Here is a 144,179-nt window from a genome sequence, read left to right on the forward strand (position 1 = left end):
TGTTGATGAGTGTGAGGACATGAGAATCGATGTGTTATTCCAACTTTTTGACAGATTTGAGTGGGAGGTTTAAATTCACCTCCACCATCGGTTTGAAATGTCATAAGTTAAGAATTGAATAATCTTTCAACATAAGGCAAAAAATTGTTGAAAATAGTAACAACATCAGATTTGAGCTTGAGTGGAAATAACCAGGTGTATCGTGTAAATTGATCAACAAATGATAGATAATATTTGTAACCCAATCGAGAAACATAAGGGGCAGGACCCCAACATCAGCACAAATTAATTGAAGAGGCCTAGTATAAGTTACTCGATGAGTACAAAATGGGAGTTGATGAGCCTTAGCAAGTGGACATTCAAAACAAAAAAAGGATGACTCAGATGAAGAAACAGGTAAGCACTTATTTCGTAAGACTCGGGATACAAGAGTTAAGGAGGGATGGCTTAGCCTTCGGTGCCATTGAGAGAATGTTGTTCGTTCACCAAGATGTGTAGTGGGACTTGAGGGCTGATTGATCTTGGAAGGAAAAACATATAATCCATTACGTGTTGGCCCGGTGAGAAGCACCTTCTTTGTCTTGTTGTCCTTCACATTAAAATGAGAGGAATGAAACTCAAAATAGCAGGAATTATCAATGCAAAACCGTAGAACAGACACAAGATTTTTGGTAATACCTGGAACATCTAATAAATTTTGAAGGAAGAAAGAAGAGGAGGTAGAGGAGAAGCAAGAGTCACCGAAATTGTGAATAGGAATCCCAGAACCATCTCCAACGTGGATTGAATCACTACCACTATACTGTTCAGATGAAACATTCAAGTTATTAAAATCATTTGTAATATGATGTGTAGCAGCAGAATCAGGATACCAAGAGGAGTCTGATAGTGAGTCTGGAGCCGTGTAGTTTGCAGAGAAAGATTGTGGAACTTCATACTGATAAGCATGATCAAAGCGAAAACTGCATTGTAGTGCTACATGACCTGACTTATTGCAAACCTGGCAAGTTCGATGAGAAGAAAAATGTTGCTGGGAAGAAAAGTTTGAAGAAGACGAGCGTCCTCCACGATTATTGTGGAAGTGACGACCCCTGCCACAGCCTTGTCGTCCACTGAGTGAGAATCCACACCCACGATTTCCAGCAACACTAAGATGAACAGAAGGCTCAAGAGAGGAGGTTATACTCCTGTTGTGGTGAGATGAGCGACTTTCATGAATTAACAATAGTTGATATAATTCATGAGAGGAAATAGCTTCTACCCGTGTGGTAACTGAAGTTATGAAAGCTTCATAAGAGGAGCCTAACCCATTGAGAAGATAGGTGACTACCTCCTTGTTAGGGAGAGTGTTACTAGTAGCAATTAGTGAATCCACAAGAGAACGAACCTTGCCAAAGTAGTCAGTCATGGCTTGATCTCCCTTGGAGAGATTTGTGAGCTGGAAGCGAATTTGAAATTCCTTGGCCTGGGAATGAGATGCAAACATTGAAGCCAAGGAGACCCAGAGATCACGAGCAGTCTTAGCGGTGAGAACGTGACCAAGCAAAGACTCTGAGAGGGAAGAGAAAAGGACACTTAGAACAAATTGATCAGTGCGATTCCATGAGGAAAAATCTGGATTAGCTTTCGGAACTGAGTCTGTGATTAAAAATTTTGGGGGAGGAGGACTAGACCCATCTACATAAGAGTAGAGATCTTGTCCTCGCAAAGTATGCTGATATTTGTATAGCCGAGGGAGATAGTTTTCATTGTTTAATTTTGTGGTGACTACATGAGAGAAGGAAGAGAGAGTAGAAGAAGAAGAAGATGCTGCCATGGTTGAGAATGACATTAGTCGCTGGCTCTCGATACCATGTTGGCAGAAACAAACTTACAAAAAACTTCTCTGATTTCATTCAAGTATTCGGGTTACATTTATACATGAATAAGAAGAATAAAATAATATTTGTTGGTTACAATAACTTGAGAAGAAAAAGTTAACAACTTTCTCTGCTGTGATTCTGTTGAGTGTAGTGTGCTGTTGGTTGTAACGGACGTGTAACGTGATCCTGCTACTCTGTTTTGGCCGTGGTCCATGGCTTGCCTACCAGCTGCTTGTCTAAAGGTATTAGTGAGTCACTTATTCTGATAGCTAGTTAAGGAATTAATTATTTTAGAGTATTGCTATATCCACAAACGAATTATATAAAAGTAATATCACAAACTAATGTAGTTTCATCTGATATGTTAGATCTACTTTACAATCAAAGTAACTTTATAACCTGATGAACCACATAAAGCTACATCAGTTTGTGTGATTGTTTTTATTTAATCCCTTTGTGGCTATTGTATTTCCCTTATTTTAAGACTCAGGGGTCATGAATAAACTCCTAAAAGTAAACGATGGGAAACGATTTGATTTTTTTTTTTTTTCAAAATTGTCAGGGGAGCAGTGGACTGATCCCCCTCCCTCTTGACTACAACAACAACAAAAAAAATGGAACCAAATAAAAATCGTTTAAAAAAATGAATTCTAAGGACAAAATTTAAATTTCATCCCTAAATATTGAGAAAAATTGTTTACCATTTGAACAATTAATATTATGTTCAAATGGAATATTTAGGGATGAAAAGTTTCGTCCACAATAAAATTATTGTTTGAATGTGTACTAAATCGTTCGATCATAAAAGAAATAACCATTCGAAGAGATATTAGTTACAATCGAATGGAAAATTGGCAAGATCAAATATTAATAAATTTAGCGGAAAATGACTTACCATTCGAATGATTTTATTTTGAAAAAATCTATTCATCATCTATTTTCTCATCATCCCATGATATGACATTTGATTATAGGTTCACAAGTAAAATATAATAAATAATCTCTAATCATCTAATGCCACATCATGAAATTATGAGAATTAAGATGATTAGTAGAATTACTATTTTATTTTAGTGTTTGAAGGAAAAGTAATTTTTGTACAAATGCTTTATATTTCGCTTTTCATTCAAACGCTTTCAATATAACTTGTTATTAGTGTTTCATAAATTTTTTCATAATCTGTCATCATAGGGGATCCCCCTTGAGTTGTCCAAGAACAAAAGCACATCTAGCTGAACTTATCGTCTTTATTTTTTCTGGTTCATGAGCTTCTTTAGATTTCTGCAACAATTCGCTAGAGATAAAATCCCATAGTTTTTTTGTGAAGGGGTTTTGGATACCAGGTCCAATCCCAAGCCCAAGCCCAGACCCAATTCCCATCTAAGGAGTCAAATGACATCATTTAGGTCCAAGCATTGGCGGGGTTATTCGGGATGCTTCCGGTGGGATGGTCCAGGCTTATGCTTCTCATATTGGTTTTGGTTCTAATAATAAAGCAGAGCTTATGGCTCTCCTTCATGACTTGAGAAGTTGCAAATCGTTGAATATCTCAAATGTGATAGTTGAAATGGATTCTATGGTAGTTATCTCTTGGTGGCTTAGAGGGAGATGTGGTGTGTGGTACATTGAGGATTTTTTGGAGGAAATTATTGATTTAGCTTGCACGATTCAATGTCAGTTTCAGCATGTTTTTTGTGAAGGTAATAGGGTGGCGGATTGGTTATCTAAGGTAGGGGCTTCAGGTTCTGATTGAGATTTTTTTAATAGTTATAATTTGCCTCGGGTTCTTAGAGGCCTGATTCGTTTGGATTCTTTGGGCTTTCCATCTTTGAGATGTTAGATTGTGATCTTTTGGGGTTATTTGTAAACCTTGTTTTTGTTCTGGTTTTTGGTGGTTATTGTTTAAATAGTGATCTAATAATTTTGTCCTTGATTTGTTATTCTTGGTTGTGGGCTTGATTCTATGGTCATTTCTTGTTACCACGGTATTCATCCGCCATAAGTGAGGGTATTATTAATAAATTTGGGAGGGGTCACTATTGGACATGTGACTTCTTGCTCTTATTAAAAAAAAAAAAAAAAAAGACATCATTTAGGCAGGTAAGGCCTTTCCCTTCTGGTTCTCTTTTCCTTTACCCAACGGTTTCTTCCCCATTCCTCTTAGATTTTTTTAGTTTTTCCCCTCATCCGAAAATCCTTCTACCCAAATCCCATGATCACATTGGTTTCTCCCCTGTTATTTTGGAGAGGTGCTACACATAAGTCTTACACTCCTATACACCACTTAAAAACATGTGATTTTATTCATTTATCCTCATATTTTATGAAACATATTTAATGAAATATGAGGGTAAATGAATAACATCACATGTTTTTAAGTGGTATGCAGGAGTGTAAGGCTTATATCTAGAATTTTTCGTTATTTTGTATTTTGGATTCTTTTCTCACTTTCTATTTCACTCGCAACAGAAGCCCTCTTACGTCCTCTCTCTCACTCTCACTCTCCTCTCTCTCTCTCTCTCTCTCTCTCTCTCTCTCTCTCTCTGAGATTCACATATCCCTCTCCCTTTTCATCTTCTCTATTTTTCCCCTCTCATCTCCGATTTGTGGTCACAGTAGCATGTTTGTGGAGTACTCTCATCTCTCCTTGCTTAGAGCCACCGTACACCACCGCCAGCCACCACATTGGTAAATCTCATTGCCTCAGTCTACAGCTTTCTAAAAGTTTTCTCCTTATTTTATCTCAGTTTCACACACTAAATTGTTGTACAAATGCATCATCTCAAAGCATCTCCATTTTTGTAGTTCATTGCCGCTGCCAACTATCAATTCAAGTTTTCTTCATTGCATTGGTAAGAATACCTCCTTAATGTTGTTAAATTTTAGCCAAATAGGTATGATATTCACTATATGAAGTCGGATTTTTTACATTAGCAATGTGGTAACACAGTTCATTGCGAATGACCTAGACAACATCACGTTGTATTCAAATTCGTTCGCACAACTTCTAGGTATGGTAATTCAAGCTTCCGCTTTGCATTATACATCGTTTAGATTTGGGGCTTATATATTGATGGGCTAGCTTGATGTGATAAATTAGACTGTATATTGACTGTTGGAGGTGACGAAGGGTTGTTTTAAGTTTAATTGTATTTTCATTTTTAGTCTTTGAAATTTCAACACTTGATCAAAAATTTAGACTTGTAGTCTTGGTTGGCATAGCGCGATCTCGATTCTAAGTGTTGCTAGGTAAAGTCCTCATTCCTTATTAGACACACTTTGGCATTGTTTTGTGTATGATAAAATGTTTGAAGTTGTTGAAAAATTTATTGGGTTATGTTCAAATGGTAGGATCTATGAATGGTGTTGAATTCTTGTATGTTGTTAGCCGGGTGAAATTGTTCGTTGTTTGAGTTATTTAGTGATTGGTCTGCTGAAATGTTACATTGTGGGTTGGTAGGTGGTAGATTGGATTGATGGGTGTGATTTGTTTGAACTATTTGGATTTGTTTTTATTTGGCCGTTGTCAGGTTTGAACGTTAATCGATAGATTAACAGTGGTTGTTGTGGGTTGAGTTGGATATGGAGTTGGTTGTGATGGTTGATGTGAGGTTGGCGTGGAATGTGGCATGTGGGCTTATTGTGTTGGATTGATCTTGATGTTGAATTAATGGTATTGGACGTGCAATACGTTAAATGGATACTCGTGTTTGAGGGGTGATTGTTTTGGTTGCAGTTGGGTTATATGTTGTCTATAAGAGTCGATGATAAACTATTTTAGATTTATTATGTTGTTGTTAGTTTACAAGTAACATGTGGATAGTGTTGTGGGTTATTTTATGTTCTTGACTAGATAAGAGCTTGTTCTATTTTATTCTTATGAAGGAGGAGAATTTTTGTTAGCTATGCTAGGTGCTTGTGAGTATTAACGTGTGAACAAATATTTTATAAAATAGGTTATCGTGACATGACTAAATTACAGTTCTAGAATGTAGAGAATACATTGCAAGAATCAGGTAAGCGAGATTCCTATGCTAGATTTGCATATAAAAAAAAATGAACTAGGTTGGTTTGTAAAATGTGCATATTATGTTTTAAAAGAAAAATGTGAAAACAATCTTAATTATATGTTCTGCATTCACTCATGAAATATGTATGTAAAAGAAAAATACTTTTTGACATGAATAGTGTAGACATGAACAATATTTAACATGTCTCTGAAATGTGCAAAAGAGCGAATATGAAATCTGAGAATTTTGTACATGTGATATGAAAATATTTTGGATCTATTTTTTATCATTTGAAAATTATATGAATATGTTCAGCATGTGGTTTGATATGATATTCATCTGGAAAGCCTTTGGCATGACTTATCTATTTTTTTTCTCTGATTCTAATTTTGGTTCTGATATGATGATATTTGTTCACGTGATATGATTTGTACCAACACGATATGATATGATATGAGTGCACCCACTTTGAAAACAAAATGCTCTTTTGTGTGTTCTTTCTTATGTGCACATTCGGAGCTCCGAGAATGAAGAAGGGATAGTTTCACAATATGATATTGGTTGGTTTGGCCACTGGGAATAGCACAACCCTACCACGGGGTTTAAACATGGTATATATTATGATATGATATGATACGATACGATACGATAAGATAAGATATGATAAGAAGAAGATGTTTAGTTATGTTATGCTAAAGTGTTTTTTTTTTTTTTAATATGAACAATTGGTTTTTAAAATATTAAAAAGATTGAAATGTCACTCTAAAGTGTTGTTAATATGCTTCGAGATCTGCATATGAAAATGAAATATATTTGTTTCCTGCATATTGAACTTTATGAAAAATCTCATGCTATACACACTAATATATGTGTTTTGCTTGTAAGTTGTTGATAACTCATGCCCTTATTTTCAAAATATTTTTCAGATGATGTGGAAGGTTCAGCTGAGGACCAAAAATAGAAAATGTGAGAAAGGCTAACAGAAGGATTTCTTATGTCTATTAGATATGTTTATGTATTTGGTTTTATAAGACTTAAAAGATTTATCAATTTATTGTGTTGAGACTATTGGGAGATTGTGAACCCCGTGGTTTATGTTGTTATTGTAATGATGACTTTGTGGAGATTATTATGTGTCTCATTTGAATATATGAGATTGTTTATTGTTTTTCGAAATCTTTTGAGATTTTAAATGTGTTGGGAGATAGGTTTATAAGTGACAGATAGTAATTATCCTACCCATCCGGGTATGGGGCATTACAGTTGGTATCAGAGCCAGGTTTGCTGTTCTGCAGACTATATTATATGAGGTGTAGGATATTTGTGGATTTTAGGATTTTGAAATTTGGAGAAGATGATTACGCTGCTGTGTACAATTTTCGCAAATACATTATAGGAAGTTAATTATAGGATATTTGAGGACTTAGTTTATGAAAGATTGGAGAACTACTCCATAGTGTTTGAGGTTGTAGGTAAAGATTTAGGGTCCGATATTATAGTCATAATTAGTCTTGTAGAATACTAGCTTCTAGAATTGGTGACCTTTCTGGTGAGAATAGAAATGACGTGATCACTGGTACGTATTCTTTCATCTTTCTCTTCTAAGAAATTAACTTCTTGTTCGTTGATAAGTCTATGTTTATTTAATCATGAATGATGCTGAACGTGATTCACAGGTACCATTTCCTTGTTTTTGTGGTGGAGGCACCAAAAGAGGAGTTGAAGTTAGAGGAGATCCCTATCGTGAGAGAATATCTGGAGGTATTCTCTGAAGACTTGTCTAGACTACCACTCGAGCGGGAAGTAGAGTTTACCATTGAGTTAGTCCAAGGCACGACAATGCTTTCGAAAGCCCCTTACTGAATGGTGCCATCTGAGCTAGTTGAACTCAAAGAGCATTTGTAAGATTTGCTAGACAAGGGTTTCATCTTGGGGAGGTCCTATTCTTTTTGTGAAAAAGAAAGATGGATCAATAAGAATGATTATAGGGAACTTAATCGGGTGACTATAAAGAATAAATACCTACTACCCTACATAGAAAATTTATTTGATCAGCTTCAAGGGGCTCAGGTATTTTCTAAGATTGATTTTCAATCTAGATACCATCAAGTAAAGATCAGGGCAAAAGACATGGCCAAGACAGCTTTCAGCAGCAGATACGGCCACTACGAGTTTTTGGTCATGCCTTTTGGCCTAACTAATACCCTAGCGGTATTCACGAACTTGATGAACAGGGTGTAACACCCCGTATTTTAGTGTATTTTTACTGAATGATTATTTTTATTTATTCAAAAATTTATTCTCTTATTTTAAAATTGGTTGGATTTTTAGTGGGTTTATTTTTATGATTTTAATTTTGTGAAAATTAATTTGATGTGCTTTCTTAATATTAATTTTGTTATGCATTTAAATTTCTCTTTATTTTAAATTAATTTATTGTTGGGTTTAATTAATTTATTTTCATTTAATCACTACATTTAAATTATTTTATTTTACTTGCTGTTTTGAAATCGTTTCCGTTGAATCATTTTTGTGACCCAAGATGTGGGGATTGTACCTCATTTCTTTCCATCATTTTTTCTTTTTTCCTTTTTTCTTTTCTTCTTCTTTCTTTTTCTCCTCTCTCTCTCTCTCCTCTCTCGCGGCTGCGCGACATCTCTTTCTCTCTCCCCGTGCGATTTCTTCCTCTCCACCCAGCCACCGCAGCTGGCCACCGTCGCGCGCCACCATCTGGCTACACCACCCAGCCCACAACCTTCCCCACCCACCGGCGACCTCCCCCTCCGGTTTTCAGCTCCTCACTCGCGGCGTTCTCCTCCACGCACGGCTTGAAGCCGCGGCATTTCTTGTGCTTGCGCGCCACCTTCGGCCACCATTTCTTCACCACTTCATCATCGACCTCCTAGCAACCCAATGCACCCAACCCCAGCTCCAATCCGCCACCGGTGAAGTACTTCCAACTCCATTTCCGATTTGGAAATTTTTGCACTTCAACCACCCTCTACGCAGCCACCCACGGCCAACCACCGCCACCACTAGCTTCACCAACATCCCTAAGCCCTACCCTATCAATCTCGGGTCTTCATTTGCACTCGTTCAAAAGTAGATTTTTGAGACCTACGGCCACAATGCATTTGGCACTGTTATGTTGCTACATTGCTGCTTCTTGCAGTTCCATGATCCTTTGAAAATTATAAAATAGCACTGTAAGTATTTTCCAAAGAACATTCGTGATTTAAATGTATTTTTTCACTAACTCATTTCAATGTGATCTGGTTAATTATGCCGGGCTGAGTCCGAGGAGTAGGGGGTCGGATGGATTGGAGAATGGAGTTGTTTGTGTGATTGGGTTGTGTTGACACTTGTTGGTTGTTGGTTATTGGATATTGTGTCGGTTCATGTACATTGCATAATTGCACGAATGATCATGTTTGTAAAGGAAACTGGGTTTTCGTGTATTGCATTCATGTTCATGTGTTCATTGAAAATTGGGTTTTCATGTGAAATGATTTTTGGGTGCGTGTGTATCACGACCCCAAGCCGAGATGGGGCATTATCTTGGTGGAGCTCCTCTAGTCACTCAGGAGCAGAATATACTGAGTGACGTCCCCTGGATTGTCGTCGGGATCGGACGAGATGGTCTCGTACCGACTCTGGGGTCCTTCTGCTGGCGAGGACTAGAGGATGCTTGGCCACGAACGCGTTGGGCGTGGAACTGATCATCGCTACGAAGCCAGGATGTACGGATGGTCCCTAGGGGAGATCATTGTGCATATGGTAATAATGGATTAATGAACTATTTTCTGGAAAAATAGTGTGTGTTGGATATGGATTTTTTTGTAAATCATTTTCTAGGAAAATGTTTTACGGATATTTTTAATGAGATTTGTGCGTGTGTTGGAAAATATTCATTTTCGAAAAAAATGACGTTTTGTGCATAATGCATATTTCATCATATGCATGTATTATTGTTGGTTGCATTAATGCATTTTTAATCTCGTGAGTTGTTTGGATCTTACTTACCTGCGGTACTGTTTTATGGTAACGCAGATTTCGATGCAGATGAGGCTGAGGGTGGGCCTGAGGATTCGGCTTAGCCCGAGCAGTGATTTGGGATCACTCGTATCTGTATTTGGGACTTATATTATATTTATTTTGGATGACTGTATAACTTTTAAACCACTTTTGCTAATATTTAAATTGTGTTTAAATTCTGGTACTGAGTTGACTTAATTATCCGCTGTATTTTTTTATTATACTTTGTTACATGTACACACACTTGGCACTATCGTTGGGATGCGTGACTGTGTTGTCATCATCCTGGCGTCTCGATCCCCGAGTTTCTGTACATGGGGGTCGAGGCGTCACAAGTGGTATCAGAGCAGTTCGGCTCTGGGTAGAACCACATGTCCCTTAGGTGAGGTACCAGAAATTTTAAAAGTTGTAAATTGAAATTATTTAATTTAAAGCATTTGATTTTTATTGGTTTTATTTAGTTTATTGTATACTACTTGTTTGTTTATTTATTTTATTGCATTATTTTATGGTAGGTTATTTTCTTTATTTTAATTATTTTATTGTGAACTACTTCATTGATTTTATTCATTTTGTCGTATGTTATTTTATTTATGGAATTCTATTTTATTTTATTTTTTTCGAAATTGAAAGGCGGTTTAAGGGTTGTGCTATGGCAGGAAGATGGTACGACTGTGAATGCCATTGTTAGGCTTGAACATTTAGTGTAGTAGACCTGAACCCTTGGTGATTGGTTTGTTTTAATATCGAGAATTGAAAGGAACGACATGGTCTGGGTGAACTCTTTGGAGTAGGAACTCAACTTGCTACTAAGGAGGGGAATAATTTTAAATCGCTTAGGATAATTGAGGTTTCAGGTTCCGTGGAATTTATGTAATGAATCTATGGGGTAGGTGGTTGTAAGTTCAACGAATTTCAAGGTTAGATTTATGAAAAGTTCATCTAAGGTTTGAGGCCCTATAGTTTTTAGGAAATAAGTTTATGGGATTTAAGGTGGTAGGTTCAACAAGCAATTGAGAGATTCTTAAATTAGAAGTTTTCGATCTTATTGACCTTGATAAGCAATTTGATAACATTTGAGGTTTTAGAATTTACAAGTTTTATAAGGTGAATGTTTTAGATTTAAGGTGATCGATCTTGAGGATTTTGGGAAATGACCCTTATCTGGTTTAAGGTTTTAGAATTGCAGAGTTGAAGTGCTGAATTAAATAGGATTAATGAGAGTTGAGTTACTGATATGAGAATTTTTCAGAAGAGAATTTCTTTGGAGATGGAAGGTGGTGATCTAGTTCATATATTTTCTTAAGATTTAAGATGTTGACCTAGTTTGGAAAATAATTGTTTTTAGCTCAAAGTTACAGTGGCAGGTTAAGGTTTTAATCTATATCAATTTTAAGGTAAATAGATGGTGCAGATTTAGGAAATGATTCTTGTTAATTTCGAGGATATAGGTCTAGATGACGGAAATGGTACTGATGGACCACTTGCATTTGGAGCATATTTTGTTCTGGCTAAGAGTGCATGAGATCGATGCGTAGTAGTGGTGAGTGTGTATGCATTTCGAAGAGTACAGGTCCTAGTCTCATTTTGGTTTGGAGGAAGTGGCTTTGGTAGGTGTTGAAGAGGAAATGACACGATAGTATTAAATTCAAGAGATTTTGGCTTGGAGTTTTTTTTTCGGTGAGTCGATTGGAGTGTGTAGTCAAAGCGTGTTACTTATTGGAATGAGGGTTGGCATTAATTGTTGTGATTACCTTCAGGAATTAATTGTGAAGCGGAAGGAAGTGTAGATCACCCTTGTGTTGGGATGAAGTTGGCGAGAGTGAATTAATTGGGCCTAAGATAATTCAAGAAATGAAGGATCAAGTTTGGTTTATAAGGACTAAATTAGCAGAAGCACAAAGTCGCCAGAAAGGATTGGGTTTATCTCAAAGTCTCTCCTATGAAAGGTGTTAAGCGCTTTGGTAAGAAGGGAAAACTTAATCTGATGTATGTTGGCCCTTTTCAGATTCTGGAGAAAGTTAGGCTTGTCGCTTATAGAGTTGCATTGCCGGACTATTTTGGGGAAGTTCATGATGTGTTCCATGTGTCATCGTTGAAGAAGAGTTCTGGACAACAAGAGCCACGTTTTGTTGACCCTGGACGCATTCAACTTCAGTCTAACCTTACTTTTGAAGTTGCTTCGACGCAGATTGTGGATTGGAATGAGCAAAGGTTAAGATCTAAGACAATACCTTGGGTGAAAGTGTCAGGAGGCGAACCATTGGCTCAAGATTTCTCTCAGGAGAGAGAAGCCAATATGAGGGAGCAATATTCATATTTGTTTTCTTCTCTTAGTCGAATCTAATTCATGTCTTAGTTTAATGTTGACCTTGCCAATTTCGAGGACGACATTTTATTTAAGGGGGGAGGATATAACACCCGGTATATTAGTGTATTTTTACTGAATGATTATTTTTATTTATTCAAAACTCTATTCTCTTGTTTTAAAATTGGTTGGATTTTTAGTACGTTTATTTTTATGATTTTAATTTTGTGAAAATTAATTTGATGTGCTTTCTTAATATTAATTTTGTTATGCATTTAAATTTCTTTTTATTTTAAATTAATTTATTGTTGGGTTTAATTAATTTATTTTCATTTAATCACTACGTTTGAATTATTTTATTTTACTTGCTGTTTTGAAATCATTTCCGTCGGATTATTTTTGTGACCCAAGATGTGAGGATTGTACCTCATTTCTTTCCATCATTTTTTCTTTTTTCCTTTTTTCTTTTCTTCTTCTTTCTTTTTCTCCTCTCTCTCTCTCCTCTCCCGTGCGCTGCGTGACGTCTCTCTCTCTCTCTCTCCCCCTGCGATTTCTTCCTCTCCACCCAGCCACCGCCACGCGCCACCGTCCGAAATTACCGCCCAACCCACGACCTTCCCCACCCACAGGTGACCTCCCCCTCTGGTTTTTAGCTCCTCACTCGCCGGCATTCTCCTCCATGCACGGCTTGAAGCCGCAGCGTTCCTTGTGCTTGCGCACCGCCATCGGGCCACCATTTCTTCGCCACTTCATCCTCGACCTCCTAGCAACCCAATGCACCCAACCCCAGCTCCGATCCGCCATCGGTGGAGTACTTCCAACTCCATTTTCGATTTGGACATTTTTGCACTTCAACCACCCTCTACGCCGCCACCCACAGCCAACCACCACCACCACTAGTTTCACCGACATCCCTAAACCCTACCCTATCAATCACGGGTCTTCATTTGCACTCGTTCAAAAGTGGGTTTTTGAGACCCACGGCCACAGTGCATTTGGTATTGTTCTGTTTCTGCGTTGTCGCTTCTTGCAGCTCTGTGATCCTTCGAAAATTATAAAATAGCACTGTAAGTATTTTCCAAAGAACTTTCGTGATTTAAATGTATTTTTGCGCTAACTCATTTCACTGTAATCTGGTTGATTATGCCGAACTGAGTCCGAGGAGTAGGGGGTTGGATGGATTGGAGAATGGAGTTATTTGTGTGATTGGGTTGTGTTGACACTTGTTGGTTGTTGGTTATTGGATATCGTGTCGGTTCATGTACATTGCATAATTGCATGCATGATCGTGTTTGTAAAGGAAACTGGGTTTTCGTGTATTGCATTCATGTTCATATGTTTATTGAAAATTAAGTTTTCATGTGAAAGGATTTTTGGGTGCGTGTGTATCACGACCCCAAGCCGAGATAGGGCATTATCTCGGTGGAGCTCCTCTGGTCACTCGGGAGCGGAATATACTGAGTGACGTCCCCTGGATTGTCGCCGGGCAACAATGGGATCGGACAAGATGGTCTCGTGCCGACTCCGTGGTCCCTTTGCTGGCGGCGACTAGAGGATGCTTGGCCATGAATGCGCTGGGTGCGGAACTGGGCATCGCTTGTTGCGTAGAGGGTGCTTGGCCATGAACGCGCTGGGCGCGGAACTGAGCATCGCTACGAAGCCAGGACGTGCAGATGGTCCCTAGGGGAGATCATGTGCATATGGTAATAATGGATTAATGGACTATTTTCTGGAAAACTAGTGTGTGTTGGATATGGATTTTTGTGTAAATCATTTTCTGAGAAAATGCTTTACGGATATTTTAAAGCCAAATGGGATTTTGGCGTGTGTTGGAAAATATTCATTTTCGGAGAAAATGACGTTTTGGGCATAATGCATATTTCATCATATGCATGCATTATTTTTGGTTGCATTAATGCATTTTTAATCTCGAGAGTTGTTTTGATCTTACTTACCTGCGGTACCGTTTTATGGTAAATCAGATTTCGATGCAGATAAGGCTGAGGGTGAGCTTGAGGATTCGGCTCCGCATGAGGAGTGATTTGGGATCACTCGTATCTGTATTTGGGACTTATATTATATTTATTTTGGATGACTGTATAACTTTTAAACCACTTTTACTGTTATTTAAATTGTGTTTAAATACTGGTACTTAGTTGACTTAATTATCTGCTGCATTTTTTTATTGTACACTATTGCATTTACATACACTTGGCACTATCGTTAGGATGCGTGACTGTGTTGTCATCATCCTGGCGTCTTGATCCCCGAGTTTTCGTACATGGGGGTTGGGGGCGCCACACAGGTTGTTTCACGACTTCTTGGATAAATTTGTGGTGGTGTTCATAGATGACATACTGATATTTTTCAAGAGCAACAGTGAGCCTGAAGAGCTTAGATTAGTACTCAGGACACTCAGAGATAATTTTTTTTTTGCTAAGCTGAAGAAGTGTGATTTTTGGCTGGAGTAAATCGCAGTTTTGGGACATGTGGTTTTCAAAAATGGTATTTCAATGGACCCGAGGAAAGTGGAAGTAGTAGTTAATTAATCGGCACCGAAGAACAGTGTTTTAAATACCGTACCATACTGGTCATACCATACCGGCCACTGGTCCGATATAGGCATTACATATATTTTGTACTGGCTCAAATACTGGCCGTATCGGCCTACATTTCGGCTCGTACCGGCTGATATTTCGACCTTTAAAGTTTTTTTTTCATTTTTTCAAATTACAAACTCTTTTTTTTTACCCTCAATTCAAACTAGGCTATTTATAATTATATATATAAATATATTTATATATAATTTATTCATATATAGACTATTATTTTGGAATATAGTTTATATGTATTTATATATATAATTTAGTCATATATTGACTATCTTGAAACGGTACACAAAACGATACCGATACCGAAATATTTTGTTCTAGTGTCTTGACTAGTACAGCTTCCAGTACACGAGGTCAGAAGCTTCTTAGGGTTAGTGGGATATTACCATCGATTCATTTATGGGTTCTCGAGAATAGCAGTCCCTCTTACTACCCTCACCAGAAAGAATAATAAATCTAAATGGACAGAAAAATGTGAGGAAAGCTTCCAAGAGTTGAAACAGAGATTGGTGATAGCCCCGATGTTAACAGTTCCCACAATTAGAGGAGGGTTTGTAGTTTATAGCGATGCATCAAGACTGGGTTTAGAATGCATATTAATGCGGCACGGGAAGGCTATAGCATACGCATTATGCCAACCGAAAGTATATGAACAAAATTACCCCACTCATGATCTAGAGTTAGCAACGGTCATTTTTGCACTTAAGATTTGGAGGCATTATCTGTATAGGGAAAAATGCAAATTTATACGGATCACAAGAGTTTAAAATACTTCTTCACTCAAAATGAATTAAACATGAGGTAAAGGAGATGGTTAGAATTGATCAAAGACTATGATTGTACCATTAACTATCACCTAGGAAAAGCTAATGTTGTAGTTGATGCACTAAGTAGGAAGTCAATGGAACCAACAGTTGCAGCCATTACCACTCAACACCATTTGCCATTTGTTAATGGATTTAGAAAGAGCAAGTATTGAGATTATCACTAGTGACCAGAAGGATTTTGTGGCCAGTTTAATGGTTTAACCGGCCTTAGTAAACCGAATTAAGGCCACTCAAAAAGAGGATTCTGGGTTAGTGAGTTTGGTAGAAGAAGTCAGGAAAGGGACTAAATTTGAGTTTAGCGTTTCTGATGATGGTGTGTTAAGGTTCAGAGGCAGATTGTGCATACCAGCTAATGATGAACTAAAAAGGGTAATTCTAGAAGAAGCACACAGTTCTTTCTACATAGTCCACCCAGGGAATACCAAGATATATCGAGACTTGAGAGAGTCTTTTTGGTGGAATGGTATGAAAAGAGAAATTGCTAAATTTGTGGAACAACGCCTAACTTGTCAACAGGTGAAGGCGGAACATCAGAGACTAGCATGATTGTTACAGCCACTTCAGATTCAAGTTTCGAAGTGAGAGCATATCTCCATGGACTTTGTGACAAGCCTACCAAGGACATTAAGCGGATAGGATGCAATATGGGTGATCATGGATCGCTTGACGAAGATGGCTCATTTTGTACCCATTAAAATTTCTTATAAGCGGGAGAAATTAGTTGAGCTATATGTGCAGGAGATAGTAAACTTGCATGGGGGTACTAGTATCCATTGTGTCGGATAGAGATCCTCATTTCACTTCAAGGTTTTTGCGAAACCTACAAGAGGCCATGGGTACTAGGTTAAATTTTAGTACTACTTTTAACCCTTAGATGGATGGACAGTCAGAAATGACTATTCAAATCTTGGAAGACATGCTAAGAGCATGTGTGATGGACTTTAAGGGGACTTGGATATGGCATCTACCGTTGGTCGAGTTTGCTTATAATAATAGTTATAAGGCTAGTATTGGAATGACACCTTACGAGGCATTGTATGGCAGAATGTGCAGATCTCCCTTGTATTGGGATGAAGTGGGTGAAAGGAAAATTTTGGGACCAGAGATTATCCAGAAGACCACAGAGGCGATAAATATCATTCGGGTTAGACTGAAAATAGCTCAGAGCCTACGAAAGAGTTATGCTGATAATCGTTGCCATCATTTAGAGTTTGAGGTTGGAAATAAAGTATCTTTTAGGATAGCACCAATGAAAAAAGTTATGAGATTTAGAAAAAAGGGCAAGCTGAGCCACAGATATATCGGGCCCTTTGAGATTCTTTATCAGATTGGACCATTGGCATATAGGGTAGCACTTCCACCGACACTTGCGGGGGTGCATAATGTATTTCATGTTTCCATGTTGAGGAAGTACATACCCGATCCCATTCACATTATTAACTATGAGCCATTTCAGATTCAGGAAGATATAACTTATATGATTTATGTGGGAGAGCCAATACAAATTTTAGAAATGAAAAAATAGGTGTTACGCACTCGAACTATCTCACCAGTTAAGGTATTGTGGAATAATCACGCTACTAATGAAGCTTCTTGAGAATTTGAGGAAGAAATTCGAGATAAGCAACCACAACTATTCAATAGGAGTTTTGATAACTTGTAGCAAATTTCGGGGATGAAATTTTTATAAGAGAGGAGGATGTAAGGCCTAGGCCGGTTACCCAGGCCCAGGCCCAAGCCCAAGCCCAAGCCCAAGCCCAAGCCCAGATCCCATCTAAGGAGCCAAACCACGTCGTTTAGGCAAATAAAGTCTTTCCCTTCTAGTTATATTTTCCTTCACCCGACAGTTTCTTCCCCCTTCCTCTTAGATTTTTAATTTTTTCCCCCTCATTCAAAAATCCCTCTCCCTGAATCCCAAGATCACGTCAGTTTCACCCTTGTTATTTTGTATTTTGGATTGTTTTCTCACTTTCTATCTCAATCACAACAGAGAATCTCTCTCACGTCCTCTCTCTCTCTCTCTCTCTCTCTCTGTGAAATTCACATATCTCTCTCCCTTTTCATCTTCTCTATTTTTTCCCTATAATCTCTGATTTGTGGTCACAGTAGCACGTTCATGGAGTACTCTCATCTCTACTTGCTTATAGCAACCGTACACCACCGCATGCCACCACATTGGTAAATCTCGTTCCCGCATCTGCAGCTTTCTAAAAGTTTTCTCCTCATTTTATCTCAGTTTCACACACACTAAATTGTTGTACAAATTCATCATTTTAGAGCATCTCCATTTTCGTAGTTCACTGCCGCTGCCCACTATCAATTCGAGTTTTCTTTATTGCATTGGTAAGAATCCCTCCCGAATGTTGTTAAATTTTAGCCAAATCGGTATGATAGTTACTATTTGAAGTCGGATTTTTGACATTAGTAATGTGGTAACACAGTTCATTGCCAACAACCTAGACAGCATCACGTCGTATTCAAATTCGTTCACATGACTTCTAGGTATCGTAATTCAAGCTTCCGCTTTGCATTTTACGTCATTTAGCTTTGGGGCTTATATCTTGATGCGCTAGCTTGACATGGTTAATTTGACTATATATTGACTGTTAGAGGTGACAATGGGTTGCTTTAAGTTTAATTATATTTTCATTTGTAGTTTTTGAAATTCCAGCACTTGATCAAAAAGTCAAACTTGCAGTCATGGGTGGCATAAAATCAAACTTGTAGTCTTGGGTGGCATTGTGCGATCTCGATTATAAGTGCCGCAAGGTAAAGTCCTCATTCATTATTAACACTTTGGTATTGTTTTGTGCATGATAAAATGTTTAGAAGTTGCTAGAAATTTTATTGGGTTATGTTCGAATGGTAGGAATTATGAATCGTGTTGAATTCTTGTATGTCATTGGCCAGGTGAAATTGTTGGCTATTTGAGTCATTTAGGGACTGGTCTATTGAAATGTTGCATTGTAGATTGGTAGCTGGTAGATTGGATTGATGGGTATGATTTGTTTGAACTGTTTTGATTTGTTTTTATTTGGTCATTGTCAGGTTTAAACATTAATCGATAGATTAACAATGGTTGTTGCGGGTTGAGTTGAATATGGAATTGGTTGTGATGGTTGATGTGTGGTTGGGTGGAATGTGGCATGTGGGCTTATTGTGTTGGATTGGTCTTGATTTTGAATTAATGGTATTGAAAGTGCAATACGTTAAATCAATACTCGGGTTTGACGGGTGATTGTTTTGGTTGTTGTTGGGTCATATGTTGTCTATAAGAGTCAATGATAAACTGTTTTGGATTTATTATGTTGCTTTTAGTTTACAAGTAACATGTGGAGAGTGGCTAAAATAGTGTTGTGTTATTTTATGTTCTTGACTAGATAAGAGCTTGTTCTATTCTATTTTTATGAAGGTGGGAAATTTTTATTAGCTAAGTTAAGTGCTAGTGTGAGTATTAACTTGTGAACAAATATTTTATAATATAGGTTATTGTGACACAGTTAAATTATAGTTCCAGAACGTAGAGAATATATTGCAAGAGTCAGGTAAGCTGGGTGCCTATACTAGATTTGCATAAAAAGGAAAATGAACTGAGATTGGTTTGTAAAATGTGCATATTATGTTTTAAAAGAAAATGTGAAAACAATCTCAGTTATGTGTTTTGCATTCACTCATGAAATCTAAATGAAAGAGGAAAATGCTTTTTGACCTAAATAGTGTAGACATGAACAATATTTGACATGTTTCTGAAATGTGCAAAAGAGCGAATATGAAATTTGATAATTTTGTGCATATGATATGAAAATGTTTTGGATCTGTTTTTTATCATATGAAAATGATATGAATATGTTCAACACGTGGTTTGATATGATATTCATCTGAAAAATCTTTAACATGACTTATCTATTTTTTTCTCAAATTCTGATTCTGGTTTTGATATGATGATACTGGCTCAAGTGCTATGGTTCGTACCAACACGATATGATATGATACGAGTGCACCCACTTTGGAAACAATGTAGTCTGTTATGTGTTCTTTCTTGTGCGCACACTTGGGGCTCTAAGAATGAATAAGAAAAGTTTCGCAATATGATATTGTCTGGTTTAGCCACCGAGGGTAGCACAACCCTACCACGGGGGTTAAACAGGGTATATATTAGGATACGATATGATACGATATGATATGATAAGAAGAAGATGTTTAGTTATATTATGCCAAATTTTTTTTTTTTTAATATGAACATTTGGTTTTTGAAATATGAAAAAGATTAAAATGTCACTCTGAAACATTGTTAATATGTTTTGAGATTTGCATATGAAAATGAAATATTTTTGTTTCCTAAATATTGAAATTTATGAAAAAGCTCATGTTCTACACACTAGTATATGTGTTATGCTTACTGAGTTGTTGAAAACTCACCCCCTTATTTTCAAAATATTTTTCAGATAATGTAGAGGGTTCAACTGAGGACTAGGAATAGAAATGTGAGCAAGGCTAAGCTGATGATAGGGTGTCAAGTACCTTGGGGTATTACTGATAACAAAAGGATTTATGATGTCTATGAGATATGTTTATGTATTTGGTTTAATAAGACTTAAAAATTTATCAGTTTATTATGTTGAGACTTTTGGGAGATTGTGGACCCCTTGGTTTTCGTTGTTATCATAGTGATGACTTTGTGGTGATTAATATGTGTCGAATTGGAAAATATGAGATTGTTTATTGTTTTTGAAATCTTTGGAGATTTTAGATGTGTTGGGAGATTGGTTTATAAGTGATAGGTAGTAATTCTCCGACCCATCCGGGTATGGGGCGTTACAGAGAGAACCTCTACCATTTTGCTCATCTTTGTAGCAAATGCCATGGACCTTCTAATTTGGTATACAAGAAACAAGGTAGTGTTCGAGAATCTCATACATGATGTAACCATTTTCTTTCCGTAATTAGGAAAAACAAAATACAAGCGTGGTAGTTTTTCTCTTCAAAATTTTGAAATTATAACGTCTTTAAAGTTTTTCTTTCTTGATATACCGATAATTACTTCATGTGCTTTGTATGAAAAAGTCAACGAGTAAAGCTGAATTTTCCTATCGGAAGGAGATGAGATGATGATTTTCGGCCAAGCGAAGGAGATTAGAGATATATCGAAAAAAGTACATCAAATTCGATCCAATCATAAACATATAGCTTGAATAACGAAAAAGTTACTACTTTTCCACAATCAATTTTGCAGGGCCAAAACCGGCAGTGAATACGAACTGCTCAACCAGGGCAAAATGAGCCATCAGCAACCAAACAAGATTGATAAGCTGTCCACCTCTACTTACTTGCTGAGAATGAGCATCTGGTCGGCAATGATTTGACGCGTATGACAACATCTCCACCCACACTTTGCTGATTACCTCCCATTTCTTCTCCCCCAATTTTTGCAGCTCTTTCGCCAGCATGCATGCATCAAACAATACAGATTTGCTTCGATCTCCCTTCACATGAACAGGTTTAACATCTGTATTCACACCAATAAGGTTTTCACAAGCCTCCTTTTCCTTATTGTTTGGTCCTAGTCCCTTGTTGCTAAAGAATCTTTTAGCCTCAGCACATGTATCTCTATATCTAATTTGCCCAATACCTGCCACAGAAGCCATCATAGTAGGTTTCATCACTAAAAGATATAGCATGTAATCTGAAACGAGCTTACTGATGAATTTATAATCAACAGCTTTTGAATCGTGATCGACTTCACTTCCATGATAGCAGATTTCAGTAGCAATGTGCCAAAGCAGAAGGCTCTCATCATAGGTAACATTTTCAATATAATCTTTTTTAAGTGTTTCAAAAAGTACTTCTTCCCCTCCGTGCTTCATTTTGTTTTCTTCGAGAACGTAAGCACCTCTAGCTGAACTTATCTTCTGGATATTTTCTACTGTAACTGCTTTTTCAGATTTCTCCCGCAGTTCTTTAAAGATAAATACCCATAGACTTATCGTGAAGTGGTTTTTGGATGCATATCTCCACTCATCTAGAAAATCCTTAGCACCCAATCGATCAATAACCTCTTTGCGACAGTATTTGCGTATATGATGCAACAAATGATGAGTAGTCTTCTTAAAAATGCCAAGGAGGCACTGATCTGCATTTTCTTCATTGGATTTTTTCGGAAGTTGTTTGAGGCAGTATGTTATCAAATTAAATCCTGCCACGGATTCAGACCACCTGCGAAGTAATACTGGTGTAGTCCTTATTGACTCGGTACCAGGCAGCCCATCATCCTTGAGTGGCGGAGACCACCTTGACCTTCTAATTCTGAGATATTTTTTGAAGATGGCCCGGACGGCCTGGACTATTGGATTTGTATTCCTCTTGTCGAGAAAAGCTGTTGTCCAATCAGAGAAAATGAGCTTGAAGAGTGCTATTGCCTCCAGGATCAAGGCACCGAGCAGCAGGGTGTAGGTAACTCGAATATCAAACTTATCTAAACCATGCTTGCAGTCTACAAAAAAGAAGACCCCAAGGGACGCCAAAACCGAAAGCGAGCTTACAGAGCGCAAAAGGTATCCTATTATATCATGTATCACAACGAACTTGGTATAGAGGACTTCGTAGATGAAGTTGAGTTCAACCTCCAACACTTCAAGCGCGTCTTCAGGAGTTCTCTCATGAAAAAATTCTCTGCTCTCATTTCGATCATTGTGGCTAATGAGATCAACAATGAGCCCCTTGAAGATTTTGAAGAAGTGGTAACCATATTTCACCACCTCAAAGTCATCTAATCCCTTCTCCTGATCTCTCGGCCCTGGAGAAGAATAGAAGGCGGACTTGGATTCTCTAATAACAGCATCTACTGTTTGTGACATTTTTGTAGGAAGTCTGGCTCGTTTCTTTGAAGAGAATGCATCCATGAGCTTCGCGTACTCTGGTCCAGGATCTGGATCTGTAAGCATGGATTCTCGGAATGTACCCCAGCTTGCACGATATAAAGAACGTGTCCGTTCACTGTATTTGATGACTCCTGCCAGGAAAATGAGGGAAGTCGGGAGCCATAGCTTATTGTTTGGTAGTGTTTCCAGGAAGACATAAAACGAGGCGACGACCTGGAATATCAGGGTGAGGAAGTGCCTAAGCCAGAGCTCATTATCCTCCAGGGCAAAAGCAGTTATGGTGTCCGGCCCACCAAGATGTAACAACAAGAACGGAGCCCAAAATGCAAGAAGGTCACTCCTTTCAATAATCTTAGATGAGTTCCTGCTGCTGGTGATGAGCCCGATAGTGAAACTAGCTGCCCAGTCGGCTAGAAAGTATGATGCCCATATGATCAGGATGTAGAGCCTATTTCCTGTGCGTTTTCTCATGGGAGCACCCAAAAACAGTACGATTTGTAGTGAAAGGCTGAAGAGAATGACTCCCCTGACATTCCATATCTCCCATGTCTTCTGCAGCCTGATCGGAATGAGCTCGACCATATCTCCTTTTCGTTACCTTTCCCTCGATCTATCTCACTTTTGGTTCGAAAAATGAACCAAACGAATGAAATTAGGTCGTGCCGCAGTTCTTTCTACTAGACAACTTTCGACTTTCTTTCCTCGAGACAGCCTTAAAAGAAAATTACAGCTGCCAACTAGTGAGAAACACAATTTTTTTTTCACTGGGACATCAGATTTATTCAATTGAAAAACAATGGAGAACTTAAAAACATAAAAAGTAGATTTTTTTTGGATCAAGTATGAAAATTTCTTGGAATTGTTGTTCAATCTAAAATGAAACAGATGGAACATAATATAGACATATGAAACGAGTCATTTAGTTTCTGTTTGGATTAAGAAATTAGTGTTTCATCTCATCTCATCAATTTTTTCAAATTTCAATTTAACTTTTTTAAATCTTAAAATAATAATGATATTAAAAAATAATATTTTAACAATATTTCTTTTAATTTTTCATCTCATCTCATCTCTAAATCCAAATCAACCCTTATGTTATGAGACTTGAACAGTACTTAATATACGAGATAAGATTCACTCCATATTTCTACCTTTTATAGCTAAAATCATGAAAAGAACATCTATAAAGATCTAAACTATAATTGTATCAACAGGGGTTTGGGAGAGAAATCAAGCAGATCCTCTTGGTGTCGAAGGTAGCAATCAGTGCAGTGACTAATCAAATATACCAGTAAAACGTACCGTTTAATCAAATATTCATAAGTGATCCTTGAATTGTCGTATTACCTTTCCTTGGTTACCAAAAGGAACTCCTGTTACTTATGATTAGCCCATGCATGGGACTGATTCACATGTGGTCGTGCTATTTCACGCAGTAACAGTGACTGATTTTCCCCCTCATATCATCAAATCAGACCATTCATTGCTACCTAGCTATATTCTCTCTCTGTATGTTAATATCACTTCCGTTTCTAATTTTTCGTAATGACAGTGACTGTGTTGGAGTATCTAACAGGTCTTTCAACAGCCTTTTTATCTTTCCTTTTTCTTTTTCTCTAGGTACGTCACGTAAAATAGAAAGGATAGCGAGAGCTTATACATGAGGCCATGTTACCAAATTATTGTAATTTGGTGACTGCTCATTGCGCTACGGAGTGTTCCAATCGGCCTTAAAACTTGTGAATTTTGTTGACAGTCCTTCCAACAACTTAATTTGTATATCGGAAATAAACATATATACCAATACGGAAAGTAAGGAAGTATATAAGAAGATAAGTGTTATGGTCATAAAAAGATCTTACAAAAGTAAATCTATGAACTGACATGATTTTGTGATATCCCATATGATAAGGATAAGAGTATGTAGTGTATGGGATCCCATATTACTTGAGAATGAGAAGTTTTTACTCTTTACAAGATTCTAATGAGGTTCCAATTGTATCATTCACTAATCCTTTTGGAGTATAAGCTATGTTGTTTGAGCCTTCTATTGGGGTGTTACAGATTTCATATGATACCGTAAATTTACTTTACATTAAAAATAATTTTATAATATAACATATCACGTCAAGTCATATCAATTTATAAATTTACTTTTTTAAAATATATATTATACACATCGATTTGCAAATAGAATAGGAAAAAACAACAAATGGCACCTACACGATAAGATCAGTAATTACTAGTGGATTTAATGTAAAAAAAATTTTCTCATCAGTCACTATTCACCACCCCACACCTTATACTCTATGAAAAACACTCCCACACAACGTTTTTAATTTCGTACTGTACCGGCCGGTACGGCCGAAATTTTTCGTTTCGGCCGTCCTGCCGGTACAGGTACTAGGTATATACCGTACCGGCCAAAATACCGGCCGTATCGGCCGGTACCGGCCGTTTCGGCCTAAATTTCGGCCTGTACCGGCCGGTACCGGCCTATATTTCGGCCGGTACCGGCCGATATTTCGGCCTGTGTTTTTTTTTTTTTTTTTTCGTTTTTTCAAACTACAAGTTTATTTTTTGATCCCCAATTTTAGATTAGACTATTTATAATTTATATGTATGTATGTATTTATATATAATTTATTCATATATAAACTATTATTTTAGAATATAATTGTTATATATATTTATATATATAATTTATTCATATATCGACTATCCCGAAACGGTACACGAAACGGTATCGGTACCGAAATATTTCGTTCCAGTGTCTTGACCAGTACGGTATTCAAAACATTGCTCCCACACCTTATAAAAAAATAGGTGTGAGAGTGAATAGTGGCTGATACATAATAAATCCCTTTAATGCAACCAAAATATATAGATCTACATCATTTCTCAACAAAAAATATCTCTGGATCAATAAAAATAAATAAAAAAAGAAACAAATTATGAAAGTTAAGATCAAAACCCAACACTGATGATTTAGCTAAAATGCGACTGTATGAGCTAAAATAATAGAAAATTAGCAAACATACTTTGATTTCTCCTTTTGTTAAGCTCTGGTTGCCTAAGACCGACTCATGCTAGCTACATGCATGCCACGTTCACGGAGTGAAGGACTAGAGACTGAGAGAGTGAGAGATCATGTCCTAGGGGAGAAAGGGAGCTGCTATTTGTAGACGTTGAGCTGAGATTAGGAAACTTGAAAACTACAAAAATGAAGAAGAATTACAAAAATTACAATAGATGCCATTATGAGATAATTTCGAGATGAAATTGTCAAACAAAAACTTTATATACAGTCACTTTTGCACTTTAATAAAGTAATTGGCTGCGTCACTATTTTTAATATAAAATAACTGTTTTGGTTAATCACATCAGTAAAGTGCACAAAAAATACGCAAAATGACTATACGTAGCAGTATTCATTGCCAAAATAATTTGGAATATACAATTATACCCTAAATAATTTGAAATTTAAAGCGAAACAGAATAAAGGGTTAAAGTACTATGTCAAAAATAAATAAATAAAAGATAATCATTTTAGCTTTAGGAGTCACGATCCACATAAAAATGTGATCTATAAGAGTATGAGTTTTGCTATATGACATATTTTAAATGATTTTATATGTCTAATTATTTTATATGATAAAAAATAAGATTACAGATGTCATTTTTCATTCAAAGAGAGGTGATGATTAAGTAGACAACTACTCTACAACTTTTTATCAAGTATCTATTAAAATTATTATTATTATTTCTTAAATTCAAAAATATTAAAATTAAATAAAATTTAATGTAAATTTACATTTTTATTACACATATAGTTGTATGCCTGTTTACTATTTTCTTGACTGATCATGATCACCATGTGAAAGACGTTGCTGTAGCTTGCGGTTCAATGGATGCTTGATAGATACCCGAGACAGCTAGCAAGACCAGAAGCTTGAAAGACCTTAATTTATGAAAAGCTATATATAGGACATGGATGCTGACTTTGTAGACACTCTAAGCACCAATCTGGTATAAGTACTACTCGAATCTTTCCCTTTTTTCTTCAGAAAAGAAGAAGAAGAGAATGGTATATAGCAAAGCTATAAATCTCTTTGCTTGAGAATTGAGTATCAGATCGTTTTTAGTACTGAATTTCTTCTACAAGTAATCTTGGTTGCCAATTGGGAGCTTTCGAAATGTCCTATCCAATTTGCTCGTATATAGATTTGACATGAGATAAAAGGAAATTAAGTACATACAAAAGATGTGTTCTAATTTTTGGCCTTAGCATTTGTAATGCCTCAAGAGAGGTCCAATCTACATCTGGACCCTACTCCAAGAGATAGTACGACTGAACCATGTTATGGTCATTAAAAAGAATAACGTGAAATTCCAGACACCACCTACACTCATACTCTAAAAGTTATTCTATGAATATAGGTGGCACATCTCAAGTCTAACATTTTTTGTTGAGATAGGCTCTTACCATTTGATTCTATCGTAAATGTCACATTTCAAGTCCCTCTTGAAAAGTTTCAAGGGAGACTGAAGCTAGATATGAGAAGTACTTCAAAAGAACTAGTCAATAGTATAATTGAAGGCCTATTAAAATCATTATGAAGAGCAACAAATTCTTCCTCCGAGACAATGTAGAATTTCAAACATCACTTGCACTTTTTTTTTAAACATTGTGGACTCTGAATTTGTAGACACTCTAGGCACCATAGTTTTGGACAACATAGTTTTGTGCCTTTTCCAATTTTAAGGCTTGTCAAGCACATGAATTCAACATCTTTTTTTTTTTTTTTTTCTTAACTTGGTTTGTTGCACAAAACCTATTTGCCTATGATGACTACAAAACATCTACATTAAAAGAAATGCGAACACTAAAAAAACAATACAACAATTATGATAAGAAGAAATACAAACAAATAAAGAACTATATATAGTCTATATATAGCACTAAGTTACTAAGTAAAATCCACGACATAAAAAATAATAAGTTACAAAACTATAATATTAAAAACTACAAATTAACCATTATCCAAAAGAACCTATTTCCCATTATCCAGCCACGCCATTTTCATATTTTTGTTCAACTTGAAGTCGCCAACCCATCTAGATTCTAAACTTCATCCCAACTCCCCATACTCCAACTCTAAATTGCCAAATGCCAATGCTCAAACAAGAATCATGTATCTCAAGGTACGACACCTCCACAAACAAAAAACACACATATTTTTATTAGGCTGGAATTCACAAACCAACAAGAATTAGGAAAGATAAGAAACTATTAAGTCACAAATCAATTTTCATCATTTTGATTAGGCTGGAATGGATTAAGTACTTTTTTTTTAATACATCTTTACAATAAAACAAAGAATTATTCTATTCTCAAGATAGTGTGTACAGTATATTATCCATATTATTTAAATATATATATGGTAAGATTTGATTTATAAAATTCAGAATTTAAAATTTATCTTCTAAATCAAATTATATCATATAAATATTTTATTAAGTATGACATACAGACCAACTTGAGAATAGAATTTCTCTTAAACAAAACTCGAAATTGTCATAAATATTTACTAAGTTACTAACGGATTTATAACAACTTTGAAGTAAATAAATTTATGAGCATGTACCTGTCATGACTCGGCCCAGTCCCAAAGCCCAAAAACCCATACCCAGCCCACCGATGTTAGGAAAAACAAAAGCACCAAAATAGTGAGTTAAGCCCTAAGCACCCTATTGTTTCTTCTCCCCCAGCCCAACACTCTCTCTCTCTTTCTCCCTTTGTTATGATCCCTGTCATGATGGGGCGTCATCTGTTGGAGAGTACCGTGGGCTGCAACGCAGCGTTTTGATGAGGAGGGAAAGAAATGTCGTGATCTGAAATGTAGTGTTTTATTTCTATTACAAATGTGTGATATGCAGCGTTTGGTATCTATAAACCAAACAGTGCGTTTCTATCATTTACTGTCATTTATGTTCTTGCATTACGGGTTATTTTATGTTGCCTGTTAGTTTGTTATGTCCTGGAGGAAGGAATTTCCTCGAAGAATTCCAGCGTGACTATCTAATACTATTTTCGTATTTTCATCTTCTTCTTTCATGTGTTCATCTCTTTTACATTTTGTCAAACACATTGCATGCATACTGCATTTCTAACTCAATAGCCTACCTTCAAGTCTATCACATTTCCTTACTACAACACAGTAAGATTCATAAGGTTCATAACACCCTTTGGGTTTCTTTTCCCTTCGCCTTTGCTATCTTTTCTGTCGCCAGTTGCAGCACCACGCCACGCCATGACTAAGACCTTGTTTAGGAACACAAGTATTTTCATGTATTTTTAGATATTCTCTGATATTTCATTTTCAAATATTATTTAAATACAGAATAATTTTTAATTTTAAGTTTTTAATTTTTTCATCTAATCATTATCTAATCATTATAATTTTCTTAAACTCTTCAAAAAAAAATTAAATCTCAAAATAAAAATAATTATTTTCACTATCGACCATGACAAAGATGAACCAAACAAAACAAAACAAAATATGATAGAAATATATATATATATATATATATATATATATATATCTCCTTTATCTTAAAAGTGTGTATCGCCCGATAAATATTAAGATGAACAGAAATGAACAGAGATAAACAATATTTTTATTTTACACTTCCCTTCTTCGTCCATCTCTACATCCTCACAGCAATTCTCTTCACAAAATCACCACAAAATATCACAAAAATATCACAAAATACCATAACAAATCACAAAATCACCACATACAATACCTTAATTGAATTATATGTAATGATCATTAAACGGGGAGACCCATTTCGGGAGAGGGAGTTGCGGGGAGACGAGGGCTGCCACGGGAGCTTCGACAGTGCCTTGGGTCCATGGGGGTGGTCGCCGGAGGAATAGAGCTCGATGGTGGTGGTGCGGTGGTGAGGGGACAACGTACGGCGGCATTATGGTGGAGAAACCGTGTGAGACCCAAGTGGGAAAAGGGAGTTGCGGAGAGACGAGGGCTGCCATGGGGGCTTCGACGGTGGCTTGGGTCTATGGGGGTGGTCACCGGAGGAAGAGGAGCTCGATGGTAGTGGTGCGGTGGTGCAAGGGCTGAGCCGCGATGGCGCACGCGCTGAGACCTATTTCGGGTTGCTCGCGTGCGGCGAAGGGAGGAGCTGCCAAGGGGTTTCGACGGTGGGGTTTGCTTGCCTGCGTGAGAGGAAGCCAGTGACGTGGTCGGTGACACCCACAGTGGCGCACGGCTGCTTGAGGGAGGAGATTGGGTGAGAGAGGGAAGACGTGGCTGAGTAGAAGGAGAGAGAGGGAGAAAGAGAAAGTGAAGGGAAAAGAAACTTTTTGAGATTTAAATCTAACCCTTCAACATAACTCTCCAAATTTGATCAATGATGAAAATTTAAATACTAATTTAAAATAAATATTTAACATATAAATATCATATCATAAATAAATTATCAAATTTAATTTATAAAATACTAATCTTTCATCATTAAGTAAATGATGAAATTTTGTTAAATATTTTTAAAAAAGTAAAACTATATAAATAATTAGAGTTTTAACATAATTTAAATATGATAATATTCTTAATTAACTAAAGAGAACTGCTATAGTTACCGAAAAAATAGTCTGAAAATGTGTCATGAATGTGTGTTCCACTTTTTTATTTTTATTTTCTTTTTATTTTCATGTATTTTTTTAAACATCATAAACATTTTTAAAAGAAATAAAAAATTCACAACATCATTAAAAAACACTTCTTTAATCACTAGGTAAAAAAAAAAGGTGAGAGAGGGAAGATGTGGCTGAGCGGAATGAGAGAGAGAAAGAGAAAGCAAGACGAAAATGAAACTAAATTTGATCCAATGGTAAAAATTTAAATACTGATTTAAATTAATTTAAAATAGATAATTAACATATAAATATCATATTATAAATAAATTATCAAATTTAATTTATAAAATACTAATCTTTCATCATTAAATAAATGATGAAATTTTGTTAAATATTTTTAAAAAATTATAACTATATAAATAATTAGAGTTTTAACATAATTTAAATATGATAATATTCTTAATTAACTAAAGAGAACTGTTACAGCTAATGAAAAAGTAGCTCGAAAATATGTCCTGAATGTGTATTTCACTTTTTTATTTTTCTTTTCTTTTTTTTTTTCATGTATTTTTTTAATCATCATAAACATTTTTAAAAAAAATAAAAAATTCATATCATTAAAAAACACTTCCTTAATCACTAGGTTAAAAAAAATAAAAATAAAAAAATTAGACCATACTACTAGTATATATATATATATATATATATATATATATATATATATATATCTCCTTATACTTAAAAGAGGCTATAATGTGAACAGTAATGAATAGTAGTCGTGAACAGTAATGAACAAAACCACGGCAAACCACTAATCTCTGCGTCCCCCTCTGCATCCTCAAAGCAAAACCACGGTAAAATCCCAACAAAATCACAGCAAAATCATCACAAAAATACCACAAAATAAAAAAATTACCACAAAATCACCACAAAAATAACACAAAATAAAAAAATTATCACACAAATCACGGTGGTGGAGGGGAAACTGGCCGTGTGTGAGAGGGAGAGAGCGTGAAAGAGGTGAGCATGCATGATGGCTCGGCTGGATGTGGGAATGGCTACGAGAGGTGGTCGGTGGCCAAAGGAGGTCCCGATGGTGGTGCGGTGGCCAGAGGAGGTGGAGCTCCGCCGTGGGTGTGAAGAACCCGTGCAAGAGAGAGGTGGATTTCGTGGGGGCAAACGGCAGGGAGATGGAGGTCAAGCTCGCTGGAGGAGGATGGCCGGTGGCAAGGGAGGCTACAGTGGAGGTGGTGGCATCGGAGGATGGCGCACAGTGGCGTAGCAACATCAAGCTCATTCGGGTTGTGCACTATCGAGAGAGAGGAAGAGAGATTATGAGAGAGGGAGACCGGTGTGGGGGGACTCGCCGGAGTGAGGTGGTGCCGGTGGAAGGGGCGGTGAGACTCACCGGCGTACGGCGGCGCCGGGCTGGGTAGTGGAGGAATTGGGCATGGGGAGAGCTGCGTACGACGTACACTAAAGGAGAGGGAGGAGAGAGAGAGAGCCGGGGGGAGAAAAGTGAGGGAGAAAGAGAGAGAGGCATGGGTTTTACTGTAAAATCTAACGTTTTGGATCAAAAATTTGTTTAAAGATATTGTGCATATTTTACACACTTTAAAATTATATAAATAATTTCTATTAAAATTTAGAGATACAATTATAAGACTGTAATATTTATCACTATAATAAATAATTTCTCTTGTTAAAATTTATATATAAATAATTTCTCTTATTAAAACACTGATTTAAACTAATTTAAAATTAAAATAATTAAAATATAAATAACATATCATACATAAACTATCAAATTTGATTTATAAAATACTAATCTTTCATCATTAAATAAATGATGAAATTTTATTAAATATTTTTAAGAAATTAATCTCAACCCTTCATTTTAAGTTCTTAGATAAATATTTAAGTCCTTATTAAAATTAACGTCACTTAGACATTACCTACTGCTAGTGTGTATATATATATATATATATGTTAATTAGCATGACTTTAGAGAGTGGTTTTGTGACGCATTTGTTCCCATGTCACCATAGGTGTATTATGTATTCCACTTTGGAATTTTGTTCATTTCCTCTTTGAAAAGAAAAAAAAAATAATCGAAGAGATCATATAATTTTAGATAAAAATTAAAAATTAAATAAAATATTATTAAAATATTATTTTTTTATAGTTTTATTATTTTAAAATTTAAAAAAATTGAATTTTTTATTATATTTTTTATAAAAATTTAAAATTATAATAATAAAATGAGATGAAACTATTTATGTATCTAATCTAGACCTTATAAGCCATGCTTTTCATGACCGGGAGAAAAACGAAGTCAAGAAGATTTAATAATTAAAATTATAAGGAAAGTGAACCAAAAGCTGGAAATAATTCCCTTTACTTTTTTTGCTTTTCCTTCTCATGTTCAGAAATTTTCTTCAGTACCTTCATCCTGCATGCAACTAACTCATGATGCTTTGATCGATGTTGCCGACGCGCGATTAATAATGCTAGCTTTACGATTACACGGATGATTCTCTACCTCTTCTTTTCCATCTCAATTTTTTTTTTTTTTATTGATTTATTGAGAATGAGAGGGCATGAGGTTCCAACATTATATCAATTAGTATTAATTTAGTGCATGGATTAGTTTATAGGGACAAAAAAGTACTGACGGATTTGGGAAATTTTCTGTGGGGCCAAGCTGTAATATTAAGATAAATACATAAAGATAATTACTACAAAGATAGTTTATGATGCAGAAGATATAGCCTTAAGAGTGTCATGTCATGCACCTTAAGAGTGTCATGTCATGCATTAAATATGTTTGCAATAAAATAATTCCTCCTCCTAACAGTGCATAATATGGAAGGCCCAACATAGCCTTTGTTTTCGTGGGTTGTTTTCGTGGGTACAAAATATGCTACACACTCGCTCTTTACACGTTTGAGCACATCTCATCTTATAATTGAGCTACACGCTCGCTCCTTATAAGGTTGAGCATATCTCCCGCTATAACCAAGTTACGCACTCACCACTTACATGATGGAATACATCTCCTGCTATAGTCGAGCTACGCGTTCGTACCTTACTCGGTAGAGAACATATCTCACTAAGTGATGCATGAGGATTCAAGTTAGTTGATTCTGAGTTGTCAGACTACACATTGACTATGCTTAAATACCTTGAGGTAGCAGACCAGCACAAAGAAGGCAGGAGATCGTGATCTTTCCTTGATTGGGACAATTTTGGACACGTTTCGGTATTTTGATCATAACTTTGATTACGGGTATCAGAATCGTGCATATGACCCAAATTCAAAAAGTTCTTTTTGGCGCACATGTCGTGGGCACCCAGCTATGCTCTGTGTGCATCATTTTCGAGGCCAAATTCCCATGTTTTCCCCTCTAATTTCCTATTTTTAGTTATCTTTTACTTTTTATGGTAAGATTTCATTTACTGTTTTGAAAGTGATTCTGAACTCGATTTGGGCCAGATTTTTGACAGATTATTTCTTTTATTACGTATTTAATTTTGGCATGATTAATGGGATTTTGCTATTTTTGGTAAAATTCTGATATAGTCGATTTTCAACTATTACAGCTCGGCTTGTGGGTTGATTTCGTCATTCTTGAATATTGATAATTTTGAATTGAACATCAAAGGTATTTTCTCTGTATTTTTTGGCGATTCTCTTGTCTTCATTCATATGAATTATCTATTGAAACTAGCCTACAGAATAATTGATATTCTGTCCGGTATCAGTTAGTATCAGAGCTTTAGCATCTTTCCTGGGGTGATTCTCATCAGTTTTCATGGCTGGTGGTCGTGGTCATGGTTGTCATGGGTAGGTTCTGAACAAGGAACTCTCGCACTATGATCATAGCATTCAAGATGTGATGATTGAAGATTTGCAGAGACAAGTTGTAGAGTTAACCCGGCTTCTAACGGCACAGGATTTCAGCGATCGTGAGATGGAAGATCACGATACCGATTCTAGTTTCGAAAACCCATATCACCAGCGTCCTTTATACTGGGAGCACCATGGTCGGGAGGAGTGTCATGGGGACCTCAGCTTCCGAGTGGATCTACCCGAGTTTTCTACTACGTTACAGGCTGAATGGTTCATTGATTGGTTGCATGAGGTAGAGCGGATTTCTTACTATAAGGAGGTTCATGATCGTGTTAAAGTGAAACTGGTCGCCATCAAACTCAAAGGTAGAGCATCTGAGTGGTGGGAGTAGTTAAGGCGATCACGAGACAAGCATGGCAAGGCCAAGATTACTGATTGGGAGAAGATGAAGGGTCACTTCCTTCCCTTCGGCTATACTCAATCTTTGTTCCAGCGACTTCACTCGTTGAGGCAGGGCACAAGATCAGTTGATGATTACACTGAAGAATTTTATCAATTGATAGCCCGTAATGATCTATTTGAGATGGAAGAGCAGTTGGTGGTGCGGTATTTGGGAGGATTGTGGCAGTCCCTACAGGATGTCCTTAGACTTCACTCGTTGTGGACAGTTTATGAAGCATACCAATGTGCACTCATTGTAAAGAAGCAACAGAACAGGAGGCCAGTGATCAGAAGCGATCAAGAACATCATCCCACCTAGCAGCCATTGCAGGGTCAAAATTCTAACTCTAATATTAGATGTTTCAGGTGTGGTGAATAGGGGCATAGAGTGACTGAATGCAAGAAGCCTGCTAATCAAAAGGGCAAAACTCTTCTAATTGAGGAAGGTGTGGAAGAAGAAATTCAGGCGATTGGAGAGCCAATGTATGATGATGATGAGGATGGAGACATATTGTATGGTGATGGCCATGAGACCCTGGTTGTTTACAAGAGTCTACTGACTCCCAAGGGTGATTCAGGGGACAATTGGTTGAGAACTAATATTTTCCAAACTACCTGCACAATTGCAGATAAAGTCTGCAAGATGATCATTAGCAATGGCAGTTGTGAGAACGTGGTTTCCGAATAAGCTGTCCAGAAATTACAGTTGAAGACAGATCATTATCCTAAGCCATACAAATTTTCGTGGCTGAATAAAGGCAAAGAAGATTGTGTTGGCGCCTCACCAGGAAGGAACCACTTTTACCCTGGTAGCCAATAATACTAACATTCTCTCTATGTCAAGGTTTTTAAAAGTGATTGAGCAGAAAGTTGTGATTTATGTCCTGCTGCCTTAAGGGAACAGTGCAGTAGTCGTGAGCCCAAATTTACCAGGAGAGGTGCAACAGTTGCTAGTAGAGTTTTATGACCTAATGCCAGAAGATCTTCCTCCTGGGCTATCGCCTATGAGGGATATTCAGCATCAGATCAACATTGTCTTGGGGTCGAGTTTACCAAACCGACCTGCGTATCACCTTAGTCCCAAGGAAGTTGAAGAGTTGCAGTATCAAGTGGTGGTGTTATTGGAAAGGGGCTACATCCATGAGAGCATGAGCCCCTGTGCAGTCCTTGCCCTGTTGGTACAGAAGAAAGATGGTTCCTGGCATATGTGTGTTGACAGCCAAACGATCAACATGATCACAGTGAAGTACAAGTTTTCCATTCCATGCATAAATGACATGCTGGATCAACTGTCCGGTTCTAAGGTCTTCTAAAAAATTGACCTTAAAAGCGGATACCACAAGATCAGAATAAGACCCGGAGATGAGTGGAAGACAGCGTTTAAGACGCAGTAGGAGTTGTATGAATGGATGGTCATGCCTTTTGGGTTGTTCAATGCGCCCAGTACATTCATGAGATTTATGCATCAGGTTCTACAGCCTTTTATGGGGAGATTCATTGTAGCTTACTTCAACGATATCCTTATTTATAGTCCTACATGGGCGTTACACTTTAATCATCTCCGAGCTGTTCTTGATATGTTGAGAACGAAGCGCCTGTTTATCAATCAAAAGAAGTGTTCTTTTTTTACTACTTCTGTAACTTTCCTTGGTTTTGTTGTGTCTATTGATGGTGTTCATGCAGATCAATCAAAGATAGATGAGGTCTTGGGGTGACCCAAACCTAAGACCTTGTACGATGTTAGGAGTTTCCATGGATTGGTATCCTTCTACCGTCGGTTCATCAAAAACTTCAGCACTCTGATTGCTCCTATTACAAAGTGCCACAAGGGACGTAACTTCCAGCGGTCTGAGGAGGGAGAGGTCAGTTTTCAACTGGTCAAGCAGAAGATGACAGAGGCACCAGTTTTAGCACTTCTAGATTTTGACAAGGTGTTTGAAGTCAATTGTGATGCATCTGGGGTTGGCATTGGCGGTGTTTTGAGTCAGGAGGGACGACCCATGGCCTTTTTTAGTGAGAAGCTGTCAGGGACAAAGAAGAACTATTCCACTTATGACCTGGAGTTCTATGCCATAGTTTAGTCCCTGAAACATTGGCGTCACTACCTGGTGCAACTGGAGTTCATTCTTGTTATTGATCATGAGGCCCTGAAGTACATCAATAGCCAGCACAAGTTGAGCAGGCAACATGCTAAGTGGGTGGCCTACTTGCAGGAGTTCACATTTTCATTGAGGCACCTATCAAGAAGTTTGAACAATGTAGCAGATACCCTGAGTCGTTGTACGTTACTCCTCACTAGCATGACCACCAGAGTTGCAAGATTTGAGGTTTTCAGTGACATGTATGCAGTATATCCTTTGTTTGGGAGGATATTTTGGGAGGTAACTGATGGTCAACGAAATGATTTTATTTTGCATAATGGTTATTTATTTCGTGGATTGCAGTTGTGCATCCCTAATTGTTCACTAAGGCAGCAAATTATTAGTCAACTTCATAGCGAGGGTCATTTTGGGCAAGATAAGACGTTGGCCCTCGTTTCCTCTGATTACTATTGGCCCAAACTGACTAGTGATGTGGCTCATTATGAGGAGCGATGTTATGTATGTCAGCGGTCCAAGGGGGTTCTCACCAATGCAAGCTTGTACACCCCTTGCCTATTCCTGAAGCTCCTTAGTTCAATGTCAGTATGGACTTTGTGCTGGGCTTACCCCAGACCCAACGATCCATAGATTCTATTTTGGTTGTGGTTGACAGGTTTTCCAAGATGGCAAATTTTGTAGCTTGCAGGAAAACAATGGATGCTGCTCGGATCGCTCATCTTTACTTCAAGGAGATTGTTCATTTACATGGTGTTCCCCAGTCAATCACTTCAGATCGTGACACCAAGTTCATGAGCCATTTCTGGAAGAGCTTGTGGGAGAAATTGGGGACAAAGTTGAATTTCAGTAGCGCCTACCACCCCTAAACAGATAGTCAGATAGAAGTGGTGAACCGGAGTTTGGGCAATCTTTTGAGGAGTTTGGCTAGAACTAAACCAAAGCAAAGGGATCTGTCTCTTTCCCAAGCAAAATTCACCTATAACAGATCTAAGAACAGAACCACACCGCTAAGTCCATTTGAGATTGTCTATGGTCAGAACCCGTCCGGTGTGCTGGACTTAGCCCCCATTCCATGTGTAGGTCGTTTGAATCACAAGGCAGATGAGATGGCAGAACATCTTAGAGGCATCCATGATCAAGTGAAGCTGGCCATTCACGAGAGCAATGTCAAGTACATGGTTCAAGTAGATGGTCATCATCGCCTGGTACTTTTTGATGTTGGTGAGTTTGTTTGGGCAGTATTAACTCGTGATCGTTTTCCTGTTGGCTAGTATAATAAGTTTAAAGAGCGAAAGATTGGACCCTGTGAGATCCTACAGAAGATCAATGATAATGCCTACAGGTTATGCCTCCCCCAGCCATTTGAAGACTTCTGATGTATTTAATGTGAAATACTTGAGCCCTTGTTTTGTGGACCCTGATGAAACAACAGTGAACTCGAGGACGAGTCCTTTCCTACCAGGGCCGACTGATGAAAGAGGATCCGAGTCAGATGATGCTGAGTTGTCAGACTGCACCTTGACTGTGCTAAAATTTCTTGAGGTGGCAGATCAGCACAAAGAAGGTAGGAGATCGTGATATTTCCTTGATCGGGGCAATTTTGGACATATTTTGGTATTTTTTCCATAATTTTAACTACGGGTATCAGAATCGCGCCTATGAACCCAATTCGGAAAGCTCTTTAGGCACACATGTTTTGTGCACCAAGCGCGCATAATTTTCAAGGCCAAATTCTATTGTTTTCACCTCTTATTTCCTATTTTTAGTTATTTTTTACTTTTTATGGTAATATTTCATTTACTGTTTTGGAAGTGATTCTGAACTCGATTTGGACCATATTTTTTACAAATTATTTATTTTATTACTTATTTAATTTTGGCATGATTATTGAGATTTTGCTATTTTTGGTAAAATTCTGATACAATTGATTTTCAACTATTACATCTCGGCTTGTGGGTTGATTTTGTCATTCTTGAATATTGATAATATTGAATTGAACATCAGAGGCGTTTTCTCTGTGTTTTTGGATGATTCACTTGTCTTCTTTTTTGTGAATTATCTATTGAAACTAACCTCCAGAATAATCGTTATTCTGTCCGGCATCACTAAGCCAAGCCCCACGCTCACACTCTATGATGTCGAGTCCATCTCTCGCTCATGAGCTCCACGCTCACACTCTATGTGGTCGAGCTTATCTTCTGCTCACCTCACCGAGACGAGACCCGCTCTAGAACTTCACATGGTCGAGCCCATCTCCCGCTTAATCCCACGCTCAGAAATCTTTACTTCTTAATGCGAGAGGAACGAATAACTAGGGACTAGCGCTCAGAATTTATTTCTCTACGAAATTTGGCGGATTATTTCGATTGGATATTTTATCTTTAAATATTCTCAAAGTCTTTATTGGAACAAATTATCTTTAAGAGTCACCGGCAACTGTAAGGGATGATAAGAGACCACAAGAAACTATAAAACAAGCATATTATAGTGGATTCTCTCCTCTCCAAACACCCATGGATATAGACTTATTGTCGAACCACGTAAATTTGTGTGTTCATTTTTCTTTATTTTCTCTCTATTTATTTACTATTCATTGTCATGGATGTATGTACCGATACGGTACAACTGCACCGAATCATTGTCAGGAGCTCTACACCACATCGATCGAGGTCCGACCAATCTCGATGGGGTCAGGAATTGATCTTTCTCTCATTCTAACATGTTATGCCTTTTTAAGCATTAATAATTGTGATATCTAAAATTTACTGTTTTTGGATTTCAGGTTAAAAGGGTTTGCTCACCCCCAGGGTATGAGTCAAGACAATATACCACTTTAATTCTCCGTCTCGTAACTCTCCACAACGGCCAATGAATCTCAATTGTCAATTGGCTTGTTCTTATTCAACTTTGCATGTAAATTAAAACTTCAACCATGCTTGAAGACAATGTACTCCTAATTTGTTATGTTCCATCTAATGCACTTAAATAGTAACTCTTATTGATAAAGAGCATAAGATAAATGAGCAGTCATATAATTGCATGAAAAATATTAGGAAAAGCTGCTTTTTATAGTCTACTTTAAATTGTTGTGATTTCTTACAATATTTGGTTGTAACCATAGAACCACCGCGCATGTAATACATTTTCAAGTGCCCACAAATATATATAGTTTCTTCTAAGCGCCTAATTAAATTGGCATTTTCCTAAGAAGCCTAATATATAATTGAAAAGTCCTACTAACAAGAAATTAAACGACATTATATCCAACTAAAACATCGACACTCATGAAACCACTTCTTAGTTCGTATATTTGGTCAAGTTCGACGCCGTATGTTTCCATTTGGATGTTGAGCTGAGTTGAATTTTTTATAAATGTTAGTGAATTGAGATAGTGAAGTGAGTTTTGTACAATCCACCTAAGATAAATTTAGATTTGCTTAGATATTAAGATAAGTTTAAATGTATTTATGAGAAGTTAAAAATAGTTGTGGCTCCTGCATGTAAAGAGATGTTAAGTTGAAAAAGATTATGGGTCTCACGTGTAAAGAGATTTTGAATTGTAATAAGTTTAATGATTTAATAATTAGGTGTTTGAATATTAAACTCAACTTAAAATTAGATTGAGTCCAATTCCAAACGGGCCGTAGTCTATCTTTATTGAGCCATAATTGTATATAAACATTTAAGCATGACCCAATAAAAACTCATCTTTGATATTTAGCGGTGCTTTGGGAGTAGTACTACTAGGGATGATGCACATGGTTTGTTTAAACATATTGAAACTACGACTATCCTTTTAACTGAATAAACATATTTTTATGATAAAAATATTAATATAAAAAATTACAATTAATCTTAATTACCAAATCATGTGATAAAATTAGTATACTTATGAAGTTTGAGATTTTTGTTCTGATCTATGGCCACAGGATTTTATCAATCCCATATCATTATTTTCAGCTGACATGGCAGATCGACCCTGACAAAGATCACGAACCGAACCAAACCAAAAAAAAAAAAAACAAAAATGTGTCAAAAATATATATTATTTATTTATTAGCATGACGTTATAAGAGAGTGGTTTTATGACGTACGCATTTGTTCCCACGTCACCAAAGGTACTGTATTAATAATTATGTATTGCACTTTGGAATAATTTTGTCCATTTTCTCTTTGAAAGAAAAGACTATAAAGACATGCTCTTGATGACTAGGAGAAACACGAACTCAAGAAGATTTAATAATTAAAATTAAAAGGAAAGTGAACCAAAAGCTACAAATAATTCCCTTTTACTTTTTTGCTTTTCCCTTTCTCATGCATGTTCAGCCATTTTCTTCAGTAGTACTTACTACCTAATCCATCCTGCATATATGCAAGCAAGCAACTCATGATGCTTTGATCAATGTTGCCGACGCATGATTAATAATGCTAGCTAGCTTTACGATTACACGGATGATTCTCTACTTCTTCTTTTCCATCTCAAATTATTCTTTTTTTTTTATTATTATTGATTTATTGAGAATGAGATCACGTCATGAGGTGGTTCCAAGCTGTAATATTAAAGATAAATACATTTAGTTTTATAATATATGGTTTCCTAGTCATGTAGCACTGTAGTATAATGAAAAGATAATTACTGTAAAGATAGTTTAAGATCATGCACAAGATCAACTATTATATATTCATTCTCATACTTTATACTTATAATTTTTTTTTTTCATATAGTGTGGATATTTTTCGTAAAGTGTGAGGTAGGAGACAGTGAATAATAACTGATAAGAAGAATTTTTTATATATATATAATATTATCAAATACTTTATTTTTTTTCCTTGGTTCTTCACTTTTTTTAGCCATATATGTTAGTTATTGTAAGTTTATAAAAATAAATAGTAACTGATATAGATGAAATTCTCCTCAAATATTTCATCGTCCTAACGGTACATAATATGCATGGAAGGCCCAACATAGCTTTTGTTAATTTGTTCTCATTCGTCACCTTCTCTGTTCTCATGATCTGTCACTTTCTCTAGGCTGTCGGTGGTCGTCCCAAGCATCGCATATCTTCCTGCTCACTGAGTAGTGAGTTCCTGCTTGCAGCATTTTCATCAGCTTCCTCGTACACTACAAAAAAAAAATGAGCTATATCCTATTTTTTATAATAATTTTTAATTTTAAAATGTGTATTTGGAAAGCAATTGTACACGTACTAGATCATTCTTTTGATTTTTTTAATTTTTAATTTATATTTTAATAGAATATAAGGAAAGAATATAAAAGAAAATGAGAGAAAATAAAAAAATAAAAAGTATTATTTTAATAAAATAAAAAATATATAAAAAGTAAGATGTAATAAGTTTTTAAAAAATGAGTAAAATTTTAAAAAAAATTAAAAATACAATTTTTAATTAAATTATGAGAAAATTTAGAGAGAAGCTCACGAGAATTCTCTTAGGTGTGTTTGGATGTTGAAGTCAGTTGAGTTGAGTTGAGTTGAGTTTAGATGATAAAATATTGTTAAAATATTATTTTTTAATATTATTATTATTTTAAGATTTAAAAAAATTAAATTATTTATTGTATTTTGTGTTAAAATTTAAAAAAATTGTAATGATAAGTTGAGATGAGTTTGAGATCCAAACTCACCTGCCTTTATTCTCATCTTTTTCTTCGTCCAAGAGCGAGTTTGAATTGTGAGTTCAGGTTACATCAATTCATCTTATTATTATTTATTATTATTTATAAATTTTAATTCATAAATTTAATTATTATTTATAATTTATTTTAATTTATTTTATCTTATCTCATATTATTTGTTTATATTATCTTCTTTACTTTCTTTTTATTTAAAGCCGTAGGTATTCTAAGCTGTCGGTGGTCGTCCCAATGATCACGCGTATGATCCAGCTCACTGAGTTTCTACTCGGGGTTGATTCTTTTGAAATAGATATTATCTATTTTATTAAATTTTTAAATAAAAAATAATTTAATTTTTTTAATTCTTAAATAAAAATATATTTTAACAGTATATAATAATTTTTATTCAATTTTTTTCTCTTTTATTTATATCTAAAAAATATAAAAATTAAATTATTTTATTACTATTCATAAATTATTTTATTAATATTCGTAAAATTTTAATCTCATCAAACTCAACAACCAGTCCAAGAGCACAATGATCCAGCTTTATTCTCCAAACTCCAAAGTCTTTTTCCTCGTCTAAATATTTTTATCCATGTGGTTATAGTATCTTCTTTACTTTCTTTTTATTTAAAGTCGTAGGTGATAGCTTTTTGCTTTAATTTCTTCCTCCAGATGCCTTTGATTAGCTGCTTTATCTCTACTCTGCCAGGAAAGGAACAGAGCAGAATACACAGCATCATATCCAATTATTGAACATAAATATATATATATATATATATATATATATATACATATATATATAATACGTTAAAAGCAAAAGTGCTTGACCTACTTCTAGTATTTTATATATATCAAAGTGATGGTTTTGGATTGGTCCACTGCTTTCTTTTTTGGGTGGAGACCCCCCTCTTTTATTAACTTGTACGTAAAGAACAGCCAAAATCACGTGGAAGGGTTTTTGTAAGAATTTTTTTTTTTTCTTTTACTCCGGGTGGGGTAGAATCCAAGACCAAGACCTTAATTTTTAAAGATTTAGATATTATGTCATCAGGTCATATGCATTTGGAGTTTTTGTAAGATTGACTGAAATGAAATGCACTATGATTTTGTATTCATGTCTTTGATTTGGGTCACTAACATATCATGTCATTGATCAATGCCATGAATTCATTTGGTAATGTCATCTTTTTCACCAGTTCCATTAGGTTCATGATGAAATATTGCTTACTGTAAGAAAATTAATTATTTGTAACGAGAATGATTATTTGAGATAAGAATAAATTGAGTTTAGTATAAAATAGTAATTTTCACAGCAAATAACTGACCAATTATCTTCTTGAATTGTTATCGATATTTTCTTAAAATGTGAATGGTCGGAAAACCGAAATTGGAAAAAGAGTTTCTCTGCATTATCAAAGATGTGATAGTCTAGTAAATGTTATGGATCCAAATACCAGAAAAAGAAAAGAACCCTCAATCCTTCCAACACTAAGTACTTCTACATTTCCAATTCAAGTTTTGATCTTTTCATTTTTTGAGGAGACCCCAAAACTTTATAATTTACCTTTTATCTGCTAAGATCCTCCCAAATCGACCTAATGACTATTTATGTGAATATAAATTACTGTCAATTCGATAAAGAGACAAGTACCATTATTGCAGCTCCCAATTGATTGTAGATTAAAGTAAAGACCCATAATGCATTTCCAATTGATCATCGAATGTTTATAGAAAAATACAACTCTTACCGCTATATTCTGTGATTTTTTATTTTATTTTTTACTTTTACATATGTTGGCAATTACTTTATCAAAAGCTGATAAGGATTTATACTAAGGGCTTGACCGACACATCTATTATACTCTACTCTATAAGTAGCTAGGGAGTAGAACTTCTGCTGCATGCACAAAACTCTTCCTCTCTTCTTTCAATGCTCACACATGATGACCAACATGCTGCTTTCACTTGTTTCAGCTCTGTTCATCCTTTGCTCCTTTTTCTCGCACGGACATGCCCAACCTGGTAAATGTCCCCCAGCACGAAGATGTCCTCTAATATCTCCCCCACCTCCTCCGAATCCTTTTCCTCGTATCCGTCCTCGACCTCCTTTGTACCCTCCATCCCTCAATCTTATGCCGCGTCGCCCGCCAAACAATCCCGGGCCATTGTCCAACAGAGCTAGGATTCTGTTCATCACTCAGGAGCTCAAAAGAAACATCACTTACGACCCTCAAAACTACACCCGCACTTGGGTTGGCAACAATTACTGCCTCTTTAAGGGCTTCTATTGCGATACCGTGCCGGACTTGAACATCACCGGACTTGCTGGCATTGTCTTCAATGGAGCAAGATTTGGGGGTCGCTTCTTGAACTTCTATCGCTTTATCCGCAATTTGCCCGACATTGCTATCTTCCATGCTAACTCCAATAACTTTACCGGCGTAATCAACCGGAACATCAACCAGTTGCGCTACTTGTACGAGCTCGACTTGAGTAACAACAAGTTCCCCGGAGGATTCCCGTCAAGTGTCATCGGCGCCACGAATCTAACCTTCGTGGACCTTAGGTTCAACACCTATGCCGGGGCAGTCCCGGCTCCATTATTCAACATCGACACGGACGTTTTGTTCATCAACAACAACGGGTTCAATCAAACAATTCCAACCACATTGGGGAACACGCCGGCACTGTTTCTCACCCTTGCCAACAACAAGTTCACCGGAACAATCCCTCGCAGTATTGGCCGGGCTTGGAACACCCTACTCGAGGCTCTGTTCTTGAACAATAGATTGACCGGTTGTCTCCCTTTTGAAATCGGGTATTTGACCAAGGCCACCGTGTTGGACGTGGGGGGAAATATCTTGACAGGGCCAATACCGCAGTCATTCGGGTGCCTGGCAAAACTGGAGTTACTCAACCTGGCGCATAACGAGTTCTACGGGACGATTCCCGAGTCCTTGTGCAGACTTCCGAATGCGTACAACTTTTCGCTATCGTACAATTACTTCAGCCAAGTCGGGCCAGCCTGCAGGAGGTTGATAAGGGCAAGGAGGCTTGACGTGAGGAGGAACTGCATTATAGGGCTACCGCAGCAGAAGTCTGCTGCAGAGTGTTCACGTTTCTTCTCGAGGCCTAGAAGCTGCCCACGAGAGAGTACTTTCAACGTCGTTCCATGCAGACTACGTACTGCTTCTTCGGCTTTCGAGGAAGAGGAGGAAGATGAAGATGGTCTGATTATCCCTACAATCGATGAAATGACCCCTCCTTCCCCGAAAACCTACTCTGCACTCGTGAATCCTCACCATTGATAATCTGATCGTGGTATATATGTATGCGCGTACGTAGTGAGTCAGTTTGTGAACTAAGGAATAAAGTTATGATCATGAAAGGGATGATCAGGTGCTCTTTTAGCTAATTTATGTCATGTTTTCTAGCTACGTCAATGTCGTAAGTGAGCTCATCTTCGATGTAATTTTTCTGTGAATGTTGCAGGGAAAAGCTCGTGCCCTCTGCTCCTATTCCTTTTTTTCTTTTTCTTTTTTTAATCTTTCAAAATTGGAATATTGTGGTAGTCTCGTTTGTAATTCAGTTCAACAACTTCACGTTGGCTTTGTGTATAACTTTTTGTTTGGGTAGGTTTGATACAAAAATGACTTTTCTCCGTTCATATCATTTAATCATTATAATTTTTTTAAATTTTTATATAAAATATAATAAATAATTTAATTTTTTTAAATTTTAAAATAATAATAATATTAAAATATAATATTTTAATAATATTCTATTCAGTATTCAACTTTCCTTTCAACCCATCTTATCTCAATTTACTATTTAAACCTTCCCTTAAACTATATTTAGAACACGAACTCATCTTAATCTATCTTAAACAAATAGTTGATAAGACTCGGTACTTTTTAACTTGTTAAACTCATCTTAAATTATTTCAAACATTTAAATATATATTTCAATTTATTTATATTTTAATATATTTTAATAAAATTTATAAAATATTATCATTCATATCAACTCAAATAATTTGAGAACTCAATATCATCCAAGCGCAACTTTAAATGATTGTTTATTTGTGTGAGGTGGGACAAATTTTGGACACACGTAAAACAATTTCAATCCCTGGCCCAGTTTCTCAGACCAACAAATGCCCATCAATGCGAAGGTTCGGACTACGTACCCGCAGCGCCCTAACGAAAAGACCCAACCTTATATAGCACTAACATTGAATTTATTAATTTCATCTTTAAATTTTAATAGAAAGTACTAAAATCTCTCTATTAATAACCTCGTTGAATTAGTTATTAAATTTATCAAAATAATAATATAATATTATTTTTTTAATAATATTATTTTTAATTTTTTCTTTCATATTTTGGAATCTATTTTTATTGTTCATTATTTAAGATTTTCCTTTTTATTGAAAATATGTCTAGGTAGCTATCATGCCTCCACAATACCAACGATACAGTAAGACAACAACATACATTGAGTGAATCCCCTTATGAAAAAAACCAAACCTGATGAAATTATTTGTCGTAGCGAAAAATATCCTATTTTCTGCTTTATTACAGTAAGACAACAACATATATTTGAGTAGATGATGTGATAAATATATTCAATACACCATGGCTAGTTGAGTAGACAATTATGCTTGGGTGAACCTAAATCGTGAAGAGAAAGGGGGCACTACGATTTGCGAAAATGAGAGAAAGAGAGATGACAATTTGCAAAAACGAGAGAAAGAGAGAAATGGCGATTTGCGAAAACGAGAGAAAGAGAAAAAGGGGCACTGCGATTCGTGAGAAGGAAAATGGAGAGAAAAGACGCGTGGAGGAAAAATGAGAGAGACAAAAAAAAAGGGCCGTTGTGGGATTAAAACACAATAAAAAAAATACATTTCGTTGATGAATAGTAATACTTCAAATTTGAATGATACTATAGATTTACTGTAGCTCACAATTTCCCATCTATCCCTTTGATGAATCCAATGCAGCTAGATTTTGATCAAAATCATCAAATTTTATATTTGGCTAGACTTTTGATGAAGCCAATACTAATGCTCTTAGAGCATTCTCAAAAGCTAATCCATTGAGGATTTAGCTATTAGAACATAAAATGACATCACAATAGATTAATTAAATTATAAAAAATTAAAATTTAGTTACAGTCACTTTCAAAATAATTTTCAATTTTAAAAGTAACTATTCATACATTAAATACATTTTATATCAATTATTTATCTCTCCCTTTTATATCAATTATTTCTCTTTTCCTTTTAAATGACAATTGAAAAAATATAATTAGAATATAATTACTAATTAATATATAATATTATGAATAATAAAATATGCTAAAATAAAATAAAATCATAATTAAAAAGATTAAAAAAATAAAAATTATTAATTACTCATTACTATATAATGAATAAATAGATAATCTAATGTGGAGATTTGATGTGAATAATTAAAATCAAATTTATCTTATATTATTTTATTATTATATAATAAAAAAATAATTATTTTAAATCTAACGTAGAGATTTGATGTGAATAACTAAAATCAAATTTATCTTATATTATTTTATTATTATATAATAAAAAAATAATTATTTTAATACAGAGATTTATATAAATAAAATAATTAAAAATTAAATTCATCTTATATTCATTAAAAATATATTTTAACTTTAACTAATCCATTGAAATTACTATTAACCATCTTTCCTCCACTTCCATCCCTCTACTTCCATCCCTCTAACATGAATTTGAACATTGGCATCTTGTTTTTTTGGGGCATACGATCTTGCAGTGACTGCTGCTATTCAAGATCGTAGATAATATTTAATATATATATATATATATGTATATTTATATATCCCCTGTAAATATCTCGCTGGTAAGTGGATAATTTTCACGTTGTGAGTCGAAGTGGTTACCTTTGTAATCAAATCTTTTTCAATTTATCTTAATTTATTATTATAATTTTTTTAAAATTTTAATATAATAAATAATTTAATTTTTTTAAATTTTAAAATAATAATAATATTAAAAAATAATATTTTATTATACGAAGAACTAATAGCTGGACAAAGCATCCTATCGTGTTTGCACAATCTCCCATGTTCATTGTCATAGAAAACTTTAGCTTACACTTTTAGCAGCAGCTGGACCCCAATTGATAAAGTAAGGTACGAGCTGGTGCTATAAATCATTATGTATGCAGTGAAAAGATTGAAAGAACCTGTCTCAAAAAGAGTCGTTTAGATTTATAGATAAGGATTGAAATGATTTATAAATAATAAAATAAAAATTAAATTATTTATTATATTTTATATAAAAATTTAAAAAAATTATTTATTATATTTTATATAAAAATTTAAAATAATGATGAAATAAAATAAATTGAGATGAATTACGAATATAAACGAGACCTTAGTGAATGAGAAAAGTATCGTTATAAGGACATTTATAAGGATCTTAGTTAATTTTATTTTCTTATTAAATGTATGGTATATGGATTATGAATAGAATAATTCAATTATTTTAAGAATAATAAAATCAAAAAAAATTTTAAAAAAATTTTTGGTGTGTGGTGTATGGGCTTATGAATAGCAATGCTCTTAAAAAAAATTGAGATGAAATTACGTCTTGCGTCAAATTATAAAATTATTTTTATTATAAAATAAATATAAAATATTTTATAAAATTACATAAATTTATAAATTTATTTTTATAAAATATTTTTATAGTTGTATCACTTCTATATTATTTGAAAGGAATGCAATGGACATAAAAAGGAGGACTTATTTACATGTCTACAGTCCCATTTGGATTGCAAGATTCTTTCATATCATCTCATCTCAACTTTTTTTTATTTTTGAAATAAAACCTCCTCATTCATTCAAATATCAGTGTTTACAATGCAAAAATCTCTCAGTAAACAATTTGAGATATAAACTGGTATATCTTCTATCCATATCTTTTTTAAATCTATGTGTAATGCTTCTTTAGCAAGAGTATGTGCTGCTGTATTTGTATTTCTATTTGCAAACTTCACTGACCAGTTAGGCCACTCCTTCATCTGAACCTTCAAATCTTCAATAATGCTACCAAAAAAAAATAAGTCTTCAGTCTGGCTGTTCACTGCATTAACAACCACCTGAGCATCTCCTTCCATTATCACTTTGTTAAATCTTAGATCCTCACATAACTCCATTGCTTTCCTTAATGCCCAGCCCTCAGCTATAGCAGGTTGTTCCACAAAGCTTTTTGACTCACAAGAAGCTGCCATCACCTCCCCCCTATCATTTCTGATTACCACCCCTAAACCCACCTTCCTTTGTTTCACATCTAAAGCTGCATCCCAATTGGCCTTAAACCAATTCACACTAGGTGGACTCCAACTATGAACCAAACCTCCTGTATTAGCTTGCTGTCTAATTTCAGTTATCTTCAAATTTGAAGACTGATACTCTTCTAAGCTCTCTCTAGCTGCACTAATCACATATGTGTTACTTAGAAGCTTGCTTTCAAACACAAAGGTATTTCTTTGAAGCCATAACCCTCTCATACCTACAGCAACTTCCTCCATATCAGCAAGTGAGAGCTTCTCTGCTAGCACTTCCAGTAAACCAAGTAGATCCCTTTCTCCCACCCTCCATTTCTGAACTGATTTGATTGATCCTGACCATACATCATTTGCAGCAGGACATTGCCAAAGAACATGTAGAACTGTTTCTTCCTCTTGCAAACATATAGGGCATCTAGCATCTTCCACAATCCTCTTCGACATCAAATTTTTCCTGGTAGCTAATAGATTATTCCCTACCTTCCAAAGGAAATTTTTTGTAATGCCAGGAATGTTCAGTTTCCATATACTCTTCCAAAACTTTCCCAGGCCATTCTGTTCTGAGGGTTCTCCTATTGAGGCTCTTGATCTAGATTCCTCCAAGTAGTAGGCAGATTTAACACTAAAAATACCTTTCTTAGAAGGTCCCCAAATCATTCTATCACCCACGTCCCTCTTACTTAAAGGGATACTGTTTATCATATCAGCCTCTTCCTCCGAAAAGATTGATTTTATGAAACCCTCATTCCATACCTTCATTCCCTCAATCATTAGGTGCTTAACTTTAACACAAGTATTCAGAAAAGGATTAGGAGATTGGACACTGAAAGAAGATGGTGTTGGCAACCACCTTTGACCCCATATATTAATCTTTTGGCCATCTCCCACCCTCCACCTTAGTCCTTCCTTAAGCAGGTCCAAAGAACTCCATATGCTTCTCCATATTTGAGATGGAACTCTGCCTAACTTTGATTCCAGCAGGGATGAACTTCTAAAATATTTTTCTTTGAAAATGGTGGCAACCATAGAGAATGGGTTTTGAAGTATTCTCCATACTTGCTTAGCCAGGAGTGCTGTATTAAAACTGGCCAGATTTCTAAAGCCCAAACCTCCACCCTCTTTTGACTAACTCATTCTCTCCCAACTCCTCCAGATAATACCACTGGAATTCTTCTGACTTTTCCACCAAAATCTGGACAGCATTACATTGATCTCTTTGCACAGCCTTTTAGGCAACATGAAGACACTCATAGTATAAGATGGAATTGCTTGTGGGACAGCTTTTATCATAACTTCCTTTCCTGCCCTGACAGGAAGAAATTCTTCCAATTGCTAATCTTTTGCCAAACTCTTTCTTTTAAGCTTCTAAATGTGTTATACTTTGATCTACCTATCATAGTAGGTAGACCTAAGTACTTATCATAACTGCCTTGTATTATAGCTCCACCTTCCAATAGAATCTTCCTTTTTATCTTCCAAAGAAGTATTAGAACTGAAAAACACTATTGTCTTCTCCTTATTTAGAAATTGACCCGAGGCTTTTTCATATATGAGCAATAAATCCTGCATCTTCCTCCATTCTTCCACCGAGGCTCTACCAAACAGGATGCAATCATCTGCAAAGAGCAGATGATTTACTCTTAATCCGTGCCTAACTACTGAGATACCCTTTGTGTTCCCCCTAAGATCTGAGTTGTTGAGTAATGAACTCAAACCCTCTGCACACAAAATGAATAGATAAGGGGATAAAGGATCCCCTTGTCTAAGATCCATTGAGGGCAATAACACATCTCCTGGTATACCATTTATTAACACAGAAAAAGAAACTGAACTAATACATTTCAGAATTAAGTTTGTCCACTCATCACAAAACCCAAGCCTTTTCATAACAACAATCACATAAGGCCACTCAATTCTATCGTAAGCCTTAGACATATCCAGTTTGATAGCCATACTGCCTTCTTTACCCTTCTTGCTCACCTTCATCGAATGTAAAACCTCATAAGCCACCATAACATTATCAGTTATGATCCTACCAGGAATAAAGGCACTTTGATTGGCTGAAATAGTTATTGACAACACTTCTTTGAGTCTGTTTGCTATCACTTTGGAAGCCATTTTATAAATCACATTGCATAGGCTGATAGGCCTATATTCAGTAACCAACTTAGGATCCTTAGACTTGGGAATCAGAAAAAACTTTGTATTCCTATCACCCGAGGCATACCAATTCCTTTTGGCCCTTTGCTTCCACTTCAAGTCTTCCTTCTCCAACAAACTCCCAATCTCTCTTTGCACCCTTTTAATCTCTACTGAGTTGTGCCTCCCCTCATCATCTTGTAGCTTCTTAAAGTTTTTTCTGATTCCCAAGTCTAAGGATCCTAAGTTGGTTACTGAATATAGGCCTATCAGCCTATGCAATGTGATTTATAAAATGGCTTCCAAAGTGATAGCAAACAGACTCAAAGAAGTGTTGTCAATAACTATTTCAGCCAATCAAAGTGCCTTTATTCCTGGTAGGATCATAACTGATAATGTTATGGTGGCTTATGAGGTTTTACATTCGATGAAGGTGAGCAAGAAGGGTAAAGAAGGCAGTATGGCTATCAAACTGGATATGAGGTTTTAACCTTGCTGCAATTATCCAACAGATTCATGAAATTCATAGACTGCTCACCCCTCTCCTCCCTTCTATCCCACTCTCTTCTAATAACCCCTTCATATTCTTCATCTTTGGCCCAACCAGCTTCATATCTAAATACTTTCTTGCCTCTCCAGATATTTGTGTCTTTCTTACTCGAAGACAATAGCAAAGGCCTATGATTTGAGCATCTTCCTGCTAAGACCTCCACCCAGTAATCTTTGTGCAGATGTGCCCACCTTGGATTGGCCACTGCCCTATCCAAATTTTCTTTTGTAAATGTGTCATCCTCATGTTTATTACTCCATGTGAACTTGTTCCCTCTCCATCCAAGATCAGAAAGATTCCCTTTCTCCAAAGCTGACCTAAATCTCTCCATCAATTTTTCCTGTCTTGGATTTCCCCCCACCTTCTCATCATTGGTTGCAATTTCATTAAAGTCCTCAATTACACACCACCCTTGGTTCGCCTTAGGCTTTAAGGACTCAAAAAAATCCCAGGCTTCAGCTCTTTTAATAGCTTCTGGCTGCCCATAATAACATGTGAGAATCCAACTATCCTTATCTTCTTCCTCAACAATCTTCACATTTATATGCCTTTGTGTGTAGTTAATGACTTCAACTTTAACCACATTGTTCCATAATAAAGCTAAACCCCCCTTCTCCCTGCTGACTCCACAACAAAACACCCTTCACATTTTAATTTTTTCTTCAAATAATCAAATCTTTCTGCTTTTAGTTTAGTCTCCATCAAAAAGACTAAATCGGGTCTCTTATCCTCCACCATGTGGTAAAGGTCCTGAACTGTCCGAGGGTTCCCAAGCCCTTGGCAGTTCCAACTTAGGATTTTCATTGGGATTGGCAGGGTTGTTGAACAACCTCTGCCAACTCTTGGTGAAGTTCCATCCCTCTTCCTTCAAGATCTAATATGCCTTTCTTATGCTTCCCACTCTCCCATTCTCCTACTTCTATCTCATCTTTTGATCTTTTTCTAGTTAAACAAACATCCTTTTTAACAACTCCCTGTTTCTTCTCTCGAGCTTTCCTCTTCCACCCTCCTCTTGTCAATGGTTTCCCAGCCAACAGTTTTGGTCCACCCCCAACCCCCACAACTTTAAGCCCCTGCTCCTTTTCCCCCTCTACCACCTGTGTGTCTTTTACAACTTCCACCTCTTCTCCTACACTACCCTCTCTCACAGTCCCTACACCTTTATCGTCTTCTCCCATCCCAGGTAGCAAATCCCCACTGACTTCCTCCCCCCTATCTTTTTTATATCCCTTCCCAAACCCTTCGTCTCCCACATTTGAATGAGCACTACTTTCCCCCCTCCTTCTGTCCTGCAAACCTTCTCTATCCTTCACTCTAGAACTAGATTTAGCCTCAGCCCTTAGCCACGACCCATATTGCTCCTTTTGTTCCCCTTCCCCTCCACATCCTAATTTACCATGAACCATACATCCACAAGCAAGACAGAGTCTAGGCAATTTTTCATACTTTAAAGGAATCCACATTTTTTCTCCTTTAACATTAATAAATCTACCTCGAGCCAAAGGTTTGTGGATATCTAACCTGATTTGGACTCTCAGGAATCTTCCCCATCCACTGCCATCTGAATTCACATCCATTTCCTCCACCTCGCCAATAGTTTTCCCTATTTTCTTCCCATGGTCCTCATTCATACAGCCAAGAGGCATATCATGCATTTGGACCCAGAAGCTCTCTTGCTCAAACTTCAGACTCTATGGTCGTGTAAATTCCTCGAACATCTTCAGTACAAGTAGGTGCAAATCAAATGACCACGGTCTCCCACTCCATACTCTTTGCTTATCTGCATGGTTTGCAAACATAAGGGAGAACAAGTTATTCCCCACCTCAGCGAACTTTGCTGGCTTGCTGATTCTCCAAACTTTCATCATTGTTGATTCAACAACTTCCTTCCTAATACTTCGTTCCATACAGATTTTACCAACCAAACTACACTCCCCTTTATATTGGATTTCCTCTGTAACCGATTCATCAATGGCTATTTTTATCCCTTCCTCCTCCGTCAAACATAGTCTCTCTCATTTCTCCTCTACCTCATTCATTTTTCCACCCTACTCCTCCGATACAATTCTGCCAGAGCCTCCGATATTTTCCTTTCTACCACCCCGTTTCTAGTTACCACTGCTATCCCCGTACCTTTCCTCCTGCTACAGCCACCGTGAATACCGTACTATCTGTTACAACCCAGCTACGTACCGCCTGCCTCCCACTACCTAACCGTTAGGAACTCTAAGTGGTCCCCCCTTAGCTTCACCTCATACTCCCTCCCGAGAATAGAGAGAAGAATTTCATCTCTTATCTCATCTCAACTTAATTCAATATTCAAACACCACAAATATAATAATTTTTCAATTTCAATTTTTTTATCTAATCGTTAACTAATCATTACAACTTTCTCAACCTTACAAACAAAACACAGAAATAATTCAAATTTTCAAATTTTAAAACATAAATAATATTAAAAAAATTATATTCTACTAATATTTTAACTTTATACTATTTTTATTCAATTTTTCCTCTCCCATTTTCCAAAACACCATCAAATAATTTCACTATTATTTACATATCATTTCATCTGACTATCTAAACGAGGTAAGTGTCTACTAGGACATAAATTCTAGGAGTCCCCTACTTAATATCAAATTAGGGTTGAGTAAAAATCTGAAAATTCGACTCCGAATTCGGTTATGCTCCAATTTTGACAAAATGGAGTCAGACTTAAATTTCTTTTTTAATTTTTCAGTCGGAGTCAAAGGTGCTCTTTTGGCTAGTTTATGTCATGTTTTCTAGCTACATCAATGCCTTAAGAGAGCTCATCTTCGATGTAATTATTCTCCTTTTTGGTGAATGTTGCAGGGAAGCTCGTTTCTCTACCTCTATTTCTTTTTTTTTTAATCTTTCAAAATTGAAATTGTTTATATCGTGTTTCGCAGCCTAAGCTACTCCGCCCTTATGGATTGGTTCGTTCCTGTGTACAGAGGAAATGAAGGCTCAGGGTGGTGGGGGATACCTCCGATTTTTAAGTTAGTTTGGATTCTGAACTTATGATCTATGCAAGCTTTTTAACCAATGTATATGTGTGTTTTTGCCCCCAAGGAGGGGATATTTATACTTGGCAGGGGGATCCCTTGTTAGGTTGATCGAGGTGGTGCCGCTCCGTACCCAGGTCGTGTCTCCTGCCAACTCCATGTTATGTGACAAGTCATCCATGCCTGATCGTGGCAACTGCTGACAGCCCAGGGTCCTTGTCGTGGAGTGCCCACCTTCGTCCTTCATTAATGTGGTGTGGCCTTGGTCAGGCACTCTCACCTTTCAGGTCTTGTCCAGCCGTCGGCGGTCCGAGACCTAGATTGTCCCTGACCCTATGCGTGCGACGTGTCGGCCAGTAGACATGTCAGGCTTCCAGGCTTAGCCCCCATGCCTCGCACGTGCGACCCTGTAGCTTTCTTGTGGGCTTTATGGGCCGATCTTGCCCTTCATGGCTCGACCTGGGCCCTCCTATTCTCCTACCAGGCTGTCCTTAAGCTCACCCATACCACATGGGCTTAGCTCGTTTGGTCGGGCCCATCACTAGAACATTTACCCTGACTGGAATATTGTGGCAAGTCTCATTTGTAATTTAGTTCAACAATTTCACGTTGGCTTTGTGTGTAACTTTGTGTTTGGGAATGTTGAAATCTTCATCTACGATGACCTACCTAACTGTTGTATTAGCTAGTTGGCTGAAGGGAGAGTAAGCTAGGTTTGGATACAAAAATGATTTTATCTCATCTCATCTAATTATTATTATTTTTAAAAATTTTTACATAAAATAAAATAAATAATTTAATTTTTTTAAATATTAAAATAATAATAATATTAAAAAATAATATTTTAATAATATTTTATTTAATTTTTAACTTTTATGTTAAATTATCTCATTTCAATTCACTATCTAAACCTCTTCATTATTTCTTTGTGCATGTTGGGACAGGTTTAGGACACACGTTAAACAATTTCAAGCCTAGGTCCAGTTTCTGATAGCAACACATGCCCATCAATGCGAAGGTTCGGACTACGCGCAGCCGAACGAAAAGACCCAACCTAATTGACCATCTTTCCTCTACTGCCATCCCTCTAACAATTTGAACATTGGCATCGTGTTTTGGGGGCATACAATCTTGCATATTACGACTGCTACTATTCAAAGACTGTAGATAATATTTAAGAAAATAGAAATATCTCCTGTGAATATCTAGCTGGTAAATGGATAATTTAAAGTGACTATACGATATTTATATATTTCACGATTGAATATAGTATTACTTTAATTCTTTACCTTGTGAGCGAAAGTCAAAATATTTGGATCGAATTGATTGCTGGACAAAGAAACCTATCGTGTTTACACTATATATATACCATCTTCATTGTCATTGAAAACTTGAGCTTCCACCTTTAGGTTTATTTTGTTTTTGAAATGAGATGAATTGAGATAAAAGTTAAAAGTTAAATATAATATTATTAAAATATATTTTTTTAATATTATTTTTATTTAGAAATTTAAAAAAATTAAATTAAAATTTAAAAAAATTATAATAATTAAATAAAATACAATGAGATGAACAGCTTAAACGAAGGAGGCCTTAGTAGCAGCTGGACCCAATTGATAAAGTAAATGGAAATTGGAATTAATCCACTAAGTACAAGCGGCTATCAATAATTATATATGTGAAAAGATTGAAAGAACCTGTCTCATCCTTTTTAATGGATGGGAAAAGTTTTTAGTCATGAGAACATTTTAAAATAAAAAAATTGAAGTGGGTTGGCACGTTGGATTTTCTCTTAAATTATAAAATTATTTTTATTATAAAATAAATATAATTTATAATAAAAAATTATGTCGATGTAAAATTTATTATTATGAAAATCTCATTATTGTTATAACACTTCTATATTATCTTAAAGGAATAAGATAAACCTAGATGTATAAATTAGATAGGATTGTGTAATATTAATGTAATGTATAATAAATTTTGTAGGACTTTCTTACATGTCTGAGGCAACGTTTGTATTACAATATCATTTCATTTTATCTTAATATTTAAATACCACAAAATAAATATTTTTTTAATTTTTAACTTTTTTATCGAGTAATTATCTAATTATTACAACTTCCTCTAACTTACAAGCAAAACACTAAAAACAGTTTATTTTTTTCAAATTCTAAAATAAAAATAATATAAAAAACTATATTTTAATAATATTTTTAATTTTACAATAGTTTTAGATAACATTTCATCTCTCATTTTTTAAAACTTCATAAATTATCTTAACTCAAATAATTTTACTATTTTTACAAATTATTTTACTATTATTTACATCTCATCTCATCTCATCCACGTATGCCTAAGGTATAGTTTGGGTATTATTTTCGGAATACCTCACCACTATTAATTATTTTATTACTTTTTCTTTATTTTTTTACTACTTTTCACTATTTTTTTATTATTATTCATAAAATATCTAAAAATACTTTACTATCCAAACATAACCAAATTTATAAATTCTAAGTGTCTATCTTGCTCTCTCTTCATCCAGGCTTGCTACTTATTATTTTTACACACTATATGGTATACATTATTTTTATTTTTATTTATTTTTATAATTTTATTTTGTTTTATTCTTCTTAATTTAATTAATTCTTCTATTTATTATTTATACATTACATATTTATTAAGAGAAAAAAATTATCATGGATGTGTGGTCTGATGATTAAAAAAAATTTTGCCTTCTTATTACTCCTGTATACATCGAGCTTCTTTTGGTGTTTTTCCCAGTCCGCCGACTTTTGCTGTGAAGCCTTCCAAACAGAGATCAAATAGGTAAGCAATAAGAAGATGATCAGCAGCAAATCCATCATGGCTGCGGCACTTACTGCTCTCAGTTTCCTCCTTACCTCTCTGATTGTCAACACCGTGTTAGCAAGCAGCAGTGACAGAAAAACTACTCTAGAATACTTTCTCGGTGGCAGAGGAAGCAGAACTGGTGAGGGTAGAAGCAAAAGCAGAGGCTGCAACAACGAATTTCACAGTAATTCCATGAAATTCCGATGTCAGAAATCAACACCTTTACCTCAAGAAACTGCAACTTTGGTATTTGCAGACCAGAGGCTTAAGGTGGTCTACCCTGTCATCCAGAAATTCAAATCCATCGTTACCTCAGATCCTCTAGGCGTTACCAAATCCTGGGTAGGCTCAGATATATGCAGTTACAGAGGATTCTACTGTGACCATCCCCCAGACAACCAATCTGCAATAGCTCTCGCTTCCATAGACTTCAATGGCTTCCAAATTAGCGCTCCTACTCTCGACGGCTTTCTTGATCAGCTTCCTGATATTGCTCTCTTCCATGCGAATTCCAACAAGTTTTCCGGCACCATATCTCCCAATATCTCTAAACTCCCTTATCTCTACGAGTTTGACATAAGTAACAACCAATTCTCTGGTCCATTTCCCATGGCTGTTCTAGGCATGAACAACCTATCATTCTTGGATATTCGGTTCAATCGATTCTCTGGGTCAGTCCCACCTCAAATATTTACACAGAACCTCGACGTCCTCTTTATCAACAACAACAATTTCATGCAGATGCTTCCCGATAACCTAAGCATCTCTCATGTTCTGTATCTCACTCTAGCCAACAACAAGTTCACGGGTCCAATCCCAGGAGGCATTGCAAAATCTCTGTCATCTCTAACTGAGGTCCTGTTGTTAAACAACCAGTTGACAGGCTGTCTACCTTATGAACTAGGTTTTCTAAAGGAAGCCAGAGTGTTTGATGCAAGCGAGAATCATTTGACTGGTCCTTTACCATTCTCGTTGGGTTGTCTGAAGAAGGTGGAGCAGTTGAACTTTACCTGTAACCAGTTATACGGCATGGTGCCGGAGGTGGTCTGTAAGCTAGAGAATTTGATGAATTTGTCATTGTCCTACAATTATTTTACGAATATAGGGCCATATTGTTTGTTCTTGATTGAGAGAGGAGTGCTTGATGTTAGAAACAACTGCATTCCCGGTCTTCCATCTCAAAGATCAATAGCTGAATGCGTGGAGTTTCTCTCTTACCCGAGAACTTGTCCCTACATGTGGAGTTATATTTACATACCCTGTGTTCTTCACTTTGGCCCACCTGTAATTTCAGTTCCAGAAATGGCTCCTACACCCTGAAATGGAGCCCATTTCTGACCCTGTTTAGAGAAGGCTTCAGTTTTCAATTTTGTTTTTATTTTTTTGTCTTGTAAGATGGAGCTATCATTTGTGTGAATGATAAACCATCATTTACTTCTTTCAAGGTGTTGAAATTACTGAGAACGTGAATCACGGGCATGGTATCTGCCATTCTTACCTAATCACGTGAATCATTTGCTAGAAGATTTGCTCAGTTACATGATGAATGCTGGCATTGTCATTGCCTATATTCCAATCTTTTTAGTGTTAGAAGTCATCTGATTTGAAGTCATGTTGTAATAATAGAGTGCATCCCAATTAAACACCTGAGGAACATCAAAGGAGCTAGTGCTCATGGCCCAGTTGATAAGACAGAATCCTTTAATTTGCAATTTATAAAGTAACCCTTTTTACAAGTTCTCTGCACTCTTGAATTGACCCATCATAGCTATGATGAGAAAAGAGGATTGACATAATGAGAATCCACAACTTATGGCCGGGTAAAAGTTGTTTTGAAAAGAAGATGGTCCAGAAATTTGTACAGACAAGGGATGAGAATTGGCCATGGAGTGCCTTCCTTTTTGCTGCTCCATGTCTGAAAACCCTGCACACACTTTTTTGGAGGACATCCCAAAAAGTGATGATGGATCTGAAAGATCATTGCCAACCAACACAACGTAGTACTTGTCTCATCTCGTACATCATGCGGTCCAGCTTTAAATAGAGCCTATAAAAAAGATGAATCATAATTCAGTGGCAGCTTTCAATATAGCAGTACTCGGCAACAAGCTTCGTCACTTGCCACCATTCTTCGTTTTCTAACGTTTTTAAAGATAATGGAAAGCCGCCGATACCCGGTTTGCTTATTTTATAAACATTATGGGATTAGACTTTTTTGGGTAAGGATTATCTCGAACCTTGAAGTTGCTGACCACCTTAATGGCCTTCAATGGTCGCAACTAATTGGAAGTGGAATAGGTGATTGGATGGACTGTCTGACCAAAGTAGTTCGGATGTTTCAGAGCTACATTTAGGAGTTTACCTACAAATGATTGGTGTATTAAATTTGCGGAGCCAATACGAGTAATGCCCATAATTTATACCACTCAAGTTCTTGTTTTATTGGTCTTTCTTTTTTATGTTTTCCAACTCTATTTTATTTTGAATATATATTTTTTTAAATTTTTTTAAAAATCACGTGATATTATATTGTGATATCAGATCAAGAAGCAAAATAAGTTATATAAACTATGGGGCGTAGTGGCATTACTCTATTTGAAAATGAGTTTTTTATTTTTTAATGTTTCTAAGAAATGTTTGGAAAATTAGATGAGATGATAAATCTGTGAATAATCGTGAAATAGTTTGTGAGTAGTAGTTAAATGATTTGAGTTATGATATTTTTATTGGATTTTGAGAAAGAATAGAGAAAAAGTTTAATAAAAATATTATAAAGTTAAAATATTATTAGAATATTATTTTTTATTTGAGATTTGAAAAAGTTGGATTATTTTTTATATTTTGTTTGAAAGTTTAGGAGAATTGTAATGATTAGATAAAAAAAAGTTGAAGATTTAAAATTAAAAAATGTTTATGTTTAAGTGATATTTGGTAATAAGATGAGATGAGATGGGATGAAATATATTCCCGAACAAGCCCGAAGTGTAGAGGACACATCTTCCGTAATTCTGACATGATCTTAATTCCTTTGCATTTGATATGTTGGGAGCCTAATCAAGATTCAGTATTCTATGGCTATTGCAAGCTAAGAAATGATATCTACAGTCTTAAAATATACAAGTCTCGTATACTCCAATTGAAAAAAGTAGTTAAATATGAAATCTATATAAAAAAATTAATTTTTTAATGATAGATCCATCTTTTTTCAAATGGAGTGCGTGAGGCTTACATACTCTGCTCCGTTTGGATTGAGAAGTGATCTCAACTTATCTCATCTCATCATATCATTACAACTTTTCTAAATTTTCATACAAAAAATAATAAACAAACTTTTTCAAATCTCAAAATATATTTTATTCAACTTTTATTTTAATTCATCTCATCTTAACTTACTATCTAAATTATAAGATTATATCTAACATTAAGCCGTAAAGTCATAAGGTCCAAAAAGGAGTAGCATGTAAGGCTCATTACATTGGAATTTGGGGCCAATACGGATTAGCATGTAAGATTCAGCATTTAATTTATAGAAAGCTAGAAAGGTTGGAGGTTTGGGTGGAATCTGAAGGAAGTTGTTTCTTTGAAATAAAAGCCATTTTCAACATGTTTTATAGTTCATTCCATGATCTGATTTTGCTTACCGGATAATCATGGTTTGAGAAAACAGTAGGATTTAGTACTTGACTCAACCTGAACAGGATAGCCATTTTAGTGCATTATCCAATTTGGTCACAAAATCGAATAAATCGGCCGATTCATACCGATTTAACTGATTTAAATATGTGTTTCTTTTTTAGATTATTATTTACTATATTTGTTTGAAGAGAAATGAATACGTTTATAACCAACCTAAGAATAATTATTTTCTTCATAAACGAAATGTTTGAAGCCAAAAAGAATGACATTTTGAGGCTTGAGAAATTAATTGCATTCTTATTTTAATTCATATTTTATTTTTATTGAAACTGATTAATGAAATTAATTTAAATTCATTTATTCATGATCTTATTAAATGTCTGAACTGAATTTTATATGTATTAATACTTATTTATTAATTCTAAAATACCAAATTCAAACTTTTGTGAATCATACAATGCAATGACAAGGTCCTTAATTACTTGATTATGAAGCCTATTTCAGTTTTTTGGGCATTGTCATGTAGTAGTATCTAAATTCAATTGCCATCTAAATTCAATTCTCCATATTCTAGACCGAATGTGAAAAAATCGATCCCGATGCATAACCCTACTTGTATGGGTAGATTTTCACATTACCTAATTCTGTGTCTATACATATAAATATAAAATTTAGAGAGTAATGTGAGGTTTGGATAGTAAGATGAGGTGATATGATTTTAGATAAAAATTGAAAGTTAAATAAAATATTGTTAAAAAATTATTTTTTAATATTATTATTATTTTTAGATTTGAAAAAGTAGAATTGTTTATTATATTTTGTGTGAAAATTTTGGTAAGCTGTAATGGTAAAATATGATAAGATGAGTTGGAGTGATTCTTGAATCCAAACCGGGCAACTCATCATCAAATAGAAAACAGATTTTGAGGATTTAAAGGCAGATGGGTGTTTGATAATATCAGTTCATGGATCTTTCAAGTTCAGCTAAGAAATACATCTTAATTTTTTAATATGGTGGCAAACTGTAAAGTGTCAAAGAAAACAAAGGTCACATATCTCACCTTTATCCTGACTTGAGGCCTAAATTTCATCGACTAGATATTATCTATTGGACTCAGGTGAGGTTGGGCTTAGCCCAAATGTTCTCTTTTTTACATAGTTCTTTTATAATTTTTATACAACTTTTAAATAAAAATATTATCTATGTTTCATTAGGAATAGTTATTTGTGAGTTTACTTTTTATGAGATGTTTTTATAAATTAAACATGTATCTTATTATATGGCTGCATGGACATTCTCATTACGCTACAAAATCATCAAATTTCATCTTATTTAATCATTACAATTTTTTTAATTTTGTCAAAGGTCTGCAACCTGATTGGCATGATCCACAGCCTTTAAAATGGAGGTTTGGAGTTCAAAACCCCCCTCCCTCAACTCAAAAAAAAAAAAAAAAATTCCCTAAACTTTCATACAAAGTAAAATAAATAATTTAATTTTTTCAAATTTTAAAATAAAAATAATATTATAATAATATTTTATTCAACTTTCATCTAATTTCATCTTATCTCAAGTTTTCAAAAATCTGAGATTGAAGAAATAACTTGTGTATTTAGAATAAAATGGTTGAGGAGGAATATGTTTATTTTTTAGGGTAAGTTTGACAGCCCTTTGAATTTGCTACAGGGAGCGAGAGTGGAAGTAGAAAATTATCAACAAGCTCAACTGAGTACTAAAGATCAAATAGTAATGGCAAATTAGAGGAGCACTGGAGTTAGATGGAGCAAGTATGAAGTTAATTCGTATAAGGTGAATTAGGTTGTTACACTGGATGTGGATAAGTCTACTATGAAATGTGGTATAATGGTAAGGAATTAGGAAGGTGATGAGTTGGTGGCTTCTACAGGCATGCCAAGGAGATTCATATGTAGTCCATTACAGACTAAAGCTTTGGCACTAGAGAGAGCTATAGAATTTAGCATGGAGTTACGTCTTCAGCAGGTGATATTTGAAGGGGATGCCCTTGAAGTGGCTACTGATGTTAAGAGTAGTGAAGAGAATTGGTCTTGGTATGGACAGATTCAGTATGTTCCAAGAGATGGTAATCAAGCAGCACATCAACTAGCTAAGTCAACATTAGACTATGGTGAGGAATTAGTGTGGATAGAGAAGGTGTCGGGTGAGATCATGCAGTGTATCAATCGTAAAAAGCATTGTAATGATGTTTAGCACAATGAATAAGATTTATCTTTGTTTGATTAAAAGAAAAAAAAAAAAAAAGAGACCTTAGACCATTATTTGTTTTGTTCATTTTGATAAGTGATCATAAGGGTGAATGATATATGCGATTCCAAAAAATTCGTACTTTTTATAATATTTCAATAAAGTTTGAGTTGTATCATTTACCAGTCTTTTTTTAAAAATAATAGATACACTACTATTTCATAATTTTTATGAGTATCAGAAATTTACCTTAGTCCATTATTTGAATGAAAAAATCTACACAACCTCCCATCCTCTACACACCACACATTTAAAAAATTTTTTTTTTCTTTCATCAAATTTTTAATATATGAATAATAAATAGAAAAATAAAGATTAAAAAATATTTTAATATATAAAGATTTAAAAAAAAAGATTTAAAGAAAAATGGTGTATGAAGATTGAAAAAATTATGTAACATTGCTCTATTTGAAAAGAGGATCTCATCTTAGAAGTGGGAAAAGTCTCCTGTTTTATCAAGAGTTGGCATTTGCTCATTCTCTCGTATCTTAGGGAGTGAAGAAATTCAACAATCTAGATCAAATACTTACCACACTGCTGCAACAATTCTCGCTACAGAACATTCGTTTATTTTTAAAAAATATATCATTTTATTTTATTTAATCATTACAACTTTATCAACTTTTAATATAAAATAAAATAGACAATTTAGGATGCGTTTGGGTGTTGAAAAGTGTTGAGAAGTATTGAAAATATTTGTGAATAGTTATGAGTAGAGATTGGAGTGAGTTTGTGGGTCCCATTGAAAATATTTTGAGTTGTTTGGATGTGTGAAGTATGTTGAGTTGTTGACTTTTGAGTAGGTAGTTGAAAAATGTGTAGGTCCCATAAATATTATAGTGATTTGATTTTTAATAATAAATATTATAATGATTTTATTATAGTGATTTTTTAATAATAATAAATATTTTAGTGATTTTATTTTACTTTTATATATAATAATGATAAATATTATAATAATTTTATTTTTAATTTATATATAATAGTGATAAATATTATAATGATTTTATTTATATATATATAATAGTGATAAATATTATAGTAATGTTATTTTTTATTTATATTTAAAGTGATTTTATTTTTAATTTATATATAATAGTGATAAATATTATAGTATTTTATTTTTTATTTATATATAATAGTGATTTTATTTTTATTTATATATTTTAGTGATTTTATTTTTATTTATATATTATAATGATTTTATTTTTTTATTTATATTTAATAGTGATAAATATTATAGTAATTTTATTTTTTATTTATTATATATTATAGTGATTTTATTTTTTATTTATATATTATAGCGATTTTATTTTTTATTTATATATAATAGTGATAAATATTTTTTATTTATATATTATAGTGATTTTATTTTTTATTTATATCTTATAATGATTTTATTTTTTATTTATATTTAATAGTGATTCTATTTTTTATTTATATTTAATAGTGATAAATATTATAGTAATTTTATTTATTATTTATTATATATTATAATGATTTTATTTTTTATTTATATATTATAGTGATTTTATTTTTTATTTATATATTATAGCAATTTTATTTTTTATTTATATATAATAGTGATAAATATTTTTTATTTATATATTATAGTTATTTTATTTTTTATTTATATATTATAATGATTTTATTTTTTATTTATATATAATAGTGATAAATATTTTTTATTTATACATTATAGTGATTTTATTTTTTATTTATATATTATAGCGATTTTATTTTTTATTTATATATTATAGCGATTTTATTTTTTATTTATATATTATAGTGATTTTATTATAGTGATTTTATTTTTTATTTATATATTATAGTGATTTTATTTTTTATTTATATATAATAGTGATAAGTATTATAGAATGTTTGTGAATAGTTATGAGTAGAGATTGAAGTGGGTTTGTGGGTCCCATTGAGAGTATTTTAAGTTGTTTGACATGTGAAATATTTTCAAAAGTACGAGAATACTTGAAAAGTGTTGAGGAATGTTTGGTACCCAAATATAACCTTAATTTTTTTAAATTTTAAAATAAAAATAATATTAAAAAATATATTTTAACAATACTTTATTCAATTTTTTAACTTTAATTTCTGTTATTACCAATTTGCCACGCCTCCAAGCCGGACAACATTACACTAGTCGTTGTCACTCCTCTGTGTAAGTTTACAACTCAATTATTGACGTTAGCTATCTTGTTTTATAGATGAAATGAGATAAAATAAAATGAAATAAAAATGAAATAAAATATTATTAAAAAATATATATTTTAATATTATTTTTATTTTAAAATTTTAAAAAATTAAATTATTTATTTTATTTTATATAATAATTTAAAAAAATTATAATAACTAGATTAAATTAAGATAATTATACAAATAAACGAGGCCATAATACAATTGTAGTTAACTAGAATATATTTTAAATATAAAATTGTAGTTAAATAATCATTTTTAAATATGGTTAAATGAGATAAGCCTCGTAACAAAAAATCTACTCAACCTCTTACTATTCACACAACTTCCATACTCCACATTATTTTTAATTATTATTATTTTTTTCTTTTATTAAATATTTATTATATGAATAATGAATAAAAAATTTGATATAATTTAAAAAGAATAAACTCAAAAAAAAATTTTAAAAAAATATTAAAAATTTAAAAAATTTTAAAAAGTGTGGAGTGTGGAGTGTGGTGGAGGTTGTGTAGCAAAGCTCGCCTCGTAAATAGGGCTGTACACAAACCGGCCGGACCGACCGCCGCCGACTCAGACCGACCGCCGGATTTAGGAACCGGCCGAAACCGGCAAAGAACCGGTCGGCCGGCGGTAGGAAATTAAGGAAACCGACGTTGGCCGGTTCGGTCTGCGGTTCAATCCCGGTCTAAACCGACAAACCGGCCGACGTCTTATATATATTTTTTTACAACATATTTCTTATATAAAACGACGTCGTTTCACTTATTTAAGCCAAACGGCGTCGTTTCAAAATGGATTTAATTGCCCCTCGCTCCTCTTCTTCTTCTTCTCCGCGTCTTCTTCCGTTCGCTCTGTTTCACCTACAAGTTGCAACTCTCTTCTACTCTCTCATGGTAGACGGCGGCATATCCCTCCTCCGTGACAGAGACGCTGACGGCAGGTCGAGGAACCGAACCACACCGCGCCGAGACCGATAATATCGGTTTTCTCTCCCCTAGTCGATCGGTTTCGGCCGATTTTTTCATCTCATGGCAGACATCGGTTCGGCGTCGGTTTGGCACCGAAACCGCGCCGAACCCATCGGTTTTCAGCCCTACTCGTAAATGTGGGGAACGTGCACCATAATACAATTGTATTTTTATTTAAAATACTTTTTAAATGTTTGTAAATAATAAAAAATATATATAATTTTTTTTTAATTATTAAAAAAATTAAAAAAAGGAGAGTGCAATTTCCTTCTAAAAATTAATAATACTGGGGCAGTAGAACCGTCTTCCAAGTAACTTATCTGTTAACTCTTTCAGCTCCACGTGATTTCTGATCAATTTTGCAGTCCGACAGACAGCTCTTACATGGTTTTGTCACCTTCTGCAATTTCAAATTCCCATACTCTCTCTTCTACCTTGTGTGTAGAACCCTAATCCTCGCCTAATGGGGAATGCAGGCATGGCCAAATGACCATTGTCACCAACTCTGTCTTCCTTTTGAAGAGACAGACAGAAACAAACTCAAAGGGTTAATAGCTTCTGCTTTAGTCTTTACATATGCATTACCTTGTTTGATCTCCAATAATGCTGAGGAGAAGCCATCCCCATCGACTCTTCTTCTTCTTCTTCTTTGTATCAAATGCCGCTCTTTTGCTGTCATTTTGCAGCTTAGTTGCTTCTACCAGGTCTTTTCTCACCCCTCCTCCTCCTCCTCTCCACTTCGCACGACCCCAAGATGCACTCGCTCTTCTGGCATTCAAATCCAAAGCCGATCAGAATGGTAATCTTTTCTTCTCCCCAAATACGAGCTTCCATTTCTGTCAATGGCGAGGAGTCGAATGCGTGAAACAGAAAGTTGTTCGCCTTGTCCTCGAAGGTCTAGATCTAGGTGGAGTTTTCGCTGCCGACACATTGTCTCGTCTTGACCAGCTCCGAGTCCTGAGTTTGCAGAAAAACTCGCTCACCGGACTCATTCCCGACCTCTCAGGTCTCGTTAACCTCAAAGCCCTCTTTCTCGACCATAACTCTTTCACGGGCTCTTTCCCACCTTCGATCCTATTCCTACATAGACTACGAACAATAGATATTTCCTACAATAACCTCACCGGACCGTTACCGGCCTCCCTGGCCATAATAGACCGGCTTTCCTACCTACGTCTCGAGTGGAATCGGTTCAACGGAACGGTTCCTCCGCTCAACCAGCCCTCCCTCCAAAGCTTCAACGTCTCAGGAAACAACCTTTCCGGTCCTATCCCAGTTACAGCTACTCTGGTACGCTTCGGTCCATCCTCGTTCTCATGGAATCCCAATCTCTGCGGCGAGATCATAAACAAGGAGTGCCATCCCGGCTCGCCCTTTTTCGGACAATCGACGCCGTTGGCTTCTCCTCCGCCATCGTCGTCGCTCGGTGAAAGCGCACAAGTACACGGCGTCGAGTTGAGCCACGAAGCGTTTCGCAAGAAGCACAAGATCAGGACCGCCGTGATTGTGGGGTTCTCAGCCGGTGTTGTGGTCTTGATCTGTTCCCTTGTCTGCTTCGTGATGGCCTTGAAGAAGAGAAACAAGACAGAGTCGTCGACGCCTGCAACGGCTTCGGAGGACGAGGCGGCGACGGCTCAAGCCGCGGCGGTAATGCAGATAGAGCAAGAGAAGGAGCTGGAGGAGAAGGTGAAGAGAGTGCAAGGAATGCAAGTGGCAAAGAGTGGGAGCTTGGTTTTCTGCGCAGGTGAAGCGCAGCTGTATACGCTGGACCAGCTGATGAAAGCTTCCGCAGAGTTGCTGGGAAGAGGCACCATTGGCAGCACCTACAAGGCAGTGCTGGACAACCGGCTGATTGTCAGCGTGAAGAGGCTCGACGCCGGAAAATTATCCGGCACAAGCAAGGAAGTTTTCAATCAGCACATGGAATCGGTGGGAGGACTTCGGCATCCAAATCTGGTTCCGCTTAGAGCTTATTTTCATGCAAAGGAAGAAAGGCTTCTGGTTTATGATTACCAACCCAATGGCAGTCTCTTCTCCCTCATTCACGGTAAACTTCTCTTTCTAGCTCTCTGCTTCATTTTTATGGGTTACTAGCAGAACGAGTCCATGCCGGGTGGACTCGGGGTTTAGGATCCATAACTGATCAGAACTCTCATAGAAACACGTACGAGAATCTTGAACATGAATTATTTTTCTTACACGGCATGATTTGTTTGGGGTTCGATGCTGCTACTGGATTTGCGGCAGCATGTTTAAATTTTCAATTAGCAGCGAGAATCATGGTGCTGACTACGTTGGGACTTTGATTTGACGATTAAATAATAATTGATTTGTAAAGCTCCTTTTTCGTAGTTGACATGTCGGAATCCCGGCCTGTAGTACATTTATCTCCTTGACTAGAAAAGCACGTGAACACATCTGAACCTAGTGTAGTCGACTGTCTACGTATTTAAATAATAAAACTTAATTTATATAATTTAATTTTTTAAAATTATTAAAAAATATAATTTTCCATTTTGAAATCCCATCTTTGCTTGGAAAAGTATTTTGAATGAGAATAGGGAGATATATCATCTTTTTATCTCATAATTCTAATTTTTTTAAATTTCTATACAAAATATAATAAACAATTCAATTTTTTCAAATATCAATTCAACTTAATTTCAAAATAATGATAATATTAAAAAATAATATTATAACAATATTTTTTTTAACTTTCATCTTTTATCTAAAACCATCTCATTTCATCTTTAAATTCAAACCAACCTAGTTTGATTTCTTAATTTGATTAATAAGTACTTAGTTATGTATGTGTATATGTATATCTAAGTTTTACTTGAGTTTATCTTAGTTGACAGCTTGACACTAATATATAGTGAAATTAAGCAATTAGTAATTTAGTAGAATAGTCTTTACGCTTCTAAAAAACAATTTAAAAAAACAAGTATGAATTTTATTATGTTTGATATGGATAGCATAACATGGCAACAAAACTTTCATTTTTGACATGTATTTTCAATGATAATTCAACTTTCCATAAAAATAACTTGATAAGAATAGTGAAGGCAAGTAGATTATTGTTATTTTTAACTTAAAAATATATACAATAGAGAACATAATAGATATACCCTCAAGAGCTTGATGATCTAATGACATATAGCCCATTTCTCTAAATGAAAAATCTGGATTCGAACCCCCCGCCTCCTTATTAAAAAAAAAAAAAAAAAAAAAGATATACGAGAAGTGTTGGGTTTACACCCGAATCTTATAGAAGAAAGTTTTACACATTGATATGACTTAATATAATACGATAGATCTACTTTATAATAAAAAAATTTTACAATCTGATGGATTATATTAAACCACGTCAATATGTAAGCCTCCTTATGTAAGACGTGTGTAGATAAAAAATTTCTATAGATGTGCATTTAAGCTAGGAACCTCAAGCTACTATACTAAACTATCAAAGTAAACACTTTACTCCTAAATTATCATCTCCCTTACAATCTTTTTCTTTCTTTTAAATCTAACCTTCAATATCATGTCAGGATGCATATATTCTTCCTCCATAACATTTTAATCTTAATGAGATAAATTATAATTCGTGTCTTAAATTTGTTTCGATCAATAACTTTGATAATTTGGAGGCGATATGATTTTAAATTCTTAAAGCACAATTTTAGAATTATAATTAGTTGAACTTTTCCTCAATATTCTCTTTCGCTAATGAAACTCACCATCTATCTTCTACAAAAACTGCCCATGCAGGCTCAAAATCCACAAGGGCAAAGCCACTGCATTGGACATCATGCTTAAAAATAGCAGAGGACGTAGCCAAAGGCCTCTCTTACATCCACCAAGCATGGAGGCTCGTCCATGGCAATCTCAAGTCCTCCAACGTCCTCCTCGGCCCCGACTTCGAGGCCTGCATCTCCGACTACTGTCTCTCTGTCCTCGCCAACCCGACCTCCAACGACGACAATGACTCCACTGCCGCCGCTGCCGCATGCAAAGCCCCAGAAACTCGCAACCCTGGTCAGCAAGCAACCTCGAAATCCGACGTATACTCGTATGGGATTCTGTTGCTGGAGCTTCTCACCGGGAAGACACCAACACAGCTGCCACATTTGATGCCAGAAGAGATGGTGAATTGGGTTAGATCGAGGAGGGAAGAAGATGGTTTTGGTGGGGTAGATAATAGAATGGAAATGCTTATGGAGGTGGCCATAACTTGTAGCGTGATCTCGGCTGAGCAGAGGCCCACTATGTGGGAGGTATTGAAAATGTTACAGGAGATTAAAGAGAGTGTATTAATGGAGGACGGTGAATTGGACCCCCATACACAGGTCGTGTCCTAGTAATTATATTATTTGTACTACTTTGCACTAGTGATTCATAGAAAATATACAGATGTCAAGCAAATGCAATGTTTCCTTTCCTTGTTATATATCCCTCCATTGCTGACTTTTATTTTTTGAGCAAATTCATATCTTTATTGAGAGAAGAATATTGCAAAAGCCATGTACTCTTGGATAAAAGGAAAAAACAATTAGTCTCCCACAAAGGTGTCTAACTCCAGACCAATTAGTCTTTGTAATGTTCTTTACATATTTATTTCAAAAACTCTAGCCAATAGACTAAAAAAGATCTTACCAAATATTATGTCACATACTCAATCTGCTTTTGTTCTTGGGAGACTGATCTTGAATAATATCATTGTAGCTTATGAAGCTATACACACTATGACTAGCGGATTATCAGGAACATTTGGATATATGACCTTAAAACTCGATATGAGTAAAGTATATGATTGAATTGAATGAGAATTTTTAAGAGCTTTCATGAGCAAGATGGGTTTTGCACAAAGATAGATTGAATTATTGATGAAGTGTGTTGATTCAGGATCATACTCAATCCTAATTAATGGACTTTTTCAATCTACTTTCAAGCCTACAAGAGGGATTAGGCAAGGTGATCCTTTATCACCTTACCTATTCATCTTATGTGCTAAAACTTTGAACTCTCTACTGAATAATGCAGAGAAGACATGTTCTATCACAAGTGTCCTACTTGTTAGAGACAAGATTCATATTAATCACCTCTTTTTTGCGAATGATAGCTTATTTTTTTGCAGAGTTAATTCTCTCGAATGGAGCAAATTGATTTTTATCTTAAACATTTATGAAAAGGCCTTTGGTCAAAGACTTAATAAGGAGAAGACATCTATCCAATTCAGTAGGAATACCTCGAGAGAAACACAAGCTAATCATCTTGAGCATACCTCGAGAGAAACACAAGCTAATCATCTTGGGCATTGTAGGAGTTAGATCAAGCATGTCTTATGAGAAATACCTTGGCTTGCCAGCCTTGGTTGGAAGAGCTCGATCAAAGTCCTTTAGAAGCATATTGGATAAAGTCAGACATATAATTAACAATTTTAAAGCCAAGACCCTCTCTCAGGCATGTAAAGAAATTCTCCTTAAATCAGTTGTGCAAGCATTACCTAAATATAGTATGAGAGTTTTTAAACTCCCTTACAACCTCCTTAGAGAGATTAATAAGGTAATGCAGAATCTTTTGTGGGGACAACAAGAAAAGGAGAGGAGAATGCACTAGATCTCATGGAATACAGTGTTAAAGTCTAAGGCAGTGGGTGGTTTGGGGTTCAGAGAGTTAGAAAGTCATTAGCTTCTCAAGTTCTAAAATTAAAATACTTCCCAAATGTTCATTTCTTTCAAATTAAACTTGGTAATAAACCTTCCTATATTTGGAGAAGTATCCTTGCAACACGATCTTTATTAGAGAAGGGCACAATATGGAGAATAGGAAATAGAAGAGAAGTTCACATTTAGAAAGCAAGTGGATTCCAAAACCCACTACTTTCAAAATTCAAAGTACAGTAAAGGGCTTAGATGAAAATGCTAAAGTACATGAGCTAATTGATCCTGATACTAATCAATGGAGAACTTCACTGAATGCAAGTAGTTTCTCAAGGAAGGAAGCTGGGATTATTATGAAGATAAAATTGTTCCAATAGACTAGATATATTAATTTAGAATAGTTCTAATGGTCAATTCACAGTGAGAAGTACCTACCACTTCCATAAAGAACTGCAAGAACAATCAAAGGGCCAACCTTCATGCTTTAGGAATCGAAGTATAGTGTGGTTAGTTATATGGAAGCTGAATATATTCCAGTTGATAGTCTTCTTGTGGAGAGCTTGTTAGGATGGCCTGCCCACTAATCAGAACTTTTTTTAAAAGAAGGTAGTGGATAGTCCAAATTATCCTATTTGCTTTGAAATGTAGGAATCAGTGGTTCATATCCTGCATCACAAGATATTTTAGGATAATGTTCCAAAAACATAAATAAGAGTACCTGCTGAAAGAAGACATTTCTAGAACTCTTTGAAGACATATATTCTGGATTTGAGACAACAGTTGTGGAGAAGATTGCAGTGGTAGTAAGAAGAGTATGTCAGAGAAGGAATAAATTTGTTTTTCAAAGAGAATTAAAACACCCAAATGTAGTAGTTCAACAATCTCGGGAGATTCTTAAGGAGCTGAAGGAAGTTCATACAAAAAGGACCAGCACTCCAACATCTTCTAGCAACATGGATCAAAAGTGGGAGCCTCCTCCCTTGCACTCTTTCAAAATTAATTGGGATATTGTGATTGACAGGAACCAATGCGTTTGTGGAATTGGAATTATAGTCAGAAACTGGGAAGATAATGTCTTAGCAACTATGAGAATGAAAATATCTAAGGAGGAGGAGAATCTATCTAGCACTGGGATGGTCATCAGTGATATCAAGGCTAAGTTGCTGAGTTTTTCAAGATGGTCTACTCATGATGTGAGAAGAGAGACTAATATTATAGCTCATACTTTAGTTAAATCTGCTTTACATGTGTCAAATGTAATAGTAGATATGGATGGATTGGCTTCCATGTAATCTTTCCTTACTCTAAAGGGATTTGATAAATAAAAAAGTCTTCTTTTCATAAAAGAAAAAATAAAAAATAAAAAGGAAAAGGATAAAGCAATAGATTTCATTTGGTGGTACCCGTGGTGTGAACAACATGATATTGGAATAGTACCAGTTGTTTGTTTTCAAGTCAAGCTTAGTATCTATATATCTAATAATATCACGATGTTAGAGTAGAGATCTCGAGTTTTGAAATCTAACTCCATATTTTATTTCATTTAATTTTCTCTTCAGCTTAACTAACTCCTAATGTTGATTTTTTTTCCCCATTTATTGCCTTTTGCAAGTTTTTATTTTGGCTAGGGTTGTTCAAATAATTGCTATACCGGACTAAACCGACTGATTTCAATTGGGTTTTTTACTTATCTGTTTTGGTTTTTGGTTCGCTTTTTCGAAAATTGACCTAATCAATCGTTGTAACATATCTAATATGAGAATACTCTAACTATAAAAAAATTACACAAACTAATATGTTTTGATATAAATAATCTAAATGATTTAAATCAATCGTTTTAAATCATTTAACACAATTTATATTCTTTGAAAAGGTCAGTAGTACCCAATTTAATTACAATCAATCAATTTATGCTAAATCTGTCAAAATGGGTTGGAACAAGCTATATTTAAGTCACAACATGGTCGATTTATTAAATGAATAACCCAAACAACACATTCAACATGTTATGGCAAGATTAAGAATTTATTCTGTTTAAACTGTACAATCACAGATTCACAATGATATATGAGCGGTGTTATGGACACGGAATCCGTATCCACGAACCCTTTACGTAAACTGTATAAAATCAGTAAAAGATCATGAAATTTAAAACATAATTATATAAAATGTTGTAAAAAAGATTGTAACTGACCGTTACTTTTTTTTAAGAAAAATGTTTAATTGTATTTAAGAAAAATTTATTTTTTACGTGTAAGATATTAATATGTTAAAAATTATAATATTTAAATTTAAAAAAAAATTGAAAAAATCAGTCTTTATAAGTTTTTTATAAATAAAATTATAATAACATATATCAACTCTTTTTTTTTAAATATAATACAAATCCGAACCGTATTAAGGAATTGTCGCAACCCAACATGGGCTGAAACAAAAAGGCCTAAAAGTAATAAACCGAGCCCAAATGAAAATCCAATTCCGTCACCGAGAAATGCCAGAAACAGAGAAAAAGGAGAAAGAGGAAGATTGCACTGCAGAAATTGCTAGAATCATCTAGCAGCCTGAGAAGCCCTAATCTTCTTGGATAAACAAAGAAAACCCAACTCTCTTTCCGGCACTCTGTTTTAATCCAGTTCAAAAGTTTTTGAAATGCCGAATGCCATGGACCGTGCGGACACGGAAATGATGGAGACCGAGACTGGCGCCGCACAACCGGAGGTGGCATCCAACACCGGCCAAAATGACGTCGTCAGAGGGTTACTCACATTGGCTCGCCAACTCATCGATCAAGGAAAACCTTCCCAGGCCCTCCAAGCGGTAATCCATATTCAATCATTTTCTTTCCCTTTCTGTTTATCTTATGTTGTGTTTAAATTCTTGTCTTTTTTTTTTTTTTTTCTCTCCGAAGTCTGGTAAATATGCTGAAAGCTTATTGATGTTTCATAGGAAGCTTCCAAGCAAAAATTTGCTAATAATTTTGTCTTCAGGTTATTTTCTGCTAATTTTCTTCTTCTCAGGGCGGTAGAGCGAAATTTGTTAAGAATTAGTGATGTTGATCTTGTTTTGGGTCCAATCAGTTGTGGCTGAATCCGCTGAACCTTGTTTTTTATTTATTTATTTCCCTTTTCCTTGGGGATTGTACAGTTAGTCTAATAGTTTTTTTTTTTTTTTTGATAAGTACAGTTAGTCTAATAGTTATCTTGGATAGTATCTTTCAACTTCCAACAGATCCCAATTTGCATTTACCTTAGGTTTTGCTAGGACATAACTTTCGTGTGTTTGTGATTGCAGTTGGCAGTGTCAATTAGGAGAGGTCACACGAAGTTTAATTTTGAAATCTGTCTAACTTTAGAGTCCCATAAAAAGTGTGAATCTTTAAAATAAGAGTAGATGCATCTAGAATAAGCAAGGGCCGTCAAGGAAGCTTTATCTCATGCTTCTATATTAGCAGAAGTCAGTTCGATGGATGTTGGAGGTAATATCGTTCTAAGATAAATTTGCTTGCAATTTGGGAGAAGCTCATTTTTCCATGTGGTTTGATATATTATTAAATATTGCTGTCAATGGTAGATTACTCAGTTGTGGATTTACAGTCTCAGTAATTGGGCCACCTACCATATTCATTGACAATGACCATGTGTCAAGGACTATTTGATTGGAATCCCAATTGGACCCGAAGATAAAAATATTGCAGGATGCTTTTGTTCATGACTAGCTCAGATGCTGAATTAGTTCAACACTATCTGTTATCTAGGTTATATGATTTTACAGCAATCTTGGACAGTTTCCAAGGTAAAGATTTCATTGCCAACACTTGTGTCCATTCATTCAGATCTAAAGCTGCCTAGTTCATTTCAGCATCAAAGGGCCTTAGAATTTAAAGATTTCCTATGCTAACATGGTTTTCCAATTCTTTATTCTTTATTTTTTCATTAACTTGTGGTTCAATTAAGTTTGGCCTAATCGTTTTACCTATATAAAAAAAATTTAAGTTTGTCCTAAGGGCTGAGAAAGATATATTGAAGGACTTTTTTTTTTTCCCCACTGTATAAATCTATAAACTATTACTTCCAGATGATGACTGTGTCTTGAAAGACAGCAAATATATGATTCAAATGTATCTTGATTTCATTTTGATCGGTCATTTATCCTTAGAAAGTTATGTCAAGATCTTTCATGCACTTTTTTATGCGTCACTCATCTCTGGCCTTGACCACTTACTGGCCAGTGGCCAGAAGGGTCTGAATTACAATGTATGTGTACCAGGTGGCACATTATTCGTTCCACCTTTGTTAATGGTAAATTAATGGAGAAACTGAGCCCCAGTAAATTAATTTGCCTTGAAGAGAGTACTGATCTAGATTTTGAAACAGGTTGTAATGGCAATGAGAGCTGAAGGTGGGGATGAAGCTGTATTTCAGTCTCTGAATCGTGCTCGTGAACTTTACAGAAGTAGACTGCAAGAAAATGCTGCTGCTGATCAGCTGGCTTCTTTGTTTGCCGAGTGTGCAATTGTTGAAGCCCAGCCTTTAAAAACTGGATCATCGTTGAATAACGTGGTTGTCCCATCAGTTTTACCAGAGGATGCCCATGTTGCTTCTATACTGGCAGAAACTGGGAGGATGCAAGTAGTGCTGGATGCATTCTCAGATGGGAGCAGCTTCATTTGCTTGCAGTGTGGGGGTCTTGTTAGTAACCATCGGAAAGAGGAGCACTATGCCTACTGGTGTTGCCAAATCTGATGCCCAGAGATATGGGATGGGTAATTTTCTCTTGCTCAAAATGCGACGCTTCTCTAAATGTGTGGTTACAGCATGATTACAATACCAAATTTCCCCTCTTGTACTTACAGTGCAGTTTCCTTGATTTCTGATACTCTAATGGCCGCATATGCTAGGCGTGGTCATTTGCAGGCAAAACATACAATGAATGCTCTAGGATTTACAGGTCATATATCTGCTGGGGTGAATGCTAAAAATCTGTTGTCTTGTACGAGTACTGTAGAATCTTGTAATTTTATAGTCATTTCAAAATGTCAAATGTGATATTTTGAGCTATTGTGTTTATATGTAATTTAACATTTAAGGTTTTGGGCAATAATTACGGTGCTGGCAGATTTCTACCATCTCCTCTTTCGTCCCAGTGATGTTAATTATCAACTACACATGATGGTTGAAGCTAAATGGTGTAAAATAATCAAATTCTCTCCCTTCACTTTCTCCCGTAGGCATCCAGTTCATTTGTGACGAGGTAACTTGATACAGCAGAATGGTTCGAGTCTTTTTATTTTTGTCTTAGAGGGGGGATTAGATGATGGAATTTGCCATCAAATGTGATCCCGGTAACCTTTGCTCCTATGGAGTGCCTTAGAAGGAACTTAGATAGGAGCAATGCTAGGTACAGTCCCCACTTGGGGACTGCATGTGCAGGCCTAGGCTATTTTAACTATAAAATTTTGTAAAGTTACAAAATTATCCCTCTTAAAATAATGTTTTCTCTCATTTAAGTATGTGCCTGCACATACAGTCCCCACTTCAAGACTGCAAATAGAATTTCTCCTTAGATAGATAACCCTTAGGGGTTGACTCAAGTGGTGAAGGTCTTGGTTTTGGTGCTATCCTCCTTTCAGGTCTAAAGCTCGAATCCTCTTGGCCCTTGGGTGCAAATAATTTCTAGAGGCCATTGGACCAAGGGAACTTTTTACTTGAATTATCTAAGGTGCATTTGCGAAAAACTCTTTGTTGAGGATATGTGCACCCCGAGATTAGTCAGGACGAGGACTTCGATCTCGGACATTCAGTATGCAAAGCTGCAAATAAGCTTGGGTTTTGGCCCCCGACGGTAGAGAGGATTTAATAAATAAATAAATTCAAACACAAAAGGGCAAAATAAACATGATAATTTCATCCAACTTCCAAGATATTTTTTTTCCCTTTGCTTTCAATATAGCTTATACACAAAAGAACCGTAAAAATAGACTATTGAAGAATTTCTTTTGTTGTGATATAGCAGAAATTCTTCGGAGTTCAATTCTTTCCACAATATCCATATCGTGCTTACACACAGTAGAAAGTTAAGCACTACAACAAATTAGCCAGTCAAATTACAATTAAAATGAGAAAAAAAAGGAACAAAATAGAGAAAAAGACAACCCTTTATACACAATTATATGACTTGTCTAAAGAATTTCTTCCATCTAAGTATGATAATGGAGAGAAAATATACCAAAACATTGGTGACACCTTGAGCGAGATATATCATTTCACCACTGCTTTCACCATATGCATTATCTCAGCTTTCAGTGTCATCTTTTGATTATCTTCGTATGATTGGCAGCATCAACACAGCTTTACAAGATGCTCCAAATGCAGCAACCACCGCAAAAGAATTCAAGATTACAAACTAACATCTTCAAAATCAACTCATCCATGACTGCTACAAGCAGACATCCTCCACAACCACTTACAGCACACTGCATACGTAGAGAATAGCAAGGTCAGCCTCAATCATATGATTATTTCGTGTTTCAATCCTTTTTTTTTTATAATATATTTCAGAGAGGAACAAAAACATTGGTGACAGGCTGACCCCTAGTTAACTTGGCAATCTACATAACATTCAACAAGCTGGTTGTTCAAGTACTTGACAGCCAAGAGTAGCTTTTACAGGAAATTTCCAGCAAGTGCGTGTTCTATAACATATATCCACATAATTGTTAGCTATTGGGTTTTTATTTTTTTTATCATTTTTTTGCAAGTGCTGTCCATTCATTCAAATCAAACCACCTCTTTTCCCACCATTCAAGGAAAAAAGAAAGATAAACAGAAAAGAGAATAGCTTAAATATTCAGTAGTAAATATATCTTCAATATGACCTTTTCAGAGAAATATTACCTGCACTTATTTTTATTCTCTGCCAGTGGTATGTGTTGGGTCATAGTTATAGGTCAAGATGAATATTGGCAACCGCTGGTGACCTCAGAGGATTACATCATATTTGGCAGAGCTTGTGGACGAGGCCTTGCCCTGATAATTGTTTCATCACTGTGCCTTATCCATTCCGAAAGTCTCCATGGCTTCTGCCATTTCCATTTAAATTGTACGAGCCACTGGTGATGGCTTCTCTTCCACCTCCAGAGCTTCCCTGCCTGTCCCACAACTGCCAATTTTTTCATTGACAACTGCCCAATTGGTACCATCTGCGTTAACAGCAAATCCATCTTTCTTAGCCAAACAGAAAACCAGATGGCAATTATACAATTAAAGGACCAGAGCATTAACCTTTCTTGTAGGGTCTATAAATGCTGCTGATTCTCTGACCGAGCCATTAGCAATGCCTGGTGTATATTTCAGCTGTTTTTGTGCTGGTACAGACATTGGAGACAAGGGACCACTCATGTCCTCAGCAAAGTGTTTCAATGAATTCTGGGAGTTCACCTGTTCAAGGTCAGCCTGAAGAGTTTTAATAGAGACAATAATAATAATAATAATAAAATAACACAGAATCTTAAATAATTTTTTTCATAAGAAAAAGAATCTTAAATCATAGGTTAAGGAAACCATGACAAGACCAACAATAGTTTCTTAGACATGTAGAAAGAGCCCCAAATTCTATTTATGCTACAGATTATATAATATATTTTTAGTGAGTATATTTGCAACTCCAAAGGTTGCTTTAAAGTCACTTGATCAACCTCCTTCAAACTTGCTTGACCAATTCATGAAGTTGTGTATGGGGATTATCTAAACTCAATGTTATAGATATGGCAATTATAATCAGCTATATAAACTTGAATTATAAGCTAGTGCATGAAGGAATTTCAAACACAATAACAAGTAATCTCACTGTAGCAGATGAAGCCAGTGCTATGGCAACAGCTTGCTCTCTCAATTTTAGTTCCTTCTCAACTTCCTTTCTTCGTGCTTCGCTCTGCCGCAATATCCCTACTAGTTCTTTAAGTTGCTCTTTCATTTCCGTGGTTTCCATATCCTTCTCCCATAGTTGGCACCTGTAAGAAAACACGGGAACTTGAAATTTCAATCAAGGAAAGCAAATTAAGCCTAACCCCCATTATTCAAAATGAATTACCCATAGCTACTACATTCATTGTGAAATTAAAGTTATGTATATCAATGGTAATTTTATAGGATTAAACAAGCTGGCCAACATTACATCGGATTAAAATTGAAGTTATTAGAAGGCTTCTAGGTCTGAGAAAGAACCTAGCATCCGCAAGAGAATTGAACATATACTGAAGCAAATTCTTTGCATCTCCCATTGAGCGCAACTGGTTCCAACGTCCACGGTTAATGAAGGTACGCTCCCGCTCTTCTGCCTCTGAAAGTTGCGAGGCCATAGCTACAAGTGAATTGGAGGCAATACTCAGCATGCTCTCAAGGGAAGATATTCTGGCCATTCTTGCATTTGGGGACATGGAGGATGCTCTGAACAAGAAAGGTAGAGCAGTCAAAGATGAGAGAGAGAGAGAGAGAGAGAGAGAGCTGAAGTGTTTTCTGTTCTACCTGTGCTTCATTGTATCATACATGTTAAATCCTATAGACTACAACAAAGAAAAGGTCAGAAGCAATTAATCTAAATTGTTGCTCAAAAGTTACCTAGAAAATCCATTCTTTCCTCTTGGAGGACTAAGGCCCTTGGAAGCGTAGTCGTCCACTTGCTTCAGCATGGCCAACTCTTCCGCCAGTGCAGCTCTCCTGGAGATTGTGGCAAAACTGGTAAATATACTATCGCTACACATCAGTAATATTATTAACGCAAATATATTGAACATACACTTGACTTTGCTTCTCATATTCATTACGAACTTCCTGCACATTCACCATGACTTCTAGCTCATGATCAAGCCAACGTTGCAAAGCTTTCTCATTGCTCTAAAGATGCAACTTATGTCAGGATGGATTCAAATCATGAAATAGAATCAAACATATACCAAGAAGATGAAGCAAACATCATTACCTGCCCATTTGTCCCATTTCCATTGGTAATAACTGGAAGAAAACACACAATTAGAAACCTGGAGAGTTAAAAGGGAAGGACCCATCGTGTAACTGCCCCATGTATTTCTATGATGGATGAACATGCTGTTCAAGACACTACTCTACTACTGAATACACATGCTCTGATGAAGAGTAAAGTTGATATTTTAATATTTATTAGAGGAAGTTGACAAATTTATGTTTCATAGATGAGTTGCAGATAAGTAAAAACAAGGGGGCTTCCATATTAACAAATAATTTTTTATCAATTAAGATGACAGACCTGAGCTGTCACGGGCAGAAGACTTTCGAGCTTCAAGTAATTCTTTTAGCCTCTTGGTGGCCACTGCAGCCTCTTCTGTCTTTCTTTGAAGAACCTGAATAAAAAACACATACACAAAATAGAAACCCTTAGAAAGTAAAAGAAATTATTCCAATAAATAGAAGTAGTTTGCTTTGTCACATATATGTATGCTACACCCATAGAAAATGCAAAACTTCTTCTGAGTTTTGTTTTCTGCATTAACTTTGAAACTCATCATTAGAAGCCTTAGGAATTCAGAAAGTAATTTCTGCTGTTCCTCATGTTTGGCGGCGATGGTCCTTGATTCATCTCTCCTACATCTAAAAAAAATTGACCCTGAAGAGATGAGGTAACATATCTAAAAGCATCTCTTGTTTGATGGCATCATCTGAGGCGCATTCTCAATAAGAAAGCCCTTAATTCCAGACCATCAGTGAATAAGGGAACTACTTGACATCCATAGATACTCAATTTATGGAAGTAGCATATCAAATATTAAATGGGAGTGTGTCAGAGAGACATGTATAAGTAAATAAACAAGCAAGAAACAGAGAGATACCATTTTCTGGCGCTGGTTTAAAGCTTGAAGCTTATGCCGTTCATACTCATTTCTCCTCCCTTCCTTCCGTAGCTGATTTTGCAAACATATATAAGAACAAGGGTATACAACACAAATAACATTGTAAGTCGAATTAAGACATACATGCAATTAAAATCCGAAAGCATTCGTGATGGAAACCTGTACCCTATGTAGGAAATGTCATAAAGAAGTGGCATTATAGCAAAATTCACATAAGTTGCTATTCTGTCATACAGATTCCTTTTCGTTGCTGTGCAACTCACATTCCATAGGACCTAAATCCATGATCTTGCCCAAAAATGCATTAATATGGGGGTGGAGTTGTATTTTCATTAGCACTTTTCACAAACAAGATAGATTAACCAAAAGTTCACACTTGAATCCTAGTCTTATTGCAAGTGACCCTCATCTCACTTCAATTTAAAATTTATCGTTCCTGTGTACTTGGCTATGCCTATTATTATGAATAAAACTTATTGATTGCCTATCAAAAAAAATTTATCGTTACCTCCTGAGTAGTCAAGGGTTCCTACAGTCAGGTAATATGGAAAACATATCTAGTTTACATTAAAATCTATCACGTCATTACTGTCTTTATGAAATCTCACCACCCACCAACTCCTACACGCACCACAGTCCCCCAGCAGGAGGCCTTTATTGCATGCTTCAATTTTGATTTTGGCATCGTGCAAAATGTATATTAGAATATTTTTCACAAGTAATAGAAGTAAAACTTTCCCCTGCAAAGGATGAGGTGTAGCTCTTATAACTTAATTTTGAAATTATTTAATTGAAGTCATCAACAACAAATTATCCTGAATGTAATTAATTTTAGGCTACTACAAGTCTTCACAAGCAAGAGTTTTCAAATAATTAAACTTAGGTCAATAGTTTATGCCCATAAGCAGCTGGTAGCCTTTAGCAAATAAATTGCAACTACACCACAATTTGAATTTCAATTAAAAGCAAAAGCCCATAGACATAGACCACACCTCTAGCTGAAAATGAATTTGACTGTTAGACTCATAGGGGCTAAAGAGTTGGTGGACTAGCTTGTCTCTTTGATAATATAAAGAACTTTTTTCTTATAAAAAAGGAAAGCTAGGGAGAATGTGGAGTACCTGCAGCAGCTCCTTCTCTCGAGTGGCCTTCCACTGCCGAAATTGTTCTGCCTCTTGTTTTATCCTTTGTTGCAATTGAACCTAGAAGCATTAAAGTAGCACATATAGTGAGAAATAGATAGGGAAAACAAAGACATATAAAGAATGATTGATACTACCTTTTGCGCCTTTATAGATTGAATTTCGTCTTGCAATCGCTTTGCCGCTTCATCACTTTTTTGTTTTTGCTTTAAAAGTTGAACCTGGCTCTCCTGTTTCTTCTTAAGCTCTGAAATCTGGTGTGTATGATTTGTACAAGATAGTCATAATTTCAGTTGAGAGGAGTACCTTCTACAGAAAATTAGGAAGAAAAGAGAGAGAGAGAGAGAGTGAGAGAAGATTTTCCACCTGAGCCTCAAGTGCCTTCAGTTTCTGGGCATGGATATCTTGCAACCTCTGCTTTTGTCCATCAGAACCGGCAGCAAGGTTTTCAACTTCAGCCAACAAACGATCCCTCTCTTGCTGCACCAACAAAACAGGTGAACAAGTAAATATTTGTCTACTCTATAAAATCATGCACCTTTAGAAAAAGTGCAATTGAACCTGCACTGTTTTTTTCTCGTCCTCAAGTTCCATGATTTTCTTTCCAAAGTGCTGTTTTAGTGTTGCAGTGTCCAACTCTCCAAAAAGCTTCATCTCCGACTGCACCAATAGACACCCCAAAGAGTGAGAAACAACAAATACATGTCATGTGAATTCTGTTCCGTGTTCATGTTTAAATTGAGCATTATGAACAGAGGTTCTGAAACAGATAATATTAATGTGTCTAAACATTATCTGCTCAAATAAAATAGAATGCAAGTAAATATGTAAAGGATAAATGCTCAACTGTACCACTAAAGAGTTCCACCAGATTCATACTTTTCCACTTCTATTCCATAATCAGAGAATGCGATTTTTCTTATTATATATACTTTCAGAATATTATTCAAACGAAAACTGATATATCATTTCTTCCTGGTTTTCACAGACATTAGTAAGGATGAATAGATGTAGAATCAGATAGCAGTCAAATGCCTTCCATATAACTATAACCACAAAATGCATTAAAAAAAATACAAACACTACCTCCTTCTCTTCTAAACGTTTATTTAATTCATTTAACTCTTTGTCCATAGTATTTTGCAGAAGTGTGTGCTCCCACTCCTTTGCTACTTCTTCGTCAATTTCCCTTGAATCACCTGCTAAAATGTGCAATTGCAGCCTAGATAAAATGGTTCCAACTGACAAACTTATATTATGTAACAATAGGAAAAGGAGAGGAAGACTGATGATAAATAGGCAGTAAACCAATTACAAATAAACCAGAGATGAAGTTCAGGTTAATTTGAACAGACATAATTACTTGCAAAATGTGCGCGAGTGTGCACACACACATATTGAGCAGGTCCCAAACTAGAGACGAGTCATACCTGTGATTGTTTCGCCCATTTGATAATCAGATGACTCCATGCTGTGCAAGCCCCTTTTAAGCCCATCATTTTTTACAGGGCAGGTACTACCATCCTGGAAGACAGTTTTAGGTTCACAAATGTATCCAGCTGATGTATTAACCCAGAGTTGTGGTAAATGATAATAGAGGACTAAAAATCACAAAAAAACATTAATAGGATAATGAAGAACCTACTTGAACATCTGTTTCATATTGCTCAGCAACAGGGCATCTGCTGCGGTATTCATGAAGTTCCCGACAAAGATCCTCATTGGCAGCTTCAAGCCAAGCAATCCTTTCCTTAAGAACCTACACAATCAGCCCAACTAGATAACTTATTTGACTAATAAAATACATATTATCTCCATCAAAAGATTGAAGAAAGAATAGTTAAGTTCATTCTAGCAATAATAAACGATGAGAGATATAACTTGAAATAAGCCCCGTAACAAATTCTAAACAACCTGCATGATTATTTGTTTTTAATTTTTGCCTATGCCTCAAGTATTTTCAAGAAGATATTTGAAAATATGGTCAGTACCTTGAAGTAATCAATAACAAACAGAGCTATAAGTGGCCTAATACCTGTACTTCATCAGAAGAAGATCCACCCATCCGGGCACAAAGCTCAGCTTGCAAATACTCTAGTTGTTGACGCATTTTTATCATCTCATTGGACATAGGATCTCTATTGACCTGTGCAAGGATAAATTAAAGAGGAAATATTCATGGCATATTTGCAATTGAAACAATCTTTATCTAGATTTCTCAAAGAGGAAAAGGAAATGGGAAGAAAGAAAGAAGAGTCTATCTGAAAGACTTACAACTGGCTTATTTTGGATGTTGCGAGCACGATTTGCATACTTCAAAGTGTTAAGAGTTTCTTCAGCATTGATATCAGCAGGACTAATGCAGGCTGGAAAAATGATGAGGCATAGGAAAACAAGATAAACTTTGAGCCGCAGGTAAAGAGTAAACAATTCACAAAAAGGTGTTGGGAAAGAAAGAGAATACTTCTGTAGGAGATACAGAAAGACCAGGAAACACAAAAATAGAACATAAGTTATTATTGTAGGATCTTATTGAAGTTGCAGAAAACCTTAAGCCACTTTACATATGTAGAAAAAGCATGTTCTGGATCCAAAAAATAAAACAAGATGCCTGGATGAGCAATGTAGATTATTGAGCTTTAGCATTATTGACTGCAAGGCAAGGTCAATGCCAGAACATGTGAAGCGTATGCCTTTATTCTACCTTCTATACAACATGGCATGTTTACGAGACTATGGAGGTCACACCTCTTGGGAACAAGATGAGCAATTTTGAAGTCATTTGACTAATTTTTTGTTGCACCAATATACAAAAAGGGCATGCTTGGTGAATTTTTAAATTTTTTTTTAAGCTGTGTTTGTATTGGTTTTAGTGAATGTGGGTGGGAATGATGAGAATTTTTCTAGATTAATTTTTTTAGATGCATCTTGTATTGGGGTGTTGAAAGTGGGTAGAGAAATTTGAAAATCTGGTTAGATAAAATTCTTGTGAGGTGTTTTTTCGGGTTTTTGTGAAAGTTGTTTTGGTTTTTGTATATTTGTTATGGAAACTTGGGCAAACATTTAGATGAAATGTTTTAAAATTGTCAGTGTTTAAAGATATTTGGTTTGAAGTTTAAAACTTTTCTGAAAGATTTTGGAAACCAAAACATAGCCGAAGGTTTGGTCAACCCCGTTCCCAAAAGTAACATAGGATGCTGCACATGAGCAAATCAAAATAATGGCATATAAGTAACTTGCCTATCATAACAGTTCTGCTGTTGCCGCCAAGTGAATCCTGCCAAAATGCATTAGGTTTAATTTAATTAAACTAACAAAGAGTATATGTCAGGTTTAAACATAAAATACAAAGCAATAGCAAAGAATATAAATAAACCTAAAACATAATCAAACAAGAAAAGGGAGCATCACGTTTGTAGACCTCCTTCGTAAATTTTAAAAGTAAAAGCAAAAGGTATACTAATAGTATTCAATTTGGTGGGATTCCTCCTAGCCATGTATATAATTCTAAGAGATTCCCTCACATTCTTTGTTATTATTGATCATGAATAATAACAATAAAAATGTCCAATCCTGCCAAGTAAGTAGTTCTGTAAGAATAGATACTGGACAAAAATTAGCCAGGACTTGTTCGTTGGTAAGGCCCCCCGTTTGGATGTTGAGATGAGATTTCTCCATCTCATCTCAACACCAAACACCACTCAAACCCAAACACTTTTCAATTTCAAATCTTCAACTTTTTTATCTAATAATTTACCTAATCATTACAACTTTTCCAAACTTCCAAACAAAACACAAAAAGCAATTCAACTTTTTCAAATTCCAAAACCAAAATAATATTAAAAAATTATATTATAACAACTCAAACAATTTCACTACTATTTACAAACACAAATTTTTCATTTCATTTCATCTCATCTCAACATCCACACGGGATATTAGACTTACTTTAGCTTTGAGATAAAGGTAAACCTCAAAAGATCCAATAAGCGAAATACTCACATATATAATTAGTACCTTTTCTCTAAACTATAATCTATAAAAAAATGCATTAAGTTAATGGGTCCACATTAATGCTTAGGGCATGTTTGGATGAACTCAAAATTTGCAAAATTCTCAAAACTTCTCATAATTTCATTCCCAAACATCACTCAAACACAAAACACTTTTCAATGTCAAAATTTCAACTTTTTCATCTAATCATTACTTAATCATTATTCAAATACAGAAATCAATACAACTTTTATAAACTTCAAAGCAAAAATAATATTAAAAAGTTATATTCAAACAATTTTTTAATTTTATAAATATTTTTATTCAACTATTTCTCTCTCATTTCTCAAAACCCAATAAAACATCTTCACTCAAACTATTTCACTATTATTCACAAAATTCTGAGATACTCCAACTGTCCAAACATGCCCTAAATGGATCTTATTTCCACAATTATCATCAAAATTACTGGCTTGAAAGGATAATAAGAAATTGCTATGAGAACTGTTCATGAGCAAAACTTCCCAACAGAATCCAACTCTTCACATCCTTAACCTCCCTCGTTATAATACTGGATAATTTGGCCTTTATAAATAGAGATTTACACATTCAAACATATCGAACCTGCAAAAGCCGAGTAAGTTTGCTGTCCCTGTAAGGAACGTGAACGCCTTCTTTGCGTTTTTTCTCATCACCAAGTGCACTGATAACATTACCCAGTGCTAGAAGGCCCTTGTTAATGTGAACACCTGATTGAAAGATGAAAGTTTCCATGTAATTTTCTATGACCAGAAAGCTCATCTAGATGCCACAGTTCATGTAAATTGCCACCTACCTTCCTTAAAACGCAGACCATCGGAACCTGTTCTTTTAGCTCGCTCTGATCCAGCAAGATCTACCAAATGCAACTTGGCACATAGATATTCTTCATTCATAGTCTCATTAAGACTGCTATCACTACAAATAGCTGGATTGAACTTGCGCATTTGCTCTAATGTTATGGTGAAGATGGCATGAGAACGACTATAAAGACAAGCAAAAAATGATAAATGTCACTGAAGTCAATAGTTTAGACTGCAGAGTGAACAATAAGAACTTATTTAAATACAATGTTTGTAAAAGCCAGGCTCGTAGACAGAATTAAAATATTGGATAATTGGTCAGAAAGGTTAATATAAGAAAAAAAGATCTAGATTTGTTTCTCAAACTGTATTTTGCAGTGTGATTGAAATTCTAGTACATAAACATGTCCCAAAAGATTTCCATTCAAGAGGTTCTATGGATGAAAATGCAAGAACATCCCTTTTTTTTAACACCGCTAAACCCATGCAATAAGTCTCGCCAAACATTTACCTCCCTGTTTGTAAATCTATACTTACTTTTCTCTACCTATGGCACCAATCATAAGCTCACAATATTCATAATCCAATCTCCTTTGTATAAATAAAAGATGAAAAGAAATAGTCTGTTCTCTATATGTTAGGAATATATAACCAGATAGCATAGATTCTTCACTAAAGAAAAACTAAAACACATAAAAATTTTTTTTTGATAACTTAAAACACATAAAAATTTGAACACAGTATAATTTAGAAAAAGGGTAAATGCTCAACTAACCTTGACTGGTTGTTCATGTTTGTACTCCCAGTTGCCCGGCTTAATGATCCTTGTTCCAGGCACGCGGCCATTTCCTTTAGTGTACTCACACTGAATTCAGTGGAACCTGCCAGTGTAATCACACCATTTGATGTTTCACGGATTTGAATAGGAGGTTTCCCAGTAACAGGAACTTTCCCTGAATGGCCATTTGCAGTCTCTGATTTGCTCAAAGAAGTGGGATCCAGCAGGTCTCGTACTTCTTCTTTTAGAATCTGTTCATATTGAAATCTTTCAGTCAGATACTTGTATTAGGTAGAATAGCTTCAGATGCATAGCATTGACACTAGCTAGTATGAAGAAACTACACAAACAGGACTGTGGTATTGTCATCCACAGCCAAGTCCAAATCATCAAGTTTAGAAGGCACATTCGGAAATAGGATAGGCCAGCCATTTCATAGAAATTAGTTAAACAAATATGCTGATCTAGCAACTTTTTTTCTTGGGATAAGTTATGTTGATCTAGCAACTTGGTACAAGTATGCTGCACGACATAATTTAAGCGAATACAAAACCATAGAAGAAACCTCGAAGTGTAACTAATTACATTCTAAATCTCATATTAAATAGTTTACTGCAGATACACAAATAGTTGACAAATACATATGTAGCCAACATGAAGAGTCATCTAATAACTTGGCGATGCATAAACCCTTCATGAGAGAGTTTTCTCCCCTAAAATCCATAAATACACTGCATGACTAATACTTCTATGGAACATGACTCTCAATATTAAACATACAAGAAGAAAATACAGGGAAACAAGTACTTCGACGGACCTCAATAAAGGAAACATGCAATTGGAATTCAGTTTGATGCTTTAGAGTTTCAATCTTGCTGAACAGAACATTCATAACTTGAGGGATTATTCCTGTTTGGAAACCATCTCTGAAGCCAGTTCCCATGGTGTATGTCTTACCAGAACCCGTCTGCAACAAATTGAAAACGCCAACCACAAGGAAAAGGAAATGAAAAAGAATGTGAGCATTGCTTGACTCCCAATAGATTAAGGGCATGTTTGGGTAGCATCAAACATTCCCAAAATTCTCAAAATTTCTCACAGCTTCATTCCCAAACATCACTCAAACACAAAATACTTCTCTATTTCAAATTTTAAACTTTTCATCTAATCATTACTCAAACACAAAAAATAATACAACTTTTACAAACTTCAATAAAACTTTTAGAAACTTCAAAACAAAAATAATATTAAAAAACAACCTTTTAACTTTATATATTCACTTGCACAAACTCCAATACAACACTTACTTTAAAAAATATTTTTATTCAAATTTTTTTCTCTTTTTCCAAAACCCAATAAAACATCATTACTCAAACCATTTCACTACTGTTCACAAAATTTTGAGATACTCCAAGCATTCAAACATGCCCTAAAATTAAGAGTAATGCTGTCCATCGTCCTAAATGTTGTCATCCTTGATCACACTTGCTATGTGACACATTTTAAGAGGCTCCATTTAAATGGTTTATAGAAAAAACCACTTGAAACGTGGCACATCAGCAAGTGTGATTAGGGATGACAAGCTTTAGGATGAAAAATAGTATTGCTCTAAAATTAAAACAAGTAGGGGGTCAAGAAATAAAGCTTTTTTGTTTTTGTTTTTTGTTTTTTTTCCTTTGAAGTATTGAGCAATAAAGCTTTACCTGACCATAAGCGAGAACTGTAGCATTGTATCCTTGGAACAAACCATCAACAAGTGAAGCAACACAATCTTCAAACATGTTAGATGAGGGAGAACCTGTGCTCCCATAGACATGATCGAAGGTAAAGGAATGTGTACCAATCTGTACCTGCACGACAGTCAGAACAATCGTGTATAATTTTTTGAGATTAAACTCAGGACAATACATGGAGTTGTGCAAGAAACTTAAAACCCCAATGTTACATGTGTGCCGAAGCATGCTCAAGAAACAGAATGTGTTGACATGGAGGAAATGAAATTCTAAATTAGCTGTGTATTTCTGAGATAGTCACGCATAGATTAGGACAGCACAAATACAAGTCATAGAAATTAGAAATTATCGTGTCTTTCCTATGGAAACAATTTAATTCTTATCTAGGACAACAGGAAACTTTAATGAAATTACTATTAACAACTACTAAATACAATCGACTGATAAAGTACATAAAACTTATTTATCAAACAAAACAATGCATGTCAACTTGAACTAGCAAATTCGGTGAGGTTTGGATAGTGAGTTGAGATGAGATGAGTTGAGATGAAAGTTAAAAGTTGAATAAAATATTGTTAGAATATTATTTTTTTTAATATTATTATTTTTTTGAAATTTGAAAAAGTTGAATTGTTTATTGTATTTTGTTTGAGAATTTGGAAAAGTTGTAATAATTAGATGAGATGAGTTAAGATAAGTTGAAACTATCTTTGTATCCAAACATCTCAAAGTGCAACAAGGAACATCAAAATAAGGCCTGATATAGTAGGTTTTGGCTTATTAAAATCAAATTAAGAGAGAGAAAATAGGTGGATATATTTATGGTACATGCAAGCTAACCGCAAAGATTGAGGTTTGATAAGCGGATAATTCCTAATGTAGCAGAAACTTTGGCCTGGTCTTACGCTAGAAATAAGCAGAATAATATAGCACTTCAAAGTCTAACCCATATTAGGAACTTATAAGTTGGAAAACATGAACGACACAACTGTCATAGTAAGTGGCAGAATCCAGATAGTCCCATGTGGAAAAAACAAAACCCTGCGTTGGCACTTTTCCGAACAAAATCGATTGCCACCTGAACCCAAATAACCGATAAACTCCGAGCCAAAGACAGCAAAATGTAAAAGGGTGCCCCATTAGCCTATCTTGCTTTCCCAAATTGTCACTACAACATGACAACTGCTTAAAGCTTTCAGAAAATTTAACCCAATTGCTAGGAATTCTATGTAGTCCATGGTTCTAATAAGGAGACAATCCATTTCCATAACTGACATCTCCATTGCAACTATTTCAGCCAGTAATTGAACTCCGATCCAAAATCATATCATCAAGCATAACCCTTTGGTCAATGGGATGCAAAAGACTCCACTTTTCTCCGTCAAAGAAAGACAACGAGTAAGCCATCAATGACCGATAGCCAACCACATATCGATCCAGATCTCCCAAGATATACATACAATTCCAGAATTCTCAGCTAAAAAAGCAGGAGAAAAAAAAGAATACATACTGTGCAATGACCGAATTCATGGACAAGCACTTGAGCTAGAATTGGTGTAGCTTTCCACTTTAAATCGTTAACATTAGCTTGTCGAGTTTGTGCGCAAGAGAAAGAGATGTATAGGCTGTGTACGTACCTGTGGCTTCCCGGGGACGACAGTGACACAGTCTTTACACCCTTGGAGTCGTTCATCGCCGATGAGCGGTCGGATGTGAACCGCTACTTTCACACAACAATCTTTATCTTCCCCAGCTTCCATTAGGAAGCAGCCAGCCAGCCAGCCAGCTAGCTCTCTAGAGAGAGAGAAGAGAATGAGAAAAAGGAACAAAAATTCACAGAAAGCTTCTTCAATCCCAAAGGAAAACCGTTCTCATTGTCTGATAATTCCAATACCAGAAAGCGATAGAGCAGCAGCTAGCCAACAACGGAGGAAGGAAGAAGCTGAGAGAGTTCTTTCACAGACAAATGCTAGAGAGAGAAATTAGTAGAAATAGTTAAACACTCTGAGAGAGAGAGAGAGAGAGAGAGGGGAAAGGGAGTGAGGGGTAGTTGGGGAAATATAGAAAAAACAAAGTAGGAGGGTAACCGCAACGACAACAACCACTATCATTTTGCCTTAAGCTTCACTACACCACCAGCTTCGACGGTTTGCGTTTGGCGAAACTTTTATGGCACTCTTTCCCAAATTGCCCCCCCTTCCCTCTTCTCTCTTCCTTTCACAACGGCTCCTCCAAGTCCACCTTCCCCTACTCCGTTACCTCTTTGTTTTACCATTTTGCCCCTCGTCTACTATTCTTCTTTCATTTAATTCCCTTTCCATGTTGATATTGTTTTACTTAAATAATCTTAAACCATATTTTTTTAATAACTCATTAGTTGTATATACTAAGTAGTATTATATTGATTATTATATATCAGTTTGTGTCACAACCCACGTGACAAGGAATCATCTAATATACATAAAAAAAATCAATCAGAATTTTCTATCTATGCCGGATCATAATCACATTTATTGAGAATAGAAATTCTACACATCAGTCACTATTTATTTTTATATCTCATATTTATTTTTATATAAAGTATGAAGTATTTTTTATAGGATGTGTAGTGGGATAATGAATAATGACTGATAAAAAACAAAATTTCTTTATCTATTAATGAATTATTTGAGTAAATATATATTTTGAGAAATTATTCTCTAATTTTTATATTTAATAGATTAAAGATGTAAAATAGGATTGAGAGAATTTCGGGGTAGGATGTAATTTGTGGATGGGAGAAAAAAAGAAAAGAAAAATTGAAGGAGAAGAGAAGGAGGGGAGAGAGAGAGACCCACACAGTGGACATAGCCAGCTGGTGGTCTCCTCTGAGCACATGGGCCTTTAGTGGCTATAACCCCGTGGACCCTACAATCACTCGGTCAGAACTTGGATGGGCCCACCTATTACAGATTTCCTGGCTGTTTTAATACATACAACTCCTTGTACTTTGCTACTTTTTTTATCCACCAGAGATGTGGTCACAATTTATCTTTTTAATTCGTACGGGTCTTGGGACAAAAATTTTATAAACCTCGAGTAATTTGAAGAGAAATTATTTTAATTGGATAATTTTAAAATATGTAAATGAATAATATTAGATACAGTCTAAAAGTGAGCAAGTCTAACGCGTTTCACTGAAAATAAAAAATAAAATCTATTATTAAAAAATATTTTTTTTTACGTAAATTCTAGATTTATTTACGTTTTTTAAAGTGAGGATACAAAACTTGCACATATTAAAATTGTAAATATAATTTCTCTAATCTCAAAACACATATTTTAAATGATTGATACTTGCATGATATAAATGGTAAAATAACAACACACTTGTCTAGTTAGTTTTGTACCTTTTTAATACGTGCATGATATAAATGGTAAAATCAAGAGTGTTTTTGTTAGGACCAAAATAAGAGGCTAGAGAGGGAATCCAATTTAGTGTCAGTTGCGATATAAAAATCATCTCATCTTATCATTACAAATTTTTTAAATTTTCACACAAAATATAATAAATAAGTCAATTTTTTCAAATTTTAAAATAATAATAATATTCTAATAATATTTTATTCAACCCATTTAAAACTATTTTATTTCAACTCACTATCCAAATGAGATCTTAATCCTCCTAACAATAGTACTATGAACTTAATGCATCTTTTTCCACAACCATTAGAGATGAGGCACGATCAGAGCGACTTTAAGCAGCTGCTGATCAATGAAGATTGGTAGATAGGACGCCATTGGATCAGTAGCCCCCGCTAAGTACTTAAAACTATTATTATTGTTATTATGTTGCTAGTTGAAGAGTTGTTGGATCATTAAGAGGATTAAAACAAACGATCCAAGTAGTTAAGGAAGCACTATCACTCACTTTTTTTGGGGGGTTTTTGTTAAGTGAGAACGTCTATCAATGACACTTTTAAGTAAGACTATAGTTGAAAGTTGAATGATCTCCATTTGTTTTTAGCCTAATCGGTAACTAGTTTGTGTCATTTGGAGGCATCTTGCATTTCAAGCCTGCTGGGTTCCATGCATATTATATGCATGCTAGCTGCATCTCCATACCTCAAATCATAGTACCATGGTACAATACCAGATTAATTTAATCATGTCGATTCATACTCGGGATCGATCGATCATGATTGAGATTCGTATGACGTAGAGAAATGACATTTTTCATCTTGTTTACCATTTCAATCATATGATCAGTTGATGATGTGTTAAATTTTAAGTGGCTTCTCATTGAGAGAAGTGCTTTAGTCATAAAAGAATTTTATAAAAGTAAACTTTCAAATAGACATGATGACTTTATATGGTTCATTAGAATGTAAAACTCATTTGTAAAGTAAATATGACTGTGATCGATCATGAATGAGATTCATATGATTTATAGAAATATTGACGTTCTTCATCTTGGATTCTATCATTCCAATCATATTAGTTGATTATGTATTACACTTTAAGGGTTTCTCATTGAAAGAAGTGCTTTAGCAACAAAAAATCTTATAAAAGTAAATTTATAAACTGGCATGATTTTATGTAGTGTGTCAGATTGTAAAACTATTTTTATTGTAAAGTAAATCTAACGTATAATATGAAGTTACACATATTTGTAAATTTACTTTTATGAAATCTTTTTAGGACTGTAGTACTTCTCATTCATTTAAGTAATTCAACTATGAGATTGCCCCACTCACAAATCCATGAGCCTATCATATATATATATATATATATATATATATATATATATATATACACACACATATCATAATATTGGAGCGTGCCAAACTTTTTAAGTAAGACTAGTTGAAAGTTGAATCTCCATTTGTTTTTACCCTAATCGGTACTAGTTTGTGTCATTTGGAGGCATCTTTCATTTCAGGCCTGCTGGGTTCCATGCATATTATATGCATGCTAGCTGCATCTCCACACCTCAAATCATAGGACTACAGTACCAGATTAATTTAATCATGTCGATTCGTACTCGATCGATCATGATTGAGATTCGTATGATGTAGAGAAATGACGTTCTTCATCTTGGAGTTTACCATTTCAATCATATGACCAGTTATGGTGTGTTAAATTTTAAGTGGCTTCTTATTGAGAGAAGTGTTTTAGTCACAATTTTTTTTATTATTTTATTTTATAAAAGTAAACTTTCAAGCTGACATAAATTTATATGGTTCATCAGATTATAAAACTTATTTTATTATAAAGTAAATCTAACTCAATATCGATCATGATTGATATTCATATGATTTCAAAAAATGACATTCTTCATCTTGGATTTTATCATTCCAATCTATTAGTTGATTATGTATTACACTATAAGGCTAGGGCTTCTCATTGAAAGAAGTGCTTTAGCCGCAACTTTTTTTTTTTGTTTTTTCAAGGAAACTTATAAACCATTGTGATTTTATGTTGTCTATCAGATTGTAAAACTACTTTTATTATAAAATAAATCTAACGTATAACATGAAGTCATATCAATATGTAAATTTATTTTTATGAAATTTCTTTATAATTGTAGTAGGTAATTCAACTATGAGATTGCCCCACTCACAAATCCACGAGTCCATCATATAAATATATATATATATATATATATATAGATGTACGTGATGATCATATTGAAGCGTGCCAAACTTTTTAAGTGGGGCACAACTGAAATATTCTTTTTCCTTTTTCTTTGGGCCTCTTACTATCATGTCACAATATCATTCTTTTGTATGCATATTGAATAACTGTAACATATATATTATTGTTATATGTAAAAAAAAAAAAGGGGGGAGCTAGCTAGCTAGCTACAATCCATACCTAATAATTTTCTAATAACGTGAGTGTGGTACTTTTAAATTGTATGGATTGTTAGACAATATAAAATCATGTACGTACCAATTGATGATCTTACATCCCTTAGCTTGCATGCATGCTATGACACTCCCGATTTTCAAATAATTAGAAAAACACATGACTTTATACACTTGAATTATCAAAAAACTTGCACTATACACCCTAAATTATTAAAACTGACAGCATTATCTGACAGTCAATATTATTGTACTGCATCACTATTTTTTCTTTCATTTCAACGGTCTTAATTCAATTGATCGGGTATTATCAAGTGTCAGTTTTGATAATTTGATGTGCAAAGTGCATGTCAATCAGCCGTCACTAGAAGCTGAAAACTGCTTGCTTATATTAATTTGTGGCTCGTTATTTCATTCTAAAATTATTATTTTCTGATAAAATAAATCTATTTTCGTTACATATAATTATTCTTATTATAAATAACTCATAATAAATATTCATTTTTCTTATATTACAATTTCTTAAAATATTTATTATGAATTGCATGCAATTATATATATATATATATATATATATATATTTATTGCTCAACTATGAGTACTGTCATGTTCTTGTGCCATGACAAATGGGATCAGATCACCCTGATGATTTCAGATGGTGTGAAGTAGTGGTAGACTGCAAGTTAAGCAAACTGCTCCAAAAACCGACTCTTTCTGCAGTTTTCCGGACTCCTTTCTTAGGAAGGAAGATCAACCTGCAGGAGAGATAAATGTAAAAAGATCAGAAGTGATCATAAAAAGGACACCAAACCTCGAGTTCTCTTTTTCACAACCTAACTCCACCAATTCATTGGATCTTCTTGTTCCGACCGTTTGCTTGGAAGCAGACCAAGCAACTCGATCCACTCCTAGGACCCACCAACTGAGTTTGATCCAATCTTACCAACCTCATTAACAAGGGGTCTAGATTAATTAATGATGTTATACATATTAATGTTATTTCAACTCAAGTAATTAATGATTATCATCGAAAGATCATGAAATCGAAATGGTAGCGCCCTTGCACCTTGATAGAACTGCGTGGCATGGAACTTGGAAACAAGTTTCTCAAGAGCCATTGATTATTGTATAGAACATGGTGTTAAAGGTAAACATGGTATCGTCTGAAACAGTTGGAAAAAACACCTTGCACCTTAAAATTGTTGCTTTCTTTTTCTTTTTTTTTTTTTTGCAACTTTTTGATAGTTTGAGGATATAATACATCAAAAGATGCAATTTAGACACCCAGACAGTATGGTTCGCAAACTAAGGGTATGATCTTCATTATTTTTTATTTCTTCTAGGTTATATGGTCAAGGCCGGAACACTGTTCTGAGAGGAAAGTTCCCTTAACGTGAACGGCAATCCAAAACACTGACTGTAACGCAATACAAAACTCGTATTATATCATGGGCAGGCATTGAGTACAGCCACACATGATCCAGAAAAATTCATTTTTTTTTTTCCAAAAAGAAAAAAAAAAAGCAAAACAGTGGTCTTTTTCAGAAAGGCCGCCAGCGAGCTGTTACTTCTGCAGTAGGGTTTTCTTTATAGATTATTATTCTGCAGCATCACCCCCCACCCTTCATGCATCCAACCTTTTCTTTCCCTGGCCTGTGCTTTTTACCCATGTGGGAGCTTTGCATCACATGCATGCTCCCACCACCTCCTAATTCACATCATAACATTATTCTCATTTCAATCCTCCTTTTCATCCAAGCTCCTCCCCCCAATGCAGCATCTTTCTGTCCCCTTTCATTCTGTCATTCTCTCATAAGCAAATCCTTTTCTAGTTACCTTAAAATAATATTAATGCTGGTTTGAACTAATCTTGTGGTCCAAATTGGGCAGTTTCTTACTCGTTTGCACTCATTCTAAGAACATTAAAAACATAAAATTATGGTGTCAAAGGAGAGATGTGTGTGTATATATATATATATAATTATTCCGATGGCATAATTATCAATGCGGTCCTCTTGTCCACTACTCATGGAGAATAGGCAATCAAATTATTCTTCTTTTTAGTTTTTGTCTTCCACCATATCCTGTCTTTGGATGACGACTGCAATGCTACTCTCTAAAGCTAGAGTAGTACTACTACTGCACTCCCTCATTTGGAGCTCTAACTTCAAAAGCTTAAGGTAGGGGAGACAGAACATGTGCATCACTGCCTTGTAGATTATCATGAGGATGCCTCAAATGTGGTCATGATCAAGCACTGGAGTCTGGAGGTATTTTCCGTAGTCGGGCCTTGCATGGGATACTTGGCTATGGGGTCGCTTGCTCTATGAGAAATCTATTCAGTAGTGGGATCCATTTATTTTATTTTATTTTTATTTTTTTTATATCAATTATTTACTTTAGAGCTAGACAGCCTTTTGGTCCAGAAGACCTACACATGAAAACCATAGTCTATCCATAACATTATTTAGTTTAGTATATTCTAAGATAAAGAATATAAAAATTTTATGTATAGTCATTTTTGTATATTTTTTATGCATTATGTTAATATGGTTGATTATTTTATTTTTTTTAATATAAAATAATTATTTTAATCAATTATATCAGTAAAATACGTAAAAAATATGAAAAAATTCAATATAACTAAACAAATTTGAACGAAACATTTAACATTTGAAAGGATAAGTAGTGACAGCTAAGCTGAGTTAATTTATTTGTTCTGCTGTATACCACACGTCTTCAAATTTTCGGCCCGTTGGGATGTGCCAATTCACTCAAGCCATGCCCATTATGAAACTGACTGACAGAACAGCTGGATCGCATTCTACATTTACAGAAAAATTTAGTTGAGATCAACTCAATTCCAGCCATTGACATGAGAGCTCGATGAGCTCGTGCTAGCTTGATGTTGTCTGTAGTTGTAAATTCTACAGCTCTGACCCTCCAAAGCAAGAAGATGGCTGTCTGTCTGTTTTGGTGTTTGACTGGGCTGCAATGCGTCATTGTCCTTTCAATCTGGGACTATGTGTCTTCTTTCTCACTGACGCGGGTTCAAACCACGGGCCAAGACCCAATTCTAGTTGCATTTCCTCACGGATCAAATAAGGTGCACGAATTCTTGATGCATATCTTGTGGGCTCCTTTTTTTATAAGTTTTTGGGCCCAATACGTGAGGATATGCTCCATAATCCACATAAGAAGTTCCCCCCCTTTTTTTTCCCATCTCTAGACCTAATAGATATAGATGGGTAAGTCATTTTATAGCTTAATTATCAGCAAACACAATTTTTAAGATTTTTTTTTAAGAAAATTATTTTTTTAATGGTTCTTGCTGCAGATTGTGAGAATGGCGATGGATGTATGAAGAATTAAGAATAACAACAGAGATAAGAACATTGTAACAATACAAAATGGATGAACAAGAGAGATGATAAAATGGCTACGCCTTGGGATATTCGAGGTTCCCAATTCCTCTCAAATGAAATCAGAAAATATTCCAGAATGTCTCCAACAGGGACTCCCCTTCCCTATATATACTAGAAGACACATCTCTAAATCGACAACAACCAACTAAGGCCATGGGCCACTTCTTACTCACATTAACTAGGTCTAAGCCACTAAACAACAACTTAACAACTCAATAAAAATAAAAGATAACAACTACGTAGGAGGCCCATCAAGCCTAGCCCAATTTAATTGGGTTCATAACAAATTCTCTCGCTTTAAAGAGCCTTATCCTCAAGGTTGAGATATTGATGCAACTCTATAGTATTGGCAAACAAGTGCAGATTGTTGGTAATGATCTTCTTGTCACAACCCTTCGGTTACCATCAGGAGTCAATGCTAACAGCCCCGCATTTTCAAAAGAAACTGATGACCCATTACCAGCTCCAAATATCCCTGAGAACAGAATGCCTACTCTCTGCCCACCAACACTACAGCTGAGAATAGAAGGTGGCAGTGAAGTTGCACTTGCATACCTTGACACAACAAAGAATGCGACAGTGGCTCCACAAGAGCAACAAATGAAGCAGCCATCAATGCAAAAGCTTCTCCTGCATCAAAAGTGGTAACTCCACGTGGAAAAAGATATGAAACTCTTATCCATGGAGCATCACCAATGCTTTTGGAATGATGTGTGCTACAATTTATTTGGGTTTTAGGCCCTATATTCTTGTAAGCCCCACCAACGGTAAGCATAAATCCAAACAATCACCACCAGGAATATGACAACAAAGCGGCCGAAGACATGCATCTCACCACGCATCAAGTGAGGTATATATTGGAAAATATTACTAAAATAATGAACTATGGCAACCCAATCGCAACTGCTTTTGCTTTACACTGAGGGCCTTGTTTGTCCATTAAAACTATAGCATTCCAAGACCCCACATGATTTCCTCCTCTTCCTATATCAAAAGAACTAAAAACAATTTTAAGGAGCAAAACATCAAGCAATTGAGAAGCAAAGAGTTTCTTACCCATTAATCTCTTCATATCGATAACTTCTTCCCTTGTATATGCCTTATCTGATAACAGAACAAGATCCTCCATAAGAGGGACATAAATCTCCTCATACTTGCTGGCTAAAAAACTTCTTGTTAGTCCAATCAATTGACGCTTCTTTTTGAGTACTGTTTAAACTCCCATGCGGGCCCACTTGTGGTAACTAAATTCAACTGGCTTTTCCTTACGGCGTATCCTTTTCACCTTTTCATCCTGAAATGGTTCTTCCCTGCTGATGGGAATTGCCAGTGTCAAATACCGGACATCATGTGTATGAGCTCTCACATAATCAACATAGGTCTATTTCTTCATCGCTATAGAAGAAGCTTTGTCATCACTATTCTCAGAATATATCATTTTCGCATCAGGCTAGTCAACAACCAACTAAGGCCATGAGTCACTTCTTACTCACATTAACTAGGCCTATAGGCCACTAAAGAACAACTTAACAACTCAATAAAAATAAAAGATAACGACTAGATAAAGGCCCATCAAGCCCAGCCCAATTTAATTGAGTTTAAAACATTTTCCAAAACTTGACATATAAAACTCACCATATTGATGACACAAGCAATCCTGAAAAGATGCGACTGATGCCAAATAATCTAATAAGAAATACAGCGACACGCGACAATTTTTTAAATGGCTTGGAGAAAGTTTCATCTAATCTAATTTAGAAGAAAAATCTCTATCAATTCTCCCGTAATCCATATTAAATACTGAACAAAACTTTCATAAAGACAAAGACAAAGACAAAGACAAGGCAGTTTCTTCAAAAAAGAAAAAAAGAAAAAGACAAGGCAGTTTAAGACCTTGTACGTCCAACTCTTCCTCACCCCTTAATAAGCAGTAGCATTAGATTATGTATATATAAATTTGTATAATATAATTTTAAATTAGGTTTCATTGGATTTTACATATTAAAAAATTTAGATAGTTATGAACAGTATTTCTATAAATTTAAAGATGTACTGAGAAAAAATAAATAAAAATATTATTTAATTTAAAGATATATAATTCAATATAAAATTTTTTTAATATATTAAATTAATTTTTAAAAGATGTGATTTTACACGTAAGAAACCAATGTTAGTGCCGCACGAGTAGTTGGAACATCCCCTCCCGCGTGCATTACACAATAAACCAGTAAATTAATGCGATCTGTCCTGATGTGTTCTTTTTGTTACGTGTTGACCCACGTCATTCCATTTGTTTAAGGCAGGGGCGGCTCCCAGGATAAGCACCATTTTTGCTTGCCTAACGCCACCAACTCACGTATAATACATGAGAATATCTCCTAACCGGTGCTATTCCCTTAACGTCTTAAAAATAGCTTCTAATGAATGTTTGCCACGTTGTCATCCCATGGTACTTATATTGAACCGCAAAATACGTGACTCTCCACTTTTCAAATACACACCGCGTTGTATTTGGATAGTAAGGTATTTTTAGATATTTTATGAATAAAAATTTTCATATATTATATTACTATTATATTAAATATAATGTGACATATTTATTATTATTAAGTAATCATTTATTATATGATTATTTATTATCTAATAGTGATAAATGTGTCACATATAACTTAATATGATTAAAATAAGATGAGAGTGTAGTGTATAACATTACTATTCTCAAGCCTCTCTCTGTCCCAAGTTTTATCGCCTACCAAGTTCTCTTGCCGTAGTTTCTACACAAAAAATTCATACTAATTTTGTTTTGTGGTTTGCTAATTAATTTCAATGGAAAAAAAGAGTATTTTTAGCCTCTTCTATTTGGAAACCGAGCTACGAAAGCAACCGAACATCTTTGACAGTGAATGCTCGCGATATTGTGCAAGGAGGGCAATTTTTAGAGATTTAGATTGTGTTTGGATGTTGAAGTGAGTTGAGTTGAAATGATAAAATATTGTTAGAATATTATTTTTTAATATTATTATTATTTTAGAATTTGAAAAAGTTGAATTGTTTATTATATTTTGTGTTGAAATTTGAAAAAGTTGTAATGATGAGTTGAGATGCGTTGAGAGTATTTAACTAACCAAACGAAGCCTTAAATTTACATATTCACGTATGTGGTCAGATTGGTAAAAGAGCTTAGGAATTGCTGACGAAATTATTCTTCATGTTTTTCTTGTGAGAATTTATCTATTAAAATTCGTAATTTTTCCGTTCTTTTTAATTTGATATTTACGTTAGTCTCGAGCACTTAAAAGCTTATCCGACAACGGTTGAAAGAGTATATTTTCTTAGATTTTCATGCTGCAAAAATTGCGACGATAATACTCTCTTTTTTCTAAATGGAGGAGGACAGCGGCGAGAGAACTAGGTGGGATACAAAATTTGGTGGATGATGGAACTTTGTGTGATGAGTCTGATGACTTCATTGTCTGAATGTTGTGCCGAAATTTGCTATAAGTTCCCAAAGTTCACTCACAAATAGGACGATGACTACTTTGTTTTGTTAGAACTTCACTGAATCACTTATGTTGATTTTATTGGACGTGAGGACTCTCATAATACATACTTTTTTATTAGATATAAATCTAGGAAATGCAAATCTCATGCTGTCCTTGAAAGGAAAAAAGGCAACCCACTATTTAAAAAGTAAATGGATTTTACTGTTTTTATAAAGGACTGCAAGTTCTGGCAGTTCTACTATGCAGATTATAAAGGGGAATGAATCAGTACAATGTTAGGCTATCGGATTTATCATTTTTATTTTTAAAATTTGATAAAAAGTACATATTTTTTATAAATTTAAATTTTTTTTTTATCTATAATGCCATATTAGATTAATCATTAGATTAATCAAAATAATAATATAATATTTATTTTTTTAATAATAATATTTTTAATTTATTTTTTTCATATTTTACAATTACATTAATTATATGTTAATTAATAATTTAATTTGATACTTAAATTATTATTTCCCAACTTAAATATATTGTGGCTTAAAATTGGAAAATAATAATTTAAGTAAATAAAATAATGGTTATAGAGTGTGAAAAGTGAGTCTTTAAATTTGAAGATGAATTAAAATGCACTGTAGCTCAAAATTTTAGAATTTAGTGTATGATAATCAAATGTAATGATTTTAAACATAAATTCATCAAATTTTAAAAATTGAACTCATTTTATGAGTCTAATGCCAATGCTCTATACCACATGAGCTTGATCACGTTGGCAAGTTTAGGGAGCAGTTAGACATTTGGAATATCTCAAAATGGTGTAAATAATAGTGAAATAATTTAAATTAAAATATTTTATGAGATTTTGAAAAGGAAGAGAGAAAAATTAAATAAAAATATTATACAATTATAAAATTGTTTGAATATAATTTTGTTTTAAAATTTGTAAAAGTTGATTTGGGTTTTGTGTTTTATTTTTAAATTTGTAAAGTTTTATTAGTTTTTGTATATAAATAATAATTATGTAATAATTAGATAAAAAAAATTAAAGATTTTAAATTGATTTTTTGTTTTATTATTTAAAAAAACTTTGTAAATGAAATTATAAAAAATTTTAAAAAATTATGTATCTCATCTTTGTATCCAAACATACCAAAAGTTTAAGTAGGCATGAATAATTAATGAGAAATGACATTTCTACCGAAGAATATCACCGACAAAAGCCACTAATTGGCTTTTCTTAATGGTTCAAAAATGTTTAAGGGGTTTCGAAAAATATTAAAAAAAATTAAAATAAAATAGACGTTGGGAGTCTCCCGGACCCTCGGTGGGTGTAGCAGCACCCATCATTAATGGAACTCCTACGATACGCAAGAGTTAATGGCACATGCATCTTGGGAATCTTGCTGATTTCCAAATCTTCTCAATATTAATAAATTTATTATTTAGACTTGTTTGATACAGAAATGATCTCATTTCATCTCATTATTATAATTTTTATATAAAATATAATAAATAATTTAATTTTTTTTAAATTTTAAAATAATAATAATAATATTAAAAAAATATATTTTATTAATATTTTATTCAATTTATTTAAAATTATTATTTCGTCTCACTATCCAAACCCGCCACTACGTGAGGCCCATTAGTTCAATGTCTGTCCATTTTTCTTCATTTCTTTTTCAGGTCAAATCCTCAATATTCTTGCATCAAAACAACAATTGTTGATGAAAATCAAGCTGAGAAATGGGTCCTTCATTGGTCAGTGCATATATTATTATCTTCTTTATTAGCCATTGCATATATTATTAATTTGTTAGAAAGGAAATATCAAACACTATTGGTTTTTGAGTAGAACAAGTGCTAATTTTACAAGATTTTTTTTTTTATAAAAATAATAAAATCATACAGTTAGATATGATGCGTTAAACTTATCATAGTAATAAAGTTTTACTAATTGAGAAATGATATTTATAGTTATAGAGTATGCAAGTACCGCCACTCCTTTTAAAAAATGTGAATAAATATGAAATCTATGAAAAAAAAATTAATTTTCTAATGATGGATCTAACTCTTTGTTTAAAAGAATATGCGGTGTTTACATAACTCATGACTGTATATAATATTATTCATTCGGCACTCTAGAATAAAACCTAACAGTCAAAATATAGATTAGGGATGAGTTATATATTCAAATATCGAGTTATTTTGCATTAGAAATTCTCTTGAATATATTATCCAACACACGTGAAATATTATTATCTCCGATATCATCAAATATTCGAAAATATTAAACTTGCTAACCATATAATTAATAATATTCTTGTATTTTATACAACTCTCATTAATTTGTGGTCCATCCTTACTCCTGTCAGCATTAATAGTGCTATCGTCAACAATGGCAAAGTCATTAACAATGGTTGAATTTGTGGTGGTTGACATGTATTGCGATAAAACTCTGAATTTTGGAGCTCATGCATGCCCCAAATTCTCCCCTTTTGGTTTCCCTTCATATTCTTCAACCATATACATATATAAATATATATATATATATAATATAATGCCATAACATGCTGGCATCAAACAATATTTTAAGCATATATCTCATATTGATCTCCCACCAACCTTTTGGCATAAAATTCACACATGTTTGTGCTTTAAAAATATTCTTCTCATTCCCATTTGCATACCACAATTTCTTTTCTTCATCTCTCCTGAGCAATTGAACAGTGATATGAGGAACAAAGACACATGCAGAGAAATGTTATTTATCATTTTTACACCGCATGCCAATATGTGGTTTGTCATTTTTGTCATTCTATTTTTACTATTCATCATCTACACACACCATACATCACATTTTTTTTAAATATTTTATTTTTATTTTTTATTTTATTCTTCTAAACTTATTGAATTTTTTTACTCATAATCAATATACTACAAATTTGGTAAAAGAATTAAAAAAAAGTAAAAAAAATATGATGTGTAGTGTGTGGAGATGATGAATAGAATTTTTATTTAAACTCAAATATTTACACATCAATACGTGTGTGCTTAAATAGAATAATAAAAAAGATAAATCACCTATTGGTGTGTGGTGTAAGGGATGATAAGTAGAATTTTTCTTCTAAAAAAATAGGTATTATTGAAATCCACCTAAATTTTTATGATGAGCCTCACTTTTTTTTTTTCAAATAGAGTATGAAGCTTGTACACCCTATAATTTGTATCTTGTATTATTTTAAAAAGCTACCAACAGTATCTTGTTATTCACAAGGGAGTAAAATGGTTTCTCAAAGGAAAAATAAATAAACAAAGAAAACAAGAAGTTGAATGGCCAAAAATGACAACCCAAATGTGCCCAGCATCTGCAAGGTGTTCTATCTGTGCATTTCTCGGAGATGAGCAAGCCACTTGAGGTTTGATTTTGAATTGATCAAAGAGCCTCTTGTTTTTACAACTTACAACATCGCATTTGAGGGTCTTCCGCTATCTTCCAAGACAATTTCAAACAGTTCAACCTCTGTTTCTTGTTCAGAACCTTTTGCCTGTTTAGCAGTGCTATTCTGGCTGCCTCTGATTGTACTCGAATTAAGCCACTGGGAATCGAATGTCATTGAGAAGAGATCTCTGCTGTCTTCATACCCCACATCGACAGCAGGGGAATTCGGATCATTAGGCGGGCGAACAAAGCAAGGATTTGCTGTCCTCTGCGCATTTGCAGGGCCATAGGCGAAGACACTTTGTCCCAGATTAACCAGAACCAAGATATCAATGTTTGCAGCTAGAGTTGGATACAATGGTGTCCCAAATTCTTCTGACTTGCAATGGACAACGTGTACCAGCTCTGAATCTACTGTGAAATACACCTTCTTCTGCCGAGGATCAAACCCACAACCAATCACTTGATCTGTTCTTCCCCAATCTGCTTCTTTGGATTCGAACACCAGTTTGATTCCTGAAAGAAGAAACCCAAGATGTCACATTTCAACATTAATATTAGCAACAAAAAAAGTTGGCACGATATATGGCGTCTGAGCTTATTAAAATGAAACATGAATTATTCCAACATTGTAACTTTTTAGTATTCCTTCCAATCGCTATTTAATATGCAGACTGTTCTTTTTTTTTAACCGTTTATTATAAGCATCCCAAATTAAGGACCTTGCTTTATCCTTCTGCAATATGGTAACTGTTGAAATCCGACATAAAAGAGAATAGAACTTACCATCAAGATAGAGAGAACCGTCGGAGTTGAATCCGATGCTTCCCGGATAGCTGCCGGGAAGTTTTGAAGGAAGAGAGCCTCCGGCAGATAGCCCCAGTGAAAGCTTTACTGCTTCACCATTCCCACTTTCTTCAAAAATGTCAACCTTGAACTCTTCAATGTTGTTAACTCTTTGACTGCTGGTAACATGGATTAAGGAATCTGAAATGGCTTTTGCATTTGAATTCTCTTGTATTAGTTTAGTCTTCTCACCTTCCTCCTTAACCTTGCCAACTGATTCCTTGTAATCACCATGAGTATGCAAAATTGTGATCTCGAAATAGGCTTCTTGAGGAAAAGCAGAAGTGTTTCCCAAGGGCGGGCCTGGCAAAGGCAAAGCTGCCCTAACTACAGACGCAGCAGCCATGGAAGGTTGGCTTATGCTCACTCTTCTCACCCCAGAATTGAACCTTATATTCTGCATGAATTCTACCGATCCCTGACAAACTTCCCACATCATCTCAGCCTCGGTCTCGATTCCCTGATCACCGACAGCGCATAAACCCAACAACGTTGATCTTGTCGTCGAGGATTTGTTGCCGGTGAAAGCAAATTGAGACCATCCATTCTCGACGGCTTCGTTAACCAGCGATGGATGATCAGCCCAACTAAACAGAGGTTTCACCGAAACCCCTCGTGCGAAACCGTATTGACTCCCTCTTCTTCTGACATCTGAGTATATAGGTTGATGATGAACACTCGCCGTTTGTTGAACTCTTGCAGAACTCCCAACTGTTGCTCGAAAGCTCGGAGCTTTTGGTGCGAAATCTTTACGTTCTCTGAAACAAAAACACCGCCAAACCAGAAGAATCAAAAGGATTAACGTAACAACTCCGACGGACGAGGCCACCACTATAATCAGCGTCAATCCAAGCATTTCTTCCTCTTCCCTTTAGCCCCTCTAAAATTTTCCCTTAATTCCCTATGCTTTGAATAGTATAAATGATTATAAAATTAACAAAGAATTTTCTATCGATAATTTTCGAGGAAGGAGAAGATTATAAGGAAGAAGAATAGACAGGCAGGCGTGGACTAAGACCCGTTCAAGAAAGTCGGGAGCGTGGTGCTGACAATACAGTAGAGGTGGCAAAGATGAAAGCACTTTGTTTGAGAGATGGCATTATCTCTTCCAAAATAGCACACGAGTCCACGACTTTATTTTCCATTTCTTTAGTTTATTGAGCCTAAACCGACGTTCTTTCGTCAATAAAATACACATTAATTTCTTTGATTTTCATTCTTTTTTTCTTTGATGCCAAACATAAAGCCAAGATGGGGGCATGTGTTCAAAAGCACTTCTAGAAAGCTAATTAAACTCCAAAGGTCCAAATTCTAACTGGGAGGGCTTTAATGGCCCGTTTGTTTTCAGAGATGAGATGAGATGAGATGAGATGAGTTGAGATTAAAGTTAAAAAGTTGAATAAAATATTGTTAAAATATATTTTTTAATATTATTATTATTTTAGAATTTGAAAAAGTTGAATTGTTTATTTTATTTTGTGTGGAGATTTGAGAAAATTGTAATGATGAGATGAGATGAGATGAGATGTTTTTGGAAAACAAACAAGGCCTAAATGTCGTTTTCTTTTTTTTTTACTTTTCCCCAATTTTGTTGTCTGACATTTGGGTCTTGGGAGGGGGACAATGGGCTCATTTGGAATGCCGCCATTCCGGCAAAGACGTTGACTGTTAGAGAAAGTGAGGAGAAACGGAGAGAAAAAATAGAGTAACATGAATCTTTTTGTTGTTTGTTCTGGTAGTTATTTGTCTATCGACAGTTAAATCCAACGTTTTGTGTTGCCTTTTTTTTCTTGTTGGCCGCGAGTAATTTAAAGGAGAGTCTTTGGTGCGCAATTCCATATCTCAAATATAGAAAGAGAAATTCGATTTGTAATTTTCAAACAGAGATTATATGTACAAATCTTTCGTTAAATGAAAAAAATATTATTTTGATAAGAATATTATTATAATTTAAAAAATAATTTAATGATAAAATTAATTAAGCTTACAAACTGTACGTAGCATTAAATGTGTGTATTTTTTTTTCCTTTAAAAGCAAGTAATAAATAACTGCCTAATTGTCAAAGATAATAACATTCACCTAATCCATATTCAACGAATTCGAGTCATGTGCCATCAAGAATTAGGATCTGAACCAAACCCGTTATCGAAATTCATAGCACTTATAAATAAGAAAGGATATTGCAACCTTATCTCATCACAAGATGCTTAGATTATTATTTTATTCAAACATCAGTATTTTGATTTTGTCTTATTGTGGATGTCTCCATTCTACTCATTTAAAATGAACTGATTCATTTTCTTGAGAATGGAAGCATTCTACTCATTTAAATAAAGGGAACTTCCAAAAACAATAATCCTAGGGGAAAAAGAACTGGAAGTTAGTTGAATGCAACTGCTGACTGATAAAACTATAGACTTCATTTTACATGAGAAAGCAGAAGATAATGTTGTGCACTCTGGGGTCCTCCACAGTCATTGTTCATACATACATATATATATATATATACATATATATATATATATATACATATATATATATATATATGATAGTTCATGCCAACTCAGATTGCATAGCATTGGCTCAAATATTGGCTACAGCCCACCAAAGTACATTACTTAATTCTCATCTTTCATCATCAATTATCCATTAAGAAAAAGAAAGAACAACCATTCAAGTAATTAATAATAATTATCTCTTGACGAATCAATTTGATGAAAACATGTTACTAAATTAATCCTTTGAAGTAATGGTGGTAGTAGTTGAGAGGAAAGTTTGTTTCATAATTTGAGTGATAATAATTGCCATAAATCAAGGGAAAAAAATAATTAAAATAAATATATTTTTTACCATATGTTTACCACTTCTACAATTTACATTAAATTAAAATATTTAAGGGCAATCCAATTTGTTGGAACTTTAACCAAATGCACCATTGAAACTTGACAATTAAGGAAGTTTAATTTAGACCCAACAACCAGAGGGGTAATCAATAGGTATTTTGACAATATTTATATTAGCTATACTGCATTTGAATGTTGAGCTGAGTTGAGTTCTTTATGAATAGTAGTGAGTTGAGATGGTGGAGTGAGTTTTGTGGGGTTCACCTAATATGAATTTAAATGAGTTTGGATGTTGAAATGAGTTTAGATGTATTTATAAAAAATTGAAAAATATTGTGGATCACACGTGTAAAAAAGTATTGAATTGAAAAAGGTTGTAAGTCCCACGTGTAAAGAGTTTTTCAGTTGAGATGAATTTAGTAATTTGAGAGTTGGGTGTTTGGATGTTAGACTCAACTTAAAATTAGACTGAACTGAGTTGATCTCAGTTGACTCTATCAACCAAACGGGGCCTTAATTTTTGAACAAGTTTTGAAATTGTATAAAGATAAAATAGTAGAGTTATGCTACATACAACTACTTTTCCGTACTCTTTACGCACTCTACCGTTGTGATTGGTCAAATAAGTTATTTTATATTAAAAAAAATGACACAACTAATCACATTAATGAAGTATACAAGAAGTACATAAAAGTAATTTCACATAAAGTTTTTGCATGAGATTTACTTTTCCAGAAAAAAGTAAACGATATTTCCATCTGATGTTTGATATTCTCCCTCCCTTGCATGTATGTCTTTTTTAATAATCGTGCATTAAAACTAAATTAGAGATATAAAAAGGAATAAATGGAGTGTCCCATATAAAAAGCTCATCACATTGATTGCGACCCTCAAAGGGAGAGGAAGTAAATTAAAAAAATAAGGAGCAATGAGCTTTAGGTTCGGCTTATATTCCTCGGTTGAGCAAAAGAGGGGACCGCCCAGTAATGTTTGCATTGATATAAACCACAATTGGTAGAAAGACACTGCGATCATCTATTATGGTTCATTTTGTAGGAGAATTCCACTTTCACTGACTCCATATTCATATTCGAGACAAACACTGACCACTATATCAGCGTATGAGATTCGTGTGCCATGGAAACAGAGTGGGGTTGGCCATATTTTGAAGCTCTAAAGTCAAAAAGTTTGTCGGTGCCGTGCATGTAGTCCTTGGAGTTGCGGATTTGCGGCAGTGCGTAGAGCTCTCAAGCAACATGGGCAATGCATTAGCTTCATGCACTGGCCGTCAAAAAGCAATAGGTCTTGGCCCATCTTGTAGATCAACGCCTGGGGAATGCTATGTTCTGGAGCGTGTATAAATATGGTTACCAGAAAGACATGGATCAGATTAAAAAAAAAAAAAAAAAAAAAACTATATGGACAAGAGAAGGAATGGAAGAAAAGGCAAATAAGAGGAGGAGCGAAGAGAGAGGATCGAGCAACTCGTCCCTCCCCCTAGGCAAAAAAGGAGATGAGTGTCTTGATTTTTTAGAAATAAGGGAGTCTGTTAGTAAGAGTGCTTTCATGATCAACAATGGCGTAGTTATTAACAACAATGCTTATTGAAAATGTTATTTGTCATCATCTTTCATTATCATTTCTTATATCATATTAAGCGATTGAAATACAAGTAAGAGATGATAAATAACTTTTTAATCATTTAATATCACATTATAAGATGACAGTTAAAGGGAGGGTTCACTGCACTTCTCTTAGGAAAATGCTTAGAGTATTGATGCATTGTGCTATATTATAAATTAAATGATTACACTTTGTCTTAAAATTTTGGATATTGAGAGATATATCTTGGTACGAGAATAGTGATTGAGTCTTAAATTGACTTCACTCTTAGCCTGATCTCATTTCAATTACATATTATAGGTATTGTGTCTATATTTTGGCTTGCATGTGGATTGAGGTTCCCTATACGGTATTGTGTCTAACTCTCTATATTGTTAAAAAAATGTTTGTGTCAAGAAATTATATAAAATCCTAATTACTTACACGTGTGAGAAGTCATAGAATATAAATGAAATGATTAAATTTATATTTTCTTCATTAGGCTAAAGTTTTGGAACAATAAATGATATAAATATTATACCTTTTTTACTTAAATTGATCACATTACTAAATATTAAAAGCAGCACTTTGTTTAAATTTTTTGGACTTTGCTTACTGTTTAAATCATAGATAAACATCCAAGCATTGCATTATCGTCCAAGCACTACCATGGGTCATTCGACATAATATTGTCATCTATTTTTTTTTAAGAAGAGAACGATATTCTAATTTTATTGATAACTCCTACTTATGTCAGAGGCTATAATACCTTATACAAGAGGGAGCTTAAGGGTTATATTCAGAATCCCAAAACCAAGCTCTTAAAAACTAGGTGGAGATTATTAAAAACAATAAAATGTTCATAAATAGGAATCTATAAAAGGGAAGAAAAAAACAATTGATGTCTGAGGTTGGGAACACCTGCGCACTCCAAAGCAACAAGACCAGCCATAATGTTTAGGAAGTTGTAGAAGGGAAAACAAATTATTGTATTACCATGCGCACCAAATGAGGCAAGACTATCGACTAAAGCATTGCCCTTCCTATAAACATGATGGATTCTAAAAGAGAAATAATTTTTAAGATGCAAAATATCATCCAAAATATAAAAACAATTACCAAGGGGGTTGAGAATTGAAATTTAACCAATTAACCATCAACCAAGAGTCCGATTCCACAATAAGGTCTATAACATCCAATTGGTAACACAAAAGTAAGCTAATCTTTGAAGCTGAAAGTTCAGCAAAAGTGTTAGTGTCAATGCCCAAAAAATTAACACTAGTGTGACTATCTTCAAACCTAACCTTGTTCCTAGTTAACCAAACCTCACAAAGAATAAGAGAAGGCAACAAGCGCATCAGCAAGTGGAATTGACCAGAGCCAAGGAATGAGGGCCATCATTGAATAGTGTTCCAATTGCTAGAAGCAATATGCGTATAGCCAAAGATAGAGGCAAAATTAAGCCACATCCTCTTAAAAAGGGAACAATCAATGAAGATGTGGTTGGTAATCTCCAAGGGTGGGCAGCGGGTGCCCACCACCCACTGCACCGCCTCGTTTGCCCTGCCCCTGCCCGTATGAAATGGGCATTGCGGAGGCGGGGGACGGAGGGGGCTCTGCCCCGCTCCGTAAATCCCACTCCCGCATGTCTAGCACCCCAATTCCTCAGTTTCTCAAACTCTCTTGATCTCTCTTGTCTCAATCTCTCTCGTCCCAAACTCTCTCAATCTCTCTTGTCTCGATCTCTCTCATCGTGAACTCTCTCGATCTCGTTTGCCATGAAAGTAATAGATGCCGGCAGAGAGGACTTGATTGGGTTTGTTGTAACAGACGCCGCTGAGAGGAATCGATTTCGTTTGCCATGAAAGTAATAGACGCCGAGGTAGATGAATCTCTCTTGATCTAGGTTTGTTCATTGTTGTAAAAGACACCGAGGTAGATAAATCTCTCTTGATCTATGTTTGTAACTTATTATGGTATTTGATTTTGTTGTAATTGATTGTGAGAGCCGAAGAGAGGAGGAGAGGGGAGGAGGGGGGCAGACGGATGGAGGTCCACCCCTGCACGCCGTGCAACAGACGGGGTACCCAGCCCCTGCACGGACGAAGGCAGATTACGGGGAAAAAATCTCCACCCCCGCCCATGCGGGGGCAGGGGATGGGGAAGGGGTGGCCCTGCCTCATAAGGGACGGGTAGCACCCATAGTAATCTCCACAGCGCCATCAAAGCAAGAAGAACAATTAGAGACTATGGGAATACCATTGTTGGACATTGTCTCTGTGGGTGACACCATTGTGTCACAATTTCCAAACAAAGACAGAGATCTTGGTGTGGATCCCCTGACACCGAATAAAATGCAAAATGGAAGACATGGATTAGTCTCTAAAATGGTTTCAGACAGATTTGAAGGTAAATATGCTATCTTGAGTATGCTTCCAAACTTTAATATCAAAACTTGGTTTAAGGGTTTCAAGGGAGTTGCTAACTTCTTGCAGTAAAGATCTGTCACTAGTGTTTAGGAGATTATTAGTGATCCAACCAAAGGTAGAACAAACATCTTTGAGAGATAAGGTAGGGTTGGAAACTGGGAAACCTTTTTGGGCTAAAGAGTCGTTGCCTATCCAATTGTCATGCCAAAAGTTTAAATTACCTTCACATATGTTCTATTGAATTTGAATTTGAATTTGGATAATAGGGAGAAAATTACGAATGACTTTTAAAGAATTAGAATAAAAAGTTTTGGTCACAAAAAGTTCAAGGAGATTTTGTTAGTCATATACTTCTGATGCAGGAATTGGGTCAAATGAGACTTTGACATAAAAATACATCAACAAGTAATTGTAAATATTGACCATGCTTTATCATTTATGCATTATTGTAATTGTAAAGTTCTGTAAATAATTAGAGTAGAACTCACCATCAAGGCATATGAAGAGAATGAAACTTTACAATTACAATAATTGTAAAGTTTTGGAAAATGAAACTTTCAAGCTACTCATGGAGTTTAATGATACATCAAAGGTTTTCCTGGATACATTTTTTCTTTTAGCGTGATCTTCTATACATCTTAAGGCATTTGCATACTCTGGTTAAGCTAGTTGCCTTGATACTAGATGCTCCATTTCAGGTCAATGTGTGCTTTTCAATGACTCTCAGATTTCTTAGAAATCAAAGAAACAATATATTGTATCTTGATCATTTACTAAAACTGAGTATAGATCCATAGCTTCAGTTGTGGATCAACGCACTTGGATTCTTTATTTTCTTTAATATTTTCCTATTGATTGTAATAAAGCTGTATTACCCTTATGTGATAATCAAGCAACCTTTCATATTAATGCTAATCTTGTATTTCATGAGAGAACATACAAAACATATTGAGCTCAATTGTCACCTGTCAGTGAAGATCCTGTCCACGACAATCAAGCAGAATCAATCAAGGCCTCCAGCTGAAGTCAATATTTTATTCACCGACAATCAAGCCATAGTGATTCTGTATCCGTAACTTATGGCTATCAGCCTTGCATCTAGCAAGTTGGCACATTTATTTTGATTGCCCATATACGTGTATATAAGATAACATCTATGCGTATAACAATCTGTAAGACATATAATAGAATATTTTCATACTCTTTCATGGTATCAAGAGCTTGAGTGACTCTGCATTTTTTTTTCTACACCTATGGCTGCCTCATCCTCATCCTCAACCAACACCAATTCTTCCACTCCAATGCCTTCCACATTCTCCGTTATTCTGCCAACCAACATCACCCATCTTATCACCATCAAACTTACCTGAGAAAATTATTTATTATGGAGAGCACAACTTATACCTTACCTCAATGGGCAGCATCTCTTCGACTATAAGGATGGATCTCTCGACCCACCACCACTACAATTGTCGATAGCAGCACTTCTGTGATCTCAACCAATCCAGAATACATGCATTGGCAACAACAAGACCAAATCTTGTTATCAGCTCTCATTTCCTCACTAACAGAGGATGTTTTGGCTCAAGTGATTGGCCTTCATACCTCCTAAGAGGTTTGGAAAGCCTTGGAAAACATGTATTCGATCTAGTGACTAGTCTCAAGTGCGCATCACTCAATTGTGCATCAGTCTTTCTTCCTTCAAAAAGGGTGCTCACACCATCAGTGAGTATTTTCAGACAGTGAAATCCTTTGTAGACACCCTTGCTGCTGTTGGGCAGCCCCACTTTGATTGTGAACTCATCAGCTATGTTTTGGCTGGTCTTGGAATATGACCCCCTGATCACTTCTCTTACTACGTGACTTGATCCATTGAATGTTCAAGTAGTTTATGGGCATCTTCTACATTATGAGTTATGGCTTCAACAACAAAATCCCTCTAATCTTGCTAATACCAAAGCTAACACTTCTACCTATGACTCTGCCAGCCGAGGACGTTCGCAACAACACTTCACCAATCGATCTTCTAATCAATCAAACTCTCGTTCAAGAGGAAGGGGGCGTGGACGTGGTTCATCATCTAGCCACTCATCCAACTTTAGCAACACTCGACCTGTGTGTCAAATTTGCAACAAGCCAGGTCACACTGCCCTAAAATGTTACCATTGCTTTAATTTCTTTTATCAGACTGAATCATCACACAACCCTCAGGCCCACATGACCACAACGCAAAACCAAGATCCAAGTTGGTACTCAGATATAGCTACTACTCATCATCTCACTCCAGACATCAACAATTCATGTGAGTAATGGTGTAGGTTTGTCAATTCATCATGTTGGTTCACCCAAGTTTCATTCCTCTACCAAATCCTTGTTCTTAAATCAACTTTTACATGTTCCTTCCATTGAGAAAAATCTCTTGTCTGTTCTGAAATTCACAAAAGATAATCATGTTTTATTTGAATTTCATCCTGATTTCTTTTGTGTGAAGGATCTCAATATGGGGAACATTCTCCTCCAAGGACAACCTAAAGATGGACTTTATGCCTTCTCCACTCCTTCATCAACTGGTTCCTCATTAAAAGTTGCTTTTGTGAACGAGCTTCATTGGACATCTGGCACAGTAGATCTGTTCATCCTTCTAACTCCATTATCTTTTCTCATAAGCTTCCTGTCATAAAAAATAAGACATTTATTGTTTGTAACTCTTGTCAATACGGTAAAAGTCACAATCTTCCCTTTCATTTATCCCATTCGCATTATTTTAATCCCTTAGATCTAATATTTTCTGATGTTTAGGGGACTTCTCCCATTTCTTCCATTTAAGAGTATCGTTACTATGTAACCTTTTTGGATGATTTCAGTAAATTTACATGGTTTCACCATTTACATAAATCTGATATTGAGTACATATTTTATCAATTTCAAAATCTCATCGAACATCAATTCAGGTGAAATATCAAGACCATCCAAACAGATTATAGGGGAATTTCGGCCTCTTAATGTTTATTTTTGCAATCAAGGCATTATTCATTGTTTGACCTGTCCACACACTCATGAGAAAATGGTTCCATTGAAAGAAAATACCGGCATATTGTAGAAACTAGTCTTTCTCTTTTAGCTCATGCATCTATTCCTATACAATATTCGAGTCATGCGTTCCAAACTCCCTATTTGCATTCCAAACTCCCTATTTCCTTATTAATCTTCTTCCTTCACCAGTTATTCAAAATCAATCCCGTCTACAATATATTTTTCATAAAAAATCAGATTATACCTTCTTGAAAACCTTTGGTTCAACATGTTGGCCCAATTTAAGACCATATAATGCTCACAAAATGGATTTTCGGTCTACATTATGTGTTTTTATGGGCTACATCTCATCTTAAGAAGGCTATCAATGCTTGGACCTCAAAACTGGGTGGACCTATATATCACGCCATGTAATATTTAAGGACATTTGCTTTCCTTTTCATGAGCAACAGGTCAAATCTAACTCCACTTCTACTATGGCCTAATCACTAGCTATTTTACCATTGTGTTTACAGGTACCGACTCCTGAACTAGCTTCAACATCCATTGCTGGCTCACTTCCGGCTCCAACCAAGCAAGCTCCAGTTTCATCTTATTCCCATGAATCAAAGGCCTCCATGCAACTTGCTCTTGCCTCTACCAGCAACAATAACATTTCCTGTTTTTCCAACTCAGAAGCTGCTCCCTTGATGTCTACAATGTGCACTCGTTTTCAAAATAATATTCGAAGACCTAAAGTTTATACAGCTGGAACTGTACCTTATCCACTTGCACGTGCTCTTGTTGCAGTCTCTACTTCCACTCAAAAGGAACCCATCTGCTTCACTACAGGATCTAAATAGCCCGAACGACGTTGTGCCATGAATGAGGAGTTTAATACCCTATTGCACAACAACAAATGGTCCCTGGTTCCAGTAACACCTCACATGAATATCATCGGGTGCAAGTGGGTTTTTCGATTGAAACGGAAAGCTGACGATAGTATTGAATGGCACAAAGCACGTCTGTAGCTAAAGGCTTTCACCAACAGCTTGGCCTTGATTATAGTGAAACATACAGTCCTGTTGTGAAGCTGCAGACCATACGACTCCTTTCCGTTGCTGTCAATTGCAAACGGTTAGTTCATCAACTTGATGTCCATAACGCTTTCTTGCATGTTGATCTCTTAGAAGCTGTGTACATGACTCAACCTCCAGGTTTCATTCACCCCCAGTATCTGAACCATGTCTGCAAGCTTCACAAGGCAATTTACGGTCTCAAGCATGCACCTCAATCTTGATTTTCCAAGCTTAGTTCACGGCTTCTTGAACTTGCGTTCATTGCTTCCAAGGCTGATATATCTATGTTCATTCTTCAAACTTCTCATCTGTAGCTGTTTGTCTTAGTTTATGTAGATGACATACTAGTAATTGGTTCCTCCAAAGCTGCCATGGATGAATTGATACGACTTCTACTGTTTGGTTTGCATGTCAAAGATTTGGGCACTCTTCATTACTTCTTAGGAATTGAGGCTCATTTCCAATCAGATGGATTGCTTCTCTCTCAGCAAAATTACATCCAGGACTTACTTCATCGGATCAACATGACTCAAGCTAAACCAGTACCTACCCCAATGTACTCAACACATAGTCTTCAACAATTTGATAGTGATCCATTCCACGATACCACTTTGTATTGAAGTATTGTTGGGGCTCTTCAATATATTTTATTGACACGACCTGATTTATCATTTGTTGTGAATCGGGTTTGTCAGTACATGCATCACCCCACTATGAATCACTGGACTGCAGTTAAACGGATTCTTCACTATCTTAAGGCTACTACTCAGCATGATATACTTCTCACTCCCACCATTTCATATGCGATGTAGGCCCACTCAGATGCAGATTGGGCAGGATGCCCGGATGATCATCGTTCTACTAGTGGGTATCTTATTTTCTGTGGCTCCAATCTTATTTCCTGGAGTTCTCGCAAACAACAAACAATTGCTCGCTCTAGTACCGAGGCATAATACCGTGCTTTGGCAAATACTACTGTAGAACTAATTTGGTTTCAAGATCTTCTAAAAAAAATTGGTATATTCCTCCACCAACCTCCTACTTTGTGGTGTGATAATATTGGGGCCACCTACCTCTCGGACAATCTTGAATTTCATTAACGGACAAAACATGTTGCTATATATTTCTATTTTGTTCGAGAGAGAGTCACTTAAGGTCAACTAAAAGTTTATTTATATATGGCAAAGATCAACTAGCAGACATTCTCACCAAACCTTTGGTCGCACCAAACTTGAGTCGTCTTTGTATCAAACTTATGGTTCGTTCCTCACCCTTGTGCTTGAGGGGGCGTGTCTATGAAGATTAAGTCCATGAAAATCAAGCAGAATCAATCAAGGCCTCCAGCTCAAGTCAATCTTCTATTCATCGACAATCAAGTCATAGTGATTCTGTACCCATAACTTAAGGCTATCAGCCTTGCATGTAGCAAGCTGGCTCATTTAATTTTGATTGCTCACATACGTGTATATAAGATAGCATCTATACGTGTAACATTGTATAAGAATACAATAGAATATTTTCATACTTTTTCATCACCTTATCTGACTCTTCAAGATAAAATCCAAAAAAGCATGATTCGTACTTTGCATGTTACATTTGAAAATTAGGTTGTTTATATGCTGACCAAGCCACTTATATCGGGTCTTGAGAGGGGTATGTAACTTCTTTATATAACAGCATAAGTGATATATACTTTGTACAAGTTATCATAATAACTCAACTATCAATTGCTTAGGTTAGTTAACTTTTACGTAGCTTTCTTGATGTATGAAAATCGAGTCTTTATAGTTTTCTAAATCCATTCGATCAATACAAAAAGTAAGTTCCATTTTCCTCAATTTTCCAAGTCTATTTTGTAATAGAAAGCTTCCCTTCTTCAACCTTTCCATTTTCTTCATAATCTTCAACCTAGAAGTCTTCAACGTAGTTAAGAATATTCAAGTCATCTGAATCCATTCTTGTAGGTCTGGAATGTTTATGTACATTCATAATATAATGCCCAGTAAAGAAATTCAGTCTCATAAAACACTTCATCTATTGGATCACAAAACTTACTTAACAAAATAGTATTTGAACATAGAGTTGAAAACATAATAGAAAAGACATAAGCTAGTTCTATGTAAAACCAACACTGCTTAAATGTCTAAATCATACACTTAGCCTAGTTTGGGTAGTGAGGTATTCTCAGGATACCTCTCAGGTATTCTGAGAATACTTCACTACTATTTATTATTTTATTATTACTTTTCACCTACTTTTTACTACAATTCATTACTATTCAATATTTTATCATTAATTTTTCACTACTATTCATAGAATATCTGAGAATATCTCACTACTCCTGGCATACCTACTCTATATCCACAAAATCATCATCTGGGATATTAAAATATGAAAACAGAGAAACAACCAAATGTGTCAAAGACTCAGTAATAGCACATCATACTGTAAACTTAAATTAGTTTAACATTAGGCTTAATTTTGAAAACTTACATATATCGTCACACATCCACAAAGCGTATATATCATACATCAGTAATATAAATGGAATCATACATAATCATGGTAATACCTGTAACATGGATGCATGAATGACTAACTCCATGCATTTCCTAACAATCATACATGACTTGTTCATCTTGTCTTTCACTTATTTAGTGACAATTCATTACATGTGTGCATCAGTCCAATTGTTATTGACCGTATATAGCATAAGGTAAACCACACTTAGGTCTGTAGCACCGTATGACTTATCATAACATGTAGGGAAACACGCTTGGGTCCGTATTATCACTTAATATATGCTGAACCATGCTTGAGTGTATGGCACTGTCTAACGTATCATAACATGTAGTGAAACATGCTTGAGTTCGTGTTATCACATGTCATATGGTGAACCACGTTTGAGTTGGTGACACCGCTTAAGATATCATAAACTGTGGTGAAACATGCTTGAGTCAGTGTCACCTTATATCAAATGGTGAACCACGCTTGAGTTTGTGCCACCGCTTAACATATCTTAACCTGTGAGGAAACACGCTTGGGTCTGTGTCACCTTAAAACATATTAACTTACATGTGATGGACCACGCTTGAGTCTGTGACTTGTACATCCACTCATAACTTAAGGCCTATCTTAAAGCTTACTTGGCGTTCATGTGTTTTCTTATTAACCTTCATAATGCATGAGAACATGTTCGACTTCATGACTTTACATGGCATGGCATACTCTTATGCATGACATAACAATATACATGGCATATTAATATCAGTCTTACACCACATAGCATAACATAGGCATGACATAACATGATCTAAACATTACATGAACCTTACATGGCATACATGTGATTTTCATAACATCTCATCTATCTAACAATTCATACCAGCATAGTATCGTAAGCATATCATCGTAATTCATCGAGATGAAAAAGGGCCTAACCTTGACTTGGCTTGTAGCGTAGCGTAGGTAAACATCACATTTTTCATGCATAATCAGAATAATTACAGCACACATATAATTATTATCATGCTACTTACCTCTTAGTGTTGCTTCCACAATCTCACGTCATTGCTAACATTTCTTAGAACAACGTGTCTTAGCATTCTAATTACTTGGAACCATACCATAGAGATAATTTAATAAATATATAGTTATACTAAGATTAATTGATAGTAATATTATTTAAAACTCATAACATATTCCTTGATTTTCTATTTAAAATATAACATAATAATTTCATCAAAAATCCAATTAAATAGACAATTGGAATATTAATAAAATAGTAGGCTCAATAGTATACTTTAAATCCCTAGAATATATATAAAATACAACAAGCCAATTTAAACATTAAGCTCCATATGTAGTCAGCCCATTCAAAATAATATACTAGTTTATGAAATCAACCCCTTAAGAAAATAGGAAGGCCCAAGGCCCATGTGAGAAGTCAGCCCACATACAGAACAATTTAAGACACAAATCTAACATAGACACTTAAGGGTAGAGATGTAATTTAACCCAAGATTCTTCAAGGTGTTTACGTGAGGTTACACAACAAGGATTTACAGGGCATAAATGTAATTACAGTATTAATGGATGGGATATTTGGGAAAGACTGAAACAAAATAAATAAAAGAGGAAAAACATGCTTACTGGAGAGGGGGTTGTGCGATGCTCACTGAGAGAGAGAGAGAGAGAGAGAGAGAGAGAGGAGAACCACTGCGACGGTGGGTCTGGGTGGCTGGCCGAGGTTCACGGTGGAGCAACTGGTGGCTCCCTCAGAACACGGTGGCATGACATAGAGAGAGAGAGAGAGAGAGAGAGAGAGAGAGAGAGAGAGTTAGGAACCCTAAAGAAATGATGAGATGAAGTCGAAGATATGATCTCGGAAGTGATAGAAGTGTTGAGTTGAAGTGTTTGGGTTGAAGTCTACTTGGAACAACGTCGTTGAAGTGAAGCAATTGGAATAAATGAAGCCCCAAAGCTCACCGTTTCATGGGGAGAAAGCTACTGTCGTTCTTAATGTTCTGTTTTAGCATTGTCGTTTTTTAGTTAGAATATGAAACGCATCGTTTGGGTGAGTGTCCTAAACGGTGCACTTTATTACTGTCGTTTCCATTTCTGTTTTGAGATGTAAGTTTATCAAAGGGAAGAGTTTGTTAGAGAAGGGAATATAGCAGAGCAAGGAGGGTAGTGGTCCATGTCCAGAATCTTTTGTAGTGGAAATCTTGGAGGAAGGGGGACCTCGAATGCTCCCAGTGTGACAATACAATGCTTGCCTTTAAGGAATTTTGTCAAACACCAATCCTGTGTTCATTTCCTTTACCGTGTTCATTGCATTTCTGTTTCACCATCCATTATCATTACAACCTACATTCAATCCACTTGCCTCATACATTCCAATACCGTTGACTGCCATCTTAGCTAAATTGTACTGAGAGACTTTAAGCATTATAAGAAAGAGCTTAATAATTGGTATCACTTGAGCACTGATCCTACCCAGACCTAGCCTTCCGCAATCACAACTGAGAAATCCATAAACCCAGAAAACCCATTTCATTTCCATTTACCTAGATGCCCAGAAAACCAGTAATACAAACCCATATTCACCTACAAAATACCAACCCAACCACACCATGGCTGAGGCAACACGTTCCAAACAAAACAATACTGGTGGTCTTCAACGCCGGAATGATATTTTGGGTGAAGGGCTACGCGAAATACGGGCAAACCAGCAGACTGCTAATGCTTGAATGGACCAGTTCATGGATATGATGGGCACTTTGGTGGCCAATCAGAACACCAATGAAAATAGGGACGTGCACGAAACAAATGAGGGGGATCAGCATCAAAACAAAGGGGGATTTCAGGGAATCCGACTAGACTTCCCTCAGTTTAGTGGGGAAAATCCATCATCATGGATATTCAAAACTTCTAAATACTTTGAAAATCATCAAACAAACCAAGTTCAACACCTATTAGTTGCTTCCTATCACATGGAGGGGGAAGCTTTGGTGTGGTACCAACATGCTCTTGACACATCCCAGTTTAATAGCTGGGACACCATGGTTTGAGCCTTGCTGGTCCGTTTTGGCCCTACAGCTTACGACAATCCTATGGAGACCCTTACTCGTATTAAGCAAACTTCTTCAGTAGCTAGTAACAAAGCACAATTTGAGACTCTATCAAACAGATTACGTGGACTCTCTGACCATCATAAGATGAGTTGTTTTCTCAGCAGACTGAAAGATGAAATCAGGTTGCCCTTACATATGTTTAATCCTCTTAATTTAATTCCTGCCTTTTGGTTAGCTCGGGTGCAAGAGGAATACGTAAGTAGTACTTGGAAGCCCACTGAGCTGAACAATGAGAGAGGAATGGTACTATCTGGTCATGGGCCTAGCAATATGACATTTGGAGGTGAAGGTAGTAGTAGAGGGTCGAGAACTTTTCAGAGAGCAGTATCATCACTGTCTATGGATGAGAAATGAAAGAAGGGCCTATGTTTCCATTGTGAAGAAAAATAGAACCCAAATCACATGTGCACAAAGTCCCAAATTTATTTATTACAAGGATATGATGGGCTGAAAGATGGTGGGAAAGAGGAAGAGGCAACTATGGAGTTGGCTAAGGAAGCTGTAGCTATGGTCCAAGAAGTGAGCCTAGAACCCACGATCTCACTAAATGCTCTCACGAGAACTCCTAGTGCCAAGACAATGAGGCTGCGCGGAACAATTGGAGGGGGGAGCAAGTGGTGATTCTTGTGGACTCAGGGAGCACACACAATTTCCTCGACCCCTCTATTGTTAGGAAGACCAAGTTGGCAGTGGATGAAAAATAAAAGATTGCCATGAGGGTTGCAAATGGACAACTTATATACAGTGAAGGATATTGCACTACAGCTCACACAAAAATACAAGGTACTTATGTTAACTTTCCTTGTTACATTTTGTCTCTTGGTGGCTGTGATGTGGTGTTGGGAGTGGAGTGGAATGGCTGGAAATGCTTGGGCCAATTATGTGGGACTTCAATAATCTTACAATGAAATTTATGTACGGTGGAAGGAGAGTTACGTTGGTGGGACTGACTTTAAAGGAGTCCACTTTGGAGGAGAGTAACAAAGTCTTGTTTAATTCCGTTAACATGGGAAAGGGGTTGTTGTTACAGTTATTAGTAGGGAAGAAAGAGGGAAATTTTGGTTGTTTGGGGAAAGAGTTGCAGAATCTGCTCAAGGTGTTCCAAGGGGTATTTGAGGCACCTACAGGGCTATTGCCCTCACATGCACATGATTACAAAATCACCCTCAATGAGGGCACCAAGCCAATTACAGCATGACCCTATCAATATCCTCATTATCAAAAGGAGGAAATCGAGAAAATATTAGTTGAACTATTGGAATCTGGGGTGGTACGACCTAGTGCCAGCCCTTTTTTCATCTCCGATATTGTTAGTACAGAAGTCGGATGGAAGTTGGAGAATGTGCGTCGACTATAGGGTGCTTAATAAGGAAACTATAAAAGATAAATTTCCAATTCCCGTTATTGATGAACTGATGAACTACTAGATGAGTTGAATGGGTTAGTTGTATTTTTCAAGTTGGATTTAAGATTCAGTTATCACCAAATTCGGGTAATTCTTAAAGATGTGGAGAAAACGGCATTTAGGACTCACGATGGGCACTATGAATTTTTCATGATGCCCTTCAGGTTAACAAAAACACCATCAACCTTCCAAGGGTTAATGAAAGATGTGTTTCGACCTTATTTGAGAAGGTTTATCTTAGTATTTTTCGATGATATACTAGTTTACAACAAAGGTTGGGCTGAGCATTTGGGTCACTTAGAGAAGGTTTTCGAGGCATTACAACAGCACAAGTTGTATGCTAAGTTATCAAAATGTTAGTTTGGGGTGTCGGAAATAGATTATTTGGGCCATGTGATAAGTGAGAAAGGGGTGGCAGCCGATGTCAAGAAAGTAGCAGCTATGCTTGAGTGGCACAAAGTAGCAGCTATGCTTGAGTGGCACAAACCAAGGAATGTGAAGTCATTGAGGGGACTTTTGGGGTTGACTGGCTGTTACTGCAAATTCATCAAGAATTATGGGGTTATAGTAGCTCCCCTTACTGATTTACTAAAAAAAAATTATTTTTTTTGTGGACACCCAAGGCGATGGAAGCCTTTAATGACTTGAAAGCAGCTGTTACACAACCATACGTGCTAAGGCTTCCGGATTTTTCACAAACCTTCACTATTGAGTGTGACGCTAGTGGGCGCGGAATGGGGGCAGTGTTAATGCAAGCTGGACAGCTACTAGCTTTCATGAGTAAGGCCTTAAAGGGAAAGACACTACTGCTCTCCACTTATGAGAAGGAGCTGCTGGCCTTAGTAACAGCAATGAGGAAATGGAGGCCCTATTGGTTAGGCCAATCCTTTGTAGTAAAAACCAACCAACAAGCCTTAAAGTTTCTATTGGAACAACGACTTTGTACTGTAGCCCAACAAAACTGGATCAGTAAATTGATTGGATATGATTTCTCTATTATGTAAAAGAAGGGAAAGGAGAACGTGGTGGCAGATGCCCTTTCACGGGTGGAGGATCAGAATGGGGATGTGGGGAAGCTCTAGCTATGATATCATTTCCTACGGTTAATTGGGTAGAGGAATTAAAGGCTAGTTATACAACTTCTGCTGAAATGCAGTAGTTAGTGTAGAAATTGCTGCAAAACAGCGACCCTCCAAAAGGTTATCAATTGTAGCAAGGGCTCGTGCTTAAAAAGGGTAGGATTGTGATTGTGGCTGAGTCATCTTCCAAAAATAAGGTAATGCAATACCTACATGACAATCCAATGGCAGGGCACTTCAAGTATTTGAAAACGTACCAAAGGGCTAAGAGAGATTTATTTTGGAGTGGTATGAAGAGGGACATCAAGAGGATGGTCAGAGAGTGTGGGGTTTGTCAAGCAAATAAGTATGAGACTTCTTCCCCCGCGGGTCTCTTGCAGCCCTTACCTATTCCTAAACAGGCATGGGTGGACATTTCAATGGATTTTATCGAGGGATTGCCTACATCCTAGGGGTTTAATGTCATCTTGGTGGTGGTTGATCATTTCACTAAGTTTGGTCACTTTATTCCACTGTCCCATCCATATATTGCTGCAACAGTGGCCAACTTATTCTTAAATCATGTCTTTAAGTTGCATGGTCTACCAAGAACTATTGTCACAGACAGGGACTCGGTTTTTGTGACTTCATTTTGGAGGGCCTTCTTTTCACTACAAGGATCGACCCTCAATCACAACTCAGCTTATCATCTACAGTCTGATGGATAGACTGAGGCCTTAAACAAATGCTTGGAAAATTATTTAAGCTGCTACACTGGGGTGAAACCCCAAAGGTGGATGCAGTGGTTGGCAATTGCGCAGTGGTGGTACAATATCTCATACCACACCTCCACAAAAATGACCACATTCGAGCCCTTGTATGGTTATGCATCCCTTCCATTGTTAGCTAACATATCGGGAATAACAGCAAACAACCAAGTCGACCAAACACTACAGAACCAAGATAAAGTATTACAAGTGCTTAAGGAGAACTTAGATCATGCAATAAACCGTATGAAAATTCAAGCACATAAACATAGATTGGAAAGATATTTTGAGATTGGAGATTGGGTTTACCTAAGGTTTCAGCCTTACTGATAGAAATTAGTGGCCAACCGCAGAAACATGAGACTTTCCCCTCGATTTTATGGCCCATTCAAGGTGTTGCAGAAAATGGGGGAGGTTGCATATCGTCTGGACTTGTCGAAGGGTTCCAAGCTCCGCCCCACCTTTCATGTGTCATGCCTCAAGAAGAAAATCAGAGCCCAAACGCAACCCTTAGCCACTCTGCCTCCAGTTGATACACACGACGAAATCCAACCTGAGCACGAATCCATTGTTGATCGACGCATGAAACGCCATGGGGATTTTGAGATTACGGAATTTTTAGTGAAGTGCGTGGGGAATCTGAGGAGAAAAATATTTGGGAGAAGCTATGGGAGTTGCAGCACCTTTACCCGCACCTTGTGGGCAAGGTATTGTGAAGAGGAGGGTAGTTGTTAGGAACCCTAGAGAACTAATGAGTTGAAGTTGAAGATATGAGTTCGGAAGAGATAGAAGTGTTGAGTTGAAGTGTTTGGGTTGAAGTCTACTTGGAATGGCATCATTGGAGTGAAGCAGCTGGAATAAATGAAGCCCTAAAGCTCACCATTTCATGGGGGAGAAAGCTATTCTCGTTCTTAATGCTCTGTTTTAGCATTGTCATTTTTTAGTTAGAATATGAAACACATCGTTTGGGGGAGTGTTCTAAACGGTGCACTTTATTACTGTCATTTCCATTTCTGTTTTGAGATGTAAGTTTATCAAATGGAAGAGTTTGTTAGAGAATGAAATATAACAGAGCAGGGAGGGTAGTGGTCCGTGTCTAGAATCTTTTGTAGTGGAAATCTTGGAGGAAGGGAGACCTCGAATGCTCCCAGTGTGACAATACAGTGCTTGCCTTTGAGGAATTTCATCAAACACCATTCTTGCGTTCATTTCCTTTACCCTATTCATTGCATTTCTGTTTCACCATCCATTCTCATTACAACCTACATTCAATCCACTTGCCTCATACATTCTAATACCGTTCACTACCATCTTAGCTACATTGTACCGAGAGACCTTAAGCATTACAGGGAGGAGCTTAATAGAGAGTTTAGAGTGAGAGAAACTCAAACCGAAAGCAATAGAGAGAGAGGAGGGTGGCGGATGGTCGTGGGCTTACCGGAATAGTGTGAGGTGCCTGGTCGATGAGTTCTATGGCTGCAGTGAGGTGCTCCTACGTCCTCTAAGGTGGCCGGCGATGGTAGAATACATTACACAGGCCAATGAGTCACTACCGATAGAGATGGAGAGGGAAAATGATGAGGGAAAAAGAAAAGGGCTTACTGTCAGCGTGCTCTATGGTGGGTTTCGGCAAGGTGGTTGTTTGGTTGCTGAGTGGAAGGCTATGGTGGCTCTGTGAGTAAGAGAGAGTTTGATTTTACTGTGGGAAGGTTCTAGTCGTAAAGGGTATTGTGGGTTTGCTGAAGGGAATATTGTGAAGAAAAATAGAGGATTTATGGGAGGGTTTTTGAGGTTGAGTTGGTTTTAATTAGGAAACTATTCAAATTAGGAAATAGAGATAAAATGGGCATATAGTCTACCGAGTGGAGGAATCCTATTCAAATCAAATTACTATCTCAAAACATATCTTAATAATAAAAATATTAATAATAACAACATCAACAACAGTAGCAACAACAATAATAATAATAATAGTGATTATAAAAAAATAATAATTCTAAACCCTAATTTAGGACTGAATGTTACATATGTTCAGGTTGAGATCATGAACACTAGGAGATTTCGTTGCAATCTTGTCTGTATAGTCTCAAGTGTTGTGAAACCAAAACAATGCAAAATCAAATGAAGCAAAAGGTAGTTGATAGCCTCCAGTGCATAAAATATCCAATCATTTCTTCCACAAAAATTCTCCAAAATCCTTCATCATGTACAGGGAAGATGCTACAGGCAGGAGTACTGGATCAGGGCTGGCACAAAAAGCCAGGAGATAGCTAGTGTGCATGGCAAAGATGTAAAAGCATTTTCTTGACAGAAGACTGTTCATTTGTCCAGTTCTTTAATTGATTGAAACTCATGAATCAGACAATATTTCCTTGTTAAAGTAGACCTTTCTCCCTTTATTTCTGATTCCATGGATAAAGCTATGATCCATGAGAGCTGAGAAGCGCTTCCAAATTCCAAGTGGGAGCTTTCATGCTGTTTTTTCATTTCAACCTATTTTGTGGTCCAACATTTGGAATTTAGGTACTTGAGAGTTATGACCGAATTTTAAGACAGAGGAAGAAATATGATACTTGAAATAGATCCCATAGCATGCGGTTTATTTTTTAAGATATAAAATAAATAATAAAATTAATATATTTTCATCAATTTAAACTTTTAAGATAAGAGATAATTTTATATAGTATTAGAGCATAGGTCATGAATTTGAACTTTGACTTTACACTCTATCATATTTAATTAAATATTCTACGTGTTGGACTATCCATTGAGGGGGAGTCTGCCCACACGTGGAAGAAAGTGTTAAGATATGAAATAAATAATAAAATCTACATTTTTTCCATCAACTTAAGATTTTGAGACAAGTGGTGATTTCACATTATAATTGTTTGAATAATTTTTCAAATAGCAATGGCTCGTTTGGACACTTGGAGTATCTCGAAATTTTGTGAATAGTAACAAAATGGTATGTGAATAGTAGAGAAATAATTTGATATAAGATATTTTATTGAATTTTGAAAAATGAGAGATAATTTTGAATAAAAATATTAAAAAATTAAAAAATTGTTTGAATATAATTTTTGTTTTAAAATTTGTAAAAGTTATACTTATATTTTTGTTTTGTTTTAAAATTTATAAAAATTATAATTATTAGGTAATGATTAGATAAAAAAGTTAAGTATTTGTATTTAAAAAATGTTTTGTGATTCAGTTATGTTTAGGAATGAAATTGTAAAAAATTATAAAATATTTTCATCTCATCTCATTTATCAAACGAATCTAAATGTCCAATAATACTATAAGATCCGCTTTATATATTTATATCTCTCACTTTAATCTTATAATTCAATGAAAAACCCCAGTTTGATAGTGAAGGAAAGAGAGAACAGAAAAATCTGAATCTTTTTGTTTAACATTTTGGCAGTAATTTTCAATGGTTAATGATAAGTTTATTATTTTTTAGGATCTATTTATTATTTTATAATATATTTTTATTTTTATTATTTTATAATTATTTTTAAATATTTTTTTAACATTCTTAATTATTAAAAAAAATTTTAAAAAGTTATATAATTTTATTAATAATTATTTTTTTAACTATTAGTAAAAAAAATAAAAATAAAAAAATTAATAAAAAATAGTAAAAATTAATAAACTTATCATTATCCATTTTGAAATGAAATTACATCTGACATAAATGTTAGCTTTATCGAGGAGTTGAGGACCGAGGAAGCCAAGGTTGAAATGACTCCAATATCGAGGGACTGAAGAACGAGGTGCAGACTGCAGAGGGGACCCAGATTCTTGATGAATTTTTGGACAAAATTTTGAAGTTTTTTTAAAAGAAGGTGAAACCAAGCATGTGACTCTAGTCGTTTGATTGTCAGATACAGGTCATTAACATTCTTCATTTTCAAAATTTTTAAATATGATTATTTATTTGTTAAGAATGCTATAAAAATAATTTTATAAATTGATATAGTTTTATATAATTTATCTTATTTATTTTATAATAAAATTAATTTTATAATTTCACAAACCGCATCAAATCATATCAATTTATAAGATTATTTTTATATAATCACTTTATGACTCTAATATTTCTCTTTATTTGCAACTTGGAACGAGAATATGAGCAGAAATTTTATCAGATTATCATAGTAAGTGCCTGAGGAAATTTTATCATAAATTTTTAGGCAAGTTTACATGCCTAACAAGCATCATATAATGTAAAACTTATAGCATGAAAATTGTTAGTACCCCATTATCTGCTTCAATCTTGAACTCTTTTCCCTTGTGTTTTTCTTACAGTCTTCAACTTGATGATTGATCGGTACTTTGACTACTTTCATTGGCCACTGCCATTGTTGCTCTTATTTGAGCATGACCAGCAATTTCAACCATGTTTTTCTTGATTTATTACCTACATGAATACACCTTGTTTGTCTGAACATTCTTTTATGCTGTAGAATATTGTTGGTTCTATGAAAGTTTGTTTGAACATTATGCTCGCATGAGTATGCTTATGGTAGTCTGTTTAATCCATCACCAAGGGCAGAGTTAAAGGGACAAGACATGCAAAGGATGGCTTCTTAAAGAGTCTACTACGGCTTATATATTGAGGGCTCTTCCTCTTTCACTTCACATTTGCCTTCATTTTCTTCTCCTCTTCCCCTTCACCTTATAACATGATGTCAGGTGAGAGGCTTGGGTTTGGACACAAAGAACTACTTGTAATCTCTTTCACAAGGATCACTCAAATATAAAATGATTTTCAATTACAAATTTTTAACTTTTTCATTTAATCAGTACCTAATCATTATTCCAACCATAGTTTTGAATTTCGTACCGTACCGGCCGGTACAGGTCCTATATCTATTTTGTACCGACCAAAATACCGGCCGTACCGGTCTCAATTTCGACCTATACTAGCTGATATTTCGGCTAGTGTTTTTTTTTTTTCATTTTTTCAAACTACAAGCTTCTCTTTTAACCTACAATTCAGACTAGACTATTTCTAATTTTTATATATATGTATTTATATATAATTTATTTATATATAGACTATTATTTTGAAATATAATTTTGGAATATAATTTATTTATATATCGACTATTTCGAAATGTTATCCTGAAACACTATCCCGAAAGGATACCAGTATCGAAATATTTCGTTTTAGTGCCTTGACCGGTACGTCGTCCGGTACGGTATTTAAAACATTGATTCCAACACAAAAATCAATACAATTTTCATAAACTTTAAAACAAAGATAATATTAAAAAAATTATATTCTAACAATTTTTTATCTTTATAATATTTTTATTCAACTTTTTCTTTATCCTTTTTTAATACATAATAAAATATTTTAATTGAAACTATTTCACTACTTTTCATAAAATTAATTATGAGATACTCAAAGTGTCCAAACAAGTCGTACTATTCATGTCTCCTATTTTCTTTATAATTTTCCTTCATTATCTTGTATACATGCAAACGCACGTCTGCTCCACCTGCACCATCTCTAGGGCTGAGCAAAAATCCGACAATCCGACTCCGCTCCGGCTCCGCAAGTCAGAGTCGGAGTTGGAGGTTTTTTCTTCTTGACAGTCGGAGTCGGAGTCGGAGTCGGATCCATTGATGATCCGACTCCGACTCCGCTCTGATCCGACTCCGATCCTCCGCCTCCGAATCCGCCTCCGACGTCTCCCTCCGACTCCGCCTCAGCCTCCCGTCTCCGATTTTATACATATTTTATAAAATATGTGTTTTTCTATATATTAATTATTTAAATTTTATACAACTATATCTTATATAGTTAGTTAAACTCAATAATATACTAGTTAAATAATATATTTATACTATAATATATAGACTAAATTGACTAATAATAGTTTAGTATATGACTATATGTAAATATCATACTATTATAAATTTACAATATTACTACCATGTAACACTAAATTACTAATGTATAAATATAATAGCATATAATACTAATAACTAATGTATATATAATATACTATAAACACTAAGATGAATAATAACATCGACATGTAATATTGTAATACTAATGTATAAACACTAATCTATAAATTTATAATAACATATAATACTAATGTATAATAACTAAAGTATTATTCATATAAATTACTAATAGTCTAATAGTATTAATTACTATATATAAATTAGTAAACCACTTTAAGCCTATATATAAATGACTATATAAATTACTGTAGTATCAATTACTAATACTATATTACTATATGATACTATTAAGTTATTAACTATAGTGATATACTAGTATTAGACATTAAGTATACTAATACAATCAGTAATATAGTCAGTATAATACTAATATACTAATACTATTATATAGTTATACTAAATTAAAATCATTATAGCAAATACTAATATATAGTTATTCTAATCATTACAACTAATTCTAATACTAATATAGACTATAGTTATAACTTGTAGTATCATAACTATACTAAATCACTATAACTTATACTAATATAGTTATACTAAATGACTATATCTATAACTATATATATTATATAGTATTAATATCACTATTAGTATAATATATAGTATTAATAATAACTAATAGTCTAATACTAATATAACTATTAGTATAACTAATATCACTACTAGTATAACTAATATTAATACTAATACTAATATACTAATACTATTATATAGTTATACTAAATTAAAATCATTATAGCAAATACTAATATATAGTTATTCTAATCACTACAACTAATTCTAATACTAATATAGACTATAGTTATAACTTGTAGTATCATAACTATACTAAATCACTATAACTTATACTAATATAGTTATACTAAATGACTTTAACTATAACTATATATATTATATAGTATTAATATCACTATTAGTATAATATATAGTATTAATAATAACTAATAGTCTAATACTAATATAACTATTAGTATAACTAATATCACTACTAGTATAACTAATATTAATACTAATACTAATATACTAATACTATTAGTGTATTACATATATTTATATATATTAATATATATATAAAGTATATTAGTGTATTAATAATATTTCGTATACAGTGTCGGTGTCTTTTTTTTAATATTCATATATAATAATATATATCATATATTTTTTTATGAATCTTCATATATATATATATATAATATAAAATAGATTCATATTAATTAGTATATAATGTATATTAGTATATTACTATAGTAACTATTCGTTATAGCAAAAACGGCGCCGTTGGATACCTGGGAGTGGGGTATTGAATTTAATTTAGTCATTCTCAATTTCTCATTTAGGTCTGCAGTGCAGCCCAGCTTAGCCCTTCTTCAAGTTCAAACCCGTGCCCTCTCTCTCACGCAGCGCCGCATCCCTCTCTCGCCCGACGCCAGTCGCCCTCTCTCTCGTGCAGCGCCGCAGCCGGCGCAGCTCTCTTAGTCTTTCACAACCCTCTGGTCCCTGACTCCCTCTCTTGCACAACTCCTCCCTCTCGCGAAGCCCATCCCTCGCGCCCTCTCTCTCGTGCAGCGCCGCAGCCCTCTCTCGCCAGTCGCCCTCTCTCTCGCGCAGCGCCGCAGCCGGCGCAGTTTTCTCGCACAACTCCTCCCTCTCGCGAAGCCCATCCTTCGCACAACCCTCTCGCAGCGGCAGAGCCCCTCTCTCGCGAAACCCCTCTCTCACGCGATGCGCAGGCGGCGAGGCGCAGCCCTCCTCTCACGTAGCTTCTCCCTCGCGAGGCGTTCTCGCAGAGCCCCTCCTCTCAAGCAGGCTGCAGCTCCTCTTGGTAATCCGACTCCGCTCCGACAAGTCGGAGTCGGAGTCGGATCGGATAATGTACATCGTGGAGTCGGAGGTCGGATTCGACCTCCGACAAAGTCGGAGTCGGAGTCAGAGTCTGGGCCCTCCGACTCCGAATCGGTCGGTGCTCAGCCCTAACCATCTCTAATGTCATCCAACCAAACGTTGACTGTCGGGTCCAAAATATGGCATGATCAACAAGTGGAGATTCCCCTGTTTTTTGCTTCACAACAAGGTTTTAGGCAAAGAGGATGCACTGCTTTGGGGTTCTTGTATATGATCTGTTGCAGGCAAACGCAATTAACACTGAAGGATGGGTAGGCTCTTTACTTGGTCGAGTGACCAATCATGATGTGCATCACGTCCACTTGTGGTAGGTCACTACTAATATTACTTTTCACAAATTGGGCAATGATTTAGGTGTTTAGATGTAAAGGTGATCTCGGATGATTTGAGTTGATATATAAATAGTAATGTTTTGTAGATTCTATTAAATTGTATTTAAATATAAATAGATTGAGATATGTGTTTGAATATAAGAAATAAATTGAAATGGATTTAACTTTTTTATGAGAAGTTAAAAAAGTAATGAATCTCATCAATGATTGATTTGAAATAAATTAAGATAAAGTTGAATTGATGTCAACAACCAAACATACCCTTATCAACCCACCAAAAAACAAAAGGAGAAAGCTGAATATAGTCTTGGAATCTTTTTCCCGCTTTGTTTTGATTATAGACATAAAATGCTATATAATGCAATTAGTCTCGAAAAAATTGTTTGTTGACCATATATTTCAAGATTAATCATTGGAAGAATGATGGCTGAGCGCTATATAATATGTTCATTGAATGTCGGAAATGACAAAAGACAAAAGCATATGCTTAAAGGAGGTCAAAAGTACTGTTGATTATAGGTAGCCAGTTAAAGCTCTTGTTGAAATTTGACCAAGAGACTCAATAACATGGGTGTTTACAGGTTATTGCAACACAATGATCCATGTAGTGGTGACAATACCTATATATATAGTTTGGTCACCCATCGCATTCCTTTGTCCAAGCAGCCCTTACAACTCTATAGCATGAGAATCATTACAAAAAATAGAGGTGTATAAAACCAGTTTAATTGTAGAGGACAATAGCTAGACCTGAGTTCCGAGTGCAGTAGCCAATACATGCAGCCCCCAAAACTACATTCTTCCATTTATAGGTTCATCTTTTGTAATAGTTAGTGATTTAAGAGAGATCTCTACGTACTCTACTTCTTTGTAGTATCAGAAGTCTAAACGCTCTCATGTTTTTATGAAGAATTTTGTCTCCTCGTTCCACTCAAACCAGCTCCTGATAAAACTACCACACATGCATGCAACCTAATCATAGGTGATAATATGTGACACTACTTGTTAATACAATACGAACACAAATACGACACGATAATAGCTAGTTTGAGTTTAGTCTTAATGAGTTTGAGTCAAAACAAGTTAACCCGTTAAAGACACGATTTCTTAACGGGTTGATAACAGGTCAACACGTTTTGACCCGTTATGACCTGTTAAGAAAGTTAAAATTATAATTATATCATTATACCTAAAGTAAAATTGTTGAAATTTTAATTTTGATGTTCTTATTGTTTGGATTGTAATTTTAGACTTGTAGTTAGTTTTATATATTTTTTTATAGATATTATAATTTTAACATTTATATAAAATTATGTTAAACTTAATCAGGTCAAACGGGTTAATTTCGGATCTGTTCAACCCATTTACTTAAAGAGGTTGAAACGAGTCGGGTCGTATCATGTTAACCTATTTCGTAGTATTCATTAATGGGACGTGTCATGTCAATCCGTTATGTTAATGAGTTGTGTTAAGATTTGAGATTTTAAAACGATAAGTTAACGGGTCGTGTTCGAGTTGACCCATATAATATAATATATATACATTGACACGTTACAAACACGATCCAATAACACGATTTGATACCCCTAAGCCTAACCTCAGGATTTGATCAATTGGCACCGGCCGCCCACTTAATTTAATGACGTTTTGGAAATGAAGTTCAGTCAAAAGATTAAAGACAATGCAACTTTGACCAACGCTGCATCAACATTGCTCATACTGAATTTTTCTACCGACTTTTGATTATATTAGGTTTAAATAATTAAAAATGAGAATCGTTACGTCTATAATTTTGTTTACCAAAAACAAATTATAAGTTTTTTTTTCCTTCCAAAAACAAATTATAAGTTTATTTATTTTTTTATGAAATTCTAATTTTATTAATTACCCTTAACAAAAGAATACTATGATAAGAGATTAAAACTCATAGGATATACAGATATTTAAAGAAGCATCCCATGTATCAAACTTCAAAAGCAGCCCAACATTAAAGTTCAAATCCCACAAAAAAGCGAATAATCCAGTGAGATTTGATAATAATCCGACAAAGAAGCATCCCATGTATTAATTATAAGTTGATTTGATAATAACAATATCAGCCTTAAAAAATTAACCCAAAAATTTTATTTAATATATAAAATCACTTTTATAAGATTACTGTATAAATCAATACCCGTGTCGGTGCGTTTAGCACACTTTAATTTTGATGCTAGAAAGCTTTTCCTTCTAGTTGAGCTCTTCCATGATTACAATATAATCCACTAGTAGCTGAAAATGACATAAAACCTCAAACCAGGTTACAATAGTATTTATGAATGAAAATGACATTCTCAATGAAATTAAGGGCACTATGCCACCAAATATGCATATCAGTAATGGACCATGCATGCCTTGCAAGTTGATGTGCTGCCACATTAGCCAGTTTGTTGCCATTTTATAATCTACACTGTAAGAAACTTTGCATCAGTCTTTTTATTTCAAAAACTAACGTTATTACTACTGCAAAGGAATTTGTATCACTGTTGACCTCATCGATCATAAACAAGCAGTCACTTTCAATGATAAAGTTATGGATGCCAATGTTGAGACAAAACTGTAACCCCCTTAATAAAGCCACTGCTTCAATAATTTATGGTTCAAGATCTTCAGCCACAACTTTGCTAACTGCCATAATGACATCTCCCACATAATTTCTTAAAATGGCTCTTATACCTACCTTGTTGTGATAAAAAAAATAGTGCACCATCCACATTCAATTTGTAAAAGTTCTCAGGTGGGGGAGACCACTTCTAAACCAACTCCTTAACAGAGAGGCAAGCTGATGTGGTCAAGAACCATCTTATTTCTCCTAAACCAGAACCCCCATGCCATCATAATGAAACCTATTAAGTCATCAGATGAACCTTTCAAATGGACCTCCACAGCAGCAAGCATAAATAAACTGATATGATCAAATTGTTGTAGAACAGAAAACTTCCTTAACCAAAACAAATGAATAGAAGCACTTTTAACACTAAACATGCAATTTTTCTCATGCTCCCAAATCCACTTATCCTTATCACCTGTGTTACTAGGATGTAGTTTTAAAACAACCTCTGCTATTGATAAGTGTTAATTTATGTGATTTTTATCATTTTTTATTTATGAAAAGTGTCAGTTATCTTTTAATTTTATTGATTTTATTTTATTTCTATATATTTTTCTTTATTTTCTTGGATTTGCAGGAATGAGAAGATTTAGTACAAAATGATAGCATTTTGGTAAAAAAAAAAGACTATGGAGCCAGACCGACGAGAGGCGATGAGATCTGAAAAGGCAAGAAGACTTACCTCTCAGTAGGCAAATAGTCTTTCCTCTCAGAAGGCAAGAAAACCCAAGCGTGACCAGAATTTGTGACAAAATTTAGGTGATAAGCGAGATATTTTACCTTCTGGGTGAGAAGACTTGCCGCAAGGCTCCGAACGACTAGATTGGGTGACTAGTCTAAACGACCAACTTAAACGACATTGTGGGCGACAACTAGTAAAGGCAAGTAGCTTTACCGCTTAGTAGGTTGGCGAGAGGGTTCTATCATCCCGATCATGAGTCTTTCCTTTCGGTAGGTGAGGAGACCAGTTATATTCAACTCACATGGCATCTTGGTCGGGAGTCTTTACTACAATCAATCTGCTAACCACCAAATCCTTTCGAACTTTTTAAATCAAGCCGTATATCATTGAATCTTCTATTTTAGATAATTTCGTTATTTTTGGAATAATTTCTTTTATGTTAACTTTTATCTTTAGAAACTATTTTTCAGATTTTTAGGCTAAATTATAGCCGGATTTATATTATTTCCGGATTTGAATTTTGTCATCTATTCAATCCCGTCTTGTAGGATGAATAAGGAGTTAGAGTTTTTAGGATGCTGAGTTTTGAGAGTCTGAGTTGGAGGGTAAAAATATTCCAAAGTTTATTATTTAAGTTTATTACTATTTCGTAGTATTCACTAACGAGTCAAAACAGATCATGTCGTGTCAACCAGTTATGTTTATGGGTCATGTTAGGGTTTAAGATCTTGACACGATAAATTTAATAGGTCGTGTTTGAATTGATCCATATAATATAATATATATATCTTGATACGATACGAATATGACCCGTTAATATGATTTGATACCATGAGCCTAACCTCATGATTTGATCAATTGGCACTGGCCACCCATGCACTTAATTTAATGGCGTTTTTGAAATTAAGTTCAGTCAAAAATTAATGACAATGCAACTTTGACCAACGCTGCATCAACATTTTTCTACCGACTTTTGATTATATTAGGTTTATATAATTAAAAATGAGAATCGTTACGTATAAATTGTTTTACCAAAAACAAATTATAAGTTTTTTTTTCTTCTAGAAAACAAATTATAAGTTGATTTAATAATAACAATATCAGTCTTAATTAACCCAAAAATCTTATTTAATATATAAAATCACTTTTATAAGATTACTGCATAAATCAATACATGTGTCGGTGCGTTTAGCACACTTTAATTTTGATGCTAGAAAGCTTTTCCTTTTAGTTGAGCACTTCCATGATTAGAATATAATCCACTAGTAGCTGAGATATCAAAGCCATGATTGACATGATTTTGCATTAAGATGCAAACCAAAGTGAACCAACTGTTATATATATATATATATATATATATATATATATATTTATATGTGTGTAGGGTTGGTTTGATTATATAAAATTGAAATATCTTATTTTATCTCATTTCATATTATTATTATAATTTTTTAAAATTTAAAAATAAAATTAAATAATATTTTATTTTTTTATTCATAAAATATCCCAATTCATTTTTAAATCCAATCGAGTCTTAAGTCTGATTATGAGTCCTGCCGACTGCATAATCATCCCAAATTAGACAGAAAGCCAAACTCCCACGAATTCTCTCTCCAAATAATTCACAAATTTATATTAAGCTGAACAAACCATTCAGAAATCCACATCGTGATGTGCGAATGGTGTTTGGTGCATTAATTTTGGTGCCGTCAGTTTGATCGTGGAATAGTTTATACTTTCTGTACCATTTTCCAATATTTAATACATTTTGTCGAGGCTTTAAATAGTTGCAAACCTGTTGCTGTCAGATTCCAATTATTTCAACAACTGATGAATCTTTCTTTCTTTTTCTTTTTCTTTTTCTTTTTCTTTCCATCCCAGAGTTACTGCTCCATAGCTCTACAACCAAAGAAAAAGTAACCCGAAGATATCTATGAAATAGTGTATTTTATTTTATTTTTATTTATCTTTTCCTTTTTTTATATATATTTTTAATTATTATAAACATTTAAAAAAAATTCATAAAATTATTAAAAAATACTTATTTAATCATTAAATAGAAAAAAAAAACATTCGAAACACACATTCGAGACCCGAAACATTTTGTATATTTTTATACAATAGTCAGTAACTTTTGAGAAAAAATATTTCTAATTATAAATTGTGTAAACGCTGTATAATTATTTAAAAAAAATAAATAAAAAGGGATACCCACATAAAAAAAATTAATTTTTTAACTGCATACTTCATTCTTTTTCAAAGTAATTATGCGACGTTTACATATTTCACAGTTGTATATAGAATTACTCTTAATATTTTCATATTCCTTGTGTGTTCTTCTACTTATTGTGATTAGTTATCCACATAAAAAAATTAACTTTTTAACAAAAGATATTGACAGCTCACTTACCAACAATCAAGCAAAGATCTTCTCCTCATTTGTAACTCCACGATTTTAGGAATTAGCATTTATTTTTGTAATTGTAAGTTCATACCATATTGTAATAGTTACCTTAGATTTATTCATTATATCTATTTATTCTGATCACTCTTCACTGTAAAATCATAATTTGGAAATACAAAGTTTCAATTCTTGACATGGTATCAACCTAACCGATCATTGTCACCGGAAAAATTGTCACCGGTGAGAAGACCAGAGACAAGCAGCGTCTCCTTCATGTCCGACCAATGGTACCATCGGACGTCTCTCACGTATTCGCCGCTCACTCTGGTGGTCCTCCGAAGAAACCCTTGCTTTGCACCGAATGTGGAAAACACAGCCACACCCGTGACCAATGTTGGCAGATCGTTGGGTATCCTGCGGGACGTGAGCCCCGCGACCGATAGACGTCCTCCATCCTCGGCAAGCCTCTTCCCTTGTCGTTGATGTCTCACCAAGCCTCTATCTCCTCTCCCATTCCTGGCTTAATGCCAGATCTTTATCAGAGGTTGCTCGACTTGCTCAATCCGTCCACTCCCACCGCAAATCTTGTCGGTAATGTCTCCTCCTCTTTCCCCTTTGATAGCCACTGTGATTGGGTGGTCGATAGTGGCGCCACCGACCACCTGTGCCATGACTGCACTCTATTTTCGTCTTTGGTTTCCTCCTCATCTGACCGAATGGTCACTTTACTAAATAGGAGTTTAATTAAAATAGAGGGTGTCGACACATGCATTTTAGCCGAACACCTTACTTTACACAATGTCCTTTTTGTCTCTCAGTTTCCCATTTAATTGACAATAGACCCCATTTTTTTTAAAGCAATTACGTAGTATTTATGTACTTTATAATTGTATGTAAAACTATTCTTAATTTTTTTATATTTCTTGTGCGTTCTTCTACTAATTGTGATTGGTTATATCAATTTTTAATATAAAATAATTATTGACTAATTTCATTAATAAAATAGATAAAAAAATATCCTGTATAACACAACTCTTTTTAAGGGTAATGTAATATCTGAAATTCTAGGGTCTATTGCCCCAAGAAAAATGAAGTCAAAGTTGTTGATTCCACTTTAAAATTATATGTTAATTAATTTATTATTTAGACGGTGAGTTTTGCCCTCAAGGCTTTTTAGGTGTTAAAAAGTCATTAATTTTCTGATCTTTTTGCCAAACCATTACACACTTGCCACGTCTGATCGTGGCTAGTCACCTGTTGCAAGCAAACCACTACATGGAGGAAAAATATTATATTTGTATCCTTTAATGTTAGGTGTTACTTCTATATTTCATGCCTCTAATTATTAAAACTGATATCTTCTACTTTTTAATTTGAAAAAATTAATAGTACTATTGATCTATTAAAATAGTAATGATAGATGCATTTATGTAGTTATCAGATTTATCTATTTATTTTAGAAAAAGTACATGAGACTTATATATCTTAAAACTGTAAATATCATTTTTTCTATTTAACATAGATACAAAATCGAGTAATGAAAAATACACCTTATGACTTTTATATAGATAATTTGCAAGTTGTTTGAATAGTGAGATGAGATGAGATGGTTTTATATGAGTTGAATAAAATATTATTAGAATATTATTTTTTAATATTATTATTATTTTATGATTTGAAAAGTTGAATTGTTTATTATATTTTGTGTAAAAATTTAAAAAAAATATAATGATAAAATGAGATAAATTGATATAATTTCTATAACCAAACGAGCCTCGTTTAGATTGAGAAGTGATCTCAAACCGTCCTTAACGTGTCAATTAATACATGAATTGACAAATGAGTATAGAAATTAGACCTCTTTTAACCATCTATCAATCAATATTATAAAAAGAGGAAAAGACAGGCGAGGGCATGTGTGATCCTGATGACATGTCTATAGCTATGATCTGTCTATACTAATCAATACACAAGTTACTCCTAAAATAAAATAAAAGGAAGAGAGTTTCAAAGAGAATTTACATGAGATTATCTTCCGCCTCCGAATT

At 35.1% G+C, this 144,179-nt stretch overlaps 7 protein-coding genes across 11 annotated transcripts; 4 read left to right on the forward strand and 3 right to left on the reverse strand.

Annotated features, from left to right (window-relative positions):
• Window positions 1–20,777: 20,777 nt before the first annotated feature.
• On the reverse strand, window positions 20,778–25,655 carry LOC108981331. Of its 2 annotated transcripts, none has more exons than XM_018952443.2 (2): window positions 25,574–25,655; window positions 20,778–23,244 (listed from the first exon to the last, which is right to left on the reverse strand). In XM_018952443.2, exon 2 carries the CDS (start codon window positions 23,112–23,114, stop codon window positions 20,862–20,864), a length of 2,253 nt encoding a protein of 750 aa, XP_018807988.1. In that variant the 5' UTR covers window positions 23,115–23,244; window positions 25,574–25,655; the 3' UTR covers window positions 20,778–20,861. The 2 variants fall into 2 exon arrangements, with proteins under 2 accessions (XP_018807988.1, XP_018807990.1); XM_018952445.2 differs by having other exon boundaries at window positions 20,778–23,262.
• Window positions 25,656–44,089: 18,434 nt separating this feature from the next.
• Window positions 44,090–45,876, forward strand: LOC118348786 (uncharacterized protein At4g06744-like). Its single transcript, XM_035691284.1, has one exon. The coding sequence runs from the start codon at window positions 44,128–44,130 to the stop codon at window positions 45,532–45,534; it is 1,407 nt and encodes a 468-aa protein (XP_035547177.1). The 5' UTR covers window positions 44,090–44,127; the 3' UTR covers window positions 45,535–45,876.
• A 12,145-nt stretch (window positions 45,877–58,021) lies between these two features.
• LOC108979764 (uncharacterized protein At4g06744-like) lies at window positions 58,022–59,710 on the forward strand. The gene has a single exon (XM_018950507.2). It carries the CDS (start codon window positions 58,147–58,149, stop codon window positions 59,473–59,475), a length of 1,329 nt encoding a protein of 442 aa, XP_018806052.1. The 5' UTR covers window positions 58,022–58,146; the 3' UTR covers window positions 59,476–59,710.
• A 7,838-nt stretch (window positions 59,711–67,548) lies between these two features.
• On the forward strand, window positions 67,549–71,687 carry LOC108979763 (probable inactive receptor kinase At5g67200). Its single transcript, XM_018950506.2, has 2 exons — window positions 67,549–69,301; window positions 71,023–71,687. Exons 1-2 carry the CDS (start codon window positions 67,858–67,860, stop codon window positions 71,610–71,612), a joined length of 2,034 nt encoding a protein of 677 aa, XP_018806051.1. The 5' UTR covers window positions 67,549–67,857; the 3' UTR covers window positions 71,613–71,687.
• Window positions 71,688–75,376: 3,689 nt separating this feature from the next.
• On the forward strand, window positions 75,377–78,039 carry LOC108979769. Its single transcript, XM_018950516.2, has 2 exons — window positions 75,377–75,731; window positions 77,288–78,039. Exons 1-2 carry the CDS (start codon window positions 75,564–75,566, stop codon window positions 77,654–77,656), a joined length of 537 nt encoding a protein of 178 aa, XP_018806061.1. The 5' UTR covers window positions 75,377–75,563; the 3' UTR covers window positions 77,657–78,039.
• Window positions 78,040–78,815: 776 nt separating this feature from the next.
• Window positions 78,816–93,279, reverse strand: LOC108979767 (kinesin-like protein KIN-4A). Of its 4 annotated transcripts, none has more exons than XM_018950514.2 (26): window positions 92,920–93,279; window positions 91,253–91,399; window positions 90,367–90,516; window positions 89,547–89,800; window positions 88,765–88,952; window positions 88,554–88,678; window positions 87,177–87,213; window positions 86,211–86,302; window positions 85,972–86,082; window positions 85,582–85,695; window positions 85,367–85,460; window positions 85,023–85,135; window positions 84,498–84,596; window positions 84,303–84,416; window positions 84,074–84,190; window positions 83,916–83,996; window positions 82,774–82,845; window positions 82,194–82,287; window positions 81,891–81,922; window positions 81,708–81,805; window positions 81,530–81,628; window positions 81,137–81,358; window positions 80,760–80,922; window positions 80,195–80,350; window positions 79,808–80,112; window positions 78,816–79,386 (listed from the first exon to the last, which is right to left on the reverse strand). In XM_018950514.2, the coding sequence occupies exons 1-25, from the start codon at window positions 93,040–93,042 to the stop codon at window positions 79,900–79,902; spliced, it is 3,108 nt and encodes a 1,035-aa protein (XP_018806059.1). In that variant the 5' UTR covers window positions 93,043–93,279; the 3' UTR covers window positions 78,816–79,386; window positions 79,808–79,899. The 4 variants fall into 4 exon arrangements, with proteins under 4 accessions (XP_018806059.1, XP_018806057.1, XP_018806056.1 ...); XM_018950512.2 differs by having other exon boundaries at window positions 80,195–80,365; XM_018950511.2 differs by having other exon boundaries at window positions 80,195–80,365; window positions 85,023–85,138.
• Window positions 93,280–107,237: 13,958 nt separating this feature from the next.
• Window positions 107,238–109,327, reverse strand: LOC108992255. Its single transcript, XM_018966751.2, has 2 exons — window positions 108,285–109,327; window positions 107,238–108,014 (listed from the first exon to the last, which is right to left on the reverse strand). Exons 1-2 carry the CDS (start codon window positions 109,198–109,200, stop codon window positions 107,518–107,520), a joined length of 1,413 nt encoding a protein of 470 aa, XP_018822296.1. The 5' UTR covers window positions 109,201–109,327; the 3' UTR covers window positions 107,238–107,517.
• Window positions 109,328–144,179: the final 34,852 nt, after the last annotated feature.

Source organism: Juglans regia, chromosome 6 (genome assembly GCF_001411555.2).
Source record: "Juglans regia cultivar Chandler chromosome 6, Walnut 2.0, whole genome shotgun sequence".
In the NCBI taxonomy this organism is placed as follows: Eukaryota; Viridiplantae; Streptophyta; class Magnoliopsida; order Fagales; family Juglandaceae; genus Juglans; species Juglans regia.

What these genes read in the sequence shown, in the direction of transcription:
- LOC108981331 (XM_018952443.2), bottom strand. Translation starts at nt 23,114, where the DNA reads ATGGTCGAGCTCATTCCGATCAGGCTGCAGAAGACATGGGAGATATGG.
- LOC118348786 (XM_035691284.1), top strand. Translation starts at nt 44,128, where the DNA reads ATGCACAAAACTCTTCCTCTCTTCTTTCAATGCTCACACATGATGACC.
- LOC108979764 (XM_018950507.2), top strand. Translation starts at nt 58,147, where the DNA reads ATGATCAGCAGCAAATCCATCATGGCTGCGGCACTTACTGCTCTCAGT.
- LOC108979763 (XM_018950506.2), top strand. Translation starts at nt 67,858, where the DNA reads ATGCTGAGGAGAAGCCATCCCCATCGACTCTTCTTCTTCTTCTTCTTT. An exon ending in TCTCTTCTCCCTCATTCACG is followed by an intron (nt 69,302 to 71,022) that starts GTAAACTTCTCT and finishes CTGCCCATGCAG; the next exon opens with GCTCAAAATCCACAAGGGCA.
- LOC108979769 (XM_018950516.2), top strand. Translation starts at nt 75,564, where the DNA reads ATGCCGAATGCCATGGACCGTGCGGACACGGAAATGATGGAGACCGAG. An exon ending in CTTCCCAGGCCCTCCAAGCG is followed by an intron (nt 75,732 to 77,287) that starts GTAATCCATATT and finishes ATTTTGAAACAG; the next exon opens with GTTGTAATGGCAATGAGAGC.
- LOC108979767 (XM_018950511.2), bottom strand. Translation starts at nt 93,042, where the DNA reads ATGGAAGCTGGGGAAGATAAAGATTGTTGTGTGAAAGTAGCGGTTCAC. An exon ending in AACTTACTCGGCTTTTGCAG is followed by an intron (nt 87,214 to 88,553) that starts GTTCGATATGTT and finishes GCATTTTGGCAG; the next exon opens with GATTCACTTGGCGGCAACAG. An exon ending in AATGGGCGAAACAATCACAG is followed by an intron (nt 85,139 to 85,366) that starts GTATGACTCGTC and finishes TGCACATTTTAG; the next exon opens with CAGGTGATTCAAGGGAAATT.
- LOC108992255 (XM_018966751.2), bottom strand. Translation starts at nt 109,200, where the DNA reads ATGCTTGGATTGACGCTGATTATAGTGGTGGCCTCGTCCGTCGGAGTT. An exon ending in CGGTTCTCTCTATCTTGATG is followed by an intron (nt 108,015 to 108,284) that starts GTAAGTTCTATT and finishes TTCTTCTTTCAG; the next exon opens with GAATCAAACTGGTGTTCGAA.